Below are 120,413 nucleotides of genomic sequence, written 5' to 3'. Positions count from 1 at the left end.
GCTTTCTAGGTTGATTTTTGGTTTTGGTGTTCCTCACCAGAATTCTTTACCGGCTCCTCATGTTGTTTGCCAGTGTTTTATCAATGCCACTTTTACCTTTCTTCACTTCTTGTACATTGCTTTCCTTTACTTTCTTTCCTAACCCAGACAGCTTTTAAACCAAAACTGCCCACTTTCAAAATTGTGGATTTATCTAATAAACGGGGTTTTAGCAATTTCCTTTTCATTTTCTTCTTCCTGTTTTTGGCAGTATTTTTCTTTACATGTGTTTTTACTCTTCCTTTAGAAGAAATGAGCATTAAGTATCATATAACAGATGTCCATTTAAAATGCGTGTTTGGTTCATGATCAGCTTGTCACAATGAGGCCTGAAACGTCGGAAGAACTTCTGTTACATTCTTACAGGGATGAGTAAATTCCTAGTACGTTGTCCCATTTTCTAAATAATTTTCTTTTTTAATATGCTCTCTCTGACGTGTGTGCCTTTCGTTCTATAGGTCTCTTCCTGGGTGACTTGGGAGCCCCAACAGTACCGTTCTATCATATCCCAGTACAGGACACCTGTCCTCTTTATGTTGACAAAACTTCTGTTGTCTGAATAAAGGCCGAGGAGTTTGGTTCGGCATTTGTTGTTCGTCATTGACGTAGATACCACGGCACACAACTGGGCCAGGAAAGCGATGTGCCATTCCTGCCTTTAGGAAGCTGTATTTGAGGTTTAGCGCTGCTGGCTTCAGCCTTGCGGTGCACAAGTTAGCGTCAGCCCTTCCCTTGTTGTGAAAGGTTGCGGTTCAACCTCACGCTGCTGACCAGAAGTTCTGCGCTAACAGGTGGGCTTTGGTAAATGAATTTAAATACCATTTTCAGTAGATTGTAGAGCTAAGCATGCTATAGATAGCGTAGAGGTAGTTAAATATGTAGGGATGGCTCAATAATTGGCCAAAAAATGTTTAGTCTGTAAAGACTAAATGCGTAATCTAGTGGTATCTTTGAACAGTACTATTAGTTTAATGCTTTTATTAACATAAATACATACTACATATTTAATCTGTTAGGTAAATCTTGAATCTAAACATAGTTGTTTTCTGCAGTCAGAAACTAAGCTTACAGCAGCGTTCCTCCAAAAAAAAGTGGAAAATCCCAAGAGTCGTCTTTGAGAACAGGGCAGGAATAAACGGGGTGTAAAATTTATTCAAACAGAAGGAAATTGCCTTCATCAAAGGCAGGGGCTGGGGGGGAGCTAATTTTTGTGGAAGGTAGTGAATTGTTGGAAGCGAATCATACTAGGGATGAGATGATAATTAACCATCAAAGCAATTTAAATAGAGAGATGGTGGCTTTTTCCTCATTGGAGGAGTCCTTTGATGGTGAAAGTTATGGGTTTGATGCAGTGTTTGGGATGTGGCCAGTGTTGCAGAATTGGGCAGACTAGATATCTTATTGTGTCTTTGCTTTACAATCTGTAAATCGGCTCATCCCCACTCAGTTGCTTACAGCTAAATATTGTGGCCTGCTCAGGCCTTAAATTAGCATTAAAACTAGATATGAGGGGGGAAGGGGAGATAACTGGGCCTGTCAGGACTAAACCCAAGGGAAGCATGCCAGGCCTTGAAGGATGGTGGGCTAGTGAGGACTCTCGTTCTGCCATTTCATTTGAGAGAAGGGATAGATGTTCAGAAATCATGGAAGCACCCGAGAGGGGTCTGGTAGGAAATGGGGCCCACATTCACAGAAGGTGTTGGAATCGTTAGCTCATCGGAAGTGCATCTATACCAACGCACACAGTATGAGCAACAAACGGGGAGCTTGAAGCCATGATGCACCAGGGAAACTATGACAGAGTGTCTATCACAGAAACGTGGTGGGATGCCCCACACGACTGGAGGGCCACAGTCGATGGCTACAAGATCTTCAGGAGGGACAGACAGGAAAGGAGAGGTGGAGGAGTGGCCCTGTATATTAGAGAATGCTATGAGAGCTCGGAAATCAAGTATAGCGATGATGGGGTTGAGTGCTTGGATTAGGTTAAGGGCCAATAAAGCTGATATCGCTGTGGGAGTCTGCTATAGACCTCCCAACCAAAGCAGTGAGGTGGATGAAGCTTTCTATAAGCAGCTGGAGGAAATCTCACAGTCACTTGCTGTTGTTCTTGTGGGGGGCTTTAACCTCCCGGCTATCTGCTGGGAATACAACACAGCTGAGAGGGAACAATCCAGGAGGTTCCTGGAGTGTGTGGAAGATAACTTCCTCACACAGCTGGTAAGTGAGCCGACCAGGGAAGGTGCCCTCCTGGACCTGCTTCTTGTGAACAGGGAAGAACCTGGGGAAGTAAAGGTTGGTGGCCGTCTAGGGCACAGTGATCATGAGATGATCGAATTTCTGGTTCTTGGAGAAACAAGGAGAGGGGTTAGTAAAAGTGCCACATTAGACTTCTGGAGGGCAAACTTTGACCTGTTCAGGAGACTGCTGGACAAAGTCCCTTGTGAGGCTGCCCTGAAGGATATAGGAGCCCAGGAAGGCTGGACATACTTCAAGAGAGAAGTCTTAAAGGCACAGGAGGAGGCTGTCCCCGTATGCTGAAAAACAAGTAGGTGGGGAAGGAGACCGGCCTGGCTAAATAGGGACCTTTGGCTGGACCTCAAGAACAAAAGGAGAGTCTCTGACCTCTGGAAGAGGGGGCAGGGCTCTCATGAAGACTATAAAGATGTAGCGAAGCTATGCAGGGAGAAAATTAGGAGAGCCGAAGCGCAGCTGGAGCCCAACCTAGCTACAGCTGTTAAGGATAACAAAAAATGTTTCTATAAATTCATTAACAACAAAAGGAGGATTAGGGAAAATCTCCCTCCCTTACTGGATGCAGAGGGAAATATCGTCACAAAGGCTGAGGAAAAGGCTGAGGTGCTCAATGCCTACTTTGCCTCAGTCTTTAGCAGTGGAACAAGCTGTTCCCTGGGCACCCAGCCTCGTGAGCTGGGAGACAGGGAGGGGAAGCTGGACGAGGTCATCACAATTAAAGAGGAAGTGATCAGTGACCTGCTACGCCGCTTGGATGCGCACAAGTCTATGGGACCGGATGGGTTACATCCAAGAGTGCTGAAAGAGTTGGCAGACGTGCTCGCCAAGCCACTTTCCATTATCTACCTGAAGTCATGGCTAACTGGGGAGGTCCCAATGGACTGGAGGGTAGAAAATGTAGCACCCATCCACAAGAAAGGCAGAAAGGAGGATCCAGGAAACTGTAGACCTGTCAGTCTGACCTCAGTACCAGGGAAGGTCGTGGAGCAGATCATCTTGAGTGCCATTACAAGTCATATAATGGACAAGCAGGGGATCGGGCCTAGTCAGCATCGGTTTATGAAACGCAGGTCCTGCCTGATGAACCTGATCTCCTTCTATGACAACATGACCCGATTATTAGATGAGGGAAAGGCTGTGGATATTACCTACCTAGACTTTCGAAAAGCATTTGACACTGTCCCCCATAGAATTCTCATGAAAAAACTGGCTGCTCATGGCCTGGATGAGCATACGATCTGCTGGATCAAGCACTGGCTGGATGGGCGGTCCCAAAGAGTGGTGGTCAATGGAGTTAAATCCAGCTGGTGGCCGGTCACAAGTGGTGTTCCTCAGGGCTCGGTGTTGGGACCATTTCTGTTTAACGTCTGTATTGATGATCTTGATAAGGACATAGAGTGTATCATCAGTAAGTTTGCAGATGACACCAAGTTAAGCGGGAGTGTTGATCTACATGAGGATAGGGAGGCTCTACAGAGAGCCTTGGATAGATTGGGCCGATGGACCAATGCTAATGGAATGAGCTTCAACAAGGCCAAGCGCTGGGTCCTGCACTTGAGCCACAACAACCCCATGGACGCTACAGGCTTGGGGAAGTGTGGCTGGAGAGCTGCCTGGCAGAAAAGGACCTGGGGGTTCTAATTGACAAGCGGCTGAATATGAGCCAGCAGTGTGCCCAGGTGGCCAAGAAAGCCAATGCCATCCTGGCTTGTATTAGAAATAGTGTGACCAGCAGAAGTAGGGAGGTGATTGTCCCCTTGTACTCAGCACTGGTGAGGCCATGTGCCTTGAGTATTGTGTCCTGTTTTGGGCACCTCAATACGAGAGAGATCTCGAGGTGCTGGAGCGAGTGCAGAGGAGGGCAACGAAGCTGGTGAAGGGCCTGGAGAATAAATCTTATGAGGAGCGACTGAAGGAGCTGGGACTGTTTAGTTTGAGGAAGAGGAGGCTGAGGGGAGACCTCATCACTCTCTACAACGACTTGAAAGGCCATTGTAGAGAGATTGGTGCTGGTCTCTCCTCACAGATAATTAGCGATAGAACAAGAGGGAATGGCTTCAAGCTGCAGCAGGGTAGGTTTAGGCTGGACATTAGGAAAAAATTCTTCACAAAGAGTGGTCAGACACTGGAATAGGCTGCCCAGGGAGGTGGTGGAGTCACCATCCCTGAATGTGTTTAAGAGTCATTTAGATGTGGTGTTAGGGGATATGGGGTAGGGGAGAACTTTGTAGAGTGGGGTTGATGGTTAGACTCGATGATCCCAAGGGTCTTTTCCAACCTAAATGATTCTATGATTACGTTATTGGTTACACAAGTGTCTTTTTAGGTAGCCTACATAAGAACAAATAGGGAGGATACAAAACAGCATTACAAAGCAGATAAAAAGACAGGGAGTATGTACCACAGACAAAACGAATTTTGAATTACCCAATTTTGTTTTGTTTTGTTCTGTTTTTCCAGGTAGCTGTGGGCCTTCCTTGGACCTTACAGGTCCTTCAAGAGAAACTGTACCCGGTGCGTGGGGACAAGCGCGGTTTTCCAGTTCAAGATGCCTTTTTGCCAGTACAGAGCTTGCCCATGTTGCACTGTCGTGAGGGGGGAAGGAGCGGGTTTTGTCAGGGGCGTTCAGAGTGGGGAGACTGATAACTCACCTCCAAAGAAAGGGCCCCTCTGCTATTCCAGCAGCCTGTTGCATCATGTTGTGACTATCAGCAGAACTGGGCAGGATTTGGGCTCCAGGCTTTTCTGTCCCTTTGTCTTGGTCTGCCGTGGGGAGCCCTGCAGACAGCGTGTGTGTAGGGCTGTATCCCAGCAGCTGCCGGGCCACGTGAAGCAAGGTCAGGATGCAAAGGCAGAGCCTGGAAGCGAAGGGGAGTGAGGAGAGCCATTTTGAAAGACAGACTTCCCCGTTTCCTGCCTGGCTTGTCTGGTGCAGTAGAAGTATGTGGGATACATTCTCTTGCCCCAAGTGTGCAGCTGCCTCCCTGCAGCTTCTCCAGAGCTTCATGCAGAGTTCCCTGCTGCAAACGTGGGCGGATGAGGGCTGTGGGAGTGATTGGGCTGGCACCGAGCGCAGTATGAACAAGCACTGGGAGGGGGCTGGGTGCGTGTTTGTGTGCATGTCTGTGTGTGTGCTGCTTTTCAGACCGGACCAGTAGCTTGTCTCATTTGACCACTATGATTTTGATCTGATGCTGGCAGACAAAAGGCAACTTTTGCTCTTGGCAATCCATAGCCTAACATGCAACTATATACAAAAGAGCGTAATCAAGTAAATGAGGGATAGGACTCTCTTATATATATACATATAGACACACATAGACATATTTTTAAATATATCTATGTAAAATCTACCTACTTACTCAATTGAGACAGCTCCATCTGGATTCCTACAAGGCATCCTGACCCTGTAGGCACAGAACATGTAGCTAAACCAGGTAATTAGAGAAGACAGCAAAAATGAATAGGGACCTAAACCTTATTACAGACATAGGGGATAAGAGTTAAACTTATCCAGGATAAATGGGGTCTAAACGGAAAGGTCGTGGTTTGCTGTACCCGACTGAAGTACAAAAAAATAGTATTAAGAAAATAATGATTAATAAGGATGAGATGGATGATCGGAATGAAGGATGCTACGATACAGAGTGGCAATAGACGTATGTTATTCCAGCTGTCTGAGAGTTTCACGTGTGCTATAGAGCGAGTAAGTGATGGCTTGGAATTCTTAGTGTTAAATGGAACCTAGAGCAGATCCTACTCCATCTTTGGGCTTCGTTTTGCCAGAAATGAGGATACAGGTGAGCAACGATTCAGTGGAAGGTTGTCTCTATATGCTGTTATTTCCCAACTCTTTTGGACTGCAAGGCTGTAATACTTTGGAAAGGCAGCTGTGGTAACCCTATGTACTGCGCTGTTTGGAGGAGGATTTGAAGAGGTTAGAGATCCCTTGTGTTTCAGAGGTAGCCTGCGGCTAGGTTATCTTTAAGTGACTATAGAATCACAGCTTCAGTCTTCAGGTGTTCTAAATGTGTTTTTTTCAGCACCATTCACAGAAAGAATCTTTCTCATAAAGTGGCCAATAAATACCTGCAAAAGAACAGATAACAGTAGTTTAAATAAAGGACTGGGGTTTGGAGCTCTTGCTTCCCCTAGGAAGCCTAGTGATGAGGCATTAAGGCCAAGTACCTAAATAATTCTTTTTTACAGAATTGATCGCTCAAATTTTGAAACTAGAGGAAAAATAGATACCTCTGTAATGCTATTTGTAAGGCTATCTGACTAGTGCCTGTTCAACACCTTAAAAAAAAAAAAACGACAAGACAAGAAACAGGAGAGGCAATAAATTAAACACATAGATACATTACCCTAACAAACAACAGCTAGCAGAGACAGTAACAAAGACCAGAAATCTTAAATCAGGGAGCTATTACAGGAACCACTGAAATACAACCTTGAAGAGGTTCAGCCAGATTCTTTGATGGTGTGTGACAAGAGTGTTATTTTTCTTATCAGAATGGGCCTTATACAAAAGAGTAAGTTTATGAGATTTTTTTGAGGGAGGATCATGGGACTGTGCAAAAAATATTACGGGATTTTTAGAGGGAACAAAACCAGTTCTGCACTCTACAATCTACACATAAACATTATTTTAAGTATTTTCTCATTGTATAACTGCAAAGTGGCCACATGTGAAGTAATGCAAATAAATGTTAATAATTAGAACTATAACTGTCATAAAACCTTTTGTAACTTATGTCTGGCATTCACCTATGTAGTATATTTCTGTAATGGTTGAACTGTGACATGCAACCCTTATAATCAAGAAAACCCACTTTCACTTAGTCTGCCTTTCACACAGAGCCTTTAAAAATGTATGTAAATATACTTTTTCAAGGACTTGCAAAATCACTGAGGTTGGAAGGGACCTCTCGAAGTCTCTAGTCCAGCTTCACTTCCTCAACACAGGGTGAACTAGAGTGGGTTGTCCAGGACTCTGTCTAGTTAGGTTTGAAGCACCTCCAAGGATGGAGACTCCGCAACTTCTCTGGGGGACCTGTTCCAGTCTTTGACCACCCTCAGAGCAAAAATGTTTCTTCTTATGTTTAAGTAGACGTTCGTGAATTTCAGTCCATTGCCCATTGCTTCTTGTCCTGTCCTCTCTCAGCCTTTCCTCCTACCTCAGATGCTCCAAGCGCTTGATGAGTTTCTCAGTGCTTCACTGAACTTGTTCCATTGTGTCCATGTCTTCCTTGTACTGGGGAAGCTGCAACTGGACCCAGTACTTGAGATGTGGTTTCACCAGCACTGGGGAGAGGGGAAGGATCCCCTCCCTTACCTGCTGGTGATGCTTTTCCTAATAGAGGATATTGGTCTACCAAATTACTTAATTTCTGCTTAAGTAGTAACCTTATGCCCTGTCAGCGAAATTCAAGGGACTAATTAAAATGGACAGACGGCGGCATCTTCAGTGCTTTGACTCTTGAACTGGGCAAAGCAATAGTAACAGATGAGCACTGAGGGGAAGGGAACGTCCAGGGCATGATTACCTCCTCTGTCAGTGCTGTTGATGGTCGCTGTTGTTGCGGGCCGCCCTGCTTCGAACGGTGGCTGACACTTCAGATGAGTTCCCGCGGTGTGGTCAGCAGAGTTGTTTAGATGGACGGGCACAACTGCGGCCAGCGCGGCCGGGTGTTGCTGCCCAGGAGAGCTGATGGCTGAGGCAGCAGGAAGCCTGGCCGGAGGAGAGGGGTCCGGCTGGGCTGGCCCAGCAGGGAATGAGGAGAGGCCGGGCTGCCCGGGCCGAGCTGACCTGGCTGCGCCGTACGCTGCGGCCCGGCCCGGGGGGGCTGTAAGGGCTGGGGGGAGACGTAGGGTCATGGCTGGGTTGACGTGGGCTGCGTCCCACGCGACTGGGCTGGCAGAGTGTAGACCAGAACAGGGATGGGTGACAGGAAAGGCCAGGGCCAGGGCGGGGGCTCTCTGAGGGGGCCTCGGGCGGGACACAGCGACCTGCGCGGGGCAGGGCGGTCGGGCCCGGGCGAAGGGCGGCGGGCAGGGCCGGGTGACGCAAGCGATCGCCCCGCTCCAGCAGCGGGCGAAGGTGGCGGAGGCGGCCAGGGTGCGGCCGGGGCGGGGAGAGGGAGCGAGCGCGGAGCGGCGGCTCCTCCCCCGCCACACCCGGTGCGGCAGGAAGAGGAACAGCCGCGCCCGCGCCCAGCTCCCGGCCGGACCCGGCCCAGCGCAGCGCCATGGCGGCGGCGGCGGAGGAGGTGGACGGGCTGGCCATGTCCCGGCCCCACTATGGCTGTGAGTACTGGGGCGCCCGGGGATCCGCGCGGCCGCCGAGCGACGACCTGCCTGGCGACGCCCCGCCCGGCCCGCGCCGTCTGTTCCCTCCGGGAACGGTGCTGGGAGCGGAGGCTGGGGCGCCGCAGGGGCGGCCACGGGGCCTTGGCTGTGGGGCCGGCCTGCGGGCGCGCTGGGCCCCGGCAACCCCGGGGCGCGGCCCGCTGCTCCTCCCGCGGGGGGTGCGCCGTGGGGCGCGGGAGCTCGTCCGAGCTCATCGTCCCTCCCCGGGCTCTCGGGAAGAGCGCGGGAGAACGCGGCGGGGGGGCAGCGCGGGGGCGTCCGTCGGCTCTCCCGTCGGCTCTCCCGCCGGCGGGCTCCGCGTCACGCCCAAGATGTCCGCCGCGGGGAGGGGGCGCGGGGCCGAGGCCGTCCCTGCTGCCTTCCCCCCGCCTGTTTCGGCAGCGACACCTGACTTACCGGGCGAAACGGCGTCGGGGGAGGCCGCGGTTCGGGTGTCCGGGAGACGGGCGCGCCTGTGCCGTCGAGCAGGAGCCAAGGCGGGGCGGGCGGCAGGTGGAGCGCTCCGTGCTCGGCCGGGAGAAGGAAGCATTGAGCGGGGGAGTCGGGAGGGGAGAGCAGGGGGATTTCCCTTACCGGTGGGCGTTACCCTGTGGTTGGGGACAGTTTTTGGCTCTTGTAACTTTGGGTGGAATTGGAGTAATCGGAAAGATGCTTTTGCGGTATTGGACCGCTGTCGAAGAGACCCCGTGCGGTTTGATCCCAAGTGCTGCAGTTGATATCTCGTCCCTTGCATGTATTTGTTGAAGGCATTTTAGGTGTAAGTTAAGGTAACTGTCGATTAATAATGGTATGACACATTTCCTATTTGTCAGATTGGTCCATAAAACCTAAAAAATTGTGGGGTTTTCTGGTTGGTTGGTGTTTTTTTTTTTTTTTTTTTTTTTTGACCCGAGAGGGTCAATGAGGTATTTAGCTGCAAGAGTGGAAAGAGCGGGCTTTATCACCGAGGCTTTAAACACACAGAATCTGGAAGATTTAAGCACATACCCTGTGTAGGTCCTCAACTTAATCTGAAGATGACACACAGGTTGTGGATCTGAACGATTTCCTTTCAGATAAAGGCTGTGAGTAGCATTTCCATCTTTTTTAGAGATGGACTATAAAGATACAGAAGGGATTATAAAATGTGCATGTATATTGTTGTCCTTCCTTAATCTTTGACTACCAAAATCAGAGGATAGATGGAGGGACATAGAATCATAGAATGGTTCAGGTTGTAAGGGACCTTAAAGATCATCTGGTTCCAACCCCAAATGTGACTTGTGGTCACTGATGTGCTTCTGAGGACAAGAAAGGCAAAGCTAGAACAAAATAAGAAAATGAAGGACTGTTTCTAAGAAATGGGAAGATGAAAAAGGTTGGATCACAGTCAAATTGAGAAATCAGAAAGAGGGAAGATGGCAAGTTTACGTGACAAGGAAGGATGAGGAAACAGGGTCTCCTCTGTTGCTTGTAAAGAACAGATATATTTGGTCCTTTCTTTTCTTCAAATAAAACCTGTGGGAAAGGTTGGATCTGATTTTTTGGTGTGCCTGTTCATTTACGTTTAATCTTCAACAATCTGAGAATGTGTTTGGCTATTTGCAGCTGTCTTGGATAATGAGAGATTAACAGCAGAAGAAATGGATGAAAGACGACGCCAGAATGTAGCCTATGAGTACCTTTGTCATCTGGAGGAAGCAAAGAGGTAAGAACATGTGGTTTTGAAACTGCTGGTGCTTTAAAAGAACTTGTGATATTTGGTAAAGGGAATAATTTGGATGCAGCTTACCTGTGTTTCTTAGTGGTTATATAAATTCATTTTAAAACAAACAAACAAAAAACCAAAACAACTGACCCCTGATGTGCTTATCTAACACATTCTTAAAGACTTCTTGTGACGAGGGCTCCGTAGCTCTAGTGCTGCAGTATTCCTAGCACAGGATGGGTTCTCCCTGTTACCTAACTTGTAGATGTCTTGGTGCAATATTACCTCACTACTTATCAATGGACATGAAGAACAAGTTATTCTCTTCTGCTTCACTGCAACCTTTTACAAATTTAATTGTAACAGTGTATTTCCCTCTCATGTATCTCCTCTTAGACTGAAAACCGAATTTGTGCGTGTTTTTCTGTGGGTCCCATTTAATAGATCTGTAGTACTTTTCCCTGGATTGTTCTGAGTTCTCTCCACTCGCTCCATGTCTTTCTGGAAGCGCACTGCCAGACCAGAAGTTTTCCATCAGGAGTGTTAACACGCATACTTACAAGAGCACAAGGATTATTTTGTGTAGCCTGACAGATACGCTACTATTGTACATTATGGCATGGTATCTACATTTTCATAATGGTATGATGTAGTAGAGTTCTGCTGAGTTGCCACCCTTTTTCTTGAAGGTGTGCTGCTGAAATTTGTTCCTCATCATGTGTTTATACACCCTATCGTGTTTTCCTGAGTGTGTTACCTTTCACTTTATCCTGCCAAATTTGATTTTTCCTGATCTTTAATATGTTGAAATAATTCTGATCTTACTCCTGTTCTAAAGCACGTGTGTAGCCTTTGTGTCATCTCCACGTAAGCATTCTGTATTTCTTCATTCAGACAATTGGTGAAAGCGTGATCAGAACACACTACACGCTATGTATCTGCTGTTAAAGGTAAAAGAACCTGTATTAAAAATGAATGCATGGAGTCTTACTGTTGGTATTTTTTTTTAATCTTTTTGCAAACATTCAATCCTATATGCTGTATGTGGAGAATAGGAATGAAACAGACCAATTTGTCTGTTGCTTCCCTTCGTGACGGTTGGGTCTTTTCACGCCTTTGTATAAATTGAATTTTTTACTTTAATTTAAAATGTTTTTTGAAGCTGGGATTGAGACCAAAGACAGGTTTTCAAGAACAAGATTAAAGAAAAAGAGGTGAGGTAGTGTTTGTATTGGTGACTCCCCCTGCCCCCAGCACTTTTGAAAGGCTAGTGTTTCAGTTTGCATTTTGTAATTAGGAAATGGATTGTGAGCGTTTTGCAGTTAGTCAGGAAACGGATTGTGAGTTTAGACTTTCCTTGTTCCCACAAAGATCTAGGCAAAGTAGGCAATGTACATGCCAGAAAATAATTTCTGGAGCAGCAGCAAAGTACGGAGTGTGCGTAAAAACATATTCTAAATGGTCAACGGTGTGTTTTGTCATGGCTCACTGAATACTTCAGTCTGCCTTTGTCCTTCAAAAGATGATACGAATTATGAGCCAGAAACCTTTCTCTTCCACTGGCTGGGTGATGAATTTTGGATAAATCTGTGTAAGTCTTCCCCTGCAATACAGACATTTAGGTGTTAACCTGTTGGTTTTCCTTCTCCTTTTATCAGTGACCTGTGTTTGAAAGCCAAGGGCTTAGATGTGTATCTGTTCCTTTTGCTTTTTGTCACTCATTTTATTCTCCTCACTGGACAGTTGTTCTTCCAAGCAGCAGTCCCGCTTCAGGTGGTTTTAGACTAGATACAAGGAAGAAATTTTCTACAGTGAGGGTGGTGAAGTACTGGCCCAGGTTGCCCAGAGAGATGGTGGATGCCCCATCCCTGGAAACATTCCAGGTCAGGCTGGATGGGGCTCTGAGCAGCCTGGTCTGGTTGAAGATGTCCCTGCTTGTGGCAGGGGAGCTGGAATAGATGGCTTTTAAAGGCCCTTTCCAACCCCAAACTATTGATTCTCTGATTCTATATACCACTGTAGTGATTTTATTGGTGAGGAAATGCCGAGTTTGTAGAAGTTCACTGCTGGCAGAGTATAAAGAAGGACTTAATTCCAGGATTTTAATAGTTTACACTGCCTTACCAAGAATGTAAAGTATATTTTTAAAGGGGCAAGGAGCACTCGGTTTATGCTGTAGTTTTTGGGTACTTCATAACAATCGTCACCACTATAGATTCACAGAGGCTGCTTAGTTACTAGCAGATAATAATTTTCTGTACTTACGGATTTGGATGAGGTTTGAAGTAGTAAGAAAGATCTGACTATACGTCAAAATAACTCCTTCCCTTGGAATCCAAAACCTTTAGGATCAAACGCTGGATGACAGGGAGAGATGAGATGTGCTGTAGTCACTCTCCGTGCTTGAAAGACCCCCGGATCCACCGCTTGTGGACTCTTTCTGTCATTGACCTCAGAGTAAATGCTCTCTGAGGTGCTTGTTCTCTGTTCAATTCTGTGTCCAGATTTGCAAAAAAAAAAGAATCGGGCAAAAATACCTAACACAGCAACAGCTTTACTTAAGCTGTCATTAAGCTCTTAATCGTGGGGACTTACTCTTTAGATAAATCATCTTTGACTCTAAGGTTCCTTGGCCATCTTACCTCTGCTTCCGAGTATTGCCTTGGTATTGATAAGTCTGAGCAGCTGGGCATTTGATTTTGCCACACCTTGTCAGAAACAAGGTTTTTTCACTGTTTTGTCACAGGACGAGCCTTCAGGTGTTTCAAATAATGCCTAGTGGTTTCCAGTATGTTTTGTGAGGAATGAAGTGACAACTGTGTTGCTCAAAATGCAAGTAGTGGAGACGGAGCCTTCCTCTGCCTCGGCAGTCAGCGCACTTACTCGTTAAGTGGAAGGTCTGCTTGGAGAGCTTCAGATGCCCCTTTTCCAACCCTCAACCCATGTTTGCTTAGTGGCCTACAGACTCTTCGCGCATATGGGAGTGGGAATTCCTGACTCTTATAGCTGAAGCCATACCACTTTGCATAACAGTTAACGATTAAATGACCAGAAGGAGGGGAGCAGACTCCTTAGTTTAATAATTCACATACACAAGTGAGAGCAGAAAGGCTTGAGTTCATGGTCTACTCCCAAGAATATTTTTTTTCCTCACCGAGCAGTCTTTTTGTAATTGTACTTTGATATTTTTTTTATTACTACTAATACAGCCTAAAAGAGGGCTCTTGGCTGCATTGTTGGAAAGGAGTTTGTTTAACTAAAACAATTAAACCATAACTGTAAGAGATCATTATGTTTGAAATTAATGTCCTTGGTCTGAGTGTTTTTGTATTTGACTTCTTTGCCAGTAATGCAACTGAGACAAGGGGTGTGAATTGGGTACTGCAGCATTTTGCTTATGCTGTTGATTACAGTGCCTCAGAGCTATGGGTATGGGTAGGAGTGTTTACAGTCTTTTTTCATAGCGAGAGATTTTCAGATTGAAAGTTGTAGGTGTAAGGAGAAGAGGAGGACCTAATAGCAGAGGAAGGTATCTGTTGTGCCCTGCATCACACGTTCAGAAGCTGAAAAGGTGAATGTGGTAAAGTTGGTGGCGGCTGAGGCAGGGTGGGAGGTGGCTGAAGAACAATTCTTAGTGCCCCCCCCTTCTTCCCTCATTAATCTTACTATCATATTGCATTATAACATCACATTCAGACGCTGTAGTTTATATTCAGTTTTCCTATAACATAAAGGCCCCTGAAGTGTGATGTGAATAATATCGTGCTGATTGGCATTGCATCAGCATTGTCAGAGGCTTGCTATCCCTTTAACCAAGAAAAAAATACAGAATCTAGAAGCAGAAGTTTGGTGTTGTGGGTTTTTGTTTTTTTTTTTCCCCATAAACGTTAAAAGAAGAAGGTAAGATGAAAATTGTCTAACACCTAGTTTCCTACTGAAATGAAAAATCCAGAAAAGCCTGGATTTCTGAACTGTGTAATGTAACAGCACATGCGCAGTAGCTTTGAGAATTTCACTAAGTTGTTTGGAGTACTTGTCTGCTAAGGAGCATACATCAGAGGCATTATCAAAGGAATATCAATAACTTGTATGTATTTAATGGTATTCCAGCCTGTTTTGTTTTTTCTTGAGCTGTCACTGTTGTTCTATTGTTATTTAGCAGTTTTTGATTTCAACCACTAATGTACAACCGTCTTGTGAAACAGGCATTATTCTTGCTAAGTTAGAGAAAGGGAGGCAGAGTATGCAACTGAGTTGCTCAAGATCATGGAAGACATTGAAATGACAATTGGAGCTAAAATGAAGATTGTGAATAGAGGGATTCCTGTACTATGGTTCCAGAGGACCAGATACCTCTTTCTTGAATAAAAATGACTTATATGAACAAGTGTTGTTTAATACTCAAGTTTTGTGTTTTGTTGCTTGTGGTTTGGGTTTTTTTTTTTTTTCTGTCTCCAAATCACAGTAGTCTATACAGAAAAGCTGTGGCAGTGCAGATAAAACTGTAAGTAGTACTCTGTTCTGTTGAGACATGGCAGCTTGTGCTCACAGGAAGGTAAGGGTATAGTTATCTGGAACAGAAGTAACAGAGAGAAATTATTTTTGTGGTCCTTACCTAGAAATCAGGCAGGCCCACTATAATATTCTCCATCTGTATTGTGTAATAGCCTTTTTTCCTATCTGGGTTACTAGTTGGGGTATTGTGGCATTTTTATGATGAAATTAGCGCTTACCAATTTGGCAAAGGTTTTTTTTTTTTTTTTTTTTTTTTTTTCCAAGCTTTGTCTTTCACTGTGGAATATTTTAGTTTCTCCAGGTTGGAAATAGAATGTCGTTGGCTCTCTGGTTTCCTTATCTGGCTTGCTGGGTGATGGTACCATGCTTTTCCCCTGGGATAGTTGGAAGTATTTTCATTCTGGGTTATGCTCTAGCATGGTGTAAGCATTTTAGTGCCCAGATTATGTGGCTTCCAATAATTGTATAATTTCCATTGTGCCTGAGCAGTGTGTTTCTTCTTGTGTGCATCAGGATGGAATCTGACCATGTGGCTTTTTTCTCCTTTTTGGGGTTTCTTGTAGATGATGTTCCCTATTGAGCAAGAAAAGGATGCTGCTTGCTCTTTATTGCTGATTTAATCTGTTCAGGATTGAAGTGTACTGTCTGTGATCTTGTGGTGATCCCCTTCTTTCTGATAGACTGGAAGATGGCTTAGTGTAAACTGATGATACCATTGAGAGAAATTAATATTTTGTGCCTATGTGGTAAAGCCTGAAAGGGTCTGGCCCATCAATCGCTTTTCTGCAAGAATTACCTTGCCCTCTCCCTCACGCATGTTTTCTCTCTTTAAAGTGGGTAGCAATTTTTTTTTTCCTCGGATGACTTGTCTATGTCATTAAGCAAAAAATAAACCTAAATTGTCTGCCAGGTGACCAGTTAAATTTTGTTTCCTAAAACAAATCTAAAGTTTAAGGAAAAAAATCTGTTCTTCATCTTTTTGGGTTTCCCACTTCTAGTTTGAAAATGTTTGGATGGATATCATTGTGTCTTGGAATTTGGCATAGTTATCCAACATCTGCATAAACAGTTTTCTTTCTTCAGAGGTGTAGGGTGCCCAGAAGAATGAAGAGGAAGAATTAGATGTGTTCAATCTGTCCAGAAAGTGGTGTCCTCTGTAGAGTTAGTGCTAGATAGGAAGCTCTGTAAAGCTTAATCTGTGAGTAACTTTGTAAAGGTGGTTCATCAGTGTCTGTAAAGGTGTAGATACCCGTTGTTGAAGGAGCTCTTGTTTGAAGATAAAATATTTAAATAGTACCCTTTATCTTCTTAAATCTGCCTGTGAAGGAAATGTGATAGTTGCTCTTTTACACAGAATTAGTCTCAAGAGGCTTCTTCATTGCAAATCAGAGATTTTTCAGAAAGGCAATAAATTGCACTGGTTCCATTCTCTTATTAATGTGAATTTGGAAAAATCGAGGTAGTTTATTTAAAATATGTGTCTTATGAGCCTCTGTTAAGAACAGGGCTGTGATAGAGAACTAGGTACCAGTAAGGTAGTTTGAGAAAAGCAGGATTAGGTGCTCTCTCTCACTTTTGTACAGGTCTCAGTGTGCCTCAGATAAGCAAGTCGCGTACAGAATATCTTATTTAAATCCCGCTTAAATGGATCTGCAAATTAGATACAGGCATGCTTCTCGTGGGTTTTGAAGCTGTAGAGTTAGCGCACGACCTCTTGGAGGTTTCTGAGGATGAAGTGGTAATAATACAGCCTGGAGTGCCACAGTCCTGGTGGCGTGAACCAGAGCTGCAGCTGAAGACCTTAATTTTTTTTTGCCTTGTTTTATTGTAAATCTCAAGACAGCAAGAATCATAATGTAACTCTGCAGTCCCTCAAATAAAAAGAAAGGTGAGGATTGTTTGAAAGCTGTTTTGCCGTATGCAGGTCAGCCTGGGTCTATATTTAATCCATCACATCACAATGGTCCCCTCTTTAATAACTGCTGGTCAGTATTGTATGCTGGAAAAGATCTAAAGATGGAATTAGTTATGTTTAGAAAACATCTGCAGTAATTTCATCAGTAGGCTGTAAGGTAGAACCTAAGAAAGTGTTCCTCTCATTGAGAAGGTCTTCAGACTTAGATGAGAGGCAATTTGAGACTTCTGAATGATGTCTGTCTGGTTTGCCCATGTTTTATTTCAAATGTATAACTCCTTTTTGGAGACCTTTTGTTTTTATTTTCTAACTTCAGAATGAGGCCTTTTTTCTTTTCTCTTTTTTTTTTAAGCCATTTGTAATATTGCGGTATGACTGGAATTTTGCAGTTGTGGAGTCAAGAGAGAAACAAGCTCATTCATAATTGGATGTATTTGTAGATATATTTGTATGTGAGGAGTCCTGATATCTTCATGTATAATGAAAGTCACAGAACTACAGGAACTGGCATTTGGCTGAAAGTGACTTCTATAATTCCCATCAAAATTGACCCCTCTAGATCAGGTGAGTGGGTCAGAAAGTCACTAATGATGTGGTAGAACTTACTCTCATGTAGCATAAACAGGGGTCCTCTTTTTACTCCAGTCTAGTCAAGACTTTTTTCTTTATTTCTTTGTGTTTCCATTTTATTCCGACTTGTAAATTGAGTCAGGTACTTTTTGGGTCGGTTGGTTTTTTGTTTTGTATTTTTTTTCCTGTATGTGGGGTTTTCTTTTTTTTTCTTGGTGTTTTCTGCTTCTGTGAGATATGATGCAAGTCCCGTGTTAGATTGTAATCCCTGAATATTCATAGATAATGTTTTATTATCAATAGTTGTAAGCTGAAGTATCTGCTGTTTAACTCTTACTGCTTCATCTGGGGCTTCTTATCAGCTCCTGTCTGGACTTGGGGAGACATTTCTCTACAGTTCCTTTGCTGTTTCATTGATGACCTCATGCAGCTGGCAGGGAATGGCTGTCTGGACTGGAAGTGTCTTGGAATGCACATTCAGAGTGATATTTTTCTGAGAAGTGGGTGGAGAGAGGTGGGGGGAGGAGGACAGTGGTGGAGTACCATCATCTTTGCCTCACTCTGAATACTTTTTTTGTGACTCGCTGGAAATAGTAATGAAAGGCAGGCCAGGAGGAGAGAAGCAGCTGTTTGCACAGAATTCAATCCAGAGACCAGGGTTTTGCTGTTTGGATGGTGGTTTCTGAAGGCATATTGTGTGTAATGCAGGAGGAGAGCAGCCCAAAATAACCAACGCGAGTAGTTGTCACATAACAGTTCTTGACTATCAGGTACTGTGGAGTGCTGCTTATAACCTTTATGTGCAAGAAATCAACTTAGTTTTGGGTTATAACTTCAGTCATGCTATACCATTAGAAAGTAAATAGGCTTAAATGTTTGGAAGATAAGTGATCAAGGCAATCAGCTTTGGCAACAGAATGGTTCAAAAAGATTTTTGCATATGTGATAATTAAGTTCCTCATCACTATGTGCTTGGTACCTATCTGAAAGCTCTTCAGGACTAATCTTTTTGGCAAACATGGCAAACGTTATAAGATACCCATGAGCAAGAGTAGCTAAAGTAATTTTTGCCAGTTGTTGGCAGTGTTTGAAATGGAACAAAGAGGAACCTCATATTTACTTTTATAGGGGAGAAAAAAGTGTATTTCAGTGCCAGAATATTAATATGGTCTTTGGTTCAGCTGCTTGTTGCCAGGGAGGGTACATCAATCACTGGGGAAAAATCTGGCCTATGTTACCTGCTAATCCTTTGCTTTTTGGTATCTTTGAACTGAAAGTGTCTCTGTGGATAATAAGAATGTTAACTGTGACTTAGATGTGGGCAGCACTTGTTTTCCTAGCTCTTCATTTGAGAAGCTGTGTCTTTTCCTGCACAAACTGTACTGAAATGCATTTACATTTCCACCTATTTCTCTAGAAGAGAACACTCCTGGTATGATAAATTTATTTTAGAGAGTGGTTTTTGTTTGGTATTTTTGCATGGCTGTCTAATGCCCTTGCTCCAGTGAACTGAACGAAGAGCTGAGGCTCTCTGCACATTTTCTCTTCCGATTCTCTGTGAGAATGTGTGCCAAGTCTGCAATTGTGACTGAACTAAAAACGTTTGAGATTCATATGTAGAGGCAGTGATCTGCTGGAGTACGAGGTCCTTCTTCTGTCAAGAAAATGAACAGTATGATTTGTCCAAAAAATGCCATACCTGTGGTGTGTTGGCAGTAGTGAGCAGTGCAAAAGCTTTTAAGCCATAGCTTCATACATTCTTTCAGATGGCTTATGCAGACGCTATTGGGGGGGAAAAAACAACCAACCAACCAACCAACCAAATGCACTGCCCTTCCGCTCTGCTGTGGCCATGCATGTTTTCCTTGGCACACCTGTAGGGAATTGCAGTAGAAGGGCTAAATGGGTGTGCATGAAAGCATCTAGATGTGGGGGCTGTTGGAATGCCATGTGTTTAAAAATGCCCAGATTAGCAGCTGGTCACCGAGACCCCAGCATGTTTGCATTCAGTTTCGCGAGACACCCTTTGGAGGCAGAGCACAGTAAACGAACCCAATGAGTCAAGGTGGTGGCACAGGACAGAGGTAGTCATCGCTGTCAGCTACAAAAGGATATGAGAAGGCCTGCCTGTAACCTGCAAAATCTGCATGTGGTTGCCAACCAAGGAAGAGTCCAGGAGATGTAAGAAGAACTTGAGAACTGGTGTCCTTTGCCCTCCATGTCAGGGCAACAGATCCTGGACTTCCTACCACTTGTTGGGCCAGGTGTAATTGCCCACTGCTGGGTGGATAGCTTGAACATCCTTCTCCTGGTTGCCCAATTGCTGGACAGACTTACTTGGCACCAAATGCTTTCTGGTGCTTGTGAGTATGAGACCGAGTGAAACATGTTTTGTTTTCAGTTTTTACGTCAAATACAATCATCTTCCCCCTTCTATAAGGTCTGGTGTAATTTGCTACGTTGGTGGTACAAGGTTGTAACTGCGTTTCCTACTTGTCTGCCACCTTACAGGTTCAATAGACACTGGCTTTAGACCTCAGCTGAACGCAAGAGTTTTTTCTTTCCTCAGGCAGGTGACAAAGAATTAAATTTCTATTTCAGCTTGTTAGATTTCTCAAAACTACTTGAGTTGAAATTGAAATTAAGAATGCTGCTTTTGATAGAGAACTAGAGAATTATAAACCAATGGTCATGTGCTTTAGGAAACAGATGTGCTCAATAAAATATTTCAAATTACAATTCTGATTATTTTGTGGTAATTCCTGGTGTAATTTTACTAGTTGTAAAGGTACCTGACGATGTCATACTGATTTGAGCAAAGCCCTGTGTGTTTTCAGGTGTGATTTCAAATTTACCTGCTTTGGAAGACTTTAAGGGGCTGATCTTGAACACTGCATCTCTTGATGATGACCTCGTTTCCCAGGATTGTTGCACCACTGCGGAAGCCAACTTGCCTTCCCCACCCGCCACTGGATTTGTATATGTTCTTTGAAGAGTGGAATTCTAAATAAGTATTGTTGGTGCCTTCCTTTAGCTTGGACACCTGCTGTCTGGAATGTGCTGGTGTCCCTCAGTCCACTTTTGTGAGCCTTGTTTCTGTAGGATGAGTTGTCAGGGAAAAGGAGGAAATGTTTGAAATTCTATGTGCCAGTGCAGGATGCCAGACGAGTTGGGGAAAGCCAATGATGTTACGCAAAGATTGACCCTGAGGGTGAGCAAACCTGGTGGGGAGTTAGGGGAAGGGAGACGGCATTTCTTTCTTGAGGTTTTGTTGTTCTGAGTGGAATGCTTGGTATTCTGAAAGTCTTTGCGTGATGTAATTTGTCCTTTTTGTAGTATGGATTGAGTGGCTGGTTGGCAGCGTTCACCGCCTCGATCCGGCTTCTGATAGGCAGTTACACTGCGATCACTGAAACTCATTTTGACAGAGAGTTCTGCCCTCTTCTCCTTGCAGCTTTTCTACCACCTACCAGATTCTTGCCAAATTTTCCTGTTACAGCAGCCGCATGAATAAGATGTTATCGCAACCTCTATTGCTTAAGGAAGATGATATCACTTACTGCATGTCAGAAATCCTTTGAAACAAACTACTCTCCACTAAAATAAAAGTCCTTTTCAACACAGGGACAGGTATGTTATGTTACAGGTCCTTGTTTTTTAAAATGTAGATATCCAGGAATTGTGAAACTAGCTAATTGAATGCCAAAACCTGAAGCATATGAACATTGTTGGGTCTTTGCTGCTGCGGTCTATTTTTCATTTTGGTTTTGTTAGATCAGGTGCAAACTTTCCATTTATTTTCTTGTGGCCAAAACTTTTATCTTGCCTTTCACTTGGCCTCTAAGCTACTGAAAGGAGAAGAGAGAAACTTTTTCAGTCTTTCTCCAGGCACTCCTTTAAAAAATTAAAAATGCCTGTACATCAGCAATGCATGCTGTGACACATAATCTATTTTTTTCAGTAGTTCTGTGATTCCCAAATACATTTTTGCACATCAGATAAACTCGCAAATGTGACATTCATAAACTTCTGTCGAAATGAAAAGTTTTATCAATTAAACACATGCTATGTACAATAATTTAGGAAAGTATGAAAAGATACAGCATATTTAATTGAACCATCAATTACCTAGTTTAATAAAAGGCTACGTTTATTTGCATCTGTCTTACCCTGTCTCTGACAAAGGCCAGTATTGTGCTACGTGGGGCGGGAAGTTTTGGTCTGACACCATGAGCAGGCAAAGGGGCTGCTCTTGTCATCTGGTGATAGGTGTCTTTCCTTGGTGATAAGTTCCTGGATTAAATATGGTTGAGGTAGCTGGAAGGCATTGTCAGCAACTGTGCTCACCAGATTGCCAGGCAGAATAGTCATCGAGTGCAGGCAGACAGCATGGAGTGGTTGCTATGGGGAAATGCAGTTGATCCTACAGCAGTTTGGGAGGCCTGAATTTTCTAAAGGTATGTGTCCCCACCCCTTTCTGGCATTTGGTTGATGTGCTTTCACCTCTATTTTGTAACTTCTGTTGTGCATTTGGGAATGTGGTGTGACTGGGGGCAAAAAATAAAATCCTAAAGAGAACCACCCCCCAACCCCTGACGTTCTCTATGGGCAGGAAAATGTTAATTTGCAGTATGTGCTTGGGTATGCCACCTGACTGCCTTGCATTTTGGCTGCCTGTCTGGTGTATTTCAGTGCGAGAGAAGAGCAGGGAGCCAACAGTGAAGCCTGTTTGTTACATGGTGGTAGCTATGCTGTTTGAATGAAGTCAAACTTTGGTCATCTTTACTAGCTAGTTTGGAGATGTAAGCAATAAACCCTTGCAGGAACCTTCTCCTTCAAGTGCAGTAAGCAAAAATATTTCTTATAAGCGAAGTGGGAGAATGCAGTGCTGTAGATCCAATGTAGAGCTTGGAATTCCAGGGGTTTATTTTAAGACATGTAATAGTTTGAGGGATGGACTTCCCAGTCTCTCTCTAGATGATTGTGTTTAAAGAACTGTGTTAGTTCCTTGTGAGGTAACAATATCCCCACGATCTCAGCCTTGATGCTCTAGGATTAGCTCATTTAACCATCAGTCGAAGGCCTGCTCTTGCAAGAGCTCATGTAGAATCCCAGCCTGACGTGCAGCATTAGGTGAAAGGATCCTGGTGTTTGTGTGTCACCATTCCGTGCCCTTCCTAGTGCCTTGCCTCTGCTTAAAATCAAGATGGTTATTTCCTTAGGGAACGTGTTGGCAATCCCTTAGATGACTGAGTGCTGGGCACATTTGGAGTAGGAATCATAGAATTGCCTTGGTTGGAAACGACCTTTCAGATCATCTAGTCCAACCATCAACCTAACACTAACAAAAACCATCACTAAACCATGTCTCGAAGCACTATATCTACCCGTCCTTTAAATACCTCCAGGGATGGTGACTCAAGAGAGGAGCCTCTCTCTGAGGTCAACAGGACATCACTTCAACAGTGGCATCAGTTGTAAGGCTCTCAGCACTTAGAATCTTTGAACTGTATTTTTTAGCATAGCATACTGTTAATCCCTCTTTCTTGAACTATATGCATTCAGGATATTTATAAATCAGTTCATAGTCTTGGACACCATGAATGCTTAGTCTTCAACAGGCTGAAGGTCTCCAGTGTGATCTCTTGCCTCTCTGTTTCCATAGCAGAGGGCACCTGTATGGTTTATGTTGACGCATGGGTGTTTGTTGCACTCAGTATTGGATTCTGAAGAATATTCTACAAGAGCGCCAGTATTCATTGTGCTGTGAATACCTTCTGAGAGTACAAATGACTTCAGTGGTTTTGAGAGACATCTTTGAAGCTTTGTCAGCAGTTTCGGTAAGCACTGCGTGTGGCTTTTGCACAGCTTCCAAGTTCTAACCATAGCTCTTCAGTCACTCTTCCAGCAGTATCCAGGTACCTCTCCAGATTCCTGTGTAGGCTGAACGGTGCTGCGTGGAGTTGCCTACATTTTAAACGTTAGGGTGAGAACACTCAAAAGGGGAAGCAACTGGAAATAAGTCTTAAGTTCTTCATGGTATTTTCAGAACTTCCATTCAAATTACACCGTTTCCATTTAATTTTCAGTATTGTGCGATTTGAAGAAACTGATTCTAAGATGCACTTTTTGTCTGTATATGGATATAGCAACAGGCAATCGGTGAATACCCACAGGATTACTTTGAAAGCGCAAAAAGGTCACCTCATTTCAAGAATTTGTACCCACACTGTGAGTGTGCACACGAAGATCACATCTTGAAGATGTGTTCGAAGAACTTGATTTTGGGCAAACAGCCTGCCTCTTTCATGGTTATGAGAAGGAGATGTGTAAAACAGTCTGTGTATAAGACAGTCTTAACTGTTAGTACAGCACAGGCTTAGGCAGGCTTATTTTGCTCATTAAAATATATTGGTATAGTATGCAGACAGTGTTACAAAGACTGGGGATAATATCATATGTGCATGGAAAGAGAATCAAGCTCTTCGCCCCTCCAGTCTACCTCTAGACCTCCTTCAGGAGGAAATAAAGCATGATCTTTACGGTCCCTTCCAACTCTAACCATTCTGTGATTCTGTGTGTTATGTTACGTACTTCTCTTAAGAGTTCTTAATGGCTAGAAGTACTGAAGCTTTGTTCTTGAGGCCAGCACAGTGGAAGTGACCACCAGGTGCAGACCCAGATGTTGTGCTGGGCCACAGTCTGGTCTCAGAGTTGAAAAATGTCACTGGCTATGTCTGTGTACGAAAGGAAAAACCATTGTCTTGAAATTCTAGGCCAGCTGAAGGTTAGAAAAAGTTAATTCTGGCCTCTGCAAATAATTAATTTTACCTTGAAATTACTACTACTTAGCGATAACCAAGAAGTGAGCTTTCCTCTTTGGTTGATAAAGATCCCTTTTTTGAATGTTAATGCCTTCTGTATTTTCTGTACCATGTTCTGTTTTCTTTTTGTGCTGGAACATACTGCATGGTAGACGTATCATGAAATGAGTAGTGCTCCTTACAGTTTTTGTCTGTTTTTTTTATTGTCTGCTCTACTATTTTTATTTATTAAATTGGGTATTCTTGCAACAATTTCTGGAGAGATGGGTTGCTAGTTCTTCTTCTTCAGGCTTATCTATAATCAGTCTGAGAGGAAGAGAGTGAGTTTTTCTTTCTTTTCCCCATTTTTTTCCGTTGTCTCAGGGTTAGCCAGACTTTTGACATTTTTGCAAGTGTAAGAGCAAAATGTGTGCTGTATGATGAATGTTAAGTTTCTGCTGTGTCTACACTCCAGTTCTGGTTAAAATTGGCCTCAGATACCATTGAAAAATGACACCTTTGCGTAACTTGTCAAAATCCTTGATAGAGCTGTATTGGGGGAGACTAAAAGAGTTGGTAGTTGAGATGACTGATGTTAATTTTTACCAATCCTTGCTAATGGAGCAATGTTTCCTTAAAAGTTTGAAGACTTTGAGAGACTGGCGACCTGACAATACGTGATGTTACGTTTTTACTCTCACGCCTTCTCAAGGAAGGCTTGGCTCTAAATTGCAGCTGATGGTAGTAGCTGCATGTAAATATTGAAGGATCTTTTTCTAGGAGGGGGATCTGCGTTTTGTAGCAGTAGGACTGACTGATTAGAAAGGTGCAATTACTACTATAATTTGAGCTAGCTTCATTAAAATTGGAGAGTCTGACATTACCAACACAGTCATGTGACAACATTTGATTGGAGAATTAATTCTGGGTTAAAAACTGCCTTTTTCCGTGCTGGTGAGAGGGAGGGAGCATAGTGGGAACTGCCAACGTAGCAAAAAAGAATTCAAGGTTTCTGTGGGAAGTTTATTGATGACACATTATTCTAATGTCTAAAGGGAGTAGAGGTTGCTGCCCAGTCAGGTCTGTGTCCCACCTCCCCTCACTCAAGCCCGGTGAGACTTGAGAAATGCTTTCCTCTTGTTGATCTGGAAATTCTGCATTTATTTCTGCCTTTTAAGGATGACAGGTGTTAATTTTAATATGAGTATGTGAGCTTTTAAATGTAAAAGGTACTGGGTAATGCTTTCTGAAAACATAGCTTTGCCCTCTGGCCTAGCAAATGGTTAAGCAATGCCGCACCAAACAGGAGCGTTATTGTATGTAAATTGCCCTAGTTCTGTAGTTATATTAACACCCACTTAGGAACCTGTCGAAACAGGTATGAGTACATTGAGACAGCTTATGTTCTAATTATGGGCTATTAATCTTACTTTATGGAGGTGCTTAAACAGAATTCACCGCCTCTATGTCCTTCTGTCGCATGTCCCTTCTACTTTCATTTCAGGTCTTCCTAGGTTGAAAAAAGTGGGTGTGTTGTTTTGTTGCCCCAATAAGGTGCTTGGGAGGGTATTATGAACCCCATTGATAGCATTTGGACTCTTCCAGGGTTTGAGAGCTCTGCATCCTCTCGGAGTCTATGGTTGTAACGATCAAAGGCATGCAAGCTGACGCTACAGAGAGCTCTTGCCCCTCTTGGGAGGAATGGGGAAAAGGGTGGCTTGTGTGGGCAGATCTCAAGAGGTCCCTTCCAGCCTCAGAGATTCTGTGAAGGTTGGGTTGAAGCCGCACAGGAAATGCAGCCATGTGTGGTAGGGGAAGAGCACGATTTGAATGACAGTGTGTGACTTGCTATATGGTATCTTTTGGATAATGGCCCAGAATTTTTAAACTTATGTCATGTGTTCTCTATCGCTCATTCAGTTGCTATCTGCATTTTTCTAAAACTTAAAAGTTCAAGAAGAACTGATTTTTTTGAAAGTATCAAACCCCCAGGAAAATAGTAGCTTGCAGGGCTTCGTTTTGTAGCTCGTGTACAGAAGTTGGCCAGGTGTTCACAGAAACCTTTTCTTCCTGGTAAACACTACTCCTTGTTGCTTTTCCAGGCTCCTTGTCCTGCTTTAGGTTACAAGCCCCCCTTTTCTTGGGCTCAGGCTGCACTCCGCAGTGTAATGGTGTCTCATTCAGGATTTACAGTGCTTTCGCAGTTTAACTGCCTGTGATCCACAATTCTTCATCTGCAGTAGAGGCTTCTTTGAGAACGTTTCGTTCAAGAAGCTGTGGCAACCAGCTTGATTTTTAATCTCTTTAGGAGAGCGTTTGCATTCCTATTTATAAAATTAACCTGAGGAAATACAACAGTCTAACTCACAAAACACACTATTTATGCCACATTAGAAAGGAAAGTGCGGTACTAATTCTCTTACTGTAGGAAACTGTTGAAGAGCTTGCAGGAAAGCTAATGCTTTCTGGGCTATACTAGGCTCAAATAAGCAACTTCCTATATATACTTTTTCCACTTCAAAATTGTTACCTTCTGTGTAAGTGCATCATATCTGAAGTACTAAATGTAAGGTCCATGAGACTTGCTGAGGTTATTAATACTGTTTTCACTTGGACAAGAGGGACTGAGCATCCTTTGCCTTGTGAAAACTTCTCTAATATGGGGTATTTTGATATATATCTTATTTGGAACTCTTCTGACTTGTAGACCCCACCATCTGTGACTTCGGTGTGTCCTGAGTTGATGCCTTCCGTACTCCCTCCCATCCCTTTACTGCATAAAATTTGTAAGCTGTTCACGTTGAATCCTGAACTCCTGTCAAAACTTGTTGAACTGGTTTGCTTTCCGTAACTTGTACTTTGACTCAATTCCTTACTCCCTTAACATGTCCTTCGGGTTGTATTTGTTTTCTGTACCTCACAGGCTTTGCGTAAACAGTCTTCCTATTGTTTTCCCGAGTTAGGTGGCAAGGAGCTCAAAGACAAGATGGGAGAGAACGTGGCTGTGCATCATCTGGTGTTTGGTGGCTAACTGGTGACTTTCTTACATGTGAATAGAGGGTTCTGAGCGAGGCCACGAAGATGATCAAACTGACGGAGAATCTGCCCTGTGAGGAAACACTGAGGGAGTTAGGTCTTTTCACCTTGGAGAAGAGAAGGCTTGGGGGGACCTCATCACAGTTTTCCAGTACTTAAAGGGTGGCTAAAAGAGGGCAGAGGCTCTCCCTTCAGAAGGAGCCACATGGAAAGGATGAGGGGCAGTGGGTGCAAGGTGCACCAGGAGAGGTTTCATCTTGACACAAGAAAGAAGTTTTTTGCAGTGAGAACAATCGACCACTGTAGCAACCTCCTCAGGGATGTGGTAGAGTCCCCATCACTGGAGGTTTTCAAGATGTGTCTGGACAGGGTGCTAGATAACCTCATCTAGGCTCCCATTCCCATGAGAAGTTGGACCAGATGATCGTTCGAGGTCCTTTCCAACTTGGTCTGTTCTGTGATTCTGTGAATAAACTAAGCAGTGTGACTAATTATCATTTACAGTTAGTCAGGTGCTATCAAAAGGCACAGAAATCAGTCCTCTGACTTCGTGCAGCTTTTTAGGAAAGCAACTAGAACCCACAAAGAGTGTGTGTGACTTGAGGCTTGGGAATGTCATTTTTATGTAGCTTTCCAAATACCGTGCTTCTCCAGAATATGGAAATACACTACTTGATTTCTGCAGAGTATCCACTCTTTTTGGGGCTGGGGGGAGTTTTTCTGCACCCGCCATGTAGTGTTGCGGTGCACCATTTCAAGTCGTGCTTCCTTCAGTAGTGCCAGGGCTGAGTCATTTTTGCATAAAGCTTGTCTCAGCCATTCCAAACAGCTACTTGTTTCCTGATGGAAAGTTTCTGCACACAGAGCCTTTATAATCTGGACATTCAGAGCAGAGGCTGCGATTGTCATGTTGTACATTTTTTGAAGAGTTTTGTGAGACGTTAATTAGGAAATTATTCTAGTTTGGAGGGTTGGAAAAGACCAGAAGCGAGTGAGAGGTCTGGAGAAGGAGAAGCCAGCAGAAGCTGGAAGAATCTGGGGTGTTGCCCGTTTCCTGCAGAAAACCACTCCCTGTTGTGGGAGGGCTGTCAGCGGGAACATAAAACTGTTTCTTGCTGTTGATTTTTGTGAGCGTAAGGAACTATGCTGAGAAATGTGTGGTTTCCCTTTTCTCTTCCCCCTCCTTCCAGTCGCTCCTGAAACTTCCACCATGCTGTGACCTGTTTCTGTGATTAGTTACTGCGGCAACTTCATTGAAAAGTTTCTTGGTACCTTCTTTTCAAAGGTGTCACCTCTGCTGCTTGGAGCTGTAGAGAAGCCCAAGTGCGAAGAAAATGCTTTCCTGGGCAAAGGGGATGGGTCTTAAAATGGAGTGGTTCGTTTGCATTCAGATGGCACAATCAGTAGAACTGTCATTTGAGGATGGTAATAGCGGCTGATTGTAGGTACTTTTTGATGAGCAGCTGAGGAATGTTAGTGGGCTGCTTCTTTTGAAATTACTTAATGTTTTTCTGTGTTATCCAGAAAAGGGTGCAGATACTGAAAGCAATCTGAATAGCCAAAGAAACAGCGATGAAATCAAGCTGTTTGTAAAACCTCTATTGAATCGTGAGTATTCTCTCAACAGTGAGGCTGTAAGCGTAACTGTCAGCTGCAGAATCCACAAATAGGAAAACAGCATCGGGGATTAGATCTTTAAAAAAAACCTCAAACAGAAGTGCAAGAGGGATGAATTAAAAATTTGGGGACTTTATGCTATATTTGCGCTACAGTCAGTTTTTAGATGCTCTTGGGTATAGGCATTGGAGTCGCTACAGCTGATTTTAACCTGCGTTAATAGAAAAGGCCATCTGAAGACTAGTGGCACCTGAGCTAAATAGATGCGTTTGAATTGTACCTTTAAGCAAATATAGAATTAGAGCAAACAACAAAGCACAAAGTATACCAGTGGTTTACCCGACCCAGGCGCAGGACCCTGCACTTGGCCGTGTTGAACCTCATGAGGTTCACATGGGCCCACTTCTTGAGTCTGTCCATGTCCCTCTGGATGGCATCACGTCCCTCAGACATGTCAACTGCATCGCTCAGTTTGGTGTTGTGCGCAAACTTGCTGAGGGTGCCCTTGATCCCACTGTCTATGTTATTGATGAAGATATTGAACAGTGCTGGTCCCGATATGGACCCCTGAGGGACGCCACTTGTCACCGATCTCCATCTCGATGTTGCGCTGTTGACCACTACCATCCAACCAATTCCTGATCCACCCATCAAATCCATACCTCTCCAATTCAGAGAGAAAGATGTTGTGGGGGACTGTGTCAAAGGCCTTACAGAAGTCCAAATAGATGATATCCTTAGCTCTTCCCTTGTCTGCTAATATAGTTACTCCATCATAGAAGGCCACGAGGTTAGTCAGACAGGACTTGCCTTTGGTGAAATCATGCTGGCTGTCCCCTTGAGTTTAAGTAGTGAAGATGTATGTTCAGATGAAATACATGTTTTAGCAAGCATTCTGGTTATGCTAACAGACACGAAAATGGAGGAGCTTTAGTAAAGTAACAGACTAGCTCTGTGGTAGGTTAAAAAAAGCAAACCTCAGAGATAGTTGAAACTGAATACAGGCAGGACAATTCAGAAGAGTGTCTAAGACTGCATATCTGCCCTAGTCAAAGTTATCTTTCCTTCGACAGTTAAAATATTGCAGCCTGTGAGATTTCTCATTTTCACTAACAACTACCTGTCTTCTATAATTAGAAAAGCAGTTTATTGCATTCTCAGAAGAGATGAAAAACTGACCATGGTCAATTTGAACGCATCTCATCTCTGTTGTGTACTGCTACAATGTTCTGTATTTGAGATCAAGAGTAAACTGTGCAAAAATACCCCCAAAATGCAAATTAAACTTTATGTTTATAATATTTCTTTTCTAAATTACTGTAAAGGAATCGTTATGGTCAGAAAGAACTGTCATTTATTCTGTCGTCTTCTCAGATACTGCAGGTTAAATAATTTTTAGCTTTTTCCATTGAGCCTTGTATGCTGGGCTGAAAATTGGTGGTTCAGAAGCTGATTCATGTGTAGTCCATATGCTCCTGCCTTAGGTTTGGTGCTGTTTATCAGAAAAGGTGGATGTCGGTGACTACAGTTTCAGTCTTCTGATTTCAGTCCGCTACTAAAGGACTGTCAGAGCACCAGCTGCTTCTCAGACTGTTTCAACAATGAATGTACTGCATTGTTCAGGCTTCTCGCTATGAAGCATTATCTTAGCTAATTAAAAACTTCATTCCTGTCTTATTTTTGCTCTTCAGTTTGAAAAAATGCAGGCCACAGTGACAAGGTTAGTCTCATCAGTGTCATATACAGAAGAATAGTATGCCCGTCTTCAGTGTTCCCCTTTTTATACACCTCACAATAACATTAGGTCTTACAGCTTTAAACTTTGAATTCGTTATGGCTGCTGTACTCGTTACACATTTTTAGTGTCACAGTTGTCTTTTAGGATACAGTCTTCAGTCTGTCGGTAGGCTAGATCGATGACCTGATATTTAACCATGTCTAAAGCCTAGGTTATTTGAACAGTCCTGCTCTTACCCAAGCTGGGACCACCTGTGTGTTAATTATAGGTTACAGTTATGCTAATACTGGTGTTATTCTCTAATTCTCTAATTTTGTCAGCCTCAATTTTTGTGTTTACTTCTTGGAAAACTGAAAGAGGGAGGCATAGCATGCATCTAAGCCAAAATGCGTTAGGAACAGGACCGTTCAGTGAATCCCTATGAAGACACTGCTTGGAGATGTCTGCTAGTTCTTAGTATCTATGAGCTAGTTTTTGTATGTATGTACAGTGCTTGATTTTAATAAAAATATTATGAGACGTGAAGCTTCTCACCTTGCAGATGTGAAATGTGTGCAGTTTTACTTGGTCAACAGAGTAGCATAATTTTCCTAGTTGTGTTTTATAGGACTGATTTCTGTGAAATTGTGTTAATTTACTACAGTTACTCATTTACTCTTGTTATCACTTGCATCCAGTACTGTGTTTTCCTGTTATTTTGCCTGGATTTAATATGGAGCTAAATGGTTTGCAGTTATGTATGCATCTGAAACAGCCTTTAGAATATTAAAATTCTGTTATTTGGGTTCAAGCAGGATCCTCTACTGGCCTATGTTTTAAGATCAGTCCCAGTAATGTGGAGTCGTCATCCCCCTGAGCCAAATTGTTAACCTTGCGTGTGTTATGCTGTTAGCCGTGTTTTATAATATGGCCTCCTGCTGTTCTGGGCCACTGCTGTCTTGAAAGCCACGTTTCTGTGATCTTTAGTGATCCAAGGCTCATATGTCCTGTAAGAGCTTTAGAGTTTAGCTGGAAGTGAGGCGTGATCTAAGGAAGATGCTTTAGAAAGCGGCCCGTGGCAGTGCAGCTCCCTTTTTCGGAGAAAGAACAACCAGGGGCAGCATACAGCCTCTGGTAGCTCTGTACAGAAGAAACATCAAGGTGCGCCTCTGTTTAGAGAACAGGGACTTTTCAAATTAATTTGCTGTTGTAATCTTTGTTTTTGTCATGAGGATCTGTCATGCCATTAAAAGAGATGGAAGGAAACAAGATAGGGGAAAAGCAGTTGTTATGAGGAGAGGAATGCCTGTTCCAGGTTTTTTTCCCCCCTTGTTTTGGAATGTGAAGTAGGGTGGGAGAAAACATATAGGTCAGGAATGTAGACTTGATGACAATATTGTAGGGCCTCTCTATGAGATCAGCTAAAAGAGCTTGAATAAGTGGTACAAAGTCATGAAATAACTAGCGAATACTTAATAAGAGTAAAGAAATACTTATGAGACAAGCCTATACTCAAGAGGAAGGCTTAACTTAGTTAAAAAGACAAGTTGGCCACTATGTCTAGAGCAGTACCAGCTAAATCATGGGCTGAAAGAAAAATATGATGGTAAGATGGTACCTTAATTACTTGTGAAACTATGGCTACTGACTCCATACTACTTAATATTTTGTCTGAAATGTTACTGACTAGCACTTTAATGACACAGATTGTGCGGTAGTGCTATGCTCACTCACAACCCCTAATGCTAAGTAAATAGTATGCTCAAGTATGACAGCAGTAGCAGCATGAAGCTTGTTTAGCGTGGGGTTGTGTTCACAAATCGGAAATATACTGGTGTGACCAACTTTGTTCCTCTTGCACTTCCAGATGGATGGAGGCCTGTCTGAATGAGGAGCTGCCTCCCACAACAGAGCTGGAAGAAGGATTGAGAAATGGAGTCTACCTGGCCAAACTTGGAAACTTCTTCTCCCCTAAAGTGGTTTCTGTGAAGAAAATCTACGATAGGGAACAGACCAGATATAAGGTGAGAGCTGATGGCTGTAGATACTGCTTTAGGTCGATATCTAAAATAGGAAAATATGCACACAGAGGTACTGTGAGCAAATAAACAGAATGTTAGTTTATGTTAGTATTACCGGAGAAACTCCACCTGCACTCTAGAACATTGGTTAAGTGTGTGTGTGTGTGTGTGTGTGTGTGTGTGTGTGTGTGTGTGTGTGTGAACGCTTAGCTTTATATCTGAGCTTGCACTATGTGAAAGAACTTGTCATAAGCAGTCAATGTAATCTGTATAGAAGACTTCTGACTTCTTTTCTGTAAGAGTACTGTTTTCACTGTCCGTCTTAATGAACCTCCCTCCTGTTCTTGGCAGCTGTGACATTTTGTTTCTTACTGCCCTCCCCCTTGTTCCTGCCTATTTTTATTTCAGGCAACTGGTCTCCACTTCCGGCACACAGATAATGTAATCCAGTGGCTGAATGCCATGGCTGAGATTGGTCTCCCCAAGGTAATTTCTATGTTGTAATGTGCAGATAAATAAATAATACTAGAAAAGCTTTATGTTCCGTTATGTTATGTTCTAGTTTAGAAGAACTAGACTTCATCTAGTTAGTTCTTCATTTTCTAGATTTGTGTCCCTATAGAAATTTTGTCCTAAAACTTGCTGAAAGATTTCATTTTGCTATGTATGTGCGTCGTGGTTTAACCCCAGCAGGCAACCAGAACCACACAGCTGCTCGCCCACTCCCCCAGCCAGGATGGGGGACAGAATCAGAAGAGCAAAAGCAGGAAAAAACTTGTGGGTTGAGACAAAGACCATCCAACAAGCAAAGCAAAAAGCCATGCATGCAAGCAAAGCAAAACAAGGAATTGATTCCCTGCTCCCCATTGGCAGATGGGTGTTCAGCCATCTCCAGGAAAGCCAGGCCCCACCATGCGCAATGGTCACCTGGGAAGACAAACACCATCGCTCCGAACGTCCCCTGCTTCCTCCCTCTTCCCCAGCTTTATATACTGAGCAGGACATCCCATGGCATGGAACATCCCTCTGGTCAGTTGGGGTCAGCTGTCCCGGCTGTGTCCCCTCCCAACCCCTTTGCACCCCCAGCCCTCACTGGAGGTGGGGTGAGGGGCAGAAAAGGCCTTGAATGCCCAGCAACAACAAAAACCACCAGCGCGCTATCAACACCACCTCTCATCCAAAACACAGCACCACACCAGCTGCCAGCAAGAAAGTTAACTCCATCCCAGACGAAACCATGACAATGTGAAAATGATTAGGAGCAAAAATAATTCCTCCTTCTGTACCATATCCTTAATATCACTAATCTTGCGTAACATCTGCATTACATTGTTCTTGCCATGCATTCTTTTGAGCAATATCTGAGCTACAGTTTCATTGTGGCAGTTTTTTTAGAAATCTATGCTAAAAGAAGCAGTGCAACAGAAAGTACTATTGTCATGTTCTCCATGTCTTCAGATTTCCCTACGAAATTTTCAAATCAAGTTGAAATGTTCCTGGTATAGCTTAATCAAATATAAATTATTGGCTTCCCTAGCGGAATGGTCAGATAAGCTCCTCTGAGCTAATTAACACTGTTGCCTGAAAATATATGGAACTGTGGCAGTGTTGTGCCGATAGTCAATTTACATACAGGGATAGTAAGTAAATTTTTTTTTTAATGTGGTGGGGGTTTTTTTGTAAGTAATTTTATGTTTAGTCTCACCAAAACCAGCATTACGTAATTTAATATGATGTATGATTTGTTTGCATACATGCTTGCAAATTGAACGCTTTATTTTGGGCAAAACTTTTCAAATAACTTGTTGAGATTTACTAGTTGAGCCTTGCTGGGATTTATGGTGGTTTTGTGGAAATAAGTTTGAGATTAGGAAATATTGAAATGCACTGTTGATGTTGTTAGGTGAAAATGAACGAGGAGGGAGCTAGACAGAGAGAAGTTAAGTGCCAGGTATGAGTCAAAATTTTCAGATGTAAGCGAGTTTTGGGGGGAAATAAATATGTGAGGACATGTTAAACTGCGCTGGGGTCCAGTACAGTGACAAAGAGATACTGGTGCTTTAAGTATTTTCCCATGCAGAAGAGCCAGGAAACTGATGCTGTGGAATTGTGAGGGTCCTTCAGTTGCTCTTGCCTTTACAGAAGGAGCAATGCTATTTTGTGCTCATAGGCAACAGCAAGGAACCTTCCAATAACTAGAAAGTAATATACCTTTTCAGCACTTCCGCATGAACTGACACTTCTAGTATTGGCCCCTTTGCGTTTGAGACTGTCTGAAAGCTTTTGGGTCCAGCTAACTGGAACTGTAGTGAGCAGAGCACCTCAGTGCTGGCCTCTTTCCCTTTGTCACTATCTCTTCTCTTGCTTCTCAATCCTATTTAATCAAAACAAAGTCCTCTTTTCTTGCTTTTGTTGTATTTTTTTCACCTCTTGGCTTTCACCAAAGTCCTCGCTAATACCTCGTGACCCAACATCTTGGTCACCAATGGTATAACCAGTGGGGTTGAGTGCACCCTCAGCAAGTTTGCGGACAACACCAAGCTGAGTGATGCAATTGACATGCCTGAGGGATGCGTCCCATGCCAGAGGGACATGGACGGACTCAAGAAGTGGGCCCGTGTGAACCTCATGAGGTTCAACAAGGCCAAGTGCAGGGTCCTGCACCTTGGTTAGGTCAACCGCCGGTATCCATACAGGCTGGGAGATTAAGGGATGGAGAGCTGAAGATGTCTGCTCCGTGCAGAGTTTTTGCATTGTCAGTACTGGGACCGGTGTGTCAGTACTGGGACCAGTGCTGTTTAACATCTTTGTTGGTGACATGGACAGTGGGACTGAGTGCACCCTCAGCAAGTTTGCTGACGACACCAAGCTGTGTGGCACGGTCGACACGCTGGAGGGAAGGGATGCCATTCAGAAGGACCTTGACAGGCTTGAGAGGTGGGACTGTGTGAACCTCATAAAGTTCAGCCAGGAGAAGTGCAAGGTCCTGCACCGGGGTCATGGCAATCCCAGGCACAAATACAGGTTGGGCGGAGAATGGCTTGAGAGCAGCCCTGAGGAGAAGGACTTGGGGGTGCTGGTGGACAAGAAGGTCAACATGAGCAGGCAATGCGCACTTGCAGCCCAGAAAGCCAACCGTATCCTGGACTGCATTAAAAGAAGCGTGGCCAGTAGATCGAGGGAGGTGATTCTGCCCCTCTGCTCGGCTCTGGTGAGACCCCACCTGGAGTACTGCGTCCAGCTCTGGAGACCTCAGCACAAGAAGGACATGGACCTGTTGGAGCGAGTCCAGTCGAGGGCCACAAAGATGATCAGAGGACTGGAGCCCCTCTGCTGTGAGGACAGGCTGAGAGAGTTGGGGTTGTTCAGCCTGGAGAAGAGAAGGCTCCAGGGAGACCTTATAGCGGCCTTCCAGTACCTAAAGGGGGCCTACAGGAAGGATGGGGGGGGGGGGCACTTTATCAGGGAGTGTTATGATAGGACACGGGGTAACGGCCTCAAATTGAAAGAGGGCAGATTTAGATTGGGTATCAAGAAAAAATTATTTACTGTAAGGGTAGTGAGGCACTGGAACAGGTTGCCCAGGGAAGTTGTCAATGCCCCATCCCTGGAGGTGTTCAAGGCCAGGCTGGATGAGGCTTTGAGCAGCCTGGTCTAGTGGGAGGTGTCCCTGCCCAGAGCAGGGGGATTGGGACTAGATGATCTTTAAGGTCCCTTCCAACCCGAACCATTCTGTGATTCTGTAATGCAGGGGAGTTGAACTAATTGACCCTTAAAGTTCTCTTCCAACCCAAACTACACAAAAGCACACAAAAGAAAGGGTGTACTCATTCATGTGTGTAGAACATGGGCAGGAAAAGAGGAGCACTGGTTTGGGTGGTAGAAACAAAAGGAAGGATTGGCACTTCAAGTAGGAGAAATGTTGGGCCAGGGCAGAGAAGCTTGAAGAGTTTCGTTGTGTGGGCTGTTTCATTAGTGTACTGCCAAAGAATTGGACCTGTCACAGTTATGCATTTTGGTTGTAGAGAGTGAATATAATTCAGACTAACTTTTGTTTTATCTTTAGATATTCTACCCAGAAACTACAGATATCTATGACCGCAAGAACATGCCACGCTGTATCTATTGTATTCATGCACTCAGGTAAGGCGTGCTAGGCACAGATCTAATTGCTTCTGAAGTCTTTCTGCAAAACTGAAAGGCGAGAGGGGACAGATCTGAACTGAAGGCTGGATGGGGATGAATTTTCTATCAGACCAATCTTACCAGGTCAGAGCAAAGATCATGAAGCCAGTATTTTGCCTTGGGCAGTGGCCAAATCAGATACAGATGGAAAAAGAACCAGTCAAGTATGATGTGATTACTACCTTCCCATCCGAATTCTCGCCCTTCTTTGCTGTCTGAGGCAGAGCTAAACAATTTGGGGCTTAAAGGAAAGCCCGAAGCCCTCAAAGGTGTTTGTGAGAAAGGAAAACAGTAGTTTATCTAGGGATCAGTCAGATCACTGAATGAAAGCCAGTCTGGTCGCAGCATTGTACTGCAACATGGGTATCTTGATGACCACAGTAAGTGATCAAGCAGGAGCTGTTGTTGAAAGGTCTCCTAAATTTTAAAATCTCAGATAGACCAAGTAGGATAACTTTTCTTGAAAAAACTGGGAGGATTCATTTGTTGATGCTGTGCTCTTCAATTTGACAGGATGGCACATTGCATGTGTGTTTGATGTTTTGGGGATTTTTTTTGGTTTGGGTTTTTTTTTTTCCCCTCTCCTGGCTAGCTGGTTTGAATGCAAGTGTGGCTTTTGGAACATGTTGAGATTTTTATTTAAAAAGGATTCCTTTTGTAGAATTTATTATGTGATTGAATGCTGGATTGTATACATTTAGGTCTTCATCTGTTGCTTGCTTGGTTTCAGTTCTCAGGAATGGCTTGTTCTGTTGCCAGTGTAAATTCCATAGAGATGGATTGCATTTATCTGAATTTTATCTGACATTTCAGATTGCTGTAGATGAAATTAGTATTTATAGAAGAGAGCTTGATCCCAAATTTAGATCTAAAATGAGATCTCTCTAGAGTAAGTTATTTGGAGTTTATAGAACAGTGAGGAGAGGGCCTGTGGTGGGGTATGCCACTGTCAAGAACAGTGCTCCTTTTTCTATAGGTTATGGCAAAGTTCTTTGCTTGCTGGCAGCTTTGTGGTAGCTACTGCAGCTGCTTTACGCCAGGAGTTGGCTGGCATACATTCTTGTTACGTGTTCTTGGTTATATCCTGGCCATTCCCACCCCCCCCCAGACAGTCGTCTGAATCGTGGAAAATCAACAGCTTTCCCAGGAAAATTAAGTTGCTGTTGCTGTACTCCTCCTAGATCATGTATTAGGAAAAGAAATTTAATTCAGGGAGCAAAATTAATAGATGCAAATGGTCCCAGAAGTTAAAGACTGTAGAAGTTAAAATCTTTCATCTAATAATACCTTTTTCATACTACTTTTTTTTTTTTTAAATTTTTGAACCTTTTTGGCCAAAATGTTCTGTAGCCGGTTTCTCTGCAAGGGCAGCTTCCTCAAGATTTTAACATAATTTTACTTATCAAGGGGAGAAGAGTAATTCTGAAATATAAATATATGGAAAAGGATGTTCTGTAAGAACTTGTTATTTTTTCAGGCTTAGTGCCAAAGTATATTCTAGTTAGGAAATAAAGATCTAGAATGCAGTTTTGTTGACAGTCCGTAGGTCAGAAATGTTCCTGTCTGGTATTTGTCTTTGGTTTTGTTTCGTAAAAAGAAAAAACTGCTTAGATTTATAAAGGTTGGAGATTTAGATTTGACACGTTGAGGTTATTTGCAAAGGTGAAATTGCTTACCCTCTATTTTTCAATCACATTAAAACGGAGTTTACTGGAGGAATGGATATGTACTTTATTAATAGTTTATTTTTAGTGTTCCTATATAATCAGATCTTTTAATAGGGGGTACATTTCCACGATCTGTGCTGAGCTGGCACGACAGACAAAAAGGAGAGAAGGTGCCTCTCTTTCCCCAGTCCCGTTTGTCCTTAGATGTATGGATTCATCTCTCCTTTGTAGCAGTTCCGTTTCTCGTCACGCTCCAAGTGACTACATTAACACCATTTTACTGAGCCAGATCAGCTTAGTGCATACTTACCCTCTCCTCAGCCCCCGGTAAGAGCACACTGACCCTCTCCACACACCTGCAGTACTGTGTCCATTTCTGGGCTCCCTGGCAGGAGAGAGACACAGACGTACTGGAGACTGTTGAAGGAAGGGTCGCTAAGGTGGTTCGCGGACTAGAGCAGCTCTCCTGTGAGGACAGGTCGGGAGAGCTGGGACTGTTCAGCCTGGAGAAGAGAAGGCTCGGGGTATCTCAGCGATGTGTGCAGCTATCTGAAGGGAGGGTGCAAAGAAGGTGAAGCCAGGCTCTTTTCAGCGGTGCCCCATGACAGGACAAGAGGCAACTGGCACAAAGTGAACCACTGGAGGGTCCCTCTGAACATGAGGAAACACTTCATTTACTGTGAGGCTGACCAAAGAGTGGCACAAGTTGCCCAGAGAGGTTGTGGAGTCTCCACCCTTGGAGATATTCAAAAGCTGTCTGGGCATGATCCTGGGGAACCTGGTCCTATGTGACTTTGTTTGAGAAGGGAGCTTGAACAAGGCGAACTTGGGAGTGCCCTTCCTAGCCTCAGACATTCTGTAATTCTGAAGTCAGGGTGGTGGACCAGTTACGTGCAGCTGAGGGGGGAGGAGAGGAGTCCGCTCACTCTTGGTGTTTATGAGCTGTTACGCTGGTTTACCTGAGTGGCTCCTTGAATCTCTATTTCCTAAAATTATCTGTGTCTTTGTCAGAACCATAAGGAAGAATTACTAGTTCTAAGTATTTGCTTATTTTCTTTTCTAGCCTGTACCTGTTCAAACTGGGTCTTGCCCCCCAGATTCAGGATTTATACGGGAAGGTGGACTTCACAGGTAAAAAAAAAAAGTAAAAAAAAAAAAAAAAAGTACCGATATGTGTGCTGACTTTATCTCGTACTCTACTAGACATTATATAGATAATTAAAGGATTGTTATTGTTGTTATCCTAAATGCAAATAAAATTCAAAATTAATGTCTGTGAGGAGTTGTAGTAATTTAAGAAAAAGGTTTGGTTTGGGTGCTTCTGAGCCAGGCTGCTAAATAGCCATTGGTTTGCTAATCATTACTTTTGCAAAGAACAGCCCCTTAACTTTTTTGCCCCTGTTGTAAGATGCTTAGACCTTCCCTCCATCCCCTTGGGAGAGGTTTCGGTTTGGAAATTAGTAAGCAGTTCTGACCTCCCTTGGCGGTTTAAAGTAGAGGTGCCATCAGCTGAAGAAGAGTTTGCCAGCTGATCTGCTGCAAGAGATTCCAGCACAAAGTCTTGCGTCTTCCTCAAGGTGTCAGTTCCTTCAGATTTTTGCAAAAGTGTAAAATTCTATGTTTTGCATTAGTGAGGTTCCTGTCTGAGGGCACGCATCTAATTTAAAAGGTGGATAAACTTTATCTTCCTTCCTGCAGAGCAGTTTTTGATTGTACCTCTAAAATACTGAGCTATCAACTCTCTTTTTGATCTGTATGGTATTTGAGCATGTCTCAATATCCTCCATTCGCTTTTCTCAGCATAGTCTCTCTGCGGGGAAAAAAAGAATGCTAAAATATTGCCTGTGCATGTTCCTGACCTGTTGGCAGCAGTAGTGAGGCACCTCAGAATGATGGAGTCTGTTTCCAGCTCCTCATGAGAGTCGTGTTGTTTTCTAGTGAGGAAGACTACCGAATATTCCCGTAGGCGTTTCTTGGAGAAATGTAGATTTTTAGGAAAGTATACAAAATGTCTATCAGTTGTCACTTACTTTGTTTCACTTGCTGAGTTACGTTCAAAGTATTATTTAAGCAGTAATTGTAATTTATTCTAGTTATCCTATTTTTTTTTTCGTAGCGGCAGTTGGTATAGCAGTGCTGATTCCTAATGCATTTGAGCCTCTAATGCTGTTTTTATGTTTGTTTCAGAGGAGGAAATCAGTAATATGAGGCTTGAACTGGAGAAGTATGGTATTCAGATGCCTGCCTTCAGCAAGATTGGGGGAATTCTTGCAAATGAACTTTCTGTGGATGAAGCAGCATGTAAGGAAAAATGGAGTTTCATTTTATGTGATTATTCAAATCAGCAGATTATTTATTTTTTTAGGTGTTGGTTTTAATGCCCCCTGTTGTAAGACAGTACAGCCCTTTTGATAGGGCTTTGGGAAGACTGGGAGGAGGGTTTTCTTCTTTCCCTTTTGTATTTTTGTTTTATTTTCTTTGTGGAACATGATGATTTGACTAGCTAAAGTATTGTACTAGGCAGGAGTCTGCCATCTTTTGTCAAGAACACAAAGCCATCATGGGATGAGAGGTACTTTGATAATTTGTTTGCTTTCCAGTTAATTTCCAGATAATTCTTATGCTCTTTCCAGTTAAGCTCTCAATTTTTAACAGAGTTGTTGTGTTTGGGACCAACTGGCAGACTGTGACTTGTTTTTCAGTACATGCTGCTGTCATTGCCATTAATGAAGCAATCGACCACCAGGTTCCAGCTGACACTCTTATGGCAATGAAGAATCCTAATGCCATGCTAATAAATCTTGATGATCAACTGGAATCCACTTACCAAGACACACTGTACAGAGCAAAGCAAGACAAAATGGAGAACGCTAAAAATAGGGTAGATCAGTTCTTCTTTCAAACCATCTATTTGCATGCATTGCAATTTTGTATTGAAGTGTAAACTGTGGGGAATTCACAGAATGCGTGTTACGGTCTTGTATGTATAGTGTTAGGTGGATTTACCCCTGGTGGTATTCTAATATGTACCCTAGTAACCTGTCTTCCTATTGTAGAAGATAGGCAGCAGTTAGCTGTGTTACTCTGTTTACCTGTCTGAAATATGGGCTGCATAGATGCAGAACTTATGTCAGCCTTTATATGTTGGCAATGCTATCCCTCTCTTTTCATACAATACAGATACATTTTCCTAACAATGAAATGATGAGCGAAACTGACTGGTGCTCTCAGAAGGGATCAATGTTGTTTCTGAATGCTGGATATCGAATGTCTAGCTATGTGTACTGCTTTCTGTGCTCTACCGTGTGTTCATATTGAGCCACTACATTGAAATAAGGTGTTTCTAGGCTGTCTCTATCAGAGCGTGAGTGTGCTTACTTCATATGTGTTTACTTCTAGGGCTACTTTTTGCATGTGTAGAGGTAGCTTATGACCTATCATATCTCTATATAGATATACAGTTATTCTCCCTTATCTTTTCAGTGAAAAGGTCTATGAGGGCGAAGAAAACTGTAGAAACACTGATTAGTTTTTATTTCATCTTCAGATCGCCTCAGAAAATTCAGAGAGAGAGAGAGATGTGTATGAAGAACTTCTGACTCAAGCTGAGATTCAGGGAAACATCAATAAAGTGAACAGTAGGTATCATGCTAAAGTAATAGTCTTAATTAAAAGAGTACTTAAAAACAATACCTGTGTTCCTCCTTGCTCTCTAATGCTAGCAAAAGTGGAAGGCAGCTTTCCTGTTTTTTGTGGGGTCTTTTGGTGGTGGTGATTTTGGCTTGGTTTGTTTTTTTTAACTCATTGTTAGTACATAGTTGTAAGCTGAATTCATTTTGACTTCCGTTGCCCTTCCTTTAGGAAATGGAGTGTCCATGTTGCTGGCCCCCCCAGTTTTCATCTTGAGTAAGGCATGCTATTTCCAACCTCCAGCCCCTTTTTCAAGCGCTACTTTGCAATGGACTTTGAAAGTTCCTCCATTCAGATTACATACCTAACTTGCTACCCGTCAGGTCTAAGAGTATTTCTTCCTGAGCAGTAGGTTATAAAAACCACGGGACTTTCTCATTTGATGTTTCTCTCAAAACTCTGCTTTACTGTTGCTAGCACATGCCGCCATATCAAAGATTGACCTAGCTTTGGAACAAGGAGACGCATTAGCACTGTATGAAGCACTGGCAACACCATCCCTGGGGCTCCGAGGATTGCTACGAGAAAATTGTGATTGGTATTTTAAGCAGTTTTTGAGTGATAGACAACAGAAACAGGAGGTATGGAAAAGTTTAGATTACCCTGATTCATGAGGTTTCCCCACGGCTGTCCCTTTTACCATAGCACAGTATACTAATGACTTGCTGTATACCTGTGTTAGTTTAGTGTTGGTTTGAAAAAGTTAGGGCTAAAAGACAGAAGCATATAGTAAGCATATTTATGCTTTAGTTTTCATCTCTGCGTATGAAAGGCCAGTATAATGCTTGTATGTACGTATATATAATTAAAATACTTTTCACCAAACCTTAAAATACTAACTTGTGTGTGTGTAGAACCATTATATAATATAGATGCATCTTCCCTCTCATTTTACTATCGTCAGTGCACAAATAATGTGGATGTTTGTGTTTTATAAATACCTGTCAGATAAGCATATAATACTTTCACTGTGGAGATTCATGATGCTGCACTCCTGATACTGTAAAAGGGGTCAGGTTGTACACGTATCAGCGTATGAACTGAGAATCTAATGAGTAATTTCTGTCTTCCTCACGTATGTGGCATTCTTTGTTTGCAGAAGCTATGCCTGGGGCATTAGAGTGTTTTAAGGAAAAGCTAGGGTATTTTTCTTTTTACTGAGCTACTTGAATAAGCTGTCATCATTTCACCCTCCTGGTTTCTTTTTTTTTTCTCAGGCTGGCCTTACAGGTCCTCTGCAGAAGGAAGAGTTGCAGTTGGGAGTGGATGCTGCTAACATTGCAGCACAACAGTATCAGCGAAGTAAGGATCAGCAGAAATTATTGCAGCAAAGTGACCACGGATGTGATCAAAAGGATGAGACAGCACAATATTTGGGTCTATGCGGGGATACGTGAAGTCTCTCTCAAACCATTATGAATGTTCTTTAAGTACATCATGGCTGCTAAGATCATTAGAGACGGTTGCCATGATGACTTATAGAGTCTTTTATCCAGCTGTTACAATACTGCTGGAGATAACAGCATATAATTTGAAATATTAAGAAGTACGGAACTTTTGCATCTACCTTAAGCAATTTCTTTTTCTAGAATGCTTGTAAGAGTTTTTGTGCCGTGGGTCTGTGAAGGAAATCTGGGTTGCTCCATGAGGTGTGAATGCTAGGTTATCTGATGACTGTTGACATGAATCTTACTTGGTTTGAGCTGCAGAACCTTTAACTATTTCTAAATATCAGGTAGCAAATAAAATGCAGATCACGATGGCTGATTGTTTTTTGATTGATGCTTCTGACACCATGCAGAGCTTTTCTTTTGGAGAAGAATGTTCAGTTCTGTCTGTGCAGGAGCAATTAGTTCAATTTGTAATAGGTAGAAGGGAGACTACTAGAAATCTGGGGAGAGGGGGTTTAGAATACAAGAGGAAAGTAGTGAATGCCTAATAACTACGATGCAGCCTTGTTCAGCATGGAGCTCGGTGTTTGCTAACCTGCTTGTGCTATTTTAAAGTTAGCCAACGTGTACCCACGATAGGATGCCTGTTACTGCCTTGAGCAAGATAAATGTAGACAGGAAGAAAAAGTTGTTACTACTCATTCATCCGAAAATTTGCAATTATGAGGCTTCTTACTATCAGAAGACTGAAATGGTGAAACAATTCTTTGATAACCAGGCAAAAAGGTGAACTGGTTTTACACGTGAGCATTGTTTTAAAGAAGGCAATTATGTATGTTAGTTGTTTGTAGTAATGGAAGACTATCTGGGGAAGTATGGATCAGAAAACTTCACTCATTTCCTGCAGCTAAGGGAATTATTCTTTTTATTGTTAGGTATCTGATTATCGAGTAGAATAAAAGTGCTCTTATTACTGGGGATTCAGCTGTCTGTCTTCCTCATTCTTTATGCTGCCTCTTTGAACTTCTAGGGCTGGCAGCAGTAGCCAAAATTAATTCTGCAATTCGAATGGGTGATGCTGAGAAGACTGTGGCAGAAATGATGAATCCAGAGGCCCAGTTACCAGAGGTGTATGCATTTGCTGCAGATCTTTACCAAAGGGAGCTCGCCACTTTGCAGCAACAGAGTCCTGAAGTAAGTACCGCCTTCCCTCTTATTTCTGGAAGTTGGTATGGATCACCGTCTCTACTTTGTCTGTTTTGTTAAATGTGCTCTCTGGAACAAACCTGTCTTGAGTCTTCATAGAACTGTTTTGGTGTTCAGTGTGTTCTGGCATGAAGTTTAATCCCTAAACCTTGAGCTACGTGGCCCTGTAAGATTCTACTTTAATCTCTTACTTGGTGTTCTAGCTCTGTTTATGATGCTCATCTTTCTGCTTCTATGTTGTAAAGGTTGTCCCTTTGCTTTGTTCTATGTCTCTTCTGACAACTACTCTGTTCTGTGGGCAGCAATAGTTTGTAAGGAGCGAGAGGAATTAATTTGTTGTCCTCTTTGTGTGCAGGGTAACCTCACCCATCCGGAATTATCTGTTGCTGTGGAGATGCTGTCTTCTGTGGCCCTGATCAACAGGGCTTTGGATTCAGGGGATGTGAACACAGTGTGGAAACAACTGAGCAGTCCTGTCACCGGACTTACAAACATTGAGGATGAGAACTCTCAGAGGTGGATATTTCAAGGATCATGTCTGTCCTTGATGTTGCTTCTGTTCTGTGACTTTTTGAAAATTTGTTTCCTCTCTTACCCTTTATGTTCTCTCTACGTTATTTATTATGGTATTGATTTAATCTCTGTTGGCTCTTGCATCTTGCTTTTGTGATTTCCTACAGGTCTGATTTCTGTGCTGTCTCTCAACATTTTCTCGTGTATTTCACGTTAAAGCTATGTTGTGGTGCCATTCAGTTGTCGCTAATACTGCACCAGCTCATCCATCATGTTCTTTGTCCTGGACCCTCATTTAGTGGTTTAGTGCTTTTGTTGATTATTTCATGTTTGGGATGGTCATCCTGCACGCAGCCTTTCCTCTTTGTCTTCCCCCCCATTCATATTTGTTCCAGTTTCAACCCTCGTGTTACCTCTTCCACTTTGTGTACAGTTCTCGTGCTGTGTTGTGTGTTCCCTGGCCAGATGATTGCCTTGTGATGTTTGTTGGGTTTTGTTCTTCGACAGGTATATCGATGATTTAATGAAGCTGAAAGCTCAAACACGTGCAGAGGGAAATGAATTTATCACATGGAATGATATCCAGTCGTGTATTGATCGTGTGAACATAGTTGTGCATGAAGAACATGAAAGTAAGTTTTTCTGCTTGATTCATGCTAGAATGGTTCTAGCACACAAGGAGTGCTAAAATTAGGTGCAAGTCAATACAAAGAGTTACTGATTGACTTATAGTTGTGTCATACATTAGATATCTAGGAAGGTCTTAGTTGTGAGCAAGACTTGGTGGTCTGTAATATAAAGGGTTTTGTAGCAGGACTGTTGATGGAGAGACCAGGCAGTCAGGAGTGTCTGTGGTATTGAAATCAGCATCTCCAAACAGTTTATTAATCCTTCCAATGCAAATTTCAACCCTTTTTGGGTAACAAAATGCGTTGTCTGCCATCAGTGTCTAAGATTAGTCTAGGATCTTTTCTAATTTTGTTTCAGTCCCTTAAATTTAATGAAAACTACTGTTACCAAAATCTGAGTTAATTGTAGCCAGCCCAGTCTTGGAATACTCCATCCTCTTTCCTAATTCGCTGCGTTCAGTGGAAGTGACTTTTCTTGAAGTCTTGTTATCTCTTTGGTTGCAATCTCTGCCCTGTTCAGGATTTCCTCGTCTCCCTTTTAGTCCTCCTTTGGAATGTGCTTTGGCCTTTTTACCTTTGCAGTTAGTGGAAGTTCCATGGACTCTGTCCAGGATCCCCCTCTACTCTTTATCTGTGGGTAACCTGACCCGCAAATGCAAGATAAGATACCCATCTTTGTGTTGATGACTCTCAGATGTAAGGATCTGTCAGACGCATTTCTACAGTGGATGAGGAGCTTGAATGAACAACAGAGAGATGAGTCTGTCTGGGTCTTATTCTCGGGCCTTTAACTCCTGGGTGTATTAAAACTACTTCCGAATGACAGCTTCTTTGAAGACCAGTAGTGCTAATATTGCATTGAAGAAATAGGCTTTTGCAGTGACTTTGATTCATTGATAAATCAACAGAGGTGCCCAAAAAAGTTTATTCTGAAATGCTGTCTGTTCAACAGTTCAAATGTTTTTGCTTAAAACATTTGGTACAGATTTTTTTTTTTTCAAAGGACATTTAATTGTCTCATCAGTTTGACGCCATTCAAATTCTGATTTCCATATGTTGGGACCCAAATCTCAATTCAGAGTTGAAATGGAAAGTGCTGATCTTTTAAGAGGTTAATTGCTTTATTTACAGTTAGTTCCGTCAGGAAATGAGAAGCTTTTATTTTCTGTTCTAACATTGCATATGATCACTAGTTGTTAAAATCAGTATCTTTAACAGCTGAAATGACTGATAACTGACCTCCTGACCAGTAGAAGAATATGCCTGCACAGCTGTTGCCTTTTAGTGTGAAATATTGGTAAAGTGGAAAAAAAAAATCCCAGATTGGAAAACATGCAAAGCCCCATAGAAGTTAAAAGTGTACGCAGCAACTGCAAGTACCATAACTTAAATACTCATGAAAGAAAAAATTCCTGATGCAAGCTGAGAAATGTGAATGGGTGTTCTTCTGTGCTGCTTCTAGTTCTGCTTTTTTTTTTATTTATATTTTTTAGTAGTGTTTGTGTTAATAAGTGTCTTTTAGTAGTGATAAAAGGCTGGGATTGAGCGTAATGATGAAAATTTCAGCAAAACAGAAAATTGGAGTAATTCTCCTTTCTCTTAAGACAGTATTAATCGACTTAAAATGCAGAGTGGAGATAGGTGAGTCCTTGAAAATAGCACAATTAAGCTTACAATTAACTTACTCTTAGGTAGATACTTGTGAGGTTCAGTATCAGGTGGTTTAATTATCTATTAATTTTTTTTCCCCAGTTTCATTAAGGGACCATAATTTTTGGTTAGGACTAGTACTGACGACCTCCTGCATATGCAAGTAGCGTGGAATTTACTTTCAAGCCATCTTTATAATATTTAGCGCAAAGCCCTGCATTGTAAGAGGGGGGAGGTTTCTCTGAAATGTAGAGGCGATGATAGGGTTTTTATTGTACGCTGAGACAGACAGCTGTCTTCTGCCGCTCCTTGTTGTGTAGTTGGCAATTCGTGTTTCATCTTGAAAGGACTTCATAGAGGGTTAAATTTTAATTTAAGAGGCTGCTATCTTGATTAACTTGTTTCCTGGATCTCCAAATAGACACTGGTTTTCCTGTTTGGGTCACGTGAGCAGATTTGTTGAAACCACACAAACACGGGCTCACACTGGTGTGCGCACAGGACAAGATGTTAGTCTCATAGTGTCTTATCTATGTAAGAGGTCACAGCAGAAGTCTAAAAGTTTGTGTAGTCCCAGCACCTGTCTGTTATAACACTCCTTACCCTGTAAAAAAAGGTGCAGAGAATCCTGTAATGAGATAAGCTGTTCTCACGGGGAATTTCTCAATTCTTTGATCTGCTTCATTTATGTCCTTATGCAAGAACGCTTTTTATCTCCTGTCTATGAATTAGTTAAATCAGTCTGAGAAGGTACTCGGGGCCAATGAGCATACATATTTTTCATTTCCACTATCCTTGTAGATAGTTTCAAATTAAAAACTGCTTTCTAGTGAGGAGCTGTAGCATGTTGCTGTTCCGTGGGAGTAGTCTTGTCATGCCCGTATTAGCAAACTAATCGGAGAGAACGGCAGCTTACGTTCTGTGCCCTTTCCTACGTCAAACTGTTGTTATAGCTGCTTTTTGACAGAAGCCATGCCATCATTGTAGTGATCCTGGTTCTTGCAGTGTCCTCAACGTATATTTTTCCCTAATCTCTACTCCATCCAAATACCACCTCTTCCCTAAGATGTTGTTTTTCATATAAACTTTTGTTTTGTGATTCTCTTTCCTGCATAGAAGAAAAAGTCGCAATCTTTGTGTACGTTAGCCAAAGTTGGAAATCTCCACACTGAGCTCCTTACTTCCTTTTGTCTAAAAGATTTCTTTGCTCTGCACTGATCAAACCATGATTTGAATTCATCCTTCTTTAGGCAAGGAATTTAATTGGATGACTTCCAAGGTCCATCTCAACCTAAGTTATTTTGTGATTTGCAGGAGATGTTTCCTGTAGGTAGGGCATGTATGATGTAGACTCTCTTCACATTTAGCTCACCAAGATATTCATTTTTGTTTATTTTTATTTAGCTAGCTGAATGGTAAAATTTACTGTACTTGAACAGCATCTGCATCTCTGATAATAACAGTTAATACTACATATGTTTAATAAAAGAGTTTTCTAAAATACGAAGTTACTCTATTTTTAAATGGTAGTCCATGCAAATCTTTAGCTTCATGTGAAGATTTCTTTCTAGAGAAGCCAGAATCTTGGAAAACCGTAACCTGTGCACTTGGGCCATTTGGACTTTGATAATTCTCTTCTAGTAGGTCTGAGCTGGATGTCTGAGGACTCAGTTCTGTCCATGCATGTGGTCTCCCCGAGTGATTTTTTTTTTTTTTAATTCATTTTTTTTAATTGCAGTGCCCAGGCATTATGAGTACTTTAAGGTGGAGAAATAGTCCTGCTTTCATTACTAGTAAATAATGTTTTCTGTTAAAAATACAGCAGTTCTCAGCCAATACCTGGTTTAGGAAGGACTAATGGCACTCTTCTTCTGAAGCAATGTTTGTGATTATTGGTGACTGAAAATGGAACTTTGTATTTCTCTCCCTACGCCTTCCCCCCTAGGGATTTTGGCAATTGGTCTTATCAATGAAGCTCTGGATGAAGGGGACACCAAAAAGACTATTCAAGCCTTACAGATTCCTGCAGCAAAATTGGAGGGTGTAGCCCCAAAGGTAGCACAGCATTACCAGGATACACTACTTCGAGCCAAGAGAGAGAAAGCACAGGTGAGTGCAATTAAATACATGTCTCAAAAAACCTGTACATCTGTTTAATGGGCTTATTACTGGTCCTGAAAGCCAGGAATCAAAACTGGAAGTGGAGAGCTAGGCATTCTGCATCAACTGATCTTACCCAGGTGGTTTGAATCTTTCTATACTAAAGAGATTTGCAGCCAGACTGTATGAATGTTCATGAACTAGAGATGGGTATAAGGATATTAACTGCATGAGATGGCTTGCTACAGCTAATCCCAGGTCCAGAACGAGATATGTATCTTGTTTGCAGAGAAATAGTATGCCTCATCTGTTTTTGCAAGGAGACCATATTCATACTAGGAGTTCTGACCTTCTGAATGCAAGTTTCCTGCAATTTTAAGTTTTGGGTTTTTTAGTGTTCTTTGTTAAAGGTAGTCATAGGCATAGTTATATATTGCAAAAAGAAAGCTTCTGAAAGTGGAAAAATCTGTTAACTGATAAACCGGAAAACAGATATTAAGCAAAGTACATGCTACTAGCAAAATGTATGCTGATGCCTGTTGTTCACATAGTGACACTTTTGCTAATGACTTTTTGAGTGGTAGTTGCCTTTCTTATTAGCCGAGGACTTCCTACCTACTTGTATGTAGTTGCGGCTTTCGCTGACTAAATGTGAAGGTGAAGGTGGGGAGAGGGAAGAGCGAATCTCGTTCTACGAGATAAGGAAAGAGTATGAGAGTGCACATGTGTGTACGCAACTGATTTTTGAGTAGTGTGGATGGGATACTGACTTTTTTTTTTCTCATTATTTACAAAGAAGTAGTGAATAGCTGCTTTCAGTGGCTTGAGAGTGTTTTGGGTTTTTTTAATTTTTTTTTTTTTTTTTTTCTGCTGTGGAACTCATTGGAAAATTCTGCATTGATATTAGATCATAGTGACTAAAATCTAGATTGTGTTGAATACTGATTTTTGGTTTTGGGTTTTTCCTTGTTTTTTTTTTTTTGTTGGGTTTTTTTAACTAAAGCTAAACCTGCGTGATGACAATAGCTGAGAACTGTATGCGTTTCTGATGAAAATCATTAAGCAGCTTCCCCAAGGGCCCTGAAAGGGTTAATGTTCCTCAGGAACACATTTTGTGCTGAAGCATTTCCTCTCGATGAGTCAGAATGAAATAATGAACCCTTTTTAGTGTGCACTTAAGCTTGTGCCAGGCCATGCTGGTAACTTCTCAGTTGGTGTGAAATTGCCTTATTTAGGCATATGTTCAGTTTAGGGCTCCTCCCAGCAGCATGGCAGTAATTTCAGAAACTGAAAGATCATATTATAAAGTAGCACTGTGGGGAAAATAGTCACTATCTGAAGTCAGCTGTTACTTACATCCTAGCGATTTCTGTACCCTGGGGCACTGTAGCTCCCCAGGAGACATTCAGTTGCTGATGGAATGGGGGCGTTTCTTACCTGATGAGTAGAGAGAGGGAGAAACAGTAGACCCTGTAATACGTTACATGGCGTGTATCTTCCAGAAAGCCCGCAACGGTAAATCTGTAGAAAAGCGCGGAATGGTTTCGGTAGCCTTTGGGCTGACTTCTGCAGGTAGAGGTTACAGTGGAGGAAGTTGTGTCTTTGATTGTTCTCCCCTACTCCCTGGCCCGGACTTTGGCTGTTGCTGGTACTCGCCTGGGAGTATCTAGGCTTTCGGATGAAATCTGCCCATGAAAGATGTGTTAGTCTCATGAATGAACTCTCACTAAGCATGTCAGTTTCAGACCCTCCAAACAGTGGGGAAAAATGTGGAGGGCAAGTAAGGAAATGTGCATTTTCAGTCTGGCCCGAAAGCTCTCGAACACTGTAAATAGTGGTGCGTTTGTGCAGTGTGATTATTATTCCATACCAGAAGTAGGTGTTTCCTGTGTTCTGTTTGTGAGCTGTCAGAGGGGTGGCCGTTGCATCTTGGCATTTCTCTCAGTAGTTACCTACAGGAAGCAACAGTGGGTGGGGAGAAGCTGTGCTTGGCAGCTGCTGGATCATTGTTCTTTATGTATATTTTGGGATTTGCTAAACACTTGTCTCTTTCCCCTTCTCAAATTTCTGCATGTAACGTCAGTTGATTGGATTTCTTCACATCCCAGCCAAAATGCAGGATACTGTGTGAAAACTGCTCCTTGACGAGCAATCCGTGAAAACAGACTTGGAACATGGCGTTGACTGTTGTGTGTGTACCCCCAGCCACAATATACACAACGCTTTTTGGTTCGCTCATTTGTAGAGCCTTGTGAACTTTTGTGGACAGGGACAAGAACAGCCCGGTGTAGCATTAAGTTACCCAGGAGTTTTTAGCTCCTGCATGCAGATTTGCATTGTCAGCTTTTTGTTCTAAGAACTCTTTGTGGGCATGTTCTGTCCACAAGTCGTCCCCTCTTGGCAAGTACGGCTTTAGGACTAACCAGTACAGAGTCTTTGGCCTTGTGTTCTATTTGCTTATCAGAGTGATTGCCGCTGATGGAATTTCCTCTTCGTTCTGTTTCCTGAAAAGAGTTTTTGACTGGGAGGAGGTATTGAGTCTGGTAACGCCATAGTAGTCTCTGCTAGTCACAAATGCACGTGATGTCCTTGTGTTGGAGTCCATCAGAAAGACTGAAATGTTTCTTACTCCCTCTGATACGGAAAACTACTATATTGACTATTGTTGAGTACGGGTTATTTTACTTTGCAAAAATAGTGATACTTTTCTCCTCATGCTGTGTGTGTATGTTTCTCATTGTATTCTCTTCAGGACACACAGGATGAAACAGCTGTACTTTGGCTAGATGAAATTCAGGATGGGATTCATAGGGCTAACAAGGACACAGAGGAGTCGGAGAGATGTAAGTATTGTCACACAGTATTGCAGTTAATCCCCATTATCAATCAAATGCTGTTTACTTAAGGAAAGATTGGGAGCTAGAAATGTCATGTAAATGTGTCAAAGGAAATCAAGTGCACTTATGTGCTTCTGGTGTAGTAATTTTTCTTTGAAGAGTGAATGTCAGATTCTTCAAATATTAAATTTCTTATCTTTTGGGGGGGATACGCTATTTTTCCAGTTTTGCATGTGACCATGTTACCTGATTAGGCAAATCTCTTAAATTGTTTGTCATTTGCAACTAATTGTGTGTGTCTATGCGTGGTTAGTTAGGTACGAGAATCTTCACAAGCGCAATTTAAGTGGTGTTTTCTGGTGTATATTACCTGTTTGTATGGCATGCTGCTCTTTTGGCTCAGTTCTAGTAAGTATTTCTAGACTACCTTGCATCTTTTTCAAATACAGACAATAATGCACATCGGTGACATCCACCTTTGCTCCTTAGTGCAGTTTGCAGGTGCATTGTGGACATTTGTGCATTGTCCATTAGTATTCTTTATTTGTAAATGTTTTAGAAGAGAGAAAAACCAACAGGTTCACAAAAAGCTTTCTAACACAAGACAGAATGAGTTTGTCCAACTCCATAGCCTAGTTCAGTTGTTTTTAATGATACTATTTGGTCAGTGAATTCCCCTGTCAGCTGCCTTAAAGGGGGCGGGGGGGGTGGGGGGGAGAAAGAAGAAGAAGGAAAAAAAAAAAAAGGCAAAATAAGGCAGGGGGAGTAGGGTAGCTTTACCTGTTCATTTTACTGTTTGTTACCAGCAGTACCAGTGCAATTTTTTCACCATTTTTCCACCCACTGAGCACTTAGGCAAAGGCAGCAGCTTGAATATCATGCCAAGGAACATTTGGTCAAAAGCAGGATTAAAGTAAGTGCCCTTAAGGCTGAATAAGATCTGCAGATACCCTTATCTCCCTTATCTATCCATGTACGAACAGACATTTTTGCAGTCTCACCTAGCGCTGAAAATTACTGTATTTCATGTTTGCTGTGTCAGTGTGATTCCTGTGCTCTTGTGAATATGTCTGTACCTGAGTTGGAGTTCTGGAGTAGCCCTGGAATGACGTGTTGTTATTTTTCTCTTCCTCTGCCACCTGTCTTTCCCTGATTCCTGTCAGATTTTTGACTTGTTTACAAACTGCTTCTTACTTTCTTCACTAGGGACGGGTGAATGGTGCTAGTTGTTGAAAAGGCCCCCTTTGAGTTGTGACTGGCTCTGTCAGAAGAAACTGCCTTAACTAAAAGGGATGTCAGAGTAGAGCTAAAACGTGTTGTTGAGAAATATTGGTGGTAAATCAGCACTATATTGAGACTCGAAGCACACAAATTTAGATGCTGTCAGGTGCTGTACCACGTGTGGTTGGACACTGTAGTAAAGAGGCCTCTGTACTGCAAGTTGTCTGGTTTTATTTGTATTTTGTATTTATATACACTTAAATATTTGTGTATATACACACACCCCAACTGTTAAGTGTGTGTTCATGTTGCCTTGCTCTATTCTTTTGTTCTGTGTTTGCTGTGAGTCACTGAGCCCCTGAATGTCAAGACAACCTGCTTCCTTGTGTTATCAAAGTCTCCTTAGGAATTCTGGCCATTAACGAAGCAGTAGACCGTGGGGATGTTACCCAGACCCTGAGTGCCTTGCGTTCACCGGATGTTGGGCTGTATGGAGTCACTCCAGAATGTGCCGAGACGTACCAGCGAGAGCTGTCAGAAGTCAAGAGAAGAAAAACAGCAGCAGGTGAGCCTCAAGTAGCTAACTGTTATTGAAATAAATTCAAGATTATTGCGTGTGGAGTTGGAACCAGAGGTAAAAAAGCCTCTGGGGAGAAGGCTTGTGTTACAAGTGGCAATTGTGGATGGTTTGTGAACTAAGGTTTCAAAAAGGAAAGAAGTGAATAGTCCAGTGTTCTCCACTTGTAGACTGTTATGTTTAGCTAATTCTCGTATGAGGTCATTAGGGTCTTGGAAACATTCCTTCCATTGCTTGGAGGAAGGGGCATCTGTGTATGTGGATTTCCCAGTTGTAAAATTTGTGTGTGGGAAAGGTAAGACACTTCTCTGTTTTTGAGACTTACACTGAAGTTTCTGCTCTTAGGGGGCAATGGCAGCGAATGGGTGAAACACTGGGTGAGAGGAGGCTATCATTATTATCATAACCTGCGGACCAAAGAGGGAGGATGGGATGAACCAGAGGGATTTGTGCAAAATGACACACAGCTGTCGCGGGAGGAGATACAGGTAAGGTAGATAACACGTGCTCTTTCTCTGAAAAGTTGAGGTTCCTACCATTCCCATCCTTAATGCGGCTCTAAGAGTGAACACTTCAACCCCATAGTCATGTTAACAAGCTTGGTAATTCATTTATTTCGCTGGGCATGATCAGACTGTGTATGTCAAAACTCCTCATCCTATTTCAGAAAAATTCGTCCTGTCAATAAAAAGGTACAGGACCATGGCATGGCTTTTTATTGAAAGGCAACTTGGAAGTTTCTCATAAGCACAATACAGAAAGCTGATGTAACACGCTGTTTCTTGTATCTCTGTTCTCTTTTTCTGGCTCTTCTTCTTACTGTAACATTAATTCAGAGCACCATATCTGGAGTCACTGCAGCATACAACCGAGAGCAGTTGTGGCTGGCCAATGAGAACCTGATTACGAAACTTCAGGCTTGCTGTCGAGGATATCTTGTTCGCCAGGAATTCAACTCAAGAATGAATTTTTTGAAGAAGCAAGTACCAGCAATCACTTGCATTCAGGTAATGACATCCTTTAATTATGTTTGGAACTTGTACTCTGCAATTGTTTTCTATACACAAGCTTATTGACAGGTTTTGTTCAATTCAAAGTTACAGCACACAATTGTCTTCATCTCATTTTGCAAATTATCTGAAGGCATTTGCTTCTCCCAACGAATTTTGGTGTATTATTTACTTTCCCATGTCATATATAATCAATAAAGTCTTCTCAGGCAGAATTGGAGAGAGAAAAAACTTAAGTGAGGAAGCTTTACTAATCATTTTATTATCAGATTTGGTGTTTTGGGAATAGGGCAGTGTGAAGCGTGTTGTATGTCTTTATGGCGATAATACCACGTGATGAATTACTACTGCCATTCCTCATGAATTGAAGAGAAACATCATGGTTTTCAGTATTCCTGAGTAAATTCAAATTTGTCCAGGGATTTGGAGGATTGAGGACCTGAAAAGAGATGGTGTGATAATTCAGTGTGAGGATGGGCTCGTTTGCAGGAGAACAATGAAAAAATATTTCTCTGGTGTTGTAACTGAAATGCGTGCAAATGAAATAGATGCTTTGCGTCTATTACCACTCTATTATTTGAGCAGTATATGTGTGTTTTGTTTCTGCCTAAGTAGCACACCCTACTTTTTTGAAAAAAAAAAAAAAAAAAAAAAACCCACAACAAAACCCCAAAAACCATTCCCAGCTCATTAAAATAACACTCTCTTTAAGTGTAGTCGAACCCCTTGCCTAATCCGTTCCAAGTAGCAGTGAGTCTGTTCTGAAGGCTTGTAATGTTCCATCACTGTTCTCGTCAGCAGCCGTGTCTAATGCACGATCCTTATGTAGAACAGTTTCTGTCAACTTGACTGTTTAACTGTGTCCTTGATTTCTAACTGTACTTCAGAAGGCCCAGGCTTTTCACGGGGTAATTTCAAGTCTCTCATGATTACAGTTGAAACGGTTAATGCTTCACGCTCTATATCTCTTGATAAGATAAGAGTGTCTTCCTCACATTTTACTTAGCCAAAATGGAAGTTGGAAACTGAGTAGCAGAAAGAAGCTCAGGTTTGTAATTACTTCTCTCTAATTAGAAAAGTAAAGTCAATGCACCTATTCTCTGTTTTCAGTCCCAGTGGCGTGGCTACAAGCAGAGGAAGGCATATCAAATCCGTTTGGATTACCTGCGAGCACAAAAGGACCAAGTAGTGAAGGTAGTGAAAGCTTCCTGTTGACTTTTTTGGTAAACCTCTTGGATAGTGAACTTTATAGGAAAGGTTTTTATCTGAGTGTTTTGGTTACCCTTCTATAGATTCAGTCAATGACCAGGATGTATCAAGCCAGAAGACGTTACAGAGATCGTCTGCAGTATTTCAGAAACCACGTAAGAGGCTATCTTGTTAAATGAATTCCGTATCTGACTTTTGCACTCTTTCCAGAATGAGGTCATGTGGGTTTTTTTGTTTTTTTTTGTTTGTTTGTTTTTTTAAATTCTAGATAAATGATGTAATAAAAATTCAAGCCTTTATCCGAGCAAACAAAGCACGAGAAGACTACAAAACCCTCAGTAAGTATTGCCAAGAGGATAAAATGTGCCTTGAATCCCTATTTGCGAGGGATGTTGCTAGTGTGATCTATAACATCAAGTCAGTTTTGAAGAGAGATTGTGATGATGGTGGTAGGGCAGTGTGGAGAGTAGGTAGTTCTTGAGGCTGAAGGAAAACTTGATTCCACCTGTTGCTTTTGCTGCTGGAAAAATAGAGTTGTGTCTTTGCGGTTAACTTTGGCGGTGTGGACTAAGCTAGGCTGATGCTGACTTCGTTCTTTACTGTTTGCTTCTCTCGTGATTTACTCAAAACAAGAAATTCAAAATGTCAGAAACTGTTTAGACAAGGTGATGGCTAATTTTATTCTGACTGCTCCTTGATGTGCTTTTTAAACATAGATAAAGCATATATTTACTCTATTTCCTGTCCCCTGATGTTTTCTTGCCTATTTTTAGTTAATGCTGAAAACCCACCTATGGCTGTTGTTCGGAAATTTGTCCACTTGCTCGATCAGAGTGACCAAGATTTTCAGGAGGAGCTTGAGCTAATGAAACTGCGTGAGGAAGTTGTAACCTTGATCCGATCCAATCAGCAACTGGAAAATGACCTCAATCTCATGGACATCAAAATTGGGCTCCTTGTGAAAAACAAAATTACATTGCAGGTAGGAAATGTGCTGATGGGACTGATGGCAGACCAGCTACAGATTGAACTGAGCCCAGCGGCAGTTAGCATGGAGAGTTCCTGGCCTTGGCTGTCAGTTGCTCAGCCCAGTGAAAAACACTGCCTCAGACTTGAAGATTTTACTTCCAATACGTTCTTACTCCATTCCACTAATTTAGTATGTATCCCTAGAAAGAAAGTGTAGGAGGAGAAGAAACAAGACCTGAAACTAAAAAACACAAACACACACCAGACTATCTTGACCTAATGAATGCAACAGATTGTGTGTTTGAAGGCTTTGAGAGCTCTGTTTTGTTGCTCATTTGTGGTTAAACAAGTGGATGCCACAAGCTTGGCAGTGAGGCGGGTGATTTTGGAGGCAGGAGACATGCTTCTGCCACTTGGTGTTTGTTGTTTAAAGGAGGCCCCCTCTGTCACTTGGCTGACGTGATTAATTTCACAAAAAACCGCTTTTGCTGATACAGCATTGCCTTTTCTTCAGGCTGAAGTTCTAGTTAGCTTTTCGTTTGGTCCAGGATGGCATGACACTAGGCTCCTCCCAGTGTAAAATCTCAGTTGGTGTAGTGAGGTTAATCTCGAAAGGAGGCTGCAGCTTTTGGGCTAGTGCCTACAGTGAAAGGTGCTGTTGCTGTTGGAGTATGTAGGGGAAGCAAGCTATCTGAGTATGAAGCAGGATTTTTAGGTTTTAAGCCCAATTTAAAAAAGAAAACATTTTCAGGCATCTTCAGGATGCTACCAGCTCTGATAGTAATTGCTGCCAAGAGTGACTAACCTTTCTGGGGTTTCAGATAAATTCAGGAAGTCAGAGAAAAAGCAGAACATGTACTTCCAGTCAGAGAAATTGCTGCCATAGCGAATAATGCTTCACTTCAATAGCTCCAGGCATACATTGATGCTGCCTTTCCACATACAAGAGAAGCATCCTCTCTATTGCAATTTTCCAGTATTACCTGGTATAAAATACTTAATGGTATCTGTCCCTGTTGTCTCTTTCCAGGATGTTGTTTCTCATAGCAAAAAACTTACCAAGAAGAACAAGGAACAGCTTTCTGACATGATGATGCTGAACAAACAAAGGGGAGGCTTGAAAGCTTTGAGCAAAGAGAAGAGAGAAAAGCTGGAAGCCTATCAGCATCTGTTCTACTTACTTCAGGTAAGCAGCTTCTAACGCTGCTCGGTAACCTCTTGCCGTAGAGGCTTATGTGCTTATGCACTGCAGTTTTGAGCCACCATACTTCTTAGCGACACCGGCCTGTGTGGACATGCATGCTAAGTATTTTTTCTTCTTGTTGTAGACTAACCCAACCTACTTGGCCAAGCTGATTTTTCAGATGCCACAAAACAAATCCACAAAGTTCATGGATTCTGTCATCTTCACACTGTATAACTATGCATCCAATCAAAGGGAGGAATACCTGTTGTTGCGGCTTTTCCAAACAGCATTGCAGGAAGAGATCAAGTACGTGGTAGCATACGGCATGTTTTTCCTGTTGAATCAGTTCTGGCAATTTCTCAAATTGAGGCATTTTTCACATTGTGTCTCATGCTAATATTTAGATAATGCTAGACTTGTCTCTTTATTGTTGTCTTCCTGTTTCGTACCTGTTCTTAACGTAGGCTCTAAAGGAAGTGTTGAGTATGTCCATTGAGAATGAAGGCCTTTTACTTCAGATTTTACTGCTCAGCATGCCAGCTACTTTTAATCTGATGCAGTCATCCGAAAATTCAGTCTAATCTCAATTATCCAGTGTCTGATTCTAAACACCTCCAACAAACTGCAAACTCTGGCTTCACAAGCCAGGGAGAGAGCTACCACTAGGCTCTCTGGATTTCCAAAAGCTGATGAGGAGGCTGAAACCGAGAGGCTTTATTGTTTGGCATTTCTGTTTACTATCAGTGTTAGAACTCTGGCTATCCTCAGGCATGTTTTGTTGATCAGTTGGGCCTTAGGAGCTCAGTGTTACATGACTTCAGTTCTTTACAATGTAGAGCTGCACAACTTGCTGTGAAGAATATGCAATAAAATTTTTGAGAAACTATTCTTTAAGCATGAAGATGGTATATGCCCTGAAACAAGTAGCTTCTGAAAGAAAGTTTTTTCCCCTTAAATTCATGCTTGGAATAGTAGTCCAGGGAAATGTAGCTGCTATGTTCTCCACTGCTGTATTTCTCATAGAAGTATACTAGGAGTGGCTTTTGTTGTCAATTGCCTGTTTTCTTATTTTAAATACTGGAAGAACCTACTGTTCTTTTTCTTCTTTGTATAAAACATGCTCTGTTTCCTTTGTATTTTTGAATTTGCTCTCAAATAGAACAGTACAGTTGGATTTCTGTTGTCGTTGAGATGACTACTAGCATGTCACATCGGAATTTCTAAACAGAGGTCCTAAGTTTCTTGCCTCATCTGTCTTGAGAAATGTTCCAGTATTGTTCTTATACAGTGTCGTAGTCTATTGCTGTATCGAGATTTTAGTACAAATCCATAACTTGTTTCATGAGGGTGATGCTCTTTAACAGTTTGATTTAAGCCAAGAAATGTACTTAAAGCTGACAGAGTTATGCATACCTCATATTTCATATAGATTCTTTCTTCTTCAGATCAAAAGTAGACCAAATACATGAAATTGTGACTGGGAATCCTACTGTTATTAAAATGGTGGTTAGTTTCAACCGTGGTGCCCGTGGTCAGAATGCCCTGAGGCAGATCCTGGCACCGGTTGTGAAGGAAATCATCGATGACAAATCACTCAATATCAAAACTGATCCGGTGGATATTTACAAGTCTTGGGTTAACCAGATGGAGTCTCAAACTGGTGAGGCCAGGTATGGGAACTGCTACTACTGTGTTTTTCTAAACATTGCTCGGCTGCTTTGCACTGCTCTGTTAATCTTTACAGACCGTCCTTGGCTTCACTGCATGCATCTATCCGACTGATACCGGCTTTTCCGTTTCATCAAGATGGCTTTCATGCAGGAGTTCTAAAGATCATATTCTGGCTGAGGGTATTGAAAGGGAATCTCATTAGGAGATGGAAGAAGTGCTCTTTGGTGTTTGCCTATGTTGACTTGGTAATTAGCTATGATGTGCCCTCTAACCTAAAAGAAATCATGTTAAAAAAATAGTACTTGGGAATTGATTCTGTGTTAGTCTCTGTTCATGTTGTTTATAGCCTGTGCAAACTTAGGTACTATTGGCAAGCCAGCTGTCGTGGTTTAACCCCAGCCATCAGCTCGGACCATGCAGCCGCTCGCTTGCCCCCACCTCCCCCAGGAGGGTGGGGAGAAGAGGGAGAAAAGGAGGGGAAAGGGAAAGGAAACAAAACTTGTGGGTTGAGAGAAAGACAGTTTAATAGAACAATAAGGGAAACGGAAAACAACAGTAACAACAACAATAATATAAGGGCATAAGTCACTGACTGCCCAGTGAATTGACACCCTCCTGAGCGGTGATCCCGGATCCCCATGTACCAGCTAACCCCCGTTTATCTACTGAGCATGACTGGTATGGAATATTCCATTGGCCATTCCCTTGTTCTGCCTGTACTCCTCAGCTTCTATTGGAAGCAGAAAAGAGACCTTGAAAAGCATTAACATCGCCTAGCAACAACTCAAACAATATTCATTGTAGAAATTCCTTTCACAGCAATCACTAGAAAGAAAATTAACTCCTTCCTGACTGAAACCAGGACACCAACAAAACCTCTTTTGCTGGAGGAGAAGCATGACATTGCAGTTCTTCTATCCTAACATCTTTCTAATTAACATCAGCCACTGATGACAACTGGATTGTGCTAGATGGTTTTGTGTCATTCTGGTTTCTTTTTCTTCCAGCGCATGTGATATGCTAGAACTCAAGGTTTCTATTGTGGTGGGCTTTTTTTAACATACTTTAAAAAAAAAAAAAAAAGGCACCATACCAAATAAGTTTCCACATTCAAAGCAATCTGCAGTCATATATTTTGCCATACACCCAGTTCAAAATTCTGGATGTGTTAAAAATGTAGGTGAAGGTTTGTGTTCAGGTCCTTCTCTTTACGTAAGAATTAAGAGACGCTTTTACGAATTATCCGCTTCATCTGTCTGTCTTTACTGAAATACTCTGCAGTAATTTCAGCTGATGGAGAAAATGTAACAAAAAGCATTTGACACTGCTTCCCACCAGTAGCATGTTATATTGTTTTTTATGGATACTGTTCTAGCTTCTGGCTTGTGTCCAAGCTTTTATCATCTTAATGTTCAAGCGTGTGGCTTGCTTGTTCACTAATTTCTTTGCAGCTCAAAGTACCACTACATGTCACTGATGGCACTTTTTAACCTAATATGCATGTGTGCATGCTGTAAAAAAAAACCAAACAAACAGTTTTGAGTTAGCTGGGCCTTTTCTCACAGTGGCCATTGCAAGAGAGAGTAGAGAAAGTAAAAGAAGTCTTCAGCTCTTCCAGTGCCTGAAAGGTTGACTGAAGGCAGTGCACAGCTCTTGGCAGCCAAGTCAATATAAGGTTGTTTCTATGTTGAGCTAGAAACTCTTGAAGTATACTAGGCTGAGGAATACTCACCTTCATATGTTTGGCTTTTTCAAATAGCAAACTGCCGTACGATGTTACACCTGAACAAGCTCTAAATCATGAAGAGGTGAGGACGCGCCTGGATGCCTCAATCAGAAACATGAGGACAGTGACAGACAAGTTCCTGTCTGCCATTGTTAGCTCAGTGGACAAAATCCCGTGAGTCTGGTGTACCACAGTGTTATCCCTGAGAAGGTGGTGGTGGGTTAATGCTTGCAGCAGCCTTACTTGCCGTTTTCTTTCTCTTGAAGTTACGGAATGCGTTTCATTGCCAAGGTACTAAAAGACTCCCTGCATGAGAAGTTTCCTGATGCTGGCGAGGATGAGCTTCTGAAGGTGAGGATCTGAACGTCTTTGTGAATAATTGTCAGCCAAATTGGCTCTGACAAGTGCATCTCATTCTTCTCTGTTGTGTGTGGAGAGGAGTGAGTGTAAACCTATATAAAGCTTATACTTGTACAGATAGAAAATGTTTTACATGGGGCTTTTAATTGTGAGCTTCAAATACATCGCCTGAGAAGTAGTACGTTGTTCAGAAGGAGGTACCCTGTCGCTTCTGCTATGCTTTTTTAATATCTTGGGCATTTGGTCCTTTAGGTTTCTTGACTTGGGGTACTCTTGCTCCTAGAAAGTAAACCTTGTGTTTGCTGGTATGGTCACAGCCAGCTGCTCCTTTCCTAAAGAGACAATGTCAAGTTAAAAAGGCTGTATGCAAAATTCTGATATTCCTAATTCCCCCCTATCTGTAACACCCTGGGATGTTTTGACAGCAACAGGCAGAGTCACTTTCCATGATGTCCAGTCAGTTTTTTATTTTGCGTTTCAATAGCGTTGGAGAACTAAAAGGATCCTAATAGTAGGCACTCTGAGTATAGCTTTGGGGTTTTCATTTAAATTTCTTTAGTTTTATGGCTTTTGGTAATTGTGAAGGCCTCTAGGTCCATGAATGCGTTGCTTGTTAATAAAACAAAGTTTGGATCTTAGAATGCTTGACAACGTCTCTTTAAACTTCTCTGCCTCTGCTTCATTACAAAATAATTGCCAATCTGAATGCTGTTTTCTTCTCTCTTCTAGTTCTGTGCTTTCCCATTCTGAGGCATCGATTCTTTCTATGCAGGTGAATTAATTTATTCCATCTGTAAATTTAGGTGGAAAACTGAGGTTTTCATTAATCCTCATGGAAACAATGTAACTGTCCACATGAAAGTCAAAACTGCAGTTGCATGCAATGGCTTCTCGTAGATTTTCTTTTTTTTTTAGCAACAAAGCTCCCCATATACTGTTCTTCTCCTCCCCCTCAATTTTGCAAGTTATTAATACAATTTCTTTCATAGATGCATTTTCTTATTACTTGTAGTAAACAGCTTTGACTGTTGTCATCCCATGATAAACTCTGTGAGAGCACAGCAGGGGCTTGCATGAAACAGTTGTCACAAAAATGACCTCACTGGAAGCGCTTCGTAATTTCTGGGGCTGCTCAGCAATGGCTAGATTTTTTCTCTCTGTTCCCAGCTGTTTGTTCAGACCCCAATCTCTTCCATGCGTTTAAGTCACATGGCAAGCAGGTGAAGCCAAGATTCAGTGACCGGGCCCTCTGCAAATTTCCGTGAACCACCAGAAAGTACTAGAGCATGCGGTGTGAGGACTATCGCTTTACATTGGCATGTTGGGTTAATTCCTTTTCATTGCTGGAATTATTTTTGGCAAAATATCAAATATGGGTTAGAAGTATATTTGTGAGCGTATGGATAATGTGACGTCTTTATTTTTGGTTCCTTGACATTTATTGCTGCTCACATTTGACTAAGTAAATTGGATTTGGAAGTGTCAAATGCCATTCATCTTCTGTACTTCTGATTTTCTTACCTCTAGATTAAATGGTTTCTCACTTACTCTTGCTAACTTGTAAATGGGGTCTGTGCCTGAAAATGTTGCTGGCTTATTGAAGAATTATTCTGAAAGAGAAGAGGGCTTTGGAGAAGGAATGGAAAGTAGTTTCCTCAGTTTATCTTCTTGGTGTGACATGCTTCCTCACCGTTTTTGCTTTGTTGGAGATGGCAGACGATTCTGCATGCTTCTCTAAGAATTATCACTTGTTCCGTATTGAAACTGCGTTACTGGGTTCCTCTGTACCATGATAGTTCTGCTCTCTGTTAGACTAACTCAGTTGTGTTTAATTCTCCTTATAGATTGCCTCATGCTCATACGAGTAGTCCGTTGGTAACTTGTAATATCTCCTGTCCATACATTTTTAAGCTAAAGTTTTAAATCTTTATGCATAGGAACATCTGCTGCTGTATTGTCCTGTGACTAGTAGTGCTCAGTCTTCCCTCTTTGTGTTGACCATCCTATTGCATCTTAATGGTTTTTTTTTTTTTTTTTTAACACTGTAGATAGTATGTGCTTGTATACAGCAGCACAGCAGAACCTTTATCTTGGAAGAGGCCTCTGGCTTACAAGAAAACAACTTACCAAAGCACAGTCAGAGTAGTTTTCAATAAAATTCAATTGGGTCCTATACCATTGTTTCTTGATGTGTTTCTTCTCTACTCAACTTTTCCCAGATTGTTGGCAACTTACTCTATTATCGCTACATGAATCCAGCCATTGTCGCACCAGATGCGTTTGACATCATTGATCTTTCAGCTGGAGGTCAGCTGACCACGGATCAGCGCAGAAACCTCGGCTCCATTGCGAAGATGTTGCAGCATGCTGCATCCAATAAGATGTTCATGGGAGACAACGCACACCTAAGCATCATTAATGAATACCTGTCACAGTCATACCAGAAATTCAGGTAGAAGACCGTAGCTAATTAAGATGGGAAGTTTGGCAGAGGGTAACATTGCAAGTAAAAAGGGCTAATAATAGATTTTAAATATGATAAATTCTGTCTCTAATATGCAGTCTGTTGAAAGTAAGAGATTGCACTCCAGACTGCCATGAGCATCAGTGACAATGGCAGATAAAATGCGTACCTGGAATTTATGAACAGTACATTGTATGTTAATGAGTTTATCAAGTCAAGTATTCTGACTTGGGAGTTTCCAGAATAAAGGTTACTTCTGCATATGTTTATTGTGATACTTGGGACGTGGACAGCTAGAATGGATATACATTCCTCTGTCCCATGTAAACCCTGGCTCCACATGAAAACTCAGTGGTGCTCAGGAATAAAGCAGGTTGGTGTTCAGCTGTTCATATAGTTGAAGTAAGCTTTTGTTCAAGAATTGTCATCTTATACCTCTCATGTTTTGGAAGAAAGAAGACCAGAGATTGGTGGGAGCAAGGGGTGTTACTGCAGTGGAGGCAGGAGGATGTGTGAACGAAGTCACCGGAGCCATAGACTAGTCCTGTGACTGCTGAAAATGAGCCAACGTCAACATGGCCGATATCAATAATCAAATTTACTAGGTTACTTCTGATGTGTTAAAAATCAGAAGCTGACAAAACCGTAGTATGTTGTAATGTAGCATAGTTTAAAGAAGAGAGACTACGCTTGGGATTGTCATGGGGAGTTAATGCTCTTGATATATCACGTGGCTCTCGGGGTCATACTGATTCTTCTTTTCTCCTCCTTTTCTCTAAAGACGTTTTTTTCAGGCTGCCTCTGAGGTTCCTGAATTGCAGGATAAATTCAATATTGATGAATATTCTGATTTGGTCACTCTCACTAAACCTGTTATTTATATTTCTATTGGTGAAATCATCAATACACACACTGTAAGTATACATCGGTCACAGTTGCTCCTTATAAGCAGTGCTGACTGAGAGAATGCTGCTTCTGGCTGAAATGCAAAGTTACCAAATACAAGGCTGAAAGTTGTCTTTTGATTGTAGTGTGCAAGAGGTTGTCAGTTTATAGAATTTGCCTTGTGGCCTTTCTAAGTTTATTTGCAAGTATTTGAGTATGTGATATCGGCACGTCTTTGAATGTTGATGTTGCTGCTTTGGCGTTCAGTGAAATAAGATCTTTTTCTAAAAGATACCGACTCAAAGTAATGTAATTTCTAGAATTACTCAAAGTAAGTAATGTCTAGAAAAGGTTGTACTATTAACAACATAAATGTTCTTTCTGTTCATCTAGTTGCTCTTAGACCACCAAGATGCAATTGCTCCTGAGCACAACGATCCAATTCACGAGCTGCTGGACGATCTTGGAGAGGTTCCTACAATTGAGTCCTTAATAGGTAGTGTAGTTTATTGTACTTCAGAAATACGTGATATTACCTTAAATTATATGAAGTGCGGTAAAGAAACTATCTAAGGAATCATCACAGGTTGTTTGGGAGGATGCACTCTAAAAAGCAGCAGCAAATTTTTTCCACTGTATTATCTCTGACTGCAGAATTTGTTACCCTGGAAAAAAAAGGGGTTCTTCCTCTTCTTCTCCCCAGCCCCTCACCTCACCCCACTTCAGAAGTTTCTAGAAGGCAAATGGATATTTTGACATGTTTTCTTTGTTCCATTACGCTGGAGCCAGTTTTCTCTGTGAGTGTGTGTGTGTGTGTGTGTGTCGCTCTGTCCCAGTTGTTTGCAGAGATCTGTCCTCCCTTCTGGCCATCTGTATGCGTTCCTTTCAGAGTGCGGTAATAAGTGTATTAAATGACGCGTGTATTAAGCGGACACAGTTTTTTGGTTCGTTTGCCAACAAGGACTTCACTCTTAGCTTGGAAGATTTATTCTAGTGAGGGCACGAACATAGAGGAGGCACAGTCATATTTTTATTTATGTAGTATTTTTGGCAGGTCAGCTACTCTTCTCAGTAGAACGTGAGATGCTGGGATACAGTCTGGAATACACATACATCTTTGAGGCATACAAACTAGTGATTTTGTGGTGCCTTTCTGGACAGCGCATTCTCTCAGTTTTGTGAAGAAAAAGTCTGTAACATGTTCAAGGTGATGTTTGTAAAAGCTGTTTTTGGCTTTTGTAGTGTCCTTTTGACAGTATAGGGAACTATAGTTTTCCTGTGGTCTGTTATGTAGGGAAAACTTACAAAGCTCTGGCAGTCAAGAACGTAAAGAATACTGTTTAATCTATCTACTCTTTCTGCTTGGCAGGGGAAGGGTCGGGCAATGTTAATGACCCCAACAGGGAAATGCTAGCAAAGACAGAGGTTTCTCTCACGCTCACTAACAAATTTGATGTTCCTGGTGATGAGAATGCAGAGATGGATGCGAGGACGATTCTGTTGAAGTAAGTGAGGGGGTAACTACCTGTTAGGTTTCTCAAGAGAATGAGGAACCTGAATTTTCACAGTTAATCTGCATGTGAAAATAAGAGCATTGAAGTGTAATTTAAGCAAACGTGGGACTGTTACTCCAAATACGCTGAGCTTGTAGCCATGTCCTTGCAATGCTGTGGCTGTTAAATTTGTTCCTGTTAGTTCTTTGTCACTGTTGAATTTGCCATTCTTTAAAAGTCTATCTTGGATGGTTGTGGAGGGGAAAACTACCAGAAAAGAAAAGTTTCTTGATGTGAGCGAGTGTAACGGCAGCAGTTGGATTTGCCTACATGTGTAAAATTTGTAAAGATTACCTTAAACAATTGAGTTTTAACTCTGAAGTTTATTAACGTAAAACTTAGATGAATCAATATTTACGTTGCCTATATAATGCCCCATGCAAATGTTTTCAATAGCATATGTGTGAAATTTTAAGGGTAACTAAATGTCCAGTGTATGTGAATAACATTCCATTGCTACATGCGCTAGTTCCTGCAGAATTAGCTTCTTTATGCGGCTGTTGAGCAGACAACGTCTGTATCCTGTTAGCGAAGCGGGAGACGATGGTAACGATACTCTCCCTGTCGCTTTCCCCTGTCTGTGGGAGATATCTTCATAGGATATTTGCCACTCTCCTATTTTGGTTTATGCTGCGGTCCGCTTCTCTCTGCGCTTGCTGTCCCCCACACCTGACTCTTAATAGACGAAGACTAATAGCCTCTGGGAGATAGAGGTATTATTAGCCTAACGGAAGGAGAGCAGTAGACTGTCAGGGATTTCGTTATTGCAAGACTCTTTGTGCCAGGGAATTTAGTACTAATATTGATCTGTGGCCAATTTTAAGCAAATCCCTGTTGCTGAGATGTATAGAACAGCTACCTGACATTCGGATGCGTGTTTACCTGTTCTGATGCGTTTCTGCTCAGACGCTAGATATTTTAACTGAGAATTCTTCAGGTTAGCTTACACTTGGCCTAGACAGACCAGTGTTCTCCCAGAAGAAAATTTTGCCTCCAAAAATAACTTTAAAGTGACTGGCCTTCTCAAAAGATACATCAGTATTTCCCTACCCACCAGAAGAAGGTGACATTGATTTCAAAAGTGAAGATTTACCAGACGTGCTGGTGGTCATCTAAGTTGTGATGAGGGTGATGGGTGATGAGGAAGGTGTGCACGTGATGTGCTTTGTGTGATGCCAGAAATAATTCCAGTCTGATGTGAAGCACTGAAGGCGCTATTTGGTTTCATGGTGTAGCTCAAGGACAGAATTGCCTCAAAACAGGCACTGACTGTGATTAAATTGCAGGTGAGATCAAGGAACAACACTGTCTGTCACCAGATTGGAGTCAGGGATCTGCTTTGGCTCAGTTACCTTACACATAAGAAAATGGTCCCGTGGAGATTTTTCATACCCGTTACAAAGCACTGAAGTGCGCTTCTGAATAGATAATACTATAGACTTTTTCTGGCTGCAGAAATTCACTGTTGCTGCTACCTGCTTTACCTTTCAGCTTGGAATCGCAGCTTGTGTGGTCCACATGGCAGTACTGGGGCTGCCCTGGGATGTATGGGTAACATACACTCCCATGCTCCCATTCCCTGGGGAGCAAATCCTATGTACTACATAGATGAACCTTTCAGGGAACCAGTTGCTGATAACGATGTCAAAAAAGCAAAGTGCTTCTCAGGGTTCTGGTCTGCTCTAGTGTATGACTACCTAAGCACGCATCCAGTGATAATCTGACTTCAGGTAAATCAGTAATCTTGGTATTATTGCATAATAGAGTAGTATTAAAGGTCTTTCAGCTTAAAGTTTTTTTTCTCCTGTTCCCGTTGATTTCTTTGCAGCACAAAACGTTTAATTGTTGACGTGATCCGCTTTCAACCAGGGGAGACGCTGACTGAGATCTTGGAAACGCCAGCTACCTCAGAGCAAGTATGAAGTTGTTTACCTGTGTTGTTTTTAGACTAGGAAATTGTCACCTGTCTAGATGGATGTGGGTATACTTGGGAATCCGCATTTATGTATTGCACTGAAGCTGTCTCCATTGATGTTGGGGCAGTGTGTAACAATAATGAGGGGGGAAATATAATGGAAGTAAATCGTGTGTGTGAATCTTACTCCTTTGGTAGTTGCTAGAAACTATTCATCTAGGAGACAGTTTTAAACAGCAGGTAGGCTTCTGCTGGTTCACATATGTGGAACGTGTTCACCAAACATGGATTCACTGGAGTCAGTATGGGAATGACCAGGCAACACTCTTTATTCTATGTTATGCTGAAGGTCAGACAGTCTGCTTCTGGTTGTCACCTTAAAATTGATGCTTATGAACTTGTAATTTTTTGTTTTCTTTTTCTAGGAAGCGGAGCATCAAAGAGCTATGCAGAAACGGGCCATTCGTGATGCTAAAACTCCAGATAAGATGAAAAAATCTGTGTCTGTAAAGGAAGATGGCAACTTAAATCTTCAAGAAAAAAAAGACAAAATCAAGACAGGCCTGAAGAAGTTGGCAGAACTGGGTACAGTGAATGCAAAAAATAAATACCAGGAACTAATCAATGACATTGCAAAGGTATGCCAATTGATGGCTTCCTAGTAATCATAGTGGAGTTTTCCCAGAGTTTGCAGCATTGTGAAACTGGCATGAGTTTTCAGGAGGAGTAAGTTTTGTAGTAGCTAATTTACAGACATGAAGCCTACCTTTTGCTGCAATGTTTCCACTTCTCGGCATTTGAGAAGTCCTTTATTTTTATAGGATGCCTGTGTTGCCAGAATCTTGAGCACTTTCAGGAAAACTGTTGTAGCTTGGAGGGGGAGACCTGATGTGTGATCTTTTTTTTTTTTTTTTTTTTCTGCTCCTTTTCACTAATTTAAGTAGTGCCTCTACAAACTTACGTGCACAAGGACATTTTGCATGTAACTTAAAGGCATCCTAACCATTATTTTTATTTAAATGTACCCATTCAAGAATACCCAAATGATAAAGGAGGGAGCTAAGAAAAACTTGCAAAAGTGATCTAACACTGTTGTACATTGCTATGGTGATAGTGTATTTTCTATCGCATCTTTACAAAAAAAAACTATTCGGGAAATGTTATGTCTGTAAAGTGAATAATTAATTGCCTTTAGGGATCCGATTGGAAATAATCATACTGTCACCAATATGTATCAAAAATGAAAACAGAAGTTGACTTGAACACATCCTGGTTTTTTTGTTCAGGTATTAAGGTATCGTATGCTTAAAAATGGCAGACTAACAAAGAAAGATGAGGAAGTCTGTGCACTGCTATGGTTATAGAGCTTGATTTGTAAGATACCTTTCCTACCTAGCGGTGGCAAAAATTGTTGTCTGCCACACATACGATCAGTGCTCACACTAGTCATTGCAACTAGGCCAGCAATGAAGTTTGAAATCAACTGCTGTGTTGAGTTGGTTAGTTCCAAAAATAGTCCACACAGAGAAGAAGTGGTGATGCTTAAACTGGGGCAGGTGCAACTGAGTGCTCCAGCTTGTAGCACAAAGCAAGACTAAGCAAAAACAAATGGTGCGATTCAAGTACTCTGCTCTGGGCTTAAGCAACTGGAGAGCTCAAATGCCTGTTAAGCGTCTGCCTGTCTTTCTCTGTGGTGTAGGATATCCGAAATCAGCGTAGATACCGTCAGAGAAGAAAGGCGGAGCTGGTGAAACTGCAGCAGACATACAGTGCCTTGAACTCCAAAGCCACTTTTTATGAGGAACAAGTGGATTATTACAAAAGCTACATCAAAACCTGCTTGGATAACCTGGCCAGCAAGGGCAAGTAAGTATCTCGGGACTGTGCCCTGGCCCTGGAAGTGTTTCTTACAGAAAGCACATGTAGGTTGTTGCTAAGAAGAATCGTAATGCCATCTGCTCAAGGCTCCTTTGCTAAGCTCTTTACCGCAACGATAGTTCTAGGAAAAAGGTGTCAGCAGTGGTGGGAAAATGCGGGGAGAGAGCAGTGCCCCGAATGGTTTGAGAAAGACATACTTGAAAGAATTTTGGTCCCTCTGGGAGAGGGCAGTATAGAGGGTCAGTGGGAATAAAGCAGGTTGCCCAGGTAGTGCACGTTCTGCTCAGTCAATCTGCCTTGTCATCCTTTCTAGGAGCAGAGAATGAAAATAACATAGTTATCTTCAAGGAAAGCATTGATCGCATATTGTCCTCTTTTGATCCTGAATGGAGTCAGTTGTCGTAGTGCAAGACCATTCAGATTTTCCTGAAAAAAAAAATAATAAATGTCTTCCTCCCCAGTGAGACGTGGGAAGACCAACTACTAGCGAAAACTGAGGCAAGAAAGTTGTTGAGTAATCTCAGACTCTTCTCCATGTCACTTGTCACCAGATCCTCTTTTGCCTAATGACAAATGGTACTGCTTATTATGAAGTACCATGTGGTTATATTTGGGGGGGGTGGGGTTTGTTGATTGGTTTTTGTTTTGTTTTTTTTTTTTTTTTTCCTTCTCCTGTAGCATAAGAGTTATAGTAGAAAATCAAAGATTGATCTGAGCTACAAGCGCCTGTGTAGATAAACTCACTAGTAGAAATACCTCATCTACCAGCTGCATTAGTTATAGTTTATTAGCTATACTGGTTCTATCCCCTCATCCAAATAGGAATAAATATTTGCTGTCTGAAATCTCTTTACTCGTTTGACTGATCATCTTGTTTGGTTGTTTTTTTTTTTTTGCAGAGTCTCTAAGAAACCTCGGGAGATGAAAGGCAAAAACAGTAAAAAAATTTCTCTAAAATATACAGCAGCTCGACTTCATGAGAAGGGAGTGCTTTTAGAGATCGAGGACCTGCAAGGTAACCAGTAAGTATCCTTTTAAAACTCTTCAGAGCTAAATAACCTTCTTGGAGCAAGAGGAAAACAGGTATGTTAAATTCTTGTCTCTTTCTTCAAACTAGTCTAGGCGCTGGCAATTGAGGAACAGAAGCTCGGAGATTTGTTTGAGATCGTGACAGATTGTCTTGCGATTTTGTTCTTGGAATTTAGCATTGTTGGTAGAGTTAGCTACTACAGCTGAAGAAATTACTTTGGTGATATAGGCTGGTATGCCTAGGGACAGGAAACATTGCAAGTTCTCTTTTTTTTTTTCCTGGTAGAAGTGAAAGCACGTCTTTGATTGAGAAGTGTAACAGGATTTAAACATGTCATCCTCTTCCCATCCGCCCCTTCCCTGTCACCCCCAGAGTCATGGAGGGGTACCTCCTCAGAATTGCTACTATGGTTAATAGCTCTCATTGTTAGAAAATGAACTTAATGCTAGCTTGAGTTTGTCCAGCTGCAGTTTGCTAGCCTTGAGAACTTGGTGTATGTTCTGTGGAATACAGAGAAGCTGCCTGTTACTAGAATTTTTTTCAACCCCGAATCATATTTTGTGCTTTGCGCTAAATGAGGCATGGATGTGCAGCACTAAAGTAAACTGTTTAGACTGCAGGGGCTAAATTGACATGTTTCCTACCATGCTTGTGTGAAGATGCGATCTACTGGACATAGAATCTGCTAGGCTTCCATTCTTTGTTATGTTGAGTCTGGTCGGCTTTTAGGATCTCATTCCAAACGGGGATGCAGAATAAAGACTTAAGAATAGAATTCTTAAAAATTTATCTTCAGATTTTATCTTGTACATTCTCTTCCTGTTTCAGTAGGAATTACATGTTTGATAAGGAACTGTGGTTTTTCATAGGTTTAAAAACGTGATATTTGAAATCAGTCCAACAGAAGAAGTAGGAGATTTCGAGGTAAAAGCAAAATTCATGGGGGTACAGATGGAAACCTTTATGTTACATTATCAGGTAAGAACTGTCCTATTTAATAGTGGCATGTAAGTTCTGCTTGCCAGACTCTTCATCAACATAATAACGACATGTTTTCTGCCTGAACAGTCTGAAAAATGCTCTCAAAAACAACCCATTTGTTGCAGACGAAACAGATGCAATGCAAACGGGAGATTTCAGACTACTTCTGTTTCTTTACTGATGAAAGCCTGATAGCCGGTCTGTGTTCTTAGTTACACTTACATGTACACACACAAAACAAATGCATGCATATTCAACCGCTTCCTGCTTACAGCAGAGAGATGGGGACTCTGTGGCAGCAGTCAGCTGGGCTTGGATGTGGTGGCTTCAGTCGGTTGTGACGTATTCTTTCTGCCACTATACACTTACTGGTTTCTTCAGATGTACAGTTCTTAAGAGTCCTCAGCCTTTACTTAGGCCAGGCTACCAGAACAGGCGTACTGACTGACCTTTTCCCAAACAGTTCCCTGTTCTTCTTCCCACGCCAGTACTGTTGTGTCTGGTGTCTCCACCCCCTTCTTCCACTTCTGCCCCTGCCCACCCAACTTGGGCATCATTAGATTTGTTAATCTTGGATGCCTCAGGGGTCTCAAAACAGGTTGTGCGCAGGAGCACCTTGCATTGCAGTAAGTCCATGCCACCTGACTAGGAGGGGGACGCTGTCTCATGCAGCCCATTCCTGTGCTCTGAGAACTCCCTTGGTTCATTCCAGCCCTAATCCATCAGAGCTGGTCACAAACTTCCTGGTTCTTGGGGCTCCCCAAGGTCGCTCAGGCACGTGTGTTACCATACCACTATGCCTTTGTAGCACTGCTTTGCAGAAAAAGCAGATGTTCTGGGAGGACAGCAACGAGGGAACTGCTGTCGGTCATCCAAGTATAGCATTAACGGTGGCATCAGTTAAAAAGACTTGCATTGCTACAGCCAACACTTTTACAGAAAGCATGAGAAATAGCTTTATGGTTGTTTACTCCAGCATCGCCTGGGCTGGACAGCTGCAGGAGCCAGGTTTGGATTTTGGAACGCACACAACGTTTCCCTGCAGTAGCACTACCTGAGCGCCTTCTCCAGTGTGTATTGTTCAACAGCGGGCTTGCTGAAAGAAACTCATTGCTGAGATAAATGAGTGCAGGGAGCCCTGTTGCTCTGTCGGGTGCATCGCTGACAAGAGCAAAGCATAACTAGAAATAGTGCCTATATAAATGCCTGAGAGACTGAATCAGCATAGTCCTAATCACATAGTCCTAACAGAGATGCTATTTCTTTCTCTGCCCTAGATTGCAGTGATGTAAACCCCCTAGTTGAGACCTGTGGCAACTAAAATTTTTAGAAAGTGACGCTGTGAAGTGTTGTAACGTTTCATGGGTACATAATATAATTAGGCATATAGGAAACCCTTTTGAAACGTTATAACTTCATGGTTACTGTGCAGATGGAAAGCCTGGAGATGGCTAGATCTGAAACTTGGATTTCTTAGAATGGTCTTCTATTTCTTCCCTCTTTTGTAATTTTTTTTTTAAATAAACACAGATTAAAAAAATCAAGATCTCAAATGCCTTAGAGCAACTTTATTTCTCATGCAGTATGAGCAGGTCTTTATCATGTCTCTTGTTTTTCTATCTTATGCTGTGTACTTTGTGATAGATATTCCTCAAAAACCTACTGTACCACAGGGTCTTGTATATTCTCTATAAGCTCTTGAGGATTCCTGGCTCATAAAGGTATTCTCTTTGGCAGGATCTTTTGCAGCTGCAGTATGAAGGCGTTGCAGTCATGAAGTTGTTCGACAGAGCAAAAGTGAATGTCAACCTTCTGATCTTTCTCCTGAATAAGAAATTTTATGGGAAGTAAGTGACCTCTGCCAGCAAGTCTGTGAAAGGGGAGATGAGTAGAAACCTGCACATAGAACTTTTAATGACATAGATATGTATCAGTATATGCCTGTGCTGTGCTAAAATATATCAAATGTATCATGAAGGAGGACTAAGAACCTCTTGTGAATTGACAACCCTGATTTAGTCTGCAGGAAGTTGGTTTTTTGTTTATTTATGATCTTCATCTTCAACTTAGAAGGTCCCCTGAAAAGCAATTCATTTAGAATGTATTTTTACATGGCGCTAGGGATTAAACTAATGTTAGAGTATATTTAGGGCAACTGGATGCTTTATTTGCCTAATTGTGAGCTTCGTGAGGCTTGAATTCTTGTTGCCAGTGCTAAGAGAAGGCCGTCACTGTGCAGTGGTCGGTTTGCCTCTTCCTGAAAGCAAAAAAGGGTTGCAGATTGTATTTGGACTCTAATTATTCTCCATGAGCAGTGACCGAAATAAAAAATGGTCAAGGTCCAGTTTACCCATTTGTTTGCGAGGCAGTTCCCAAGGTAGAACTACTATGGTCTGGGGAATCGGTAAGCATCATAAATGGTTGCTGAACTATTCGTGATTATGTACTATAGCCACATAGAACAGCTCTAGTGTCTCATTTTTCTTGATTTTTTTTTTGTTTATCACACTGTAATAATTTACAGATGGCCCCTTAAAATAGAGGGACCATGGAATGTATTTACTAGTGCTTACAGATGAAAAGAATTTGGGGAAGAAGAGGGAAACTTAACAAATTTCTTGAGACATGTTAACTTTTAACATTGTTTGCAAAGCATTTGAAATGTAAAAATACCTTTTTTTCCAGTTTAGAGCAATGTTCTATATATCTGTATCTGATGCAATAAATGTTAGGCTCTACCTGCAGACTTGTCAAAGGAAGAAGACTACCTTAAATAGGTTATCTTTTAAAAAGTTACATTTTTCTAGTTATACTCAAGTTCCCGTTTCTTTTACTACTTTGTTTTTTCTTTTCACCATGGTGGTGGCTATATACAATAAAAATGTGGAGACTCTTTAAAAAAAAAAAAACCAACCCAAAAAACCCCTTTAAATTCATCAGTTGCTCCAGCTCTCCCCCCAGGTTTTTATTAACATTTTAGTTTTTTTAAAAAGGGGCATCTCTCTTAATTGCAAATTTCAAGTTATTCATAGGTCACTTGTGGTATTTGTTCAGATTACTGAGTTTAATTAAACTGCTTTATCTCTGATCTACACTGAGATAGTTATTTCCGCTTAAATCTTTTTTTCTCATAAAAGGCACTCAGTATTTGAAATGGCTACATCCTTGGGGATGACTTTTTCGCAGTCCTCTTGGAAGCAAATATTTATTTCAACCTTGTCTTGACTGTATTTAAACATATTTTAATGTTGATGCATGTGTGGTCCAACCAATAACAAAAACTACCTGCTGAACCCAAGAAAGATCTTTATGGTCCAGATGATCTGAAACAGAAATACCTCAAAATTGGATTTCCACTGAAATCTGACGAAGAGGTCTGAAATGGGGTAATGCCCTTGGTTTTGTGTTTGTTTGGCTTTTAGGTTTTGGTTGGTTTTTTTCCTGCCTCTGAATTTGCTATATTGTAGAAGAATTTAAAAAATTAATTCCTTGGATTTAGGGATGATGAGAATAATGGTAGAACATTATAAAATGATTGTTAGGAAAATGCAGCTGTACTCTGTAAGCTCTTTGAGCCACCGGGATTGATTATCCCCTTTTTTTTTTTTCTTTCTTTTTTAATGAATAGTTTTAATACTTTTCAGTGTCTGCCAAATAAATCTGGGACAAGGTAATGAGGTGTAACGAGGCCCGTGTAGTACCCATGAAGAAAGCATCCCTACTGTGTGATTTACAACAATTCGCTTGTTGCCTACACCTATTGGAAAAAATGGGGTTTTGGAAAAAATTGAAAAAAAGCCACCAACACGTCAGTTCTTTTGAAAATAATCTTAAAAATGCAGTCGACTCCTTTTAGCTGAGCAACAGTATGGAACGGTGGAGTCCCGCCCTGCTTCCCGCCTCTCCCGCGCGCTCGCTGACGCTGCCACCGCCTGTCCCAAGCGCGGTACTGCAGCGCCGTCCCCCGCACGGGTGGTTACCGGGCGCAGTCCCCGGCGGCAGGGGAAGGACAAAAAAAATGCTAATTTCGGTATCCGGGAAAGGCAAATACACCTCAATTTGTCCTGCTGGAAAGCAAAGAATCCCCTGTTCTCACGCCGAAAAGCAAAGGCCGACAACTTTTACAGCGCTGAAAAAAAACCCGAAATTTAATAATATAGGAAAGCAGGAAAAAAACATCCAAACAATTTGGGGAAAATAGGACCCTCTTCGGTGCCGCCTGCCGCCCCGAGCTGCAGCACCGCGTTGTGATCGCCGGGCGAGAGAAGGGAACGCAGCTACGCGCGCTGTACTGCGCATGCGCAGCCCCCCCCCCCCCCGCAGTAGCAGACGGTGGATGCCAGGCGGCATGTGTGATCGCTGTGACGCGCCCCGCCCCGGCTGGCATCTTCACCGTGGCAACGGCTGGTGGGCATATAGACGGGAGGGTGGGCCAACCACAGCGCGGGCTCCGCGCTCCCATTGGTCGGATCGCGTCGCCGGGGGTGGGGCGTGGTAAGGATTGACAGCGGCGACGCGCCAATGGAGCGGGGCTGCCCAAGGGTGGGGCGGGCGGCGACCAATGGGCGCGTGCCGTAGGCGAGTCGGGCCGGGGCGTCCGGAAGCGGAGGCGTCCGGGGGAAAATGGCGGCCGACTTGAAATCGGAGCGGGGCGGTCCGGGCGGAAAGCCGAGCCCGGCAGGCGGGTCCTCGGTCGGGCCGGGCCCACGGGGCTCCCGCGAGCACGTCGTGAGGCAACTGGAGCGCGTCAAGGTGAGTCGGGGCGGCGGGGGCCTGAGGGAGCCCCAAAGTGTGATGGGGGGAGACGGGCCGGGAGGGCCCTGTGCGGGTTTGGGGGAACAGGGGGCCTGAGCGGGGGTATTGTTGGGTCGGAGGGGGGTGGCTGGGCCTGGCTCCCCGCGGGGTCCCTTCGGCGTGGGAGGGTTGGGGTGCGGTGCTGGCGATGCCGGAGAAATAAAGGCCAGCAGGGCAGTAAGAAAGCGGTGCCTGGGCCGTGCCGGTGCCGCTCCGCAGGGACGCGGGGCTGGCCCCCCCACAGGTCCCTATACCTCCCCCCTAAAGTGCCCGTGGCTCCTGGGGTGCTGGGCTGTGGGGTGGCTGCGCTCCCTCAGCATCACCCAAGGGGACTGTAAAGGGAGGAAGCGGAGAGCCGGGGCTGGTTTGGGACCCCACAGGGAGACCAGGTCTCCTGCTCCCGGGGCTGGCAAACAGTCTCACATAGCTGGTTTTGGGGCTCAGAAAGAAGGGGAGTTGTATGGCTTTAGGCTCAGGGAGAGGGCTTGAGATGTAAGCCACGCCAGGCCACCTCTCTCTGAGCGAAGGGTCCGTCCCAGCCCCGCTCCCAAGGGCAGAGGTGGGGTGGGGGGTCCCCTGGCTCGTCCCCGTTGACTGGGTGGGACAAACAGGCTCATTTCTTGCCTCCTGTTTTCCCAGGGTCACCTTCTGTGGCATGGCAAGAGAATCCTGCACAGCTGATTCCGCTTGCTGCTTAGGTAATGGCATGCATGGGGCTGGGGGAGCGGGAAGAAACATTTGCAAGTTCAGGGACGCTATGGAGAATCCATGTCTAAGCTGCAGAAAAGGCATGTTTGCTGCCAGCGCAGAGAAGCTGATGAGGAGCTGCAGTGAACAGAGCATGCCTCCTGCCTGAGCAGGTCCCTTGGCAGTTAGGAATGGTTTCCTTTGGGGTCAAAGCCTGAATTTTCAGCTAGGATAAACTAAGAGCTGCCTGTTACCTTTGTTAGGGTCAAGTGTTTCTCTTCTGTTTGTTCATACCGGTTCCAGGGGCAAGTGGGAAACAGCCTTTTCTTTTCCTACGTGTAACTAAATTTTGACTAGTCTGTGGTGTCAGCCTAGTTCATGTTTAAGCACCTCGGTGCCAGTAGAAATGTACCGACTGAAACGTGATGGAAGCCGATGTGTCGCTTGGATTTTATTCTTTTTTATGATTATTGCTTGACTGTGAAGGGCGTGTTTTTCTGTGGCTCAGTCCACATTGTTCCGTGGAGCCTTCAGTCTAGGACTTTTAAGCAAAAAAAGTTTGTTGTTTCAGAAGGGGACTGGTCCTTCCTAGGACTGAGGTGTAGACTTGGAGGGTCTCTTAAGTACACGGTCGGAATGAAAGCCAAACTTCACTGGATGTTGCTGCTGTTGGTCTTCCCTTTCGCTGAGATCCCCGCAGCTCCCTCATGGGTGGGAGCTCTGAATCATCCTTAATTTTTTTTTTTCAGTCTCTAACACGTTTTTTTGTCCCCAGGGAGAGGCTACATTTAAAAGTTCATTAGTTTCCTCGTGACCGTGTCAGTGACTAAAATTGAGTTATGATTCTTCAGCCAGAAAAATGACACCGCTCTTAAATATCCGGGCTATTTCCAAACACATATTCGTCACGTGCAAATGTCCTCGGGATACAGATCGCCTGCGCTTGGTGCTCTGATGAGACCATACGCTGAGACAGGGATGAGCTCCGGCAGCCAGAAAAGACACGAGGTCCTGGGGTTTTTCTCTGTCTGTCTGCTTGTTTTCTGGGGTGGGAGTGCGTGTGTTTTCAAAAACAGAGTGCACTGTTGACCTCAGGTGGCAGCCTGCAGAGCTCCCTTGCTGCCTGACCTCTCCTTTTCTTTGTCACTCCTCTTTCGTGGCTACAGCTTTTGTTCGGATAATTTTAGACAAGCGATGAAGTGACTTGCCTGTGTAAAAGTGTTGGCAATACCAGGAAGGACCGGAAGGTCCTTGTAGTGTGGACTTTGAAGTTAACATGAAGGCTTTGTCGGCTCTCCTTCTATGGTTTTTGTATGAAATAGTTTAAGAAAACACTAAAAAGAGTATAAGGTCCGTTCTGGAGCATGTTACGCCCATGCAAGGCTTACTTCCCAGCATTTATTTTCTCTTCCTGAAAGCACAGTCTTCTCTTTCTGTGTTTCTGTGTGCTCACCATTAAGCGATGCCATGAGAAAAACTGTGTACTAAAAGGGGGAAGAAACTGTTTGTAAGAGTTCAGATGTTCAGGAGAAGGAGCCTCTGTGTTCACGATAAAAGCTTTATGCTTTTGCAGTCAATACGTCTTTAGGATATCTTACAGTGGGATTCGAGAAACCTTACTGAGATACTGGCATCTGTCCCAAAAGTGATTGACGTCAAAGGAGAGACATGGACGAACCGGGACAAAGCAGCGTCGCTTCTGCGTGTTTTCCAGGTGTTCCCACAAAGCACCAGCAGCCTTGTAACTAGTGACGGCGAGTCCCGATGTGGTGTTGGTGAGTTGTTGCTTCCGTCACGTCCTTTGTCTATAACCTATAGTGTGTCACTTTGACGTCAGTTGGAAAGAGATTTTGCGAAATGGAAACGTTTCTCGCTCAAAGCAGTTGCCTTTTTATGAAGTTCCCGTCAGAGCGGATCCTCAGAGATGAAGCGCTGGGCAGCAGAAGGCACGAGCACCGAGACTTTGTGCTCTCTTTGCACTTCTTTACCGACCTTTGGGTTCTCGGTTGTTACAGTCGAGATATCATAGAACCGTGTTCCTTCACGTGTTTAGCACGGCCAAAAGCATTCACTGATCTGCCGGTGCTTTTTGATAGCCTGATGGATTGTGCCACCAGGGATTAGATTTCCCCCCCAACCCTCGAGAGTAAAACCATTTGGGGGGGATCTCTTATCTCAACGATTTTTCTACGTCAAATGAAACTTTTTTTTAAAAAACAAAAAGCTAAAATCATATAATTTACAAACTGACTTGGGTTGTTTAAACTGCTGCCACTGAATAGCTGTGGCATATGTTTTATAAGGCGTACCGAAGCAGTTAGGTATTTGCTGTACTTGTTTAAAATGAGAGGTGACTGAAGGTAACGGGCTATTTTCCCCTGATATTTTGCATCCCCTGAAGTTCTGCGTTTCTATCTGGCTTTCAGTGGTGTGTTTTTTTCCAGCAGCCCAGGGAGTTGCCTGAGAGTGGATGGAAGGGAAAAATTATTCCCTGCATGGGAAAAGAAACTGTTTTTTTTTTTTTTTGAGGATGAATTCCCCAGGAAAGCTTGGAACCCCAAGGTTTTTCGAGGTTTTTGGGGTGATGAAAGTGCTGCTAAGGAACAGCGAGGACAAGCCACAGCTTTGTCTCCGGGCACCTTTGGTGTGGGAGCAGTCACTGGACGTTTGATGTTTTTTGTCCCAGCCCTGGGAGAGTGAAATAAGGTGTTTTTGAGGATGAAGTCGCCAGGAAAGTGACTTAAGAGCCCCAGGCTACCTGGGAAAGTGGCCCTAGTGCAACTAAATCTGCCAGTGAGTCAAAAAAGTCAGGGTTGTCTAAAAAAATGCAAAGATCTAGTGACCCATATCAATGACTGTGCCAGACATGGTGCCGAATAATTTTTCCTCCATTCAGCCGTAGTCTTTGCAAACCTTCGCAAAAGAAGGAAGCTTTAGATTCCTACCCAGCTTTGTGCTCAAAGTTTGGTGGTCTTTTTGTTGTTGTGGTTTCCCCCCCCCACCCCCCCAGGCAGAATGTCAACTGCCAGGGTTTCTCCATGGTCGCCCTTTTGTTGTGCTGTGACAGTGCAGGACAGACGGAAAAGATCCGGAGTGCTCTGCGAGTATGAGGCACATCTGCGACGTGCGCCTGCTTTTTTCCAAAGTGTGGACTTTGAAGTTAACAGGAAGGCTTTGTCAGCTCTCCTTCTATAGTTTTTGTATGAAATATTTTAAGAAAACACTAAAAACAACATAAGGTCTCTTCTGGAGCATGTCACGCAGCCAAAAGCATTCGCCCATCTGCCAGTGCTTTTTGTTAGCCTGATGGATTGTGGCACCGGGGATTGGATTTCCCCCCAACCCTCAAAAGTGAAACCATTTGGGGGTTTTATGTTGCTGATTTTTCTATGCAAAATTAAACTTAAAAACCAAAAAAGGTAACATTGTACAATTTACCCACTGACTCGCATTGTTTAAAGCGCAACTGCCCAATAGCTGTAGCATACAATTTACGAGGCGGAGTGAAGTGGTTAGGTGTCAGTTCTAAAGGTTTAAAAAGAGAGGCGACTGAATGTTACCGGGTTTTCTCCGCTTTCATGACAGAGTGCTCTGAGGTACTTTATTTCTGTCTGGCTTTGAGTGGCGCATTTCTCCGGCAGCCTGGTAGCATCTCTGTTGAGCAGTGCCGCTGGCCAGATGTCCCTCCTCCTTGTGTAACACCCAAAAAAACCTGGAGTCAAATGACAGCTGCGTTTTTTGCAGAGGGGTAGTTTAGTGGTATCAGTTCACAGCTGTGCAAGTTGAACTAGTGCCACAGGAAAGTCAAATACTTTTATTTTTAAAGAGCATACGTAAACGCAGGCACCCCTTTTCAGCACGGAGCGAATGACCGAGCTTTGTTCTTTATTGCTTCTTTGGCTCTTCAGGGTTTGACCCGTCCCTCTCGGCTGCATCGACCCAGCGAGCGAGGTGAGCAGTGGCAGCAGCGCGAGGGCCGTAGCTGCGGTGGTGGCTGTCAGCATGGATTCTGGTTACGGCTCAGCCCGCTCGGGCCGGCCCGCACGAGGAGTGAGGGATCTCCCTGCAGCTGCAGTGGGATGAAGGGGCCAGGTGTTTCCCAGCGCCGGCCAGAGTGTTCGCCCTTACGCTAAGAACGTGTTCAAAATGTCATCGGTTAGCCTTAATCCTGGCTTTAAGAGTTGAGCTGGCGCTGGCTTTTGAAGGCTGTGCTGTGTTTGGAGCTGAGCTGTTTCCCCAGAATCCTCCTGTAGCTCAGCTGCTGTCCCGTCCCTCGGTCTGAGGGAATTCCTCTACTCTCTTCTCTTCTGCCCTACTTTTTAGCACGCTGAACTCTAACTGGGGATTTTTGTTTTCCAGGTGCCTCGTTGTAGGTGTCTCGTGCTGCTCGAGAGATGCCACAGGCCAGGTTTGCAGCTGGTGGCGGAGCCCCACTGAGGGGAAGGGGCCAGCCCTGGGTCTGGTCGTTGTGTTCCTTTTTTGGGGGGGAATAAAAAAAGGGGACACGTGTGTGTGTGTGTGTGTCTGGGGGGCGATGGTGTCATTGGGGACACTGTGACATCACCGGGGCAGGGATGCGATGGGTCGGCGGAGGAGCAGGTGAGTGGGGGATGTGGGGGTTACGTGGAGTTCCCCCAGGAGAGGCGTGTGCGCTGTGGCCCCGCCTCCTGCCCGCCCTGGCCACGCCCTCGGCGCGCCTTGGCCCCACCCGCGGTGGCGCTGTGCGTTGCTTCCGCAGCTCGTGCGCGAGCGCGGCGTTGCGGAGGCCGGTGCGGTGAGAGTCTCCAGAGAGCGGCAGCCAGAGCGCGACCCAAGACCGCTGGGACTCCGGCGAGATCCGCGCTACCTGGAGCGTGATCGGTGCCGCCCGGCCAGCCTCGAGAGCGGCCGTATGCGGTGCAGTATCGGCTGTTAGGCGTTACTGCGCCGTCAGTTTTACGGGTGTCCATCTCCATGGCAAGGCGGTCCTTCAGGACCCTGGAAGTGCCCCGTCAGTCCTCCGACTCGCATCTCTATAGCACTTTAGTCTTCCAGGAGGCCGGAAGTGCTCTCTCAGTCCACCAGCGTGCGTGTCTATGGCACTTTAGTGCTCCAAGAGCCCGTAAATGCTTGTCAGTCTTCTGGAAATCATATGCTTCTAGCACTCTTCCGAAACCATAAAACATGATTAACAGTTAAACACAAAAATATCTGAAGATCGCAAAAATAAAGTGACCCCCGCATAACTCTCCACAGCAACAACTGGACAGAAATCAAAAGTGGCAAGAGAATGCTCGTCCCCTAGTGCCGTAAAACTGTACTGCGCATGCGCACGCCTAGTGCAGTAGGGCTGTACTGCGCATGCGCCGCGTTCTGTGCCATACAGCTGTAAGGCGCATGCGTGCCCCAGTGCCGTAGAGCTGCACCGCGCATGTGCGACGCTTTCCGCCGTACAGCTGTACTGCGCATGTGCGTCCCACAGTGCCGTAATGCTGTACGGCGTGTGGCGCCCCCTAGTGCCGTACAGCTGCACTGCGCATGTGCGCCCCCTAGTGCCGTAAAGCTGTACGGCGCATGGCGCCCCCTAGTGCCGTACGGATGCACTGCACATGCGCGATGCTTTCCGCCGTACAGCTATATTGCGCATGCGCGCCCCCGTGCCGTACGGATGCACTGCGCATGCGCGACGCTTTGTGCCGTACGGGTGTACTGCGTGTGTACCGCCCGTAGTGCCGCACCGCTTGGTTGGCGTGGCCGCTCGGTCTGGTCTGCCCTGCTTGGCCCCTGTGAACACGTTATGAGGTAGCTGGATTGCGTGAAGGTGAGCCGAGGGCGGTGGGGAACGTGGCAGGCAGCGGCGGGGGGCTTGAGGGGACCCCGAGGGATAATTGGTGGGGCTCGGGGGGATCCCCCAGGGGATTGTGGGGGCTGAAGGTCGGACTTGAGGGAAGCTGTGGGGAGTGGAGGGACTGGGGGGACCCCGAGGGGTGGTGGAGGGAGCTGAGGTGGGGGGACACGGGTGTTCTGAGCGGGAACGGGGGCGCTGAGTTGTCCCTGGGGAGTGGCTGGGGTGGGACAGGGGTCCTGAGGGTAATGGGGAGGCCTTGAGAGGGGCTGCGGGGTGCCGAGGGGTCCCCGATGGGGAATAAGGGATGATGGGGGGGCTGAAGGGACTTTCTGGGGGAGGGGGAACTATGGGGGGGAGTGAGGGGACTGAGGGGGACCTGGGGGGCCGAGGGGACCCCGAGGGGTGAGGGGGGACCTTGAGGGGGGCTGGGGGAACGGGGGGGCTGAGGGGGCCCGGACAGTGGGGAGGGGGGTCCTGAAAGTGTATTGGGGGCAAACGGGAAGGTCTGAGGGGGTGGCTGGGTGGGTGGGTGACTGTGCTGGGGGAGCCCTGAGTTTGGGGAAGGGGGCTGTGGCCTGAAGTGGGTGCTGAGTTGGAGAGGGGCTGTGAGGGGGAGAGGGGTACAGGCTGAGGGGTGATGGGGGGCAGGGCTGGGGGTGTGAGGGGAAGGTCGAGGCATTCTCCAGTGTTTGGGGGTCCCCGTGACCCTCCGCTGTGTCCCATCCTGCAGGACAAGGAGTCCTACAGTGAGCTGTACTGGAAGGTCTGCGAGAGGCTCAGCACCTTCTCCGAGGTCATTGTCTTTGGCTTCAAGGGAATGTCCCCCATGACTGGCATGTTTCCCCCCCCAGCGCAGGCTGCCCCCTCACCAGTTGTTCCTCGGGGGCCTGTGCCGTCGCCATCCATGTCACAGGTATGGGGATGCTGGGACCCCTCCGGAGCTCTCTGAGACAGTCTGGGACCCCCCAGAGCCCTCTGATATCCCCTGGGATCCCCCAACCCCTCCAGGATCCCCCTGAGACCCCCTAGAATCTTCTGGTACCCCTGCTGCCCCCACAAGAGCTCTGTGGGATGTCCTGCTTCATCTTTTCCCAGGACGCTTCTGGGACTATCTGGGACCATCTAGGACCTCTCATGTTCCCCCCAGGGTTCCCTGGAGCCTTCTGGAATCCCCCACATTCCCCCCAGGACCCCTCTAGGACCTTCCCACACCCCCTCCAGGACCCCACAGATCCCCCCTGGAGCCCCCCAGGACATGCCAGAGCCCTCTGGCACCCCCTGGAGCTCCTCCCCAGTACCCCCCATGTCCCCCTGGACTGTCGTGGGAGCACCCTCTTACCCCTTGAGAGCCCCCCAGAGGCCTCCAGGACCCCTGGGACCCTTCTCCACACCCTTCAGGACCTCCTTGAGCCCCCCCGGGCCCCACAGAGCCTTCTGAGAGCTCCCCCGGTACCCCCCACATCTCTGTGGGACACCCTGCACCCCCGGAGAGCCTCCCAGGATCTTCTGGTTCCCCTCATGTTCCCCCCAGGGCTCCCTGGAAACTTCTGGGACTCCTCCAAGCCTTCCAGGATCCCCTGGAGCACTCTGGGTCACTCTGACACCTGCTCTAGGATCCCCTAGAGCCCCCCAGAGCGCTCTGGGACCCACTGGAGCCCACCCCTGGTATCCCCCACATCCCCCTGGGACGCTTCTGCGACCTCCCCCCAACCCCATGAGAGCCCCTCAGAGTCCTCCAGGACCCCCTGGGACCCTTTGTCTTCCCCCAGGACTCTCTGGGACCCTCATGGGACTCCCCACATTCCCCCAGCACTCCCTGTAGCCCCCTGGGACCCTCACACACCCTCTCCGGCACCCCACACATTGCTGCCAGGACACCCCAGAGACTTCTAGGATCCCCCTGGAGCGCCCCCACCGCTACCCCTCACATCCTGTTGGGACCCCCTGCACCTCCCGAGAGCGCCCCCAGTGCCTTCCAGGATCCCCTGGAGCCTCCTGGGACCCTCCTGCACCTTTCCTCCAGAGCCCTCCAGGACCCCATGGACCCCTCATATTCCCCCAGGACTCTCTGGGGCCTGGGAACCCCCACATTCACCCCCGGGACTCCCTGGAGCACCCTGAAACCCTCTCACCTTCCCCCTGGGACCCATCCACACCCCCTCAGGACACCCCAGAGCCCGCTAGGACCCTCCTGGGACCCCCCATTCCCCACTGGGAGCCCCTGGACTCCTCCATGGCATGCCCCACATGCCCCTGGGAGCCCCCACGCCACCGGAGAGCTCCCTTAGAGCCGTCTAGGATGCCCTGAGACCCTCCCACACCCCCCCAGGATCTTCAAGGGAGTGTCCCCCATCACTGGCATGTTTCCTCCCCCCAGTGCAGGCTGCCCCCTCACCAGTTGTTCCTTGGGGGCCTGTGCCGTCGCCGTCCATGTCACAGGTATGGGGATGCTGGGACCCCTCCGGAGCTCTCTGATACCCTCTGGGATCCCCCAACCCCCCCAGGATCCCCCTGAGACCCCTTAGAATCTCCTGGGACACCCTGCCCCCCCCACAAGAGCTCTGTGGGATGTCCTGCTTCATCTTATCCCAGGACACCTCTGGGACTATCTGGGACCATCTAGGACCTCTCATGTTCCCCCCAGGGTTCCCTGGAGCCTTCTGGAATCCCCCACATTCCCCCCAGGACCCCTCTAGGACCTTCCCACACCCCCTCCAGGACCCCACAGATCCCTCCTGGAGCCCCCCAGGACACGCCAGAGCCCTCTGGGACCCCCTGGAGCACCTGCTGGTGCCTGCCACGTTCCTCTGGGACCCCACCCCCTGAGAGCCCCCCCAGGGCCCTCCAGGATCCCCCTGGGACCTGTCGTGTTCCCCCAAGACTCCCTGGAGCCTTCTGGAACCCCCCACGTTCCCCCTGGGACCCTCCCACACACACCCCCCAGAACACACCAAAATCCCCTGGGTCCCCCCCAGGACACCCCAGAACCCTCTGGGATCCATTGGAGTCCCCCCGGTACCCCCCACATCCCACTGGGACCCCCATTACACCTGCTTCCCCCTCCCAGGGGACACCAGCTCCTGCCAAATGCTCTGGGAGCGCTGGAGCCTGACAGCATCTCGGCAAAGGAGAGATGAGCGAGGAAGCGAGCGGGGACCCCCTGGATGCAGAGAGGAGGATAAAGGAGCTGCGGAGCAGAGACCAATGGGGGCTCAGATGGGATGAGAGAGAGGGAAAGAGAGATGAATTGCCACAAGGTGCCCCAGGTATTTGCTCTAAAGCTTTAAAAAGAGGGAACTGAATGTAACGGATTTTTTTTACCCCTGATATTTAGACAGCATGCTCTAAAGTACTTTATTTCTGTCTGGCTTTCAGTGGCGTGTTTCCTCGGCAGCCCAGTAGCATCTCTCTCGGGCAGTGCTGCTGGCCAGATGTCCCTCCTCGTTGCGTAGCACACAAAAAACCTTGTAGTCCAATTATAACTATGTATTTTGGAGAGAGATAGTGTTATGGTATCAATTCCCAGCTGTGGAAGTGAAATCAGTGCCTGAAGAAAGTCAAATACTTTTATAGCGTAAGTATTTTTATTCGGTGTATATAAACCTAACGCACACCTTTTCACCGAAAGGGAAGGGACAAGGCATTTCCCAACACCAGTGGGAAGGTTTACTGTTACGCTAAGAACGTGTTCAAAATGGCATCGGTTAGCTTTAATCCTGACTTCAAGAGTTGAGCTGGCGCCGGCTTTTGAAGGCTGTGCTGTGTTTGGAGCTGAGCTGTTTCCACAGAATCCTCCTGTAGCTCAGCTCCTGTCCTGTCCCTCTGATGGAATTCCTCTACTCTCTTCCGGGCTATTTTTTAAGATACTGAGCTATAACTGGGGATTTTTGTTTTCCAGGTGCCTCGTTGTAGGTGTCTCGTGCTGCTCGAGAGATGCCCCAGGCCAGGTTTGCAGCCAGTGGCGGAGCCCCTCGCCCCGAGGGAAAGGGGCCAGCCCTGGGTCTGGGAGTTTTGGGGCTTTTTTTGGGGGGAGTAGAAGGGTGTCTGTCTGTGTGTGTGTCTCGGGGGGTGATGGTGTCATTTGGGACACTGCAACATCACTGGGGCAGCGATGATGCAGCAGAGGAGCAGGTGAGTGGGGGACGTGGGGTTACGTGAGGGTCTCCCAAATGAGGTGGTTCACAGCCCCAAAACATCTGAAAATCTTGGAATGCGTTAAAAAAATGTGAAAACCTGTAACTATGGGCGCGAGGCACTGAAATAGAGAACAATCCCTCATTTATATATGAGAAATATATATACTGAGAAATAATATTATGTATGTAAAATAACTTCAAAATAAAAACCTCTATGTCTAAGGATTCTATGATTCTGTGCTTGTGTTATATAAAAGATCCTAGAAATATTTTAAAAAATGTATTTATAAAAAGATATTAGTGTCAAAATAGATGTGTAAGCAGACAGTCTAAATAGATATTCTGTATCATAAATGTTAAAATCTAAGCAGATTTTCTACATAAGTACAAGCAGGTGATATAAATTCCCTAAATAGATAATGTGTAAATAACTAAGGGGGTGCTGCCGCCCGGCGGCTGAAGGCGGGTCCTGCAGGTGTGCGCTCCCCCGTGCGCTGTGGCCGCGCCTCCGGCTCGCCTTGGACCCGCCCCCGGCGGCGCTGTGCGTTGGTTCCGCAGCTCGTGCGCATGCGCGGTTTCGCGGGGGCCGTTCCGGCGCCGGTCTCGAGAGCGCGGCGGCCGGAGGGCGAACCAGGACCGCCGGGACTCCGTCGAGCTCCGCGCCACCTGGAGCGCGATCGGTGCAGCCCGCCCGCCGTCGAGAGCGGCCGTCGGCGCTCCAGTGTCGGCTATTACGCGTTACCGCGCCCCCGTCTGTGCCCGGCAGTTTTCCTGTTGTCCATTTCCATGGCCCCTCAGTCCGCCGACGCGCCTCTCTATGGCACTTTAGTCCTCCAGGACGCCGCGCAGTCAGCCGACGCGCCTCTCTATGGCATTTTAGTCCTCCAGGACGCCGCGCAGTCAGCCGACGCGCCTCTCTATGGCACTTTAGTCCTCCGAGGTGCCGCGCAGTCAGCCGACGCGCCTCTCTATGGCACTTTAGTCCTCCGAGGTGCCGCGCAGTCAGCCGACGCGCCTCTCTATGGCACTTTAGTCCTCCGAGGTGCCGCTCAGTCAGCCGACGCGCCTCTCTATGGCACTTTAGTCCTCCGAGGTGCCGCGCAGTCAGCCGACGCGCCTCTCTATGGCACTTTAGTCCTCCGAGGTGCCGCGCAGTCAGCCGACGCGCCTCTCTATGGCACTTTAGTCCTCCGAGGTGCCGCGCAGTCAGCCGACGCGCCTCTCTATGGCACTTTAGTCCTCCAGGACGCCGCTCAGTCAGCCGACGCGCCTCTCTATGGCACTTTAGTCCTCCAGGACGCCGCGCAGTCAGCCGACGCGCCTCTCTATGGCACTTTAGTCCTCCGAGGTGCCGTGCAGTCAGCCGACGCGCCTCTCTATGGCACTTTAGTCCTCCGAGGTGCCGCTCAGTCAGCCGACGCGCCTCTCTATGGCACTTTAGTCCTCCAGGACGCCGCTCAGTCAGCCGACGCGCCTCTCTATGGCACTTTAGTCCTCCGAGGTGCCGCTCAGTCAGCCGACGCGCCTCTCTATGGCACTTTAGTCCTCCGAGGTGCCGCGCAGTCAGCCGACGCGCCTCTCTATGGCACTTTAGTCCTCCGAGGTGCCGCTCAGTCAGCCGACGCGCCTCTCTATGGCACTTTAGTCCTCCGAGGTGCCGCGCAGTCAGCCGACGCGCCTCTCTATGGCACTTTAGTCCTCCAGGACGCCGCGCAGTCAGCCGACGCGCCTCTCTATGGCACTTTAGTCCTCCGAGGTGCCGCGCAGTCAGCCGACGCGCCTCTCTATGGCACTTTAGTCCTCCGAGGTGCCGCGCAGTCAGCCGACGCGCCTCTCTATGGCACTTTAGTCCTCCGAGGTGCCGCTCAGTCAGCCGACGCGCCTCTCTATGGCACTTTAGTCCTCCGAGGTGCCGCGCAGTCAGCCGACGCGCCTCTCTATGGCACTTTAGTCCTCCAGGACGCCGCGCAGTCAGCCGACGCGCCTCTCTATGGCACTTTAGTCCTCCAGGACGCCCCTCAGTCGGCTGACGCTCGTCTCCACGGCACTTTAGTCCTCCAGGAGCCCAGAAGTGCCCGCTCAGTCCTCCCACGCTCGTCTCTATAGCACTTTAGTCCTCCAGGAACCCTCTCAGTCCTCCCACGCGCCTCTCTATGGCACTTTAAGTCCTCCAGGACGTCCCGCAGTCCGCCGACACGCGTCTCCATGGCGATTTAGTCCTCTAGGATCCAGAAAGTGCTCATCAGTCTTCTGGAAATCACCTGCTTCCAGCACTCTTCTAAAACCATAAAACATGATTACCAATTAACCACAGAAATATCTGAAGATCGCAAAAATAAAGTGACGCCTGCAGAACTCTCTTCTCTACAGCAACAAGTAGACAGAACTCAAACAAAAGCGGTAAGAGAATCACCAGAGGCAAGTGCCCAATAGAAATAAAAATGACTGTTGCTTTGTCTGCTGGGAACTTAAGGCATAAGAAAAGGAGCTCCTACCCCTGTGGCCACCTCTTTGTCTTCGGGGGGGGGGGGGGGTTGTCCCCGCCCCTTTCTCCAGGGGATTGTGGGAAGGGTGGTGGGCGGGGCCCGATGGCAGTGGGCGGGGCCCGGGGTATATGAGCCACAGGCTCGGCTCAGGAGCTTGTTCTGCTGCTGGGCTCCTCTGGGGTCGGTGCTCTGCTGGTCCTTCATTTGGCTGCAGCTTTGGGACAGGCATGTTTTGGTATTTAGGGAAGCAGAGGTAAGAAGGCTGAGCTAAGACCTTCAGGACCAGTACACATCCTGCCACCTGTATAGTAGAAAGTTGACTGGTATGCAGCTTTTTTGTTTCCTTTTTTTTCAGGTCAGTAACTTTGTGATGAGTGTTTAGGGGATGCCCAGATGGTTTAATAGTGTGCTTTCCTCTATTGTAGGAGTGCTGCATTTTCCTAGAATTCCTAACTTTATTGAAGATGGGCCAGAGGTTTTTTCCACCAGTTTAGCAGTATGCTGTGTGAGTTGCTGATCTTGTTTCTCTTAATTGGGTTGATGATGAGATTATATTGTTGGGGTTAGGGTGAGCATTTTGTATGCATCTGCATATTGTACTTTAGCACTTCTCAAGAAAGCAGCAGGGATGTAAGGCATAGTGTCATTCAGGGTATGGCATGGCTCATCACCTTTCCCCATTGCCCAAAGAGTGCTGTGGTGTCCCTAGAGTTTTTGCAGCTTGCAGCAGGCCCCTCGTAGATTGTGTCAGGGCATTACTTATTTTGTGGGTCTATAGCAGAGCCCAGAGTCCGTGGGAAGACAGAAGATAGGAGGTGCCTGCTGAACACAGGGTATGGCTCAGAAGAGCAGCTCCTTAGGAGTGGCTGACACAGGGGTTTCAGGGTTGCAAATATAGAATGGGAGCTGTCAAGAAGAAGTGGGGGTCCTTCCCTGACAGTTGAGGAGAAGAGGTTTCTAAAAGTTTTGGTGCTGGGGGTTGGCTAGGAAAGGGAGGCAGGTTCATCAGTCTTTGTCATATTGGTTTTGCATTTGGATTTGGGTGTCAAGAGGGTCTGGTCTGTTCTAGTCCCTTGCATTTGAGGTGAGCTGGATAGTATTGAGGAGGAGCATGGGACTGGTGATTTCACAGAAATGCAATGGTAATTTTGTGTTTGTTGGTATCTTAGGTGTCATAAATAATTGCTGCTGCAGCCTCTGACTCTAGAATCGGCGTGAAACAGGTGAGCGGATTGCCATGGCACCTCTGAGGATGAGGGTGCTGTAGAAGAGGTTGGCCTCTACTATCAGGGTGGTCACTGCTGGAGCCATGGTTTCTTTTTGTTTTACAGTTGAAGAGGAACCTGGTGACTGCAGGAACACATCAGTTAGCTGTTTGTTGTGGGTTTTTTGTCAAGGATGAATTCAGACCCCTGGCTGTCTGAAAGCTAAGTAGAGGCACAGGTGCTGGAGGGGGGGCCAAGGTTGACAGTTTCAGGGAGGAGTTTTCAAGTCAGGGTAGAGCAGAGGGCTATCCAGGAGGAGTGTCCTCTGAGTAGGTAAAGGGAGTGGGTTACTCTTCAGCAAAAAGCTAGTCTGTGCTGGGCAGGGCAGTTCTGGCCTGTGTCTGTTGTTGTGTAGTTTGTGTGCTGTCTTCCGTGTCTTGGACTTTCCTTAGGTTTTGATATCCTCGTTTCTCTTTGCACTCAAGGGGCACAGCATGTGCCTTGGGCAGCCCCTGTAGAGTCTCGAATGCCTGTGCTAATTGGCAGAGCGCCCAATGGGCACTTCTTGCATAACAATTTTAAAGTGCAGATCGGACTTGCCTCTTGGAAGTTTCTAGATGGTCCTCTTCTGCAGCATCGTTCGTGGCTGCATGAGCAGCTCTGTTCTCTGAGCTATAGCAGCTCTAGCCATCTGCTTTTATGAACTGGGATTTCTTCCCTGCATCCTTACATTCTCAGGTCTTGAAGCCAGGCTTCCTGCACATATGTCATCTCCATTTTGACAGGAACTTCTTGGAATGGGCTGTTACATTTGACTCTCTTATGATTTTTATGACTTTGCCACAGAGCCTCCTCACGTCCGTGCTGTGGCCATTGGTCTTCTTGCCCAACAGCATCTCTTGTCTGAAAGTCATTCTTCTTGTGGAGAGTTTTCTCTCATCTTGGAGTCACGTTGTTGTCTATAGTGCTGCGTGGTGTTGGGCTGCACGTGGGTGTGTTTGGCGTGGAGCTGCCCTGCCTGGGGGTGTAGAGTCAGGGGTAGGTGGAACAGCAATAAGAGTCTATGGGTAATATGTTGATCTGCCAAGACTGTTTAGCCAAAGGTTGTACAGTCATCTGGGATCAAGCAGCCATTGGCAGGGACAGTCATTTCCATAGTGTGTTATGGGGATGATTGGAGCCTCCTGGGAGGGCCTGTTTGGCAGTAGCGAAGCAGATTGAAGGTGTTAAGGCTTGTATGTGTGGGGATTAATGTTGGGTCCAATTTTTTTTAATGGCAGGTTGTAGTTGGAGCCTAGATGATATTCCTAAATGGAAACAAGACCCCTGGAATTATTCAGCTACTGATCAGCATCTGGGTGACTTGTTTACTAATTTTTTCAGATGCAGAGGGACAAGATGTGCACCAAAGAGTCATGGAGAAGGCAAGCGGGACCCTGTAAGAAGGTGGGTCAGTTCACGGTGCTGGAGGGAAGATGTGACTGGTGGCTATATCATTATATTATGGCTTGGTGGTGGGGTGTGGGTGGTTTTTTTTTTTTTTTCATTTTGAAGGTATGAAGTGATGAGTAAAGCAGGATATTGGCACCGGATGTGACTCTCGGGCAAGGTGGTCAATGAATAGTGGGCTGAAGCAGCAATTCTTCTCAGATGTTATATTGTGGGTGAAGTTTTTAGTGTCCTTTGTGTCTGTTTTACAGGTAGTCTGTAAGCCTCAAAGCAGCAGCCCAAAACCATGGAGGGCAGGTGGGCGAGAGGCCAGGGTAAAGGAGTAGGAGACAGGAATGGCTGTAGGCAGGCTGAGGTGTCAGGCAGTATGTCAGCATATGTCTTTTGGTTGGCTTTTTTTTTTCAGGTGCAGGATGCAGGCTCAGAGGGACTAAGCCGCATGCTGATGAGCGTGCTGAGAAGGTGAGGCGGTTGTGGGCCACATTGGTGTCTTAATAGTGAAGTATTATACGGCAACCTGGTTAATTATTTATCTTCTGGTTTTGCAGGTGCCCTGTGAGCCATCTTTGGAAGTGGGTGAGCATTAGAGGTGAGCCGAGGCAGCAGTGAGGAGGAGCTTGTGGCTGGTGATTTCTCACATGTGCAACAGTAATTTTGTTTCTTGGTATCTCAAGCAATGATGGCCACAGCATTTGACCCTGGAAGGAGCAGGTGAGTGGAATCCCATTGCGCTTTTGAGGAAGGGGAAATTGTGGAAGAGGTTGGCGGTGGCCTCTCTGAAACTTCTTGCTGTCACTGTTTGGTTTTCTTTAAATGTAGATGATGATGAACCTGGTGACTACAGGAATGTCCCAGATAGTCGATGTGCTGTTTTTTTTTTTTTTTCTGTCGACATCGGATTTAAGACCTCCAGCCCTCTGAAAGCTAAGTTGAGTGGCCAGGGCCGGGGAGGGGCTGGAAAGGGAGAAGTTTGTGATTTGCAGGGAGGCCTCTTAAAGTTAGAGAAGGGCAGAGGGCTGTCCTGGAGCCATCCCCTTTGAGCAGGTAAAGGGAGCAAGTTAGTCTTCAGCATAATGCTAGCATGAGCCGGGCAGGGTGGTTCCAGCCTGCATCTGTTGTGTTGTTTGTGTGGTCTGTCTTCTGTGTCCTAAACCTTCCTTGGGTCTCGATGCTCTCTTTACACTTGAGGAGCACAGCCTGTACTTCAGACACCATCCCAAGAGTCTTGAATGCCAGAACTCATTGGCACTGCCCCAGTCAGGCCCCACTTTTCTTGCATTATAAGCTTAAACAGTGGATCGGCCTTGCATCTCGGAAGTTTCTGAGCGGTCCTCAACTGCAGCATTGTTCCTGGCTGCATGAGCAGCTCTGTTCTCTAGCCATCCATTTTCAGTGACTGGGACTCCTTCCCTGCATCCTTAAGTTCTTAGGTCTTGAAGCCAGGCTTCCTGCACGTACATCTCAGTTTGAGTCACTTGTTGTCCCGGACCATTACATTGTACTCATTTCTTGGGGTTTCCCTAGAGCCTTCTCGTGTCACCATTGTGATCTTGCAGGTCTTCTTGCCTAACAGTCGCTTATGTTGGTGTCATCCTTCTTGCTGAGAGTTTTCCCTCATTTGTGAGGTGCATTGTTTGTAGTGTTCTGTGTAATGTCGGTCTGTGCTTGTGTGTGTTTGGCTCGGAGCTGCTCTGCCCGGTCATGTAAACTCTGGGGTAGGTGGAACATCAATAGGAGTCTATGGTTAGTTTGTTGATCTACCTAGACTGTTGAGGCAAAGGTGGTACAGTCAACTCCCATCAAGTAGCCATCAGCAGGTTGTGTGGGCAGCTCTTTAATTAATGGGGTTGTTTTGGGATGAGCAGAGCTATGTGGGAGGGGCTGTTCAGCAGTAGTGAAGCAGACTGCATCAGGAAGATGTTAAGGCTGCTTTGTGTGGGGTGCAGTGTTTGTATGTTGTATGTGTTTTTTTTTTTTAATGTCAGGCTGTAATTGTACTCCAGATGGTACTTCTAAGGCAAAACGAGACCTTTTTGAGGGTGTGCGCGTGTCACGTGGGGTTCCCCCTAAAAGAGGCAGTTCACAGCCCAAAAAATGCCTGAAAATTCATGTGGGGAATGTGTGTTTAAAAAAACAATAAAACCTGTATATATGGGTATGAGGCATTGAAATAAAGAACAATTTCTCATTTTTATACATATTGAAAAATATGAGTGCATGTATATAAAAAGGAGTTCAAAATAAAAACCTCTATCTACTATATTATATAAAGGATGTTACTGTATTAAAAGATCTGTCCCATAGCCAATTTTTGCCTTCATGGTTCTCTCTCTGTCTCGCTCCCTGTTGCTTCCTCCTGTCTGATCCGTAGCCCATAGCTGTTTTCTTTCCCCTGTGGCTCCCTTTCCCTGTTTTTTCACCGCCCACCCTTCTCTGCCCTATAGTAGATTGCTGTTGCATTGGGTTTAAGTGACAAGGTTTTGCTGGCTGAGTTGTGGCGGGCAGGGGTGGGTTCTGTGAGAAGACACCAGAAGCTCCCCCCATGTTGGGCACAGCCAGCTCAGAGAGGGACCTGCTGCTGGTCAAAGCTGAGCCCATCAGCAACACTGGCCAGGAGTGGAGCAGAGAGTCCCCGCAACAGGTGGCGGCCCTGCTGTTGGAGCGGAAAAAGAGTGCAAGGAGGAAGGAGCAGCAGAGACAATGTGAGATGAACTGACCACAATCCTGACTCCCTGACACCTCCATTGTCTGGGGGTACGACGTAGAGAAGTCGTGAGTGAAGATGATCCCAGAAAAAGAGAGGGGTGGTGGGAAGGTGTTTTTTTTTAAATTTGTTCTTATTTCTTATTTGATTGACAATAAGTGAATTTCCCCAAGTTGAGTCTGTTGTTTTTGTGACTATGAGCGATCTCTTTGTCCTTGTCTCAACCTACAAGCTTTTTCATTTTAACTTCTCCCCTTGTCTTTTTGAGGAAGGGCAATGATAGAGAGGCTGGGTGGGTACCCAGGGGCCAGCCAAGGTCAATCCACCACAGATTACTTCTATTAAGCTTTGTGTCCTTGTCTTTTAATACTTGACTATGTTTCTTTTACCCAATCTCTTTTGAAACTTTATTTCTCTCTTTCCATCCCTTTCTTTTAAATTCTTGCTTAGGTTTGTTAAACCCAGTTTGTTTCTAAATTTTTCTTGCTACTTTTCCCTCTCTCTGTCTCCCCAAATTAATTTTAATTTATTTCCCATGTTCTTGCACCCTGTCGCTTTTCATAATTCTCTTCCTCGATCTCTTTCTATGCACTTCTGCATACCTATCTTTTAAGTCTTCGGTAGGATTCTCATATCCTATGCCTTTCAAAATTTTGTGTCTATATCTCCTCCTAGCCATCTCCCTGCCTATAATTCCCAATTCTCCCCTCTATTTTCAGCACACTGTAACTTTTTTCATTTTTTTTCTGCATCTGCCTGTCACTTTTTTGCTTATGTTTCTTGTACCCTGTCGCTTCTCAAAATTTTCTTTCAATGTGTACTTCTGCCAGGGTCCCTGTTTCTATTTTGTATTTCTTGATCATATTTCTTTTCCCCTGCTCCTGTGTGTTGTCTCTTCTTATCCTGCTGGTTACTTCCACCTCTCTCCCCTGGTCCCCGTCTGTCTCATCTATTTCTCTATCTCTCGTGGTTTTTTTGCTGCTTTTTTCTTCCCTTTTGTCCCTCTGTCCTGCCGCCTTTGGGCATTGAGCCTTGTAGCCAACTCACTGCGGGGATTTCTTGGGCATGTTAAGGAATAAACACTTCCTGCCTCCTCTGCGCCCCTGGAGGCACTTGCTGCCCCCAGGGTGCAGAGCTCATTGCCAGGGACAGGCTCAGGGGAGGGGGTGATGTGCTGTGGGGCTTTGGCAATGGCCCCTCTTCCCAGTGGGCTCCAGCTGGGGCTGAGGCAGCCCAGGTGAGACCCATGAGGGGAGGATGGGCTGGGCTGGGCTGGGCCAGGCTCAGGTTCAGCCAGTGAGGCTGAGGTCGCAGCTGGCTCTGCTGTGCTGAGGGGCCTGCCTGGTCACAGCTGCCTGCTGGAGCTGGCTGAAGAGTGACACAAAGGGGGTTCCACAGGCATGTGCCTCCAGCAAGGCACAGTCGGTTCCCACGGCAAGGAAGGATCCCTCCCAGCCATCCCTGACGGAGCGCACCACCAGCACAGAGCGCCAGGAGCTCGCTGCCTCTGTCGTCTGCATGTGTGAGCCACCGTGCCTCTGGGAAGCATAGTGGGGGAGGAGTTTAATGGTATGCTTTTTTTTTTTTTTTTTTTAAATTCCAGGTACACTGCATTTTGAGGAATTCAGAACTTTACGGAAGAGGGAGCTGTTTTTTTTCAACGGGTTTGCTGTATGCTGTGTAAGTTGCTGATACCGTTTTTCTTTATACGGGTGATGGTGAGATTATTTAGCAGGGGGTAGGGTGAGCATCTCGAGTCCTCCCTTTCCCCCTTACTTTCCCACCATCCCCCGCTTCCTCATTTCGAACCCCCCTGCTCGCTCTCACCTCTTTCCCCATTTCCCCTTTTCTTCTCCTCTTTCCTCCCCCGTCCTCTGTCTGCCTTTCTACTCTTTCCACATTCTCCCCCTTGTTTCATGTCACCCCTTTTCTCTCTCTTTGCTCCTCCACGTCCCACCTTTCCACTTCCTTTACCTTTTATTCCCCCTGTTCCAAGTCTCCCCTTTCCCCTTTTCCTCTTTCAGCCTTCTTTGTTCCCTCTCCCCCACATTCCTCTCTGTCCCCTCTCCCCCCTTTCCCTATGTGTCACTCACTGCCTCCCCCTTTCCTGTTCTCTGTCTCCCTTTCCCTTCTTTTCCCCATTCTACCCCCAAGTGCCCTGTCAGCCCTTCCCCCGTCTTTGTTCCTCCTTCTCTCGTGTTCCCCCCTTTCTACTTCCTTTACCCTTTCTTTCCTCTGTTCTGTCTCCCTTTCCCCACCTTTTCTCTTGCAGCCTCCCCTGTCCCCCTTTCCCGTTTCTTTTCCCATCACCCCTATCCCCTCATTTCCCCTGTCTTCCCCCCCAGTTTCCCCATTCCCCATTTTCCTTTTCTTCCCCCATTCCCTTTCCCTTGCTCCCCTGCCCCCAACCTGGTCCCCCATTTCCCTTTTCTTTCTCCCCTGTCCCTCTTTCCACTTTCTTTCCCTTTGGCCTGTCCCCCTCTTCTCCCTTGCCCTTTTCTTCCCCTCCCATGTCCCCACTTTGCCCTTTGTTCCCCGCTTGTCCCACCTTTTCCCCTTTCTCCCCCAGGTCCCCATTCCATCTTTTCTGCCTCTTTCCCACCCCACATTCTCTCTTGCCCCCTCCCTTGTCCCCGCTTTCTCTGTTGTCCCCCATGTCCCCTATCCATCCTTTCTGTTTCTTTCCCCGCGTGTCCCATCCCCGCTTTCCCCTCTTCTCCCCCCGCCATACCCCTTTCCCCCATGCTTCCTGTCCCCAGCTTTCTGTCTTTTTTCCCTGTCCCCTTTCCCATTTCTTACCCCTGCCCCCTCTTTCTCTCTTGCCCCCCTTTCCCCCTGTCTTTCTCCTCTTTTGTCCCCCCTTTTGTCCTCCCTGACTTTTCCCTTCAGACTCCTCCTGTCTCTACCCTTTCCCCGGCGTTCCCCTTTCTCGCACCCGTCCCCTATCCACCTTTTTCTTTTTCCACCCTGTTCCCTCTCACACCTTTCTTCCTTTCTTTCCTCCCCATTCCCAATTTTTCCCCTTTCTTCCCCTCTACCCCCTTTTCCCCCCATCCCCCCTTTCCACTTTCTTTCCCTCCCGTCCCCTTTTCCCATTCTATCGCCCCTGTTCCCTGTCCTTCCTTCCCCCCTTCCTTCCCCCCTTGTCCCCCGCTTCTTTCTTTGGCCCCTTTCTTTTCCTCCTGTACCCCTTATTCCTTTCCCCTGTCTGCCCTTTCCCCTTTCTTCTCAGCCAGTCCTCTCTTCCTCCTGTCCCTCTTCCCCCATTCTTACCCTGTTGAGCCCTGTTCCTCCTTTCCTCCTTTCCTCCTTTCCCCATTCTTTCCCCCTCGTGCCCTCTTCCTCCTTTCCTTCTTTCCCTGTTATTTACCCCTTGTCCCCTCTTCCTTTTTTTATTTCTTTCCCCATTCTTTTCCCCACATCACCTCTTCCCCCTTTCTTTCTTCTCCCATCCTTCCCCCCTCTACCCTCTTCCCCCTTTCTTCCTTTACCTATTCTTTCCACCCCGTCCCCTGTTCCTCTTTTCCTTCTGTCTGCTTTCTTTCCCCATGTCCCCTTCTTCCCCCCTTCCCGTTTCCTGCTATTCCATTCCTTCTTTCCCCATTCTTTGCCCCTTCTCCCTTGTTTCTTTTTCCCCTTCCGTCTCCATCCTTCCTAGCCACTTCTCTGTTGCATCTTGATATTGTTCACCATTCTTTTTTCCTCATTGTTCCTGTTCTTTCTTTCCTTCTTTCCCCATTCTTTTTCCTCTGTCCCCTTTCTGCTTTTCTTTCTTTCCTTCCTCATTCTCTTCTCTCTGTCCCCTCTTCCTCCTTTCCCTTCTTTCACCATTCTTTCCCCCATTCCCTGTTCTTCCTTTCCTTTATTCCCCGTTTTTCCTCCCGCGCTCCCTCTCTCCCTTTCTCCCTTCTTCTAGCCCTCTCCTTTTCTGCTTTTCTTTCCTCCCCTTGTCCCTTCTTTCCCCCTACTTCCCCCACTGTTCCCTGTTCCTCCTTTATTCTTCCCCATCCACTCTTCTTTCTTCCCTTCTTTCCTCATTCTTCCCCTTTCCATATTTTCTTCTTCCCCTTTCTTTCCCCTGTGCCTTGTTCCTCCATTCCATCTTTCCCCCTCGTACCCTCTCTTCCACCCCGTCCCCATTCTTTTCCCCCATTCCCTGTGCCTTATTTACTTCTTTCCTTCCCTTTCCCACCACCCATCTCCTGTTCCTCATTTCTTTCTTTTCTCCATTTCCCCCATTTCCTGTTTCCCCTTTCCTTCTTTCCTCGTTCTTTCCATGTCCCATTTCTTCTACCACAATATCGTTTCTCCTTTCATTCTTTTGCCTCTGTCCTGTTCCTTCTTTCCCCATTCTTTCCTGCCCATCCCTTGTTCTTCCTTTCCTTCTTTCCTAATTCTTCCCCCCATTCTGTGTCCCCTTTCCTTCTTTTCCTGTTCTTCCCCCATATCGCCTGTTTTCCCTTTACTTTTCCACATTATTTCCCCGTATTCTGTGTTTCTCCTTCCTTTCTTAATCCATTTATCCCTCCTGTCCCCTGTTCATCCTTTCCTTCTTTCCCCTTTCTTTTTCCTCCGTCCCATGTTCATTTCCTTTTTCCCCATCCCTTCTGCCTGTTTCCTCTTCCTTCTTTCTGCCTTCTTTCCTTTCTGTGCCCTGTTCCATCTTTCCTTCTTCCCCCATTCTTCCCACCCTATTCCCGTATTTAGCATTTCTTCCTCCTCTGTCCTTTTTTTTATCCCCCATCCCCTCTTCCTCATTTTCTTTCTTTTTCCTCCTCCTCCTCTTTCCTTATTTCCCCAATCTTCTCGTTTGTCCCTTGTTCCTTTTTTTCCTTCTTACCTCTTTCTCTTCCTCCTCATTCCCTGTTCCTTTTTTTCTTCTTTCCTCATTTTCCCTCCTGTTGCCTGTTCCCCTTTTCCTTCTTTCTGTGTTATTCTCCCCCTGCCCCCTTATTCCTTCTTTCTTTCTTTCTCTGTTCTCCCCCTGCGGTCCCACACTTCCCCTTTATTCCTCGCGTGGCCTCTTTCTTCCCACGTGTCCCCTGTTCTTCCTTTTCTTCTTTCCCCATTCTTTTGCCACTGTCCCCTGTTCCTCCTCTCCTCCTTACCCCATTTATCCCTTCTTTTCCCTGTTTGTCTTTTCTTTTTTACCTTCTCCTCCTCCTTTCTTTATTCTTTCCCCCATCACCTCTTCCTCCTTTCTTTCTTTCCCCATTGTTTCTTCTCATCACCTGTTCCCCATTTACTTCTTTCCCCACTGTCACACATTTTCCCATTTGTCCCTCCCTGTTCCTTTTTTCTCCCCGTCCCTTTTCTTACATCCCCATTTTTCCCCCGTCCCCTCTTCCTCCTCCCCATTCTTGCAACCTGTCCCTTTTTCTTTTTTCTTTTTTCCCTTCTTCACCTATCCTGTTCCTCTTTTCTTTCTTTCCTCATTCTTCCACATCCCATCCCATCCCCCCTCTCCTTCTTTCTTTTTATCCCTGTCTCCCCTTTTCTCCTTCTTCTCTCCATTCTGTTCCCCTTTTTCCTTTTCCCTTTTCCCTGCTTTTCCTGCTTTGTACCTGGTCCCCCATTTCCCTTCTCTTCTTCATCTGTCCCCTCTTTCTCCCTTTCTTCCCCTCCCATGTCCCTGCTTTGCCCCTTATTTTCCCCCCTTGTCCCCCCTTTCTCCTACAGGTCTTCTATCCATCCTTTCTGCCTCTTCCCCGCCCCGTGTCCTCTGTCCCCCCTTCCATCTTTTCATTTCCCCCCCAACATACCCCCTTTCCCCATTCCCCCTGTTACGCCATTTCTTCCCCCTGTCCTCTGTCCCACCCCTTCCCCCTTTATTCACCCCCTGTGGCCCCTTCCTCCCTTTCTTGACGCCCTGTCACCTTTTCCCTGTCTTTTACCCCCCCCCCCTTTTTCTCTCTGCTTTTCTGCTCCCCTTTCTCCCCTGTACCCCTTGTTGCATTAAGAGGCAAAGTAGTTTTGGCAGAAAATAAACTGCCTTGCATTCTAAGACTCCTCACTGAGGTGGGAGGCTAGGTGTGGCTATGTTTAATTTCTGAGTAATGCTCAATTCACCACTATCAGTCCAGTCGTGTTTAATATATTAAACTGTTATGATTCTGGATACACTAACAGCGGACTGCACCTTCAGTCTAGTCATGCTCATGAACTAACACGGCCACTCTCAAGTCTTTGGTCGCGTTCGATGAGAAACTGAAAGGACTAGCTACTTAAACAGTGCAGTTTATTTAAGCAACAGATATATAGGTTCTTATGGGTTGCCAGCAATAAAGACGCTGTCTGCAAAGCACCTGCAAATAAAAGTATTGTTAATTATACAAAACGCACGACAAAGTTATAAACTGGCTATAAACGTAGGAAACAAACCCTTTAGAGAGATTTCTAAGTTTCCCGAGGAAGCACTCGGTATAGTCTAAGTCTTACCCACAGGCGTCCCTATGTGGGGGAAGAAAGGCTCAGCTTGTCGATGGGTCCCAGAAGTCAAAGGCAGTCTGTGATGGAGTCCTCCTTGATTTGTTCATGATGGTGTCTTCCCTGATATCCCCCCTTTCTTGGGCTATTTTTATACTATATTTTACCTTCAAGGTGGAGTTTGAGTGACTCTAGTCATAAATACCTTTATCATGATTGCTGTAAAATTATCTCGTCTCACATTTAAAGGTATAGTTTACGAAAAATTCAGGGCACAGACTCAAGGAGGAGCGGTCACACCTTGGAAGCGGATAGCCTTTGGGATGGAGGTGTGTTTTGGTGTTATAATGACACTATAATGAGCAAAGTTTGCACAAAGGACAGCATTTTGTCAAAATTTGACAGACCGTTGGCTCAGGGTAGTAAGTATGCAGCTTATCAGTTCCATAGGACCATCTCGTTCCCGTATCTGCTGCATTATCACAGAGCTTGGCTGTAGAATCTCCACCCTACTCCATCCTCCGTGTTGCTTTGCATGCAATATTGTACAGGGACTTGCAGATGTAGTGGATTCTTTGTATACCAGCTGCGGCTGTATTCTACCCTAGAAACTTTTTGATTTTATACCTTTCCTTAATGTGTGAACAATACTGTTTTTTTGATTATTTTAGTAGTTATTCCAGACCCCTTATTCCCCTCCCCTTTCTGCTGATTTCCCTTTGTTCTCCCCCCATCCTCTCTCCACTTCCTTCTTTCATTATTCTTCCCCCCCATCCTGTCCTCCCTTTCTGCCTTTTTTTAACCCCGTCTACTGTCCCCCCTTACCGTCTGCTTCCATTATTCTTCCCCTTTCCCCCATTTCCTTTTTTCTTTCCCACTGTTGTTTCTTGACACCTTTCTGTCCCCCCTTTCTTCCAGTCCTGTTCCCTTTTTCCCTTTCCACGTTTTTTCCCCCCTTAGTCCCCTGTCCCCCTTTCTCCTTTCTCCCCCTCCCTATCCTGTCCCCCTTTCCCCCTTGTGCCACCTTTCTCACCCTTGTTCCCTATTCATTCTTTCTGCCTTTCTTTCCTCTCACTTTCCCCCTTTCCTTTCCCCCCTTTTTATTCCCCCCCTCCATCTACTTTCACCATTCTTTCCCTTGGTTCCCTGTCCCCTCTTTCCCCTATATTTGCTTCTCCTCCTCCTTTGTCCCCCCTTTCCTTCAGCCTCCCCTGTCCCCCTTATTCTGGTCCGTTCCCTGTCGCTCTATTCCCTTATCCCCCAACTCCCCTTTCTTCCTCTTCCCCTGCCTCCTTCCTCTCCCCCCCCCTTTCTTCCCTTTTCTCCTTCCTATTCCACTATCTCTTTTCTTCCCCTTTTACCATTTCAGTGCCCTTTCCCCTTTCCTCCTTCCCATTTACCCTGTTTTCTTCTCCTTTCCCTTTCCTATTCCCCTATTGCCTGTCCTCTTTCCCTTTCACCTTTCCAACTTCCTGTTTTCTATTTTCCCTTTCCTTTTTCCCAAATCACTTTTTCACCTTCCCCGGTCTCCTTTCCCCATTACCCTTTCTATTCCCTGTCCCATTTCCCCTTCCCTAGTCCACCATGACCTCTCCTCTTCCCCCTTCTGTATTCTTATTACCCTATTCCCCTGTTACCCATCCCCTTCTTTCCCTTTTCCCTCTCGGCAAGTCGCTTCGGGTAGCGATATGGATTGCAGCATCAGGGATCCCACCATCCTGGCGCCCCCCTTCCCCCCCAAAACAAAGTTAAACCATCTGAGGATCTCTTATTTTGATGATTTTTTTTTTTGGGTAAACAAAACTCTAAAGAAAGTTAAAATTGTACAATTTATAAACTGACTTGCATTGTTTAAATTGCAACTCCCATATATCTGTAGCATACAATGTATTAGGTGTACTTAAGCAGTTAGGTATTTTTTCTATATCTTTACTAAAAGAGCTAACTGACTGCAATGGGCTTTCCCCCCCCCGCCCCTGATATTTTGACAAAGTGCTCTACAGTACTTTATTCTGTCTCACTTTCAGTGGCACATTTCCCCGGCAGTCCAGTAGCATCTCGCTTGGGCAGTGCAGATGGCCAGATATCCCTCCTCATTGCGTAACACACAAAAATCCGTAGTCAAATTATAACCATGTATTTTGGACATAGATAGTTTAATGATATCAACTCACAGCTGTGCAAGTTAAATTAATGCCAAAGGAAAGACAAATACTTTTATACCGTATTTTTATTGCCTGTATTTAAACAGAGGCACATCTTTTCAGCAAAAGGGAAGGGACAAGGCATCCTTTTCTCTTAGTTTTTGCGCATGAGCCCAGTTGCTTTTTAAATTTTTTCCTACTTTTTCCTCTGTCTCCCCAACCTAATTTTAGCTTCTTGCCCATGTTTCTTGTATCCCGTCCCTTTTCTTCGTCTTCCTACATCTGCCTCTCTGCAGTTCCATGTACCTGTTTTAATTCCTGCGTATGATTCTTGTATCCTGTTGCTTTCAAAGTTTTCTGTCTCCCACTAGCCATCTATCTATAATTCCCAGTCCTTCCCTCTCTGTCCTGCACCCTGTCACTTTTTACACTTTCTTTTTACGTATCCTTGTCCCTATTTGTTAGTTCTCACCTATGTTTCTTGGACCTTGTCGCTTTTCAAAATTCTTTTTCAATGTCTCTGTCCTGCATCCTGTTTCTATTTTCTATTTCTTGCCTTTGCTTCTTTTTCACAGTCGCGGTAGAATTTTTCTGTGCCCCTTGTCTTGTCTCTTGTCTTCTTGTCCTGCTGGTCCCTCCCACCTCTCTCTCCTGCTCCCTGTCTCTCTCATATATTCTTCCATCTCTCTGTCGCTGTTTTTTTTGCACAGTCTCTCCTCTCCCTACGTCGCAGTCCTGCTCCCCACTCCTCTCTTGTTTGCGGCATCCTGTTTCCTGCCTTCCTGTCCTACACCTCTTCTCCATGTCCCTCTGTCCTTTCTGCTGCTTTTTTCTTCCCTTTTGTCCCTCTGTCCTGCTGCCTTTGGGCATTGAGCCTTGTAGCCAACTCACTGCCAGGATTTCTTGGGCACATTAAGGAATAAACACTTCCTGCCTCCTCTGCGCCCCTGGAGGCACTTGCTGCCCCCAGGGTGCAGAGCTCATTGCCAGGGACAGGCTCAGGGGAGGGGGTGATGTGCTGTGGGGCTTTGGCAATGGCCCCTCTTCCCAGTGGGCTCCAGCTGGGGCTGAGGCAGCCCAGGTGAGACCCATGAGGGGAGGATGGGCTGGGCTGGGCCAGGCTCAGGTTCAGCCAGTGAGGCTGAGGTCACAGCTGGCTCTGCTGTGCTGAGGGGCCTGCCTGGTCACAGCTGCCTGCTGGAGCTGGCTGAAGAGTGACACAAAGGGGGTTCCACAGGCATGTGCCTCCAGCAAGGCACAGTCGGTTCCCACGGCAAGGAAGGATCCCTCCCAGCCATCCCTGACGGAGCGCACCACCAGCACAGAGCGCCAGGAGCTCGCTGCCTCTGTCGTCTGCATGTGTGAGCCACCGTGCCTCTGGGATGCCTCATGGGAGAAGAGCATCGAGGCACCCACCACCCACTCCTAGGCAGGCAAGGGTCAGGCTGCCAGCACCACTGAGGAGCAAGGGGCAGAGAGAGAAGCCTCTGGGCCATAAAGTCTCCCACCTGCGCCAGGAGCTGTGGTGAGTCACATGCCCTCTCATGTGTGTCCAGGCCCTTCCCTGCCATGCTTCTCGTGATCTCTGCCCGTGTCCTTGCCTGTCTTAAACTCTGGCTCCCCAAAAGTTTTTGCTCTTCTGCCAATGCCACCCTGTACTCCATCCCCTTCTCCATTTCCTTTCTGTGCCTCTGCCTTCCCAGCTCCCTATCTGCTATTATTTCATTCTTCCCACACTGCCTTCTTCACTATTGCTTGTGAAAATTGCATTTGTAGGTCTCCCTCTACTCAGTGACCCATCTCTATTTCCAGTGACTCCCTCTGCTCCACCCCCCCATCCCTCTTCCACTGTCCTCTGTCTGTGGCTGTTGGTCCAACTCTATCTCCTGCTATTTAACTTTCTAACTACCTGTATGGCCAGTGCCCCGTTGCTTTCCAAATTTTCTTTCTGTGTCTCCACTTACCCAGGTCCCTGTCTGTGTTTTTTAATTCTTTTTGCCTGTCCTCTACTTTGTTACTTTTAAAATTTTGTTTCATTGTCTTTATTTATTCAGGTTGCTGACCCTATTTTTTTCTCCCTCTTTTCTTGATCTGTTTGGTTTTTAAATTTTCTTACTATGTCAACTCTTATCCAGTTTGCCATCCTCACCTTTTAATTTTTCCTGTCTTTCTCTTACCACCTCACTTTAAAAATTCTCTGTCTACTTTTAGGAAGCTGCCAATACCGATTTTTCTTTGTTCTGCATTGGTTTTGTACTTCGTTGCCTGTAAACATTTTTATTTAGTTTGCTGTCCCTGTGTTTTTATCTTTTTTTCCCTTCTTTCCATAACCACTCTTGCTTTTAAAAGGTTCTTTCTGTCCACTCTTATCTCATTCACTGTGTATATTTTTAATTTTTTTATTTCATTAATGCAGAGCCTTTTTAGAATTTTCTTTCTACATCTCCATTACACTTTGCATTCCATATTTCCTAGTTATTTCCTTTTGTTTCCCCAATCCCCATCACTTCTTAAATTCCTTACTTTTATCCTGTTTATTGCTTATCTTTTCTTTTAATTATTTCTTGTCTTTTCTTACTGCCATCGCATTTAAAAACTTCTATATCTGTTTTTGTTCGCCATCCCTATTTTGTAATATTTCTCTTTATTTACCCTACCAGCTAGCACTTTTTAACTGTTCTTACTATGCCTACTTTTGTTCCATTTGCTGTCATTTTAAAATTACTTATTGTCTTTCCTTAGTGCTGTTGCTTTTTAATTTTTCCTTCTACATCTCTGATTTAGTTTGCCATTGTTATTTTGTAATTTGTTTCCTTGCTTCTTTAATCATGGATGCTCTTAAGATTTTCTGTCTACATTTATCTCCTTTGCCGTCTTCAGTTTTAATTATTTCTTGTCTTTCCTTAGCACATTCTGGTTTTTGATTTTCTTTCTACACGTTTTGAGTTCACTGTTTCTATTTTTTAATTTTTTTCCTTATTTTCTTAATCCCTGTTACTTACAAAATTACGTTTGAGCTCTTTCCCTCAGAAACCCGTCCTCAGGTTTGTTTGTGCCTCAGAGCCCTCCTATCATCCTCTGCACCACCTAGGATGCTTCCATTTGGTCCCCGGCCTCCTGAGGACATCTGTACTCCGTTGCAATCCCCCCCGGACTTCCTCCTCATGTCCCCGTACCTTCTTTGGTCTCTCTGGCCCATTCAGAACCCCTCTCATGGTGTCACAACCGCTATAGATGCCTTCAGGGTTGCCCTCAGTACATCATCATCTTTGTTGTGGACCTCGCACACCCCTCTCCTTCCCTCAGAAGGCTTCCCGACTCCATATCTGTGAGCCGGTGTCCGACACTGAAGTTTTGCTTAGCATAAGCACCTAGACTGGCGAAGCCTTACCTGCAAGATGTAACCCAGCAACTTAGCAAACTTTGGCTGAACTCCTTCTTAGTCCTAGAAGGATGGATAGTAGTTTTGTTTTACTTTGATACATTGTAACTTAACTAACACAATGAAATTGTATAAGTAACATCAAGGAAGATTATATGCTTAACATTATGAACTACGGTGACCGTTATGATCAAAGGAAAGGGAACTCTAATTCTTGGAAATGAAAAAAGGGACCATTCTATCCCAAGTCAGCAGAAGGAGGATAAAATACAGGTGCAGATGTGACAAAGAGGTCACAAAACCAGGTCAGAAGGTAAAAGCATTTGCACCAAAACTCCAGTCATCAAAGAGGACACGTAATGGCTGAACAATTTTATCAGAGATGAGACACACGCTTGTCATGTGAACAGGGGCACAAACTGCTTATGTCATAGATTTTGAGGCTTTACAAAGCACAGGAAAAGTATTGAGGGGGTCCCTCTTCCGAGGTACCCAGCTCAAGCTGTATTAAACCGACTCTGTGACAGAACCCAGGTCCGAATTGTCCTTTACAGTTGGAGGCTAAGACTGGATCCAGCCGCACCCAGACTCCTCTCCGAGAAGGAGTTTAGAAAGCAAGGGAGTCCAGTCTGAACCTCACTGCTCGTCAGGAGGGTCTTCCCGGGCTCTTCTTCAACACCCAGCCCCATTCTTCTGTCTTCTTCTCCTTCTAGCCCTGCCTCTATTAGTTCCCTGGCCTCCAAGGCAACGTTTACTCAGTTCAGATTCCCCCTGGATTTAATCATCATGCTTCCTATCATTTTTCTGTCTCTCTGGCTCCATCGGGACTTTTCTTCTCCTGGTCACGATGCCCCCCAGGAGTTTCCTGGCCCTCCACATCCATCTCGTAGCATTTTAGGTGGGTCCATCTTTGAGTCGTAGAGCTGTCATTTGTTCCTCTATGCTACCTAGGATTCCTATGTTCAGTCCCCGGCCACATGGGAACATCCATACTCCCCTCAGATGATCATCCGAGTTCCTCCTTGTCCTCCCCAGCCTTCTTTTGTCTACCCGCCCCGCTCGACGCCTCTCCACCCTCACGAAGCTTCCCAAGACCTTCCTCAAACTCCACAGCCTCTCCTAGCATTTTACCTCCCTATGTCTCTTGTTCCATCAGAGCCTCTCGTCTTTCTTTGCTACATGGCACCCCGTCATGTTTCTCTCTGCCATCGAGGGCATCTCCGTTCAGTTCCTCTCTCGTTCATTCATGTAGTTTGCCCAGACCCCCTCCCAAGACTCCTAAGCCCTCGCTGCGTCTCTGAGCCTTCTTTTCCTACCCTGCCCCCTCATAATGCCCCTGCTTTCTAAAGCTGTGTCCTCCGAGTCCTTTCTCATACCCCACAGCACTGTCAGCACTTCAGCTCCCTTTTGATTTTGGGTTTTTTTTTTTGCGCTCTTCAAAGTGCCCTTAACTTCCTCTTTGCTGTTTAGGATGCCTTCATTCTGTCCCCGGCCCCCTAACATCATCTGTACTTTGTCAAAATCCCCTTCAGAGTTCTGCCTTGTTATCTCTGAGGCTTACTGGTACTCTCCCGCTCCCATCGCCGAGCTCTCATGAGACATCCCCTATGCCCCAGAGCCCTATTTTAGTCCCAGAGGGCACTTTGAACCCCTCTTTTTCCCTCAGAACCTTTCCAGAGTCTGCAACCATTAACCCCATCGGTCTTTTGGTCCTCTCCTCTTTTTGGTGCACTTGCAGTCCATTCCGAGGGCAACCATATTTTGCTCGATTCCCTTTTGAGCTCATCATATCCCAAGACATCTTTGGTTTCTCTGGCCCCTTCGGGACCTCTCTAATCTCTCTGACAAGGCCTCTCATTCTGCCAGAGCCTTTTCCAAAATCATCTCTGTGCTCTAGAGCAGTCTGTTTGGTTTCTGCATTATATTATGTTTCTATTTTGTATCTGGTACCCTAACAATGTCTGTCATAGGCTCAGATCTTTTCTTAGCCTTTATCTACTTTTATCGATATGTCTGCCATGATTATTTTTGTTGCCTTTTACAACTGATTTTTGTTCTAGCTACTTAGATGTTAATTAATGTACTTTATGCAGTTTCAGGTACATTACTTATATTTCCATGCTTTTTTGTTGCTTTCTGTGTTTTGTGACTGAAGTAGCACTGTTGAGTAAATAAGTCAAAAAGAGATCATCAATATGACTCAAAATTGCTGCTAATTTAGAGTAAATAACTTATTTTGCAGAGGAAGATATTGTTGAGAATGTTTTCTCATAGAATCTGATTCTGTTTTGTCATTCAGTCCCATCCAGAATACAGTTCTGGCAGAAGCTCAGTAACACACATGGTCTTACTAGAAACAAAGAATAAGCCCATAGTAGTATGTTGGGATTTTTTTTTTTTTTAAATGATACTCCAGTACATAAATTGTGGTGGTTTTTTTCTATCTATGTTCCACAAAAAAACCAATCTAATTGCCTACCTGGTCATGTTGTTGATGTAATAGATAGAGTTGTAGTAAAACAGCAGGTATCTCTTCTTCCAGTAAAGGTCGCTCTCCTCCTTTGCCACCTCACGCATTGTAAATTTAAGGCAAATAACAAAACATGCTGCTCCTCTGGGCACTTTTATGCTTCTGTGGGGTTGGCCCCGCCCGTTACCCAGAGGATTGTGGGAAGGGCAGTGGGCGGGGCCCGGGGTATATGAGCCACAGCCTTGGGTCAGGAGGTCATTGTGTTGCTGGGCTTTTCTAGGGTGAGGGCTCTGTGGTTTGTTAAGTAAAGTGCAGCGTTGGAGCTTTTTCAGCTGTTTGGGTAGCTCTCTTTTAATATTAAGACTAATATAGGTAAGAAATTAGAGGTAAGACTTTTCAACTAATGTAAGGCTTAATGCCATATATAGTAGAAAATGGACTTGTATGTTACTGTTCTTGTGTGGTTTTTTTTTTTTCAGAATAGTGGTTTTGCAATGAGTGTTTAGTGTGGCTAGGTGGTTTAATAGTATGTCTTTTTTTTGTTATTCCAGGTGCTGTGCATCTTACTGTAATTCCTCACTTTGTTGAAGATAGAATTCTGTTTTTTTTCTAGTTTTGTACAACACTCTTTTAGTAATTGTTTTTATTAGCCTTAATTGGTCCAGTTATGAGATTATTGAGTGGGAGTTAAGATGAATGTCTTGTATGTGTATATACATTGTATTTTAGCACTTTGAGGAAGCGGTAGGGATGTAAGGCATGTTGCCTTTCAGGGTATGGGACAGCTCATTGTCTTCCCCAGTGGTATGCAGAGTATCATAGTGGCCCTAGAGCTGTTCTGGCTTGTGGCAGGCCCCTGGTAGAGCATATCAGGGCTTCACTGATTTCATGGACTTGTAGCAGAGCCTGGAGTCTGTAGTAATACACAAGATAGGAGGTGACTGCTGAACACAGGGCAGGGCTTGGAAGAGCAGCTCCCAAGGAATGACTGATGCAGGGGCTCAAGCCAGCCAATGGAGGGCAGGAGCTGTCAGGAAGAAGTGGGGTCCTTTCTTTGATGGCTCAGGAGAAGAGAAGGGGTTTCTAAAGTTTTGGCGCTGGGGGATGGCTGGGAAAGGGAGGCAGGTTCACGATTCTGTCTTAGACAAGTTTTGCAGTTGGGTTTGGGTGTTGATGACATCTGGTCTGTTCTAGCCTCTCACATTTGAGGTGAGCCCGATAGTAGCGAGGATGAGCACAGAACTGGCGATTTCACATAAGCGCATTGGTAATGTTGTGTTTCTTGGTATCTTAGGTGCCATAAATAATTGTCACTGCAGCTTTAGCCTCCAGAATCAGTGTGGAGCAGGCGAGCGGAAGGCCATGGCGTTTGGGAGGATGCGGGTATTGTGGAAGAGGTTGGCGTCTCCTCTCAAGATGCTTATTGCTGATGCTGTGGTTGCTTTGGGGATTCATGTTTTTTTTTTCCTTTTGCAGAGGAAGAGGAGGAAGCTGATGACTGCAGGAAGATATCAGATGGCTGTTTTTTGTGGATTGCGTCAAGGATGGTTTCTGACCCCTGGCCATCCACAAGCTAAGTTGAGACACTGGTGCCCGAGAGGGGCCAAGGGGATGAGGTTGACAGTTGCTGAAAGGGGTCTTTGAAGTTAGCGTAGGGGCGAGGGCTGTCCTGGGGCACAGTCCCCTTTGGGCAGGTAAAGGATGTGGCTTACTGTTCAGCGTGATGCTAGCACATCCCGGGCGGGGCAGTTCCAGCCTGTGTCAGTTGTCATGTTGTTCGTGTGGTCCATGTTCTGCGTCTTAGACTTTTCTTGGGTTGCGAGGTCATCTTTTAAGCTCCAGGAGCACAGCGTGGCGCCTCAGGCACCCTCCCTAGGGTCTCGAATGCTTGCACCCCTACGCATAGCACCATTCGGCTGCTGGTCGTCTTGCGTTAGAAGCTTAAAGCATGCTTCGGTCTTGCGTCTTGGAAGCTTCAGGACAGCCCACTTCTGCGACTGGGGCTTCTTCCCTACGTCATTACATTCTTAGGTCTTGAAGCCAGGCTTCCTGCACATATGTCATCTCCATTTTGACAGGAACTTCTTGGAATGGGCTGTTACATTTGACTCTCTTATGATTTTTATGACTTTGCCACAGAGCCTCCTCACGTCCGTGCTGTGGCCATTGGTCTTCTTGCCCAACAGCATCTCTTGTCTGAAAGTCATTCTTCTTGTGGAGAGTTTTCTCTCATCTTGGAGTCACGTTGTTGTCTATAGTGCTGCGTGGTGTTGGGCTGCACGTGGGTGTGTTTGGCGTGGAGCTGCCCTGCCTGGGGGTGTAGAGTCAGGGGTAGGTGGAACAGCAATAAGAGTCTATGGGTAATATGTTGATCTGCCAAGACTGTTTAGCCAAAGGTTGTACAGTCATCTGGGATCAAGCAGCCATTGGCAGGGACAGTCATTTCCATAGTGTGTTATGGGGATGATTGGAGCCTCCTGGGAGGGCCTGTTTGGCAGTAGCGAAGCAGATTGAAGGTGTTAAGGCTTGTATGTGTGGGGATTAATGTTGGGTCCAATTTTTTTTAATGGCAGGTTGTAGTTGGAGCCTAGATGATATTCCTAAATGGAAACAAGACCCCTGGAATTATTCAGCTACTGATCAGCATCTGGGTGACTTGTTTACTAATTTTTTCAGATGCAGAGGGACAAGATGTGCACCAAAGAGTCATGGAGAAGGCAAGCGGGACCCTGTAAGAAGGTGGGTCAGTTCACGGTGCTGGAGGGAAGATGTGACTGGTGGCTATATCATTATATTATGGCTTGGTGGTGGGGTGTGGGTGGTTTTTTTTTTTTTTCATTTTGAAGGTATGAAGTGATGAGTAAAGCAGGATATTGGCACCGGATGTGACTCTCGGGCAAGGTGGTCAATGAATAGTGGGCTGAAGCAGCAATTCTTCTCAGATGTTATATTGTGGGTGAAGTTTTTAGTGTCCTTTGTGTCTGTTTTACAGGTAGTCTGTAAGCCTCAAAGCAGCAGCCCAAAACCATGGAGGGCAGGTGGGCGAGAGGCCAGGGTAAAGGAGTAGGAGACAGGAATGGCTGTAGGCAGGCTGAGGTGTCAGGCAGTATGTCAGCATATGTCTTTTGGTTGGCTTTTTTTTTTCAGGTGCAGGATGCAGGCTCAGAGGGACTAAGCCGCATGCTGATGAGCGTGCTGAGAAGGTGAGGCGGTTGTGGGCCACATTGGTGTCTTAATAGTGAAGTATTATACGGCAACCTGGTTAATTATTTATCTTCTGGTTTTGCAGGTGCCCTGTGAGCCATCTTTGGAAGTGGGTGAGCATTAGAGGTGAGCCGAGGCAGCAGTGAGGAGGAGCTTGTGGCTGGTGATTTCTCACATGTGCAACAGTAATTTTGTTTCTTGGTATCTCAAGCAATGATGGCCACAGCATTTGACCCTGGAAGGAGCAGGTGAGTGGAATCCCATTGCGCTTTTGAGGAAGGGGAAATTGTGGAAGAGGTTGGCGGTGGCCTCTCTGAAACTTCTTGCTGTCACTGTTTGGTTTTCTTTAATTGTAGATGATGATGAACCTGGTGACTACAGGAATGTCCCAGATAGTCGATGTGCTGTTTTTTTTTTTTTTCTGTCGACATCGGATTTAAGACCTCCAGCCCTCTGAAAGCTAAGTTGAGTGGCCAGGGCCGGGGAGGGGCTGGAAAGGGAGAAGTTTGTGATTTGCAGGGAGGCCTCTTAAAGTTAGAGAAGGGCAGAGGGCTGTCCTGGAGCCATCCCCTTTGAGCAGGTAAAGGGAGCAAGTTAGTCTTCAGCATAATGCTAGCATGAGCCGGGCAGGGTGGTTCCAGCCTGCATCTGTTGTGTTGTTTGTGTGGTCTGTCTTCTGTGTCCTAAACCTTCCTTGGGTCTCGATGCTCTCTTTACACTTGAGGAGCACAGCCTGTACTTCAGACACCATCCCAAGAGTCTTGAATGCCAGAACTCATTGGCACTGCCCCAGTCAGGCCCCACTTTTCTTGCATTATAAGCTTAAACAGTGGATCGGCCTTGCATCTCGGAAGTTTCTGAGCGGTCCTCAACTGCAGCATTGTTCCTGGCTGCATGAGCAGCTCTGTTCTCTAGCCATCCATTTTCAGTGACTGGGACTCCTTCCCTGCATCCTTAAGTTCTTAGGTCTTGAAGCCAGGCTTCCTGCACGTACATCTCAGTTTGAGTCACTTGTTGTCCCGGACCATTACATTGTACTCATTTCTTGGGGTTTCCCTAGAGCCTTCTCGTGTCACCATTGTGATCTTGCAGGTCTTCTTGCCTAACAGTCGCTTATGTTGGTGTCATCCTTCTTGCTGAGAGTTTTCCCTCATTTGTGAGGTGCATTGTTTGTAGTGTTCTGTGTAATGTCGGTCTGTGCTTGTGTGTGTTTGGCTCGGAGCTGCTCTGCCCGGTCATGTAAACTCTGGGGTAGGTGGAACATCAATAGGAGTCTATGGTTAGTTTGTTGATCTACCTAGACTGTTGAGGCAAAGGTGGTACAGTCAACTCCCATCAAGTAGCCATCAGCAGGTTGTGTGGGCAGCTCTTTAATTAATGGGGTTGTTTTGGGATGAGCAGAGCTATGTGGGAGGGGCTGTTCAGCAGTAGTGAAGCAGACTGCATCAGGAAGATGTTAAGGCTGCTTTGTGTGGGGTGCAGTGTTTGTATGTTGTATGTGTTTTTTTTTTTTAATGTCAGGCTGTAATTGTACTCCAGATGGTACTTCTAAGGCAAAACGAGACCTTTTTGAGGGTGTGCGCGTGTCACGTGGGGTTCCCCCTAAAAGAGGCAGTTCACAGCCCAAAAAATGCCTGAAAATTCATGTGGGGAATGTGTGTTTAAAAAAAAACAATAAAACCTGTATATATGGGTATGAGGCATTGAAATAAAGAACAATTTCTCATTTTTATACATATTGAAAAATATGAGTGTATGTATATAAAAAGGAGTTCAAAATAAAAACCTCTATCTACTATATTATATAAAGGATGTTATTGTATTAAATGATCTGTCCCATAGCCAATTTTTGCCTTCATGGTTCTCTCTATCTCGCTCCCTGTTGCTTCCTCCTGTCTGATCCGTAGCCCATAGCTGTTTTCTTTCCCCTGTGGCTCCCTTTCCCTGTTTTTTCACCGCCCACCCTTCTCTGCCCTGTAGTAGATTGCTGTTGCATTGGGTTTAAGTGACAAGGTTTTGTTGGCTGAGTTGTGGGGGGGCAGGGGTGGGTTCTTTGAGAAGACACCAGAAGCTCCCCCCATGTTGGGCACAGCCAGCTCAGAGAGGGACCTGCTGCTGGTCAAAGCTGAGCCCATCAGCAACACTGGCCAGGAGTGGAGCAGAGAGTCCCTGCAACACGTGGCGGCCCTGCTGTTGGAGCGGAAAAAGAGTGCAAGGAGGAAGGAGCAGCAGAGACAATGTGAGATGAACTGACCACAATCCTGACTCCCTGACACCTCCATTGTCTGGGGGTATGATGTAGAGAAGTCGTGAGTGAAGATGATACCAGAAAAAGAGAGGAGTGGTGGGAAGGTGTTTTTTTTTTTTAAATTTGTTCTTATTTCTTATTTGATTGACAATAAGTGAATTTCCCCAAGTTGAGTCTGTTGTTTTTGTGACTATGAGCGATCTCTTTGTCCTTGTCTGAACCTACAAGTTTTTTCATTTTAACTTCTCCCCTTGTCTTTTTGAGGAAGGGCAATGATAGAGAGGCTGGGTGGGTACCCAGGGGCCAGCCAAGGTCAATCCACCACAGATTACTTCTATTAAGCTTTGTGTCCTTGTCTTTTAATACTTGACTATGTTTCTTTTACCCAATCTCTTTTGAAACTTTATTTCTCTCTTTCCATCCCTTTCTTTTAAATTCTTGCTTAGGTTTGTTGAACCCAGTTTGTTTCTAAAATTTTCTTGCTACTTTTCCCTCTCTCTGTCTCCCCAAATTAATTTTAATTTATTTCCCATGTTCTTGTACCCTGTCGCTTTTCATAATTCTCTTCCTCGATCTCTTTCTATGCACTTCTGCATACCTACCTTTTAAGTCTTTGGTAGGATTCTCATATCCTATGCCTTTCAAAATTTTGTGTCTGTATCTCCTCCTAGCCATCTCCCTGCCTATAATTCCCAATTCTCCCCTCTATTTTCAGCACACTGTAACTTTTTTCATTTTTTTTCTGCATCTGCCTGTCATTTTTTTGCTTATGTTTCTTGTACCCTGTCGCTTCTCAAAATTTTCTTTCAATGTGTACTTCTGCCAGGGTCCCTGTTTCTATTTTGTATTTCTTGATCATATTTCTTTTCCCCTGCTCCTGTGTGTTGTCTCTTCTTATCCTGCTGGTTACTTCCACCTCTCTCCCCTGGTCCCCGTCTGTCTCATCTATTTCTCTATCTCTCGTGGTTTTTTTGCTGCTTTTTTCTTCCCTTTTGTCCCTCTGTCCTGCTGCCTTTGGGCATTGAGCCTTGTAGCCAACTCACTGCCAGGATTTCTTGGGCACATTAAGGAATAAACACTTCCTGCCTCCTCTGCGCCCCTGGAGGCACTTGCTGCCCCCAGGGTGCAGAGTTCATTGCTGGGGACAGGCTCAGGGGAGGGGGTGATGTGCTGTGGGGCTTTGGCAATGGCCTCTCTTCCCAGTGGGCTCCAGCTGGGGCTGAGGCAGCCCAGGTGAGACCCATGAGGGGAGGATGGGCTGGGCTGGGCCAGGCTCAGGTTCAGCCAGTGAGGCTGAGGTCACAGCTGGCTCTGCTGTGCTGAGGGGCCTGCCTGGTCACAGCTGCCTGCTGGAGCTGGCTGAAGAGTGACACAAAGGGGGTTCCACAGGCATGTGCCTCCAGCAAGGCACAGTCGGTTCCCACGGCAAGGAAGGATCCCTCCCAGCCATCCCTGACGGAGCGCACCACCAGCACAGAGCGCCAGGAGCTCGCTGCCTCTGTCGTCTGCATGTGTGAGCCACCGTGCCTCTGGGATGCCTCATGGGAGAAGAGCATCGAGGCACCCACCACCCACTCCTAGGCAGGCAAGGGTCAGGCTGCCAGCACCACTGAGGAGCAAGGGGCAGAGAGAGAAGCCTCTGGGCCATAAAGTCTCCCACCTGCGCCAGGAGCTGTGGTGAGTCACATGCCCTCTCATGTGTGTCCAGGCCCTTCCCTGCCATGCTTCTCGTGATCTCTGCCCGTGTCCTTGCCTGTCTTAAACTCTGGCTCCCCAAAAGTTTTTGCTCTTCTGCCAATGCCACCCTGTACTCCATCCCCTTCTCCATTTCCTTTCTGTGCCTCTGCCTTCCCAGCTCCCTATCTGCTATTATTTCATTCTTCCCACACTGCCTTCTTCACTATTGCTTGTGAAAATTGCATTTGTAGGTCTCCCTCTACTCAGTGACCCATCTCTATTTCCAGTGACTCCCTCTGCTCCACCCCCCCATCCCTCTTCCACTGTCCTCTGTCTGTGGCTGTTGGTCCAACTCTATCTCCTGCTATTTAACTTTCTAACTACCTGTATGGCCAGTGCCCCGTTGCTTTCCAAATTTTCTTTCTGTGTCTCCACTTACCCAGGTCCCTGTCTGTGTTTTTTAATTCTTTTTGCCTGTCCTCTACTTTGTTACTTTTAAAATTTTGTTTCATTGTCTTTATTTATTCAGGTTGCTGACCCTATTTTTTTCTCCCTCTTTTCTTGATCTGTTTGGTTTTTAAATTTTCTTACTATGTCAACTCTTATCCAGTTTGCCATCCTCACCTTTTAATTTTTCCTGTCTTTCTCTTACCACCTCACTTTAAAAATTCTCTGTCTACTTTTAGGAAGCTGCCAATACCGATTTTTCTTTGTTCTGCATTGGTTTTGTACTTCGTTGCCTGTAAACATTTTTATTTAGTTTGCTGTCCCTGTGTTTTTATCTTTTTTTCCCTTCTTTCCATAACCACTCTTGCTTTTAAAAGGTTCTTTCTGTCCACTCTTATCTCATTCACTGTGTATATTTTTAATTTTTTTATTTCATTAATGCAGAGCCTTTTTAGAATTTTCTTTCTACATCTCCATTACACTTTGCATTCCATATTTCCTAGTTATTTCCTTTTGTTTCCCCAATCCCCATCACTTCTTAAATTCCTTACTTTTATCCTGTTTATTGCTTATCTTTTCTTTTAATTATTTCTTGTCTTTTCTTACTGCCATCGCATTTAAAAACTTCTATATCTGTTTTTGTTCGCCATCCCTATTTTGTAATATTTCTCTTTATTTACCCTACCAGCTAGCACTTTTTAACTGTTCTTACTATGCCTACTTTTGTTCCATTTGCTGTCATTTTAAAATTACTTATTGTCTTTCCTTAGTGCTGTTGCTTTTTAATTTTTCCTTCTACATCTCTGATTTAGTTTGCCATTGTTATTTTGTAATTTGTTTCCTTGCTTCTTTAATCATGGATGCTCTTAAGATTTTCTGTCTACATTTATCTCCTTTGCCGTCTTCAGTTTTAATTATTTCTTGTCTTTCCTTAGCACATTCTGGTTTTTGATTTTCTTTCTACACATTTTGAGTTCACTGTTTCTATTTTTTAATTTTTTTCCTTATTTTCTTAATCCCTGTTACTTACAAAATTACGTTTGAGCTCTTTCCCTCAGAAACCCGTCCTCAGGTTTGTTTGTGCCTCAGAGCCCTCCTATCATCCTCTGCACCACCTAGGATGCTTCCATTTGGTCCCCGGCCTCCTGAGGACATCTGTACTCCGTTGCAATCCCCCCCGGACTTCCTCCTCATGTCCCCGTACCTTCTTTGGTCTCTCTGGCCCATTCAGAACCCCTCTCATGGTGTCACAACCGCTATAGATGCCTTCAGGGTTGCCCTCAGTACATCATCATCTTTGTTGTGGACCTCGCACACCCCTCTCCTTCCCTCAGAAGGCTTCCCGACTCCATATCTGTGAGCCGGTGTCCGACACTGAAGTTTTGCTTAGCATAAGCACCTAGACTGGCGAAGCCTTACCTGCAAGATGTAACCCAGCAACTTAGCAAACTTTGGCTGAACTCCTTCTTAGTCCTAGAAGGATGGATAGTAGTTTTGTTTTACTTTGATACATTGTAACTTAACTAACACAATGAAATTGTATAAGTAACATCAAGGAAGATTATATGCTTAACATTATGAACTACGGTGACCGTTATGATCAAAGGAAAGGGAACTCTAATTCTTGGAAATGAAAAAAGGGACCATTCTATCCCAAGTCAGCAGAAGGAGGATAAAATACAGGTGCAGATGTGACAAAGAGGTCACAAAACCAGGTCAGAAGGTAAAAGCATTTGCACCAAAACTCCAGTCATCAAAGAGGACACGTAATGGCTGAACAATTTTATCAGAGATGAGACACACGCTTGTCATGTGAACAGGGGCACAAACTGCTTATGTCATAGATTTTGAGGCTTTACAAAGCACAGGAAAAGTATTGAGGGGGTCCCTCTTCCGAGGTACCCAGCTCAAGCTGTATTAAACCGACTCTGTGACAGAACCCAGGTCCGAATTGTCCTTTACAGTTGGAGGCTAAGACTGGATCCAGCCGCACCCAGACTCCTCTCCGAGAAGGAGTTTAGAAAGCAAGGGAGTCCAGTCTGAACCTCACTGCTCGTCAGGAGGGTCTTCCCGGGC

At 44.9% G+C, this 120,413-nt stretch overlaps 1 protein-coding gene and 1 long non-coding RNA gene across 5 annotated transcripts; both read left to right on the top strand.

Moving 5' to 3' along the window:
* Positions 1–8,343: 8,343 nt before the first annotated feature.
* On the top strand, positions 8,344–88,720 carry IQGAP1 (IQ motif containing GTPase activating protein 1). 3 transcript variants are annotated; one of them, XM_054213727.1, is made up of 41 exons: positions 8,344–8,604; positions 10,255–10,354; positions 32,395–32,551; positions 32,957–33,034; positions 36,615–36,691; positions 39,464–39,531; positions 40,588–40,701; positions 41,103–41,281; positions 41,948–42,038; positions 42,508–42,671; positions 43,308–43,392; positions 44,512–44,675; positions 45,043–45,203; positions 45,708–45,832; positions 49,425–49,588; positions 52,332–52,422; positions 54,035–54,202; positions 54,560–54,702; positions 55,051–55,221; positions 56,335–56,418; positions 56,517–56,588; positions 56,702–56,771; positions 57,207–57,415; positions 58,433–58,588; positions 58,731–58,894; positions 60,034–60,258; positions 62,019–62,159; positions 62,252–62,336; positions 64,565–64,797; positions 65,591–65,723; positions 66,088–66,190; positions 67,064–67,199; positions 69,076–69,163; positions 69,588–69,800; positions 70,862–71,028; positions 71,940–72,062; positions 72,940–73,048; positions 74,789–77,803; positions 78,485–80,307; positions 82,441–82,483; positions 88,258–88,720. In XM_054213727.1, the coding sequence occupies exons 1-38, from the start codon at positions 8,547–8,549 to the stop codon at positions 74,900–74,902; spliced, it is 4,983 nt and encodes a 1,660-aa protein (XP_054069702.1). In that variant the 5' UTR covers positions 8,344–8,546; the 3' UTR covers positions 74,903–77,803; positions 78,485–80,307; positions 82,441–82,483; positions 88,258–88,720. The 3 variants fall into 3 exon arrangements, with proteins under 3 accessions (XP_054069702.1, XP_054069705.1, XP_054069703.1); XM_054213730.1 differs by lacking the exons at positions 82,441–82,483; positions 88,258–88,720 and having other exon boundaries at positions 78,485–78,543; positions 79,384–79,881; XM_054213728.1 differs by lacking the exons at positions 82,441–82,483; positions 88,258–88,720 and having other exon boundaries at positions 78,485–78,543; positions 79,308–79,881.
* Positions 88,721–90,756: 2,036 nt separating this feature from the next.
* On the top strand, positions 90,757–94,326 carry LOC128915124 (uncharacterized). Of its 2 annotated transcripts, none has more exons than XR_008468532.1 (4): positions 90,757–90,895; positions 93,467–93,632; positions 94,042–94,097; positions 94,184–94,326. It is a non-coding gene; the product is annotated as an uncharacterized LOC128915124 (long non-coding RNA). The 2 variants fall into 2 exon arrangements; XR_008468531.1 differs by having other exon boundaries at positions 90,764–90,895; positions 93,570–93,632.
* Positions 94,327–120,413: the final 26,087 nt, after the last annotated feature.

The sequence above is a fragment of the Rissa tridactyla genome, chromosome 9, assembly GCF_028500815.1.
Source record: "Rissa tridactyla isolate bRisTri1 chromosome 9, bRisTri1.patW.cur.20221130, whole genome shotgun sequence".
Classification (NCBI taxonomy): Eukaryota; Metazoa; Chordata; class Aves; order Charadriiformes; family Laridae; genus Rissa; species Rissa tridactyla.
This window is presented reverse-complemented; position numbering and strand designations above follow the sequence as displayed.

Bases quoted from the DNA above. Each gene is read 5' to 3' on its own strand.
- IQGAP1 (XM_054213727.1), top strand. From the start codon at position 8,547: ATGGCGGCGGCGGCGGAGGAGGTGGACGGGCTGGCCATGTCCCGGCCC. The intron at 54,703-55,050 runs GTAAGGTAGATA...ACATTAATTCAG, and splicing joins TGTCGCGGGAGGAGATACAG to AGCACCATATCTGGAGTCAC. The intron at 56,772-57,206 runs GTAAGTATTGCC...GCCTATTTTTAG, and splicing joins AGAAGACTACAAAACCCTCA to TTAATGCTGAAAACCCACCT.